This window comes from Lynx rufus, unplaced genomic scaffold (genome assembly GCF_022079265.1).
Source record: "Lynx rufus isolate CCGP_SWC_20201006 ecotype Redwood Valley unplaced genomic scaffold, mLynRuf1.p SCAF_6, whole genome shotgun sequence".
NCBI lineage: Eukaryota > Metazoa > Chordata > Mammalia > Carnivora > Felidae > Lynx > Lynx rufus.
In genome coordinates, this window is record NW_025814878.1 from 26,043,975 (window position 1) to 26,188,153 (window position 144,179).

Here is a 144,179-nt window from a genome sequence, read left to right on the forward strand (position 1 = left end):
CGGTAAGAACACCCTTTGGGGCACCTGGGTGGCTCAGTCGGTGAAGCACCCGACTCTTGATTCGGTTCTGGTCATGATCTCACGCTTGGTGAGCTTTAGCCCCACGTAAGGCTCCGCGCTGCCAATTCAAACAAAGCCTCTATGGGATTCTCTCTCCCTCTCTCTCTCTGCTCCTCCCCCATTCATGCTCTCTCTCTCTTTCTCCCTCTCTCTCTGCCTCTCCCCCATTCACTCTCTCTCTCTCTCTCTCTCTCTCAAAAAAAATAAATAAACTTAAAATAAAGAACATACTTGGAAAATTACTGTCTTTTTTGGTTATAATATTTAACGTAATCTCAATAAGCACAGCAATCCGTAGCCATCCTCAGTGAATGTTTGTTAAATTTTTAAAAATCACAACAGAACCTGGTTGTTTTTTTTTTTTTTTTTTTTTTTTTTTTTGCATGAGAAAATACATCCTCACTCTTCACCAAAAAGACTCCAAGCGTTCTTGAATGGGTTTTGTGTGATGGATACGTACACCAAAATACTTGGCTCGGGCTGATTATTTGCTACTATAAGTAATACGTAAGGAAAGGCCATCCTAAAAAAAAGGAATTTATACACAAGAATACTGTCAACTTAGTCTTCTCCGACTTAGTTTCCCAACATTTGGAAAATATCACGTTTCAATGCTTCCAAAGAACCAGAAAATACTTTTTTATAAAGGCAGGAGCCAATGTTGTACTCTATAAAATAGCGTGGAAGGTGGGCTGTGAACAGGGCAGCCTCCAGAGACTTGGAATCACCACTCGAAGTTTATAGTCCTTAGTTATCAAACTGCTGGTAAAGCAGAAAATACATCCAGGGGGCCTCGATTGTTCTAAATTACAGCTGGTTTCTCAGCATCACTCCACTGCGTCCTGAGAGAGGCATTTTGCATCTGCAAAGCTACCAGAAAAAGGGGAAGGTGGGGGGGGGTGAGTGGGCAGGAGAAATGTGCATTCTAAACTAAATACAGAAACACGGATGCTGATGCTAACAAAGTTTCCTCAAGGAGAGAACCCTAGGTGAGCACACGTTAACTTTGAAGTGACCCACAAACAGCTCCCTTTAAAGAACATTCTCCATCTCGCCCAGATTGTATTTCCCATAACGGGAAATAAAAGCCCTTCGGGCTCTGCTCAAGTGAATGATTTGCCACAGTCACCAGACCAAGCGGCTAAATATTCCTAGCAAGTTCATGTATTTATTGAATCCTGCTTTTAGAGCTTTTTGAAAACCTTGGCCTTGGAAGGATGAGAGAAATATAACCTGGAAGCAAAAGTCCAGTTTTCTTGGGCTCAGAAGGGGACTTGACAGAAACTGCTCTATTAACAAAATGCCCTTTGTTACAACCCCAAGGAAAAAAGAAGTTGCAAAAAAAAAAAAAAAAAGTGAAGGAAAAAAGAAGTGAGCAAAAGCACTTTCTAAAGACTGCCCCAAGGGCCCTACTGGTTTCTCCCGAAATCTCAGGGACTGCCATTCCATTGTGACCCCTCTCTTACTTTCTTAACCTTCTAGTACGTTATACTCAAATGTTTCTCTGATGCTACTAATAATTGAAGGATATTATCTTAAGTCTCAAACTCAGATTTGGCATTTCTTTATTATCCTTAGATTACATCTTTATTATCTTTATATATTACACACACACGTATATATATATAGTCTTTAATTTTTTTTTTTTTTTAGAGAGAAAGCACGAGCAGGGGAGAGGGGCAGAGGGAGAGAGAGAGGATCTTAATCAGGCTTCACGCTCAGCATGGAGCCCAACACAAGGCTAGATCCCATGACCCTGGGATCATGACCTGAGCCGAAATCAAGAGTCAGATGCAAAACTGACTGAGCCACCCAGGTGCCTATATTATCTTTATATATACATTATCAAACAATGGTGTTTTGAACTAACTTTGGGTTTACAGATATACCTATTCTCAACATAATATTCATAAGACAAAATGCCAAATGATAAAGAAAAAAAGTTCAAAGGAAACCCTATGAAATATGCACTAAGAACATGGCAGATCTGGAAAAGATACTTAACCTCTTGAAACTTCAGTTTTTTTGAGCTGTCAGCTGAAGAATAATAGAACCCACAATATATACAGTATAGAACTTACAATAATAGAACCTACATTTGTAAGGATTAAAGAGGGTGTGTTTAAAATACTTGGCCTCGGGGCACCTGGGTGGCTCAGTTGGTAAAGCGTCGGACTTCAGCTCGGGTCAGGATCTCGCGGTCCGTGAGTTCGAACCCCGCAACGGGCTCTGTGCTGACAGCTCGGAGCCTGGAGCCTGTTTCGGATTCTGTGTCTCCCTCTCTCTCTGCCCCTCCCCCGCTCATGCTCTGTCTCTCTCTGTCTCAAAAATAAAAACACTAAAAAAAATTAAAAAAATAAAATAAAATACTTGGCCTCTTGAACGCTAGCTACTATTTTTGACGTTGCTATTGTTTTTACTATCATCATTATTATTATGGCCTTTAAAATTAAAACGATTCTTAGTGGATCCCTGAAGATCGTTACTCAGTAGAAATGCACCTGTGTTAAATATGGAGAAATAAAGGTATACAGCTAACGTCATAGCCTAAATTAGAATGAAGGACAGATTGGGGCCCCTGGGTGGCTCAGTCGATTAAGCGTCTGACTTTGGCTCAGGTCATGATCTCATGGTTCCTGCCCTGGCAGCACAGAGCCTGCTTCAGACCCTCTGTCCGCCTCTCTCTCTGCCCCTCCCCTGCTCACACTCTCGCTCTCAAAAATAAATAAACATTTCAAAATAAATAAATAAATAAATAAATACTCTATTAAAAAAAAAGAATGAGGGACAAATTTTTCTGGGTTCTGAGACTATTCTCAGTTCCATTCTGATCTTTTTTTTTAGAACTTAACCAACACTGACAAGTCAACACTTCTGAAAGGAAAAGATAAAGGAATCCACCAAGGGTCACCTGGGTGGCTCAGCTGGGTAAATGTCCACCTTGATTTCGACTCAGGTCATGATCTCGCAGTTTGTGGGTTCGAGCCCCACGTTGGGCTCTGCATTGACAGCATGGAGCCTGCTTGAGATTCTCTCTCTCCCTCTCTCTCTCTCTCTCTGCCTCTCCCAGCTTGTGCTCTATCTCTCTCAAAATAAATGAGTAACCGTTATAAAAAAAATATAAAAAATAAATAAAGGAATTCACCAACAAGTAGGTCACACAGGTTTCCTGGTAAGCAAAACTATGTGAGTTGCTGTTCATATAAGAATAGGATTCATCCAAACCATTCAGTTTGAATTTGAGTATTTACATTAAAATTCATGTAAGATACAAAATTATGAAATATATTATAAACTTATATTCAATATATGTTACTATGACTCCAAGCAGGAAAAAGGCAAAAAAAATTTTTTTCAGAGGTAGAAATATATATATATAAATGTAATATATAAAAATGTATATATATAAATATATATATAAATGTATATATATAAATATATATATAAATATATATATATATTTCCCCTATACATGATCTTTGCTTTATTCTGCATTATGTTAGGAAAATTAAATAAAAATAACAATAGTCTTATATTAAAAGTTTCATATTTTGTTTTGTTGTTGTTCAGTATCTAGAGACTCTGGAATATGGGAAACTTTCTCACAATTATTTTGGTAAAATAAACACGAACTTTCTGAGAGGCTCTCGCTTCATATTTTATGTTCAGTGGGATTTTCCCTAGGATTTTAGACCAAATACCAAATCTTCCATATGGTACGAACACCTGGCACATGATAAGTTCTCAGCATATATATTTGTTAAAATAAAGAATAAACAATTTGTTGTGAAGGTGCCCATAGGCCCTTGGGGCCTCATTTGGTTGAGCATCCAACCCTTAAGTTCGGCTCAGGTCATGATCCCAGGGTCATGGGGTTAAGGCCCAAGTCAGGCTCTGCACTGAGTGTGGAGCCTGCTTAAGATTCTCTCTCCCTCTCTCTCTGCCCCTCCCTCCACTTGCTATCTCTCTCTCTCTCTCTCTCAAAAAAAAAAAAAAGAAAAGTAAATTCTAAATGACTGCTGAATCTGAATGTTACCACTTCTTTACCAAATGACAACACAGAATTGTAATTAAAGGATTATAAAGTGGCTGGACATCACTCACTTGGAAACCCTTCCAGACTGCATTTACTTCTGTGCTGTGATAGAAAGGTTCATACACACTCCAGGTGGGCCTTAAAGAGCAGATCAGATGACGTATGCATAACAGTATTTCTCCAGTGCACGATAATGAATACAGACTTTCCTGAAAACCCCACTTTGAAATACACTGCCCCACCACTGTCATAATAACATTGCGTTTATTAGGTTTTGCGGTTGTGGTATAAAGGGTAATGGTTTTTTCTCCCCCTATATTACATGATTTAATTTCTTTGCGTTAGAGATGAAAATGATCTCGGGTACGCTTAAAGCAAATGTATGTAAGGAGAGTGATAGTGTACAATGATTGATAAATATCATGTCCCACACACGTTTTGGATATCCTTCCATATCTTTTGAAAGTATTAAGGTTGGAACGGACAGTAAGTTGACTGAAGGCGGAACACTGGTGTGAAAATTGAACAGTGCTGGACAGAACTGGAGGGCAGGGGTTCTGAAAGACTAGAGAATAAAGACTAGAGGATAAAGACTCACTGTGTGGATGTGAAACACAAAAATGTAACGGAGATTTCTAAACACAAAGTAATTAGAAAAAAATACAATCAAACCCAGAAAAAAGGATGGTAAAGTCAGAAGGATGTCTGACTAATGAGCCAGAATATCAGAAAACTACAGGTATCATCCTAAACTTGAGAATGAAGCTTGCTCCCTACAAACTATGCCTGTCTGAATTTGGTAAAGTCACATAGCTGACACTATCCTAATTAACAGGCAAGTTGGATCTTGATTATAGGAAAAGCTCTTGATAAAGCCTTCCAGGATAAATTTGAAATAAAGATCACAGACCGTGTTTTAATCTATTTCCAAGACCTATCATATTTCCTGACATCTAGTAGGCACTTAATAAATTAGAAGAATTAGGAATGTAACCCAGTGAAGAATACCTTAAATACATTAATAGCTGGATGAAATATATTTATCAATCAATGCATTACTATAGTCTCTATTGAAAGCATCTGAGGGCAGACACCATGTAATATCCTTTATCTTTCCATCCCAAGACTGAGCAAAGGATACATAGTGTTTTCAGATCAACTGAACTTGGAGGAAAATATCCAGTGGCTTACCACAGAACTCAGATGGGAATACTTTTAACTATGATGTGAAGGAATACCGTAGAGGTTTAAGCTGGTCAAATGTGTAGATGATACAAAGCTTGAGGATAGTTATTATTACATGAAATACTGTAACACCCGGTTCATCTATGAGGCACCACCACACATGTTAAATTCAGCACTTCATGGGAACAATAGGAGCAATATTGAGTAAAGTCCGAACCATTAAAAACAACAGATAAAAGGTAATTTGCGGGAAAACTGTATTGACTGCTTTCAGACAAGACTATTTTTCCCCTCTGGATGCTATTTACACAGATACTGAAAATTTGAAATATAGTCTAAGGAAATGTGTAATGTATTTAGTTATGTCTGCTTTAATATTTTAGGCAAATGTGAAAAAATACTGATTAAAAAAAAAGGTTTGAAGCCTCATCTAAAAGCATAGAAAGAAGCAGTTTCCTGACTGTCTCCAAAGAACAACATTGGTTAAGTGGTCACTGAATAAAATGTGCTGAAGGACCATCTAATTAAAAAAAAAATTGATTGGGGCGCCTGGGTGGCGCAGTCGGTTAAGCGTCCGACTTCAGCCAGGTCACGATCTCACGGTCCGTGAGTTCGAGCCCCGCGTCAGGCTCTGGGCGGATGGCTCGGAGCCTGGAGCCTGTTTCCGATTCTGTGTCTCCCTCTCTCTCTGCCCCTCCCCCATTCATGCTCTGTCTCTCTCTGTCCCCAAAATAAATAAAAACGTTGAAAAAAAAAATTGATTGTTTTCCAGAGCTGTTAAAATGATAACATAAATAGGTTCTGAAAAGGCCTTTGGCTGGGAAGGTACTAACTTAAAGGACAGCGGCCATCTGGTACCCTTGGAGCCTGGGGCAGGGACTTGAAAACTTAAGAGACTCCACTTTGCATGTGAAAACCACTGTACTATCGAAGCAAGGGGATCTCAGGAGACCTCTGAGCCTGTCGCGGCGCGGCGAGTTCCCGGACCACGTTCCAGCAAGGGCTTTTCATGTCGCATGAAGATCACAATGATACAGATGCGAGCTTCAGTTTCCACTTGTTTGGGGTTTAAGCGGTTTATTTCGTGCCATTCCCCACACAATATAAAGACCTATTCAGAGGTCAATTTCTATGTTAGAAATAGAAATATCTGACATATGCAAAAATGTGCCAAGAGTTAGATTTCTAACCGTGTAATTTTATCCTCTGTTTTCAGCAAGAAATTTAAAATTTTCCCCAAACTCATAATTTTTCTAGTACATTGTCATCTCAGTGCGACAGCAACATGAAGGAATACAAACTTTGAAGGGAGGAAAATTAAAACATTATTTTAAAAGAATAAGGACGGCCATGGAATCGTTCGGAGGAGTTTAGAAAAATAGTCCAATGACTAGGATTTTGCCAGATCATTTGCCAAAATGTTGACATGACAGTTCCCTCAAAACTTTGTCTTAGGTTTCCAAAAATGTCACCGGGGAAATTGCTGAAAGAATAAACAATTAGCTCTATTGCATACTGTGAAGAATAAGGTCTATATCCACTGTGCATATTCACTGTTGATAGCTGGGAAGAATTTAAATGACTTTCCTAGCATTCCTTCTTTCTTTTTAAGTATAAACTAACTCAAAAAAATTAGGTAAAAATTGATGATCTAGCAATGTTTCTCTGGCTGCCATACAGTATGGGCAATGAGTTCTAGACTCCAATTTATTGGTTTGTCAGAAAGTTTGGTTATTTTCATCAATTTAGCTTTACATTTAACATTCCTCTGCTTAATTGAAACCATGCGGACACATTTGGTTAGCATCCACATTCCTTCAAAAGAAAAAAAGGGTACTTTGTTTAAAATTCTGCACAGTTAACCAGTAGGTTGTATTTTTCTTGCAGTAACAATTAAACACGCAGTTGGCACTTAAGAGCGAACCCTTTCTAATCCCCATTATCAATAAGTACAACCCAGCTTTAACAAACAGCCAGTCAGCTTGTGGAGGAAAGAGCATCGTCCATAACTTTGTTTTAATAATTGAATACATGGTTTTCCGGGGACTAATCCCAGGGTTTTAAAACATGGCCTTTGGAAAATTATGACCATTTTAGAAGCTTATTCAACCCCTTTCTCTACTTCCTGCCCTTCTGGGATCCTGCCCCAAAAAGCTGGCAGAGGGTAAGACCTGAGGGGTAAGCTGGTAAGTGCTACAGTTGATTACTGCCTGTTCTTCTTTCTTTTTCAATCTCAGTGTGGAAAATTACTCTGGATGGGTTTATGAAGTGAGTTTCGAGAGTGTAGCAGGTTTCTAGGATTTGTACTTTCTCTGCTTTGGCAAAGCAATTCCAAATAAGCCAAAGATACAACAGCAGCATAGCCTGTATAGCTAAAATACAATGTTTTGAGGTTAACTAATTTAAAAAACGATGCCCGTCCCACTTTTCCTGTTAGGAAACATGCAAAGAATAAGAAGGGAAAAAAGAAGAGGGAAGGATGACCAACAGGATGAATTAAAATGACTCCTAACTGGCTTGCCTCTGACGGTGTCTTCTTCACGCGACCCTTACAGCCGTTTCTCTCTGGGCACAATGGCAAGTCTTAAGGAAAAACTGATTGCACCAGTGGCAAAAGAAGAGGCAGCCATCCCAAACAATAAGATCACTGTAGTGGGTGTTGGACAAGTTGGTATGGCATGTGCCATCAGCATTCTGGGAAAGTCTCTGGCTGATGAACTTGCCCTTGTGGATGTTTTGGAAGATAAACTCAAAGGAGAAATGATGGATCTGCAACATGGGAGCTTATTTCTTCAGACACCTAAAATTGTGGCAGATAAAGATTACTCTGTGACTGCGAATTCTAAGATTGTGGTGGTAACCGCAGGAGTCCGCCAGCAGGAGGGGGAGAGCCGGCTCAACCTGGTGCAGAGGAATGTTAATGTCTTCAAATTCATTATTCCTCAGATAGTCAAGTACAGTCCTGATTGTATCATAATTGTGGTCTCCAATCCAGTGGATATTCTTACATACGTTACCTGGAAGCTAAGTGGACTGCCCAAACACCGTGTGATTGGAAGCGGGTGTAATCTGGATTCTGCTAGATTTCGTTATCTTATGGCTGAAAAACTTGGCATTCATCCCAGCAGCTGCCATGGATGGATTTTGGGAGAACATGGCGACTCAAGTGTGGCTGTTTGGAGTGGAGTGAATGTGGCAGGCGTTTCTCTGCAGGAACTGAACCCAGAAATGGGAACAGACAATGACAGTGAAAATTGGAAGGAAGTGCATAAGATGGTGGTTGAAAGTGCCTATGAAGTCATCAAGCTAAAAGGATATACCAACTGGGCTATTGGATTAAGTGTGGCTGATCTCATTGAATCCATGTTGAAAAATCTATCCAGGATTCATCCAGTGTCAACAATGGTGAAGGGAATGTATGGGATTGAGAATGAAGTCTTCCTGAGCCTCCCATGCATCCTGAACGCTAGGGGATTAACCAGTGTTATCAACCAGAAGCTGAAGGATGATGAGGTGGCTCAGCTCAAGAAAAGTGCCGATACTTTGTGGGACATCCAGAAAGACCTAAAAGACCTGTGACTTCTGGCTTCTAAGCTATAGAAATTTAAAACTACAATGTGATTGACTGTGAGCCTTTAGTTTTTCATCCGTATACATGGATCACAGTTTGCTTTTATCCTGCTAAATATGTGAATCTGGGCTCACAAAATCAAAGCCCATGCTTGGTTTAGTGCTTGCAATATGAGCCCTTGAACAAATAAAATTATCTTAGTGTGAAAAAAAAAAAAATAAAATAAAATGACTCCTAACTGACAATGACAGGGTGGGTCATTCTAGATCAGTCCATGCTCTCTGTGGAAGTTAGAATTGCCCTCTGCTATTTATGCGTAGGTCCACTGTTGGAGACAGAGCTCTCATCTTTCAGGACATATTTACTGAGCACGTAGTCTGTACTACTCCCCTAGGCACTCTTGCTACCCTTGTTGCCATTTCTGTAGCCATAGAGAGATGGACAAGACAGAGCCATGTCTCCCCATATCTTACATTCCAGGCACCGCACCCCCCCCCCACCCTCTTTCTCCTCTTCCTTAGCTTTGTGGCCAAGCACTGAGGCCAGAGCATGGTTGCTCTTCCTGAATTGTCAGAGCCTAGGGCAGGGAAGCCACACCTGACCGGAAGAAAGATAATAAGGCCTGAGTGGCTAAGTCAAGAGAGGTCCAGACGTCAAAGCAGTGAGGGAGAGAGAGTGCCAAGTGCAAAAGTAAGGATAGATAATAGGCCACCACGGGAACGGCTTCACTAGAACACCCATTGGCCAGCCTCCTGCCTCTGACTTGCTTGCCCTTCCCCCCTTTGCACAAGACCAGAGCTTTTCCAGTGTGTAAATATGATCCTGTCACCCATCCTTAAAATATTTTAAGTGACTTCCCATTCATTGTCCTGGAGATAAAAAAAAACACAGCATAGGGCGCCTGGGTGGCGCAGTCGGTTAAGCGTCCGACTTCAGCCAGGTCACGATCTCGCGGTCCGTGGGTTCGAGCCCCGCGTCAGGCTCTGGGCTGACGGCTCAGAGCCTGGAGCCTGTTTCCGATTCTGTGTCTCCCTCTCTCTCTGCCCCTCCCCCGTTCATGCTCTGTCTCTCTCTGTCCCAAAAATAAATAAAAAACGTTGAAAAAAAATTAAAAAAAAAAAAACACCACAGCATAAAATGTCTATCAGAGACTTTTCCACGGCTCCCTCCTTTCCACCTCTGTAGTCAAAACTCCAGCCATTCTGAACTAACTTCTCCCCTCTAACTCCTGTGCATTTGCCCATGCTATTCCCTATGAGAAGAGCAATCTCCTGCCCCATTCTGCTCTCCCCACCTTCTTGCCTGAAGGTACTAGAATTTCAGGCCTTTGTTTAAACGCTACCTCTTCCAGATAACCTTCCCTGACTCTATATCACAGAGTTCCTCAGAAGGCAGACCAGGAGTGCTTGTTTAAAGTATTTAGAGCTCATGCTCTATTCACTGAATTAATTCTCTGGGCTAAGGTCCAAGAACTACATTTTTAGCAAGCATTCTATACATATCATAAAGTTTCAAAACTAATGACTTTGGAATGATACAAAAAAATAATGACCCATATAGCACAGTCATCAACCAATCAAAATGGACACAGCAGCCAATCAGAAATGTGCCGCAGCCAATCAGAAATGTGCCGCAACCAATCAGAGAGGACTCCGGCTACCAATCTGTCACATTTACTAGAGTGTACTAACAATAATCAGCTGTCCCTATGCTCTGTTTCATCGTGTCTGCCCTTCCCCCGAGCTGGAATATACTGGCTGATGTTTACCGAGCACTTCCTTTGTGTCACGTATTTATTGTTTTACATACTTGTCTTCTATTACCTCAATTAACTTTCAAAATAATCTTCTAGGTTAGGTGCTACTATTATTTTCACTTATGGATGACAGAACTGAGACACGAGAGATGTTGTGACCTGCCCAATGTCACACAGCCAGTGAGTAGCAGAGCTAGATTTCAAACGATCTGGCCCCAGAGCCCTATCCTACACGGCACCTATCATGGTATGTCTGAGAACTTTCTTTAATCGCTAAGTCTAGTTATCTGACTTCTTCATTACACTATGATGCCCACGGGGGTTAATCTGATCTATAACAGGCTGTCTCTAAATGTTGGAGAATAAAATCATGCTAATTTAGTTTAGGATGAAGGGCAGTGGATGGGTGTGAGGTTTTGGGGATTGTAGGGAGACATGGTAGGGAAGGCACTATCCATGCACCACAGTCAGGAGTTTTGATAAAGTTTAAATGTTATTGTATGTTCTTCCAATGACGCAGGGAAACCACATTCTTTCCTGTTCCATCCAAATGCCCCACGGTTCCCACATTGTTATCCAAGTTGTGAATCTTTGAGATTAGGCTCTGTTCTGTTTTTTCCCCTCAGTTTCCAGAAGAAATGCTTCAAGGATCCAGCTCTGCCTCCAATACTCTGACTACATCTCACCTTAATCCTGGACAGCTCCCATCCTAGGCCTCTGAGATTTTCCACGGCTGGACTGGACTGGAGTATATTATCTGGGTCCTATTTGGACTTGGTCTTATAATTGGCACTCTCCCAGGGTGGGGAAACAGGGAGAGAAGAGGTTTGCAGAAGTAAAAGTGAGAGAACTCACTTTCCTAACTTCACTGTGACCTGAGAGCCTATTCACTTCTGATTAACCCCATTTCAGCACCTCCATCACCCACTACCAGCTGCCCATCTCCATCTCTGCCATTTGTTTACATCGAACTTTGGTGTCTGTGCCACCCAGAACTGAGGTCCAAGGCAGTGATGGGAAGGAGCAGAGCCAATCTAGACAGAGATCTAGAGACAAACCAAAACTCAGACCCTAAACTATAGAGAACAAAGTGGTGGTTACCAGAGAGTAGGTGGGTGGGGGGATGGGTGAAATAAGTGAAGGAGATTAAGAGAACATGTACCGTTTTGAGCACGGAGTGCCATGTAGAATTATTGAATCACTGGGTTGTACACCTGAAACTCAGGTGTAATACTGCATGTTAACTATACAGGAATTAAGATAAAATTCGACTTTTTTTTAATTAAAAAAAAGAGTGAATAAATAGAGATTTAGAATATTAGGAATAATTGAAATTAGTGACTTAAACTGGCATAAGCAAATATCAAAATTACAGAATTTTCTTTTGTTTTGTTTTTGTTTTTAAGAATGGGTTGCATTGCTTTTAGAACTAAGAAAGTGTTGGGGCGCCTGGGTGGCGCAGTCGGTTAAGTGTCCGACTTCAGCCAGGTCACGATCTCGCGGTCCGTGAGTTCGAGCCCCGCGTCGGGCTCTGGGCTGATGGCTCAGAGCCTGGAGCCTGTTTCCGATTCTGTGTCTCCCTCTCTCTCTGCCCCTCCCCCGTTCATGCTCTGTCTCTCTCTGTCCCAAAAATAAATAAACGTTGAGAACTAAGAAAGTGTAGAGTTCAATGAATGGAAAAACTAGGGAAGACTTTTAAGTAGCACAGTGACAATCTGGAGAAGTTCCTTAGATAGCTACAAGATTTTTAGTCTGATTCCAAAACACACATTTCCATTATAATCCTGTTCACTGTTTTTAATCAGTTCGTTGTTCATAAAGAGAGCAAAGATTAGCTGAAATGTATTCCATGTTTGAGTTGCCACAGATTTTCTCTCCCTGCTCTAAATCAAAAACATTCAGTGCTATCCAATGAACCAGAGAAACTAAAAACTGGTTGGAAGGACAGTCAATGATAATCCCAAATGTCACTTTGGTTTTCTGGTGATTGGCCTTTCCTGTAATGTCCTCTATCAACTGGAGTCTATGTCTCAAAATTTTCCCTGGCTTACACTTCAGTATTTGGTTATCCCTTTTCAGAAGACAATTCTACATTCAGAAGACATACACATTTAATATGAATACGACTTTTAAAAAGCAAATTATTATAATGAAAAACATATACACTCAAGGATTGCTTATGTGACTCGAGTTTCATCTAGCTAGAGTGTTGTTGACATTGATAAACCATTCAACTTTTGCTTTTCTAGTTTACAAGGTCATTAGGCAAGTTCAATGGAACTTTAGCCTATATGTGTGGGGGGTGGGGGGGGCACATTTGAAGACTTATAATTTGTCAATAATTACACTCCTCCAATGAAATATTTTACATTTCTTAGTGAATTGACTCCCCAAAGACATTCTGATTATATTACCCACTATAAGAATAAAGTCCGGGCAGTTTATCATTGTCAATAGGTTTTTTTCCTCAGAGAATAATCTTTATGGAAAATACTATCACACATTTATGTTAATAACTTGGTTCTGTTAAGATAACAAATGAATCAGAACTTATTTCTAAGTTATCCATGTTAGATAGAGGTGCAATTAAGAAAGTTTTTGTCAATGTGAAAATTCTAGAATGAGGAAAGAAGTTGGAATAAAAGATTAAATGTAAGACCACTTAAAATCCAAAATAAGTGCTTAGCTAACTTATGAAAAAAAAAATGCAATATGCATTATTGCCACATCCAGCGTGGATACTTAAATGGCAGCTTTTCAGAGCTATTATTTTGTATATTTTTCCTTGTGTTATTGGCCACTTTACTCTCTATAATCAGGAAATCGGTTATAATATTTAAAAGGATCATGCATAATACATCTAAAAGTTTACTATCTTGAAAATATAATTCCCTCTGGGAAGTTTAGTATGGCTTTCTTGGATTCTTGCCTTTATTTATATTTTATAAGGGTTACATCCATGAGTGAGGTCTTGGAAATCTGGTAACCAACCAATTTTTCATGACACAGTGTAACTCCCTTAGCAATACGATGCTAAAACCAGGAAAGTGAAATTTCCTCCATTGTCTTTGGCTGTAGCTATGAGTTTCCTTTCAAAGAGACCACAAAGCAGGACTCAACGAGTTTAATAATCCTGATAGAACTAGAGTGAGTGAAAGTAATGAGCACAGACAGGGAAGCTGGGGAAAAGTAAAACAGTAAGAAAGTCGACACATGGAGGCAAAGACAATCAGTCACCAGCATCAATTTTACACTGGTTTATAAACCAGGATATTGGGGAGAGAGGGGGTTGAGAATGAGAGCGGGGAGGAGGGTTGTTTTTAATATAGTGATTTTCCTTTCGGTTTTCCCTTTTAATCCTGTGGTGTTGAAAGCACAGCTTTCTCAAAGACAATCTGACCTATAGTCAACATTATAAATCACTCCCCTAACCTCATAAGCTGAAGGTCTGCAATGAAGATCTGTAATCAACACTGTAACTCATTCTTCTACCCACATAAGTTAAAGAAGAAGAAGAAGAAGAAGAAGAAGAAGAAGAAGAAGAAGAAAGAAAAAAAGAAAGAAAGAAAGAAAGAAAGAAAGAAAGAAAGAAAGAAAGAAAGAAAGAAACTATAACATCCTTATGGTCAATTCTAGAAAACAAATACCAAGATAAGGTGTTTTTGGTTTTTTTTTTACTCCAAAAACTTTACATTCAACAATACTACTTGAAGCTATTACTTGTTACTTCTGGGCTCCATATCTGAACGTGAACCTCACCGACATTTTCTGAAATCAGTAAGTGTAAGGCACAAAATAATAAGAATATTGTTAACAGTAGGATTAACAATTGAGTTATACCTCAAACTTTAAAACAAAATGAAAACTCTGCTTTTAAAACTCTGATTAACGTCATCAGAGTTTTTTCTGGTTATCTTGAACTATTCCCATGTGCAGCCTTCACATCAACCTATCAATTTACTAGTAAATAGTCTGTTTCTGCATAACACAGATACAACCAACCATGAATGTAGGACGATCTGTAAAAATCTAAGATCTAGAGTAGTCCAAGCAAAGTGTCAGAGATACCAGAAAAATACCAAAGACAACAGTTCTGGGTGAAAAAAATAACAAATAAGTAGAAAATATATGATAGGATTGCAAACTACCAGCATGGTTCCAGACTTAGGAAACTTTATTGTCATTATATTCTATATTGGTCAGAACACTGCCAGATAACCTTGACTGTTTCTGGGTGTTACATTTTCAAATGGACAATACAAAATAAGACAGTGTCTACTGAAAACTGCTTGGTTTAGAAAACACGAACTATGAAGACATTTGCCAAAACTAATTGTTGTAAGAACCTGGGAAAGAAAAGATGAGGGTAAACTATGGTAGTATATGTCAAAGATCGGAAGAGGAGTCTAGCCTCTGTAATTTCAGAAAATACAATCAACATTTGCTAATACAGTATTTCACTCCGCACAGAGCAAAATAAAGTGGTAAAAAGAAATAGAGGGGGCTATTACCACAAGCGTGCAAGCAGAGATGGTATGATGGTGTGCCAAGGGGGATGATGAAATTATTCTTAACTTTTCACCCAGCACTGATTTTGTAGATCTCAATGTATGATTCTTTGCCAAACATAACACTTTATTTAAAAATTTTGGAGATCAGAAAGCCAGAAATCACTTAAAAATGTAAATCCTGCATATGTCAAGATGCATATCCAGTCTTTAATATTCATTATGTTTAGCCTGGGTTTATGACACAGTTCAATGCACCCTAAATATTATCACAAATTATACACTTAAGGTAAAATAATAAGGCAATAGAGTCAGACATCGCTTATATTTTTTTGAACATGTTGATAACAGCCTACCAATAATATTTCCTAGCAGGTGAAGAAATATTATATGCAGTATGGCATGAGAAAAAAAATTAAATATAAACAGGGGCACAGAATTTGAAATTGGCAAGGCTGATGCTGTCGCTAATATCGCATAGAAAATTTTAATGTCCTCTTACATCAGGCCATAATTTTAATAAGATTTTCTAATTTATTTAATATTTAAAAATTTAACGTATTTAAAGATTACTTGGTGAGGATTGGTTAGAAGCCTTTAAATGATTAAATTTGGAATGACATATTTGCAGGCATCTGTCTATCTTCTACTGGTTATTATATCTCTCATCCCTACATGTTAGCACCTGCTCGCAGAGTTGGGTGCAGGCTGAGAAGAATCACAGCAGTCATCAGTGTTTAGGACGTATATAGCATTTTCCACTTTCTCTGTCCTCTTACCTTGATCGTCTTTTTCTTATATCACTTAACTCTTATTACATGTCTGCAACCCTTATCCGAAACCCTTAGGACTGCTTGTGTTTGAGAATTCAACTTGAAAAAAAATTTTTTTATAAAGACCTTATGGCATACTTCCATCAGGGTCGGTGACGGCTCCCCATAATCAAACACTAATATTTCTTCCACGCAGCACATGGGGATTCATGCGAAGAGAGAGAAACAAAGACTACGACTAGCTTCACCTTTCTCCAGGTCAGGTTTTGCTGCCAACTGCGTTAGAGAAGACCTTTCAGTCTGAAGAGCTTTTTGAATTTCAGGACCACAGATAAGAGATTGAGGGCCTGTACATGTTGGTTCCTTGTCTGTATTCTTTCCATCCTCCCAGCTCGGCTCTGGGAGCCATGGAGACCTAATTGTTTTGTTTACCTTCTTCACTGTGTCTCTAAAGCCTAGAATAATAAAACACGCGAAGTCCCGGTAAAGAGCTGTCGGGTGAATGAGTGAATGAGACGGTCTGGCATTTGAGTTCTGCCTAACAGGAGAACTCCGTATTTTATACCAGATCTTCTCTCTTGGGGACTTTATATAGTAAGACACAGAGGGGGATACAAGCTGTGGGTTGGTGTAGAAACTGAAAAACAAGACGAAACAAAACTGCTAACGGAGAGAAAAGATACGAAGTGAAAGCAAGGAAGCAATAAAAGCTGTAAGTAAACAGAAGCCATGAGGTAGAAAGAGAGAAGTATCAGAAATAACAGAAACCATGAAAGAGAGACAGACAACTGAGTCCACGTACTAATAGAGTTAAGACCCAGGACTAGTGATACCCTACACATCCTTTTAAAAACTTTCTAGGGGCACCTGGGTGGCTCAGCCAGTTGAGCTTCTGACTTCGGCTCAGGTCATGATCTCACGGTCCGTGGGTTCGAGCCCCGCACTGGGCTCTGTGCCCCCGGCTCAGAGCCTGAAGCCTCTTCAGATTCTGTGTCTCCCTCTCTCTCTGCCCCTCCCCTGCTCATGCTCTGTCTCTCTCCATCTCTGAAAAATGAATAAACGTTAAAAATGTTTTTTAAAACTTTCTATTAAGTAAAGAGTTATTGTTTGATTTTGTTCCTTGCAACCTGGAACAAACTAAGACCTTAGTTGAATCATGTAATTTCTCTGAGCCTCAAATCTTCATGTATTAAGTGATGAGTTTGGAGAGAAGATGCCAAAATTTCCTTCCACTTAAAATAATTGTGTACAGCTGTGTTTTTTTAAAAAATTTTTCTTTAAGTTTATATATTTTGAGAGAGAGACCACGAGTGGGAGAGAGGGAGAGAGAGAATCCCAAGCAGGTTCCATGCTGTCAGTGCAGAGTCCGATGTGGGGCTTGAACTCACGAACCGTGAGATCATGACCTGAGCCAAAATCAAGAATCCGATGCTTAACCAACTGAGACACCCAGGCCCCCCTGTATAGCAGTGGTTCTTAAACATCAGTATACAGGATCACCTGAGGGATTGTTTAAACCCATATTGCTGCACCGTCCCCCCCCATACACACACACACACACACACACACAAAGTTTTTGATTTAAAAGGGTTGAGAATTTGCCTCTTTTAGATGAAGGTGATGCTGCTGCTGTTGCTGAAGGTCTGGGGACCACAGTTTGAGAACCACTGCTCCACTACAGAAACAGTATTTATTTTAAAGGCACATGTGAGCCATTATCCACATTCCAGCGCCCTCTGCAAATTATTTGAGTTTGTCCATCTATCAAAGCATGTCCAAGGTTCCCATCCACTCTTGATATTCAATTTGATTTTCCATCCTAAAATGCAGGCCTTCTAGCAAAAACCAAAGACAGAATCTCTTCTCACCAAGGAGCTGATTTCATCGTAAGGCTCACTTTTTTGAAATCAAGTGAAACTCACATTTGTTTCATAGACACCCAAGACAGGCCTCAAATAAGAGAAATTTCAGGATTCTTGTACTCTCTGGACCTACTCACTCACGGCAGCTGCTTATTTTCTGTCAGCCAGACATCTTTAGTTACAAATGACACAGCACAGCCAATCTATGTCCCATTGAGTTTCAGGTTCTAACAAGGTTGCTTACTTCCCTGGAAGCAAGTTTTTATGAACTGAAAACTTCACAGAATAATTTTAATTGCTCTTCCAAAGGCAAAAGGCATGGCAAAAGGAAGCTTTGCAGCTTAATTTTTTTTTTAACATCCAGATCAAAATAATCATTAGGGGAAAAAAAAAATAGTTCAAATGTGGCAGGTTCAAAAGTAAAGTCTTAGAAAATCTAGAACCACCAAATAAATGGAATGACTTTTTTGGACATAATTACACTTCAAAGCAAGTAAATACCATTATTCACTTGCAAAGACAGGAAAATAGGTGTAAATTGCTTTAAGAGCTTCATAGCTCACTAGAAAACTACTTGGCAAAATATTTTATTACCAAATGACACATGGGCAAAGCTACCCACCCTCTTTCCTGTGGGAGGAAGATTGTGGCGGGGTCAAAGCGAGCCTGGGGCAGTATTTTAAGTGATTGATCCTTGGGTGATTAATTATTGCATACAAATATGGGTGTGACAAAGCATATAAAAGGTACTCAAAGTACGCGTCTGGGTCACCTGATGCTCTTTTAGAAATGAACAATGGATCCCTGAAGACTGAACTATGCATGGTACCATAGTCAGGAAAAAGAAGATGGAAAATGAAGGATTAAAAAGCTTGACAGTGATTTTTTTTTTTTTTTTTCCTGAAGCCAATTTATTTTTCTTTGAGCTAAAAGGTCTCTGCCTCAAGGCTGGCGTAAAGCAACCTTTCCAGGAAGCCACATTCATCACACCAAGGAAAAGCGCCACAGAGGAGACAGCATGATAAATACCCGGTTTCAGAGTCCCATGATAGAGTGTCCAGAAATGAGGGTAAGAATTTATTTATTTCTTTGGAGCCTGGGCTGTAGCTCAAATAATATTCTCAGCAAAGTTTGTTTCAAAACACCCAATCTATTCATTGGTTTAAGACATTAGATCTATTAATTACATTATGCTTTGTCATATTCTAAAAAGGTTTATAGAGTTGTCTTCTAATCTAGGACACACATGCAAGTTATTTGTTATGGTGATTGCTTGCTTTGCAGAGTGTCTGCCCTTGACCCAGTCCCATAGATCAATGTCAGGACGAGTGAGGTCTCCAGCAAGGGACAGCATGAACCCTCTTCGTCAAGGTTAGGCTTTCGAACTTAAAGTTGGTCTGAGATCCTTCCATCAGACTGACTTGGGTTTGAATTTTATCTCCAAACTTAAAGTTGTGTGACCTTAAGTGACTTAACCTCTGGAGGCTTCAATTTCCTCATGCGTAAAATGAAGCTAATTTTAAATCATGCCTCAAAGGATGTTTGTGAGTCAAATGGGACGTATTATACATAAAGTGTTTACGTCTGGCACATAGTAAGTGTTCAATAAATATCAGTTACTATTACTATTATTATATTATTTTTTGAAGAGTTTTTTAATAAATTTTTTAACGTTTCTTTATTATTATTGAGAAACAGAGAGAGACAGAGCATGAGCATGCGAAGGGCAGAGAGAAGGGGAGACACAGAATCCAAAGCAGGCTCCAGGATCTGAGCTGTCAGCACAGAGCCCGACGTGGGGCTCAAACCCACAAACCGTGAGATCATGACCTGAGCCGAAGTCGGATGTTCAACCTACTGAGCCACCCAGGTGCCCCTATATTATTTTTTTATAGTAGAGCATCTCTTAATGACTTTCAATTAACTGATTGGCCAGATTAATTCACCATGCTATCCATTCCTTCTGTTAAGCATATAGACTGACGCCCATGGCATTCTAAATGTTGTCAACAGATTACACCTAAGAAGTCCTGCTCCTGCCAGTTGAGTTTTATGCTTAACATAAGTCAAATTGGTTTATTCCCACATCTGACTGTGACAGTTGGAAATGTTATGGGCTTTTTATATTTAAAAAATAGTATGTAAATGTATGAAACATAGGAGCAAAAATATTGTTCTCTGTGGAACTAAATTAAGCTCCTTGGAAGGATAGATGGAAAAATGATTTCTGCCAAATTAAGTAACAAAATCACAGGTTAAGAAAAAAATCACAATAAGCTAGACAGCACTGCACGTAGATCACTCATAAGTATATTTAAGATCATTCTACATAGCTTGGCTAATGCTGATAAGGCTGCTATAAATATTGGGGTGCATGTACCCCTTCAAATCTGTGTTTTTGTATCCTTTGGGTAAACACCTAATCATGCAATTGCTGGGTCGTAGGCTGGTTCTATTTTTAGTTGTTTGAGGAACCTCCATACTGTTTTCCAGAGTGGCTGCACCAGCTTGCATTCCCACCAACAATGCAAAAGAGATCCTCTTTCTCCGCATCCTCGCCAACATCTGTTGTTGCCTGAGTTGTTCATGTTAGCCATTCCGGCAGGTGTGCGGTGGTATCTCGTTGTGGTTTTACCAACAACAGCCAAACTGTGGAGAGAGCCCAAATGTCCATCAACTGATGAATGGATAAAGAAGATGTGGTGTAGATATACAATGGAATATTTCTGAGCCACCAAAAAGAATGAAATCTTGCCATTTGCAATGACATGGGTGGAGGTAGAATGTACTATGCTAAGCCAAATAAGTCCATCAGGGAAAGACAAATACCATATAATTTCACTTATAAACAAAACAGGGGAGCACATTGGGAAAAGAGAAGAAAGGGAAATAAACCACATGAGACTCTTAATGACAGAGAACAAACTGAGAGCTGATGGAGGGAGGTGAGTGGGGGACAGGCATGATAGGCATTAAGGAGAACACTTGATGGGATGAGCATGGGGTGTTGTATGTAAGTGATGAATCACTGAATTCTACTCCTGAAACTGTATGTTAACTAACATAAAATAAAATAAAATAAAATAAAATAAAAGTAAAATAGACTTCCACCAAAACAAACAAACAAACAAAAAAACCACAACACCAAAGTGAACCCTATCATAAATTGTACACCTGCATTATGATGATGTGTCAAATGTGATACGTACATCAGTTGTAACAAACGTCCTACTCTGATGGAAGGTGCTGGTGGTAAGGGAGGCTAGGCATGTGGGGTGGGAGACCTGTATGGGGAAGTCTTTGTACTTTCCTCTCAATTTTGTTGTGAACCTAAAACTACTTTAAAAAAAAAATGTCTAAGAAGAAAAGTAAATGACCATTGCTGGTCCCATCTGAACCAGATAAAAGAGTTTCAATAGTGTTATGCAAATACGCTTACTCATTAAGCCCCTTCTTAGAGGGGGCTAAATAAATAAGTTAAGGGAAGCAGTTATGGGTTTGTTCTGTGCTTTACCCACAACCATAATCAGTCATACAAAATAGCACGGGACCCACCCAGGACCAAAAAGTGTTGCATGAGGTAGCAAAAGAGACCATATAGAATAGAAGTTCTCCGGTGCTTCTCTACTAACTAGCAGCCTCAAAATTATCAGGAGAGTTTTCTGAGAGTACAGATTCCTAAGACTCATGTCCAGCATTCAGGTCTGGAGTAAGACCCAGAAAACTGTGGGGATTTTAAAAGTTTGCTAGAGGCTTCTGATGGATAACCAGATCTGAAAAAGATTGACATCGAGCAGTACTGTCTAATCTCCATATAATGCATGACACAAATGTGACCCACATTTTCTGGTAGTCCCATTTCAAAGTTTTCTAGTAGCCTCACTCAAAAAAGAAAAAAAAATTCTTACTAACACTTTTAAATTTCTTAACAAAACATTTTATTTAATACAGTGAACCCCAGATATTACCTTTCCAACATGTAATCAATATGAAAATCATTAACAAGATGTCTTACATCCTTTTTATTTCTACTAAGTGAAATCCAGTGCGTGATTTATGTTTATAGCGCATCTCGATTTGGACCAGCCCCAGTGCAAGAGTTCAACAGCCACACACGCCTATAGGCTGCCATATTGGGAAGAGCAGATACAGAGGGTAAAGGGGAAAACCACCTTAGTGATGTGGGTTGTCTTGATGATGGTAATAGATTTGGATGGCTCACAACTACAAAGCCCTTAAGGAGAAGAAGTGATTAGGAGGGTCAAAAAAAAGATAATGAAACAGCATGGAAAATACAAGATGAATACGACAATATGGTTCTTGGAAGCTTCATGTCCTGTACATCAAGGGAGTACACATAAATAGTCAAAGGGAAACAAGTGAAACTGATGTCCATGTACTCACGAAGGCAGAAAGGAGAAAACGCTCAATTAGACAAGAGTGAACGCCATCTACTGTGCAACTCGTTTTTTTTTTTTTAATCCAAAAATAGAATTCCCACAAAGTCCATGTTCACACTTCAGAAACCTGGGGGACAGTAGAGTATGGAATAGAAATGCCTTTATAGAAAAAGTAAACTGCCCAGTATAAAGCAACTTGCAGAAGCATTTCCAAATGTTTTAAGCTGTGCACACACTTTTTGCATTTATCACGCTATTATGTTAGTGAAAACACATTTTGGAGGCTGAAATAATAAGTCCGAACAAAGAGCTTAACGTAGAACTGATGCACATTATCCTTTGGGAATTCAACTAATTTTTTTTTTAAGGATTTCAGCAGTAAAGTATTCTAACCAGGAATATCACAGCCCAAAACGCTGTAAATCAAACAAAACATTTTTGAAGGAAAGCTCCTTAATTCCTCACCAACACTTGTATCAATGAAAAAACAATCAGAATAGAACAAATTCAATGTCAGAGGTTAATGGAGATGTGTGAGGTATCAGATTACAGACTTTTATTATACAGTATGTAAAAAAATTCTATAGTAGCCCAGTGTTTTGTCTCAAGCCTAACACTGCACCAACATTTAAATGTATTTGAATCGCACATATGAAATACGTTTTCTCATTTTCCTCTTACCTGATGAATCAGATGGCACAAAATCAGCTTTTGAAGAAAGTATAGAGTATTTATAAAATTCTAAGAATTCAATTTAAAACCAAACTCTTTCATATGCAGATTCATAAATACGTAAGGATGTAGTGATGCTCCATCGGGGGATACATTTTTTTACTCATTCATCCAGCAGAAGCACTGGGTTTTCACTGCTCTGTCAGGTGATACTTTTGCTCAGGTTAAAAATGGTCAAGGAGGGGCGCCTGGGTGGCACAGTCGGTTAAGCGTCCGACTTCGGCTCAGGTCACGATCTCACGGTTTGTGAGTTCGAGCCCCGCGTCGGACTCTGTGCCGACAGCTCAGAGCCTGGAGCCTGCTTCCGATTCTGTGTCTCCCTCTCTCTCTGCCCCTCCCCTGCTGCTCTCACTCTGTGTCTCTCTCTCAAAAATAAATAAACATTAAAAAAAAGTGGTCAAGGAAACTCAGGATTCAAACTAGAAATAAATAGTAACTTGATGACATGGACATTTAGTTTCCATACTCATACACACAAGTCACAATGGCTGTATATTAATGATTAAAGAATTAATAGATTTTTCGGTAACTCCTTTAGGCAGAGATCTAAAAGATGTTTGAAATCACAGCAATTAAGCTTTTAGCCAAGTAAACAGACACTCACTGTATTTCTTTGATAAGTTTGATAACTGACTATTAATTGGCAATAGTCAGTTAATCCCAAACAAAACAACAATCAGCTAAATGAGCAAACATTACACTAAAAAGAGAAGTGTTGACTTATTAATATGCCAGTGGTTTGTGCCCATTTTTCAGTAGATCAATATTTACTTATTCAGTCAACTAATCCTTGCATTTTCAATATACAAAGCCCTCTGTTAGGTGCTGCACTGAGTTAAGCTAATAATAAAAAAATAATAATTTGTTCTTTATGTTCACTTTACGAGCATTGTGCATACTCACAAATACAACTGAAGATCAATGAACACACATAGGAAACATTATGCCTTTTGATCTCCTGAGCGCCCAGTCACTGTTGTCCCCAAGATAGATGAATGTCAGATTTTCTCCTGAAAGTCTCTCTACCACTGTCACATTGGTATATAAATTGCTTCCCAAACTGCACCATCTCATGTTTATTTTCATCCTTCTCTTTATTTTGGGTTCCTCTGGCCACCTAAGTGCCCTCTCACTTATCCTCCACAGATATCTTTCCCTTTAGAATTTTTTTTTAACGTTTATTTATTTTTGAGATAGGGAGAGACAGAGCATGAACGGGGGAGGGTCAGAGAGAGAGGGAGACACAGAATCTGAAACAGGCTCCAGGCTCTGAGCAGTCAGCACAGAGCCCAACACGGGGCTCGAACTCCCGGACCACAAGATCGTGACCTGAGCCAACTGAGCCACCCAGGCGCCCCGATATCTTTCCCTTTAGAGCTATTTTGACACAGGTAAACTGGTGATGGCCTGTTAATTTTATTTTACAAATCAGTATCACACAAGAATCACAGGACATGTTAGATACATGTAACAACAAAGGGATATCAAGGTTAGAGGGTGTAGATGACAAGGAAACAGAAAAAGTGAGCAAGTATCATCACCTTTCTGTGAACCTCTGCCTGGCTAGAGCGTAATACTGAGGAAAGGGCATCACCGGTCTGTTAGCTTCTTCAGAATGTATCCTAATTCATTTTTCTTTGTGATGATCATCATGGACTTGGCCATTTGACCTCAGGCTGCTTTATCCCCTATTTACAGATGTCTAATTTCAGTGAGTTAAAGTGTTCTCTGTTGGGGGTTTTACACTGAACCTCCATCCCCTCACATGTCTTTGGATCTCTGCACAAATTCCACAGAACGGTCTATAATCCCCCTTGTCTTCTTTATCTCCTTAAAATTACTGTTAGAATATCCTGTGTCCTTGTATCGGTCCAGGTCCCAGTGGGAAATAAATGGCATGCTCAGATAGTCTAAGTGAGAATAGCTTAATAAAGAGATTATTTATAAAAAAAAGAGTAAGCACATTTGGGGAAACAGTAAGGAGTGATATAGGGTCCTAGGACAAGTAAGACCAGAAAGCTGTCACTACCCCTGGAGAGAGTTGGGACAATGCTATTGTCCTATAGGACTGGGGTGAACCAACAAGAAGCCCCAGTCTAAACACCCCAGCCTCATCCCCTTCCCACCCTGTTGGTGCCTCTCCTTAGTGTGGCTAAAGTGAAGTCAATGAGAAAATAGAGAAAGATCATAGAGAAAGCAGAATCAGACAATGTAGGGCCTTGTAGGTATTGTAAGGACTGTCTTTTACTCTGAGTGAGATGAAAATCCACAAGGGAATTCAAGCAGAGAAGGGAAATGATCTAATGTAAGTGTTCAAAGGCTCGCTGCAGCTGCTATTGGGGAGAACAGACTGTTGGGGTCAAGGGTGGAAGCAGGGACCCTGCTTAGAAGACTCCTGCAGCTATCCAGGTGGGACATAATACTGACTTGTACCAGAATGAAAGCAATGAAGATCGTAAGAGATCACTTCATGTTGACTATATCTTGAAGTTAAAAACAACAGGATTTGCTGACAGAATTGAAAGTGGAGTATAAAAGAGAGAAGGCAAGGATGACTCCCACGTTTTTGACTTGAGCCATTAAGAGGATAGAGTTGTGATTAACCACAATGGGGAGGAATCAGGAATGGAGGGAGTTTTTGGAGGAAAGATGAGAAGCTTGGTTGAGAAGCCTTTTAGACATCCAAGTGGAGATGTTAAGTGAGCTGTTGGGTATATGCTATTTGGAGTTCAGAGGAAAGTTCTATTAAAAAGATGTAAATTTAGGGGAGCCTGGGAGGCTCAGTCAGTTGAACATCCAACTCTCGATTTTGGCTCAGGTCATGATCCCAAGGCCATGGCATTGAGCCTGAACTGAGTTGGGCTCAGTGCTGAGCATGGATCCTGCTTGAGATTCTCTCTCTCTCTCTCTCTCTCTCTCTCTCTCTCTCTCTCCCTCTGCCCCTCACCCCCACTCATTCTCTCTCTCTCTCCAAAAAAAAAAAGAGAGATATAAATTTGGAAGCCATCTACAAAACTATGGATGAGACCACCAAGAGAGTGGGTGTGAATAGAGAAGAGATCCAGGAAATGAAACCTGTGTTCTCCAATATTTAGGTCAGAGACAGAACGACGAACTGGTAATGTGGACCAAGAAGGAGGAGTCAAGGAAGCAATCAAAAGCAAAAGACAAGTAAAGGAAGTGTTTCACAGAAGAGACAGTGATCAACTCTCAAGTGCTACCAAGAAGTCAAGAAAGGTAAGGATTGAGAATTGAACATGAAATTTAATAACATAATTCACTCGTGACCCTGGGAAGAGAAGTTTCAGGGGAATTTTGAATGAATACTGATTGGAGTGGTTTCGAGATGACCTGGAAGGAGAACTGAAAACTGGGAGTACAGACAACTCTTTTGGATAGTTTTGCTATAAATGGGAATTGAGAAATGGGGACAGTAGCTAAAAAGGATGTAGGAACATATACTTTGCCCATTCACTCTGTCTCTCTCCCGACGTCTCCTCTCACCTCAAATTTCCATCACCTCCTCCCTCATCTTGATTCTGGCTGGTGACCTTGCTTCCTTGTTTCAATGAGAGAAACAAAAATAATCAGGGAGGAACATCAACTTGCCACCACAATTTCTAACCTCCAGTCTGCAACATGAACCCAGTTGATTTGGTTGCATGCTTTTTCTGCAATGGTGTCCAGCTGTGTGGGCGTAGGAATGGAATAGGTTCACTCGTATAGTATTAACCAGTATTGTATTAACAGTATTGTAATAGCCAAGGTTGTGGTTTTGCTATGTGAGGATGATGAAGGGTGCTGGGAACAAGGACAAAATAATTATAAAATTGTAACGGTGATACCTTCCATTCTTTATGGCCCCTGAGAGCATAAGAACTGCCCTGCTGTCCAAGGCTGGGCTCTGCCTGTTCAATAGAACTGCTCAATCTTGGCAGAAACAAGATGGCGACAGCTCACGTTAATTCTAATGTTTAGGGATTTACTCAAAACTTGTGGCTTCCTTTCACTATTCGTTTTATGTTTTGCCTCTACACTTATTCAAACTTACTCTTTTTGGCTTCTATCACCCTTAGAGTAACATGGTATCTCCTCAATATGCAAAGTAGCTCTCTGAGTAATTCTTTCATAGATTAGCCTAAATTATAATGGTGAAAAGAGTGTGTTTGCTCAGTCTGCACCACACATGACCCCTGTCATAGAATTCAACTGTCATCTTTCCATAATGAAGAACCTCCATTTTATCCTAATCATATTTGGCAGTGCTTGTATCCCCAATACACAAAATATGACCACAGTTCATATTCATGTTCTCATTTCTTAAGTACCTTTTAAATAAAACATCACAGGGGCGCCTGGGTGGCGCAGTCGGTTGGGCGTCCGACTTCAGCCAGGTCACGATCTCGCGGTGCGTGAGTTCGAGCCCCGCGTCGGGCTCTGGGCTGATGGCTCGGAGCCTGGAGCCTGCTTCCGATTCTGTGTCTCCCTCTCTCTCTGCCCCTTCCCCGTTCATGCTCTGTCTCTCTCTGTCCCAAAAATAAATAAACGTTGAAAAAAAAAATTAAAAAAAAAATAAATAAAACATCACATTAGGCATCGGGAAAAGCATAGAAGGATGCCTCCTATCTTCAAGAGAGTCTTAATCAAGGATGCAATCTCTAAGCTAGCGTGGGTGTGCAAATGAGGGTTTAGAGCAGGTAAGAAAGTGCAGGGAGAGAAGCAGGCAGAATCAGGGATAAGATTATCTGACCTCATTGTTCAAAGACCTAAACTGTCATTGAAAGAAAACACAACAACAACAACAACAACAAAGCACAACAGACCCAAAAATCAAGGAGCATTCAAGGCAGAAGGCTTAGATTTTGGAAATATTTAAATTTGTTTTGTTCCCTAGGAAACAACAAAAAAAAATTCTACACAAATAAAAAGTAAGACATCGTGTTAAACATCCAGTATGCAAGTAGCGTGCAAGAATGGATGTCCCGTTTGAGAAATGCTGTTCAGAGTAATGTCTCCACACAGCCACAGCCAATGCTCTTAACACGCATACTATCTACAGAAGCACAAAGCCAGAGTTGAGGGCTGAAGTCAAGAGCAGGAATCTGAACAGACATAAACTCCCACTGGGCAGAACAGTTTTCTATAATCTTTCTAAATAATCTTCAGACCAGCTTCTATGAACCCCTTAGGACCGGGACCCTAATAAAGTTCATGGCCTTCGAAAGCTATTTATAAAACTTTTCTGAGACGGTTACACAAATATATTGTTTCAAGCACTATGTAACTCAAAGGTATAAACCTATTCCTTAAGGGATATCCAAGTTTTTAACAGATTTTAAAACTATCTTTATATAGCCGGGGGCTTTGCAAAGACAAAAGTGATCTAATTGTATTTTATATACACATATATTTATTTAAATCTGCTGTGATAATTCTGTATCATCATAATAATAACCACCACCATTTATGTTCTGAACACTGGGCTAAGCAGTTGACACATATCGTTTTAATTAATCTTCATTAAAAAAAAAGCTATAAGATATTATTAGTATTCCTATTTTAGAGAAAAAGGATTGGGGTTTATAGAACCTAAATGACTTCTGTAAGGTCTTACAATCACTAATTGGCAAAGCCAGGATTCATACCCAAGTCAGTGTGGGCTGAAACAACCAGTACACGTGTGTGCGCATGTGCACACACACTGGAAGCCATTGTGCTTGCTTGACTTATCACTTTGCAAATGACTTGATTATGAACACCACAACTTCTACTAACAAATCTGCTGCCCACTGGTTGGTCCTCCAAACCTACCAAAAACCTCTGTCAAATCTCATTTTAAAGTCCTTAGTATGTCAAAAGGGATGAAAACTAGCAGTCCCTTTCTTCACAATGTGAAAGAAAGCACATTGAAAAAGAAAGGTGGAACAGGTTTTAAGATTAGATATTCCCTTCCTACTGCATATGGAGGCTAGGATAAAGGTCTTACTGAGTTATGATTAAACATCTATGGTTTTCATTTATTCAGACTCACGCTCAAGCCATTATTTCTGATATAGTAACCCTGTCAGTGATATAAGCTGCCAAGTCGTGGACTAAATTTCAAGTTCACCTTTGAATCTCTGGTCAACCCATAAAAGCTATATTTATGTATTTGTTAACCCTGGATTTTAATGGAAAAAGAGTTGGCTTATTAATAAAACGTTCTGTTTAGTACACAGAAGTCAAATTGATGCCATTGTGGGAGGGTTGCTTTCTAAAAATAAAACACACACAAACAACAAAACAAAACAAAACAAAAACCAAAGCAAAACAAAAAACAACAAGCATAACTCTATGAAGCAGACTCTATGAAGACATGAGGAAATTAAAGCTCATAGGTTTATGAAAATGAGAAATAGAAATCCGTATTTAAAGGTAGAGTTTTTTAAAATATGTTTTAAATAAGACATCTAAATATGTAGAATTTTAAAATGAAGGTAAAGGCTGGAATGCAATTCTCCAGTTTAAATTAATCCTTGGAGGGGCTCCTGGGTGGCTCATCAGTTAAGCATCCAACTCTTGATTTCAGCTCAGGTCACGATCTCAAGGTTCAAGCCTGGTGTCTGCTTCTGTGCCACTTGGGATTCTCCCTCTCCCTCTCTCTCTGCACCTTCCCTGGTCACATTGTCTCCCTCTCTCTCTCAAAAGAAACAAACATTAAAATATAATAATAAAATACAATAAAACAATCCTTGGAATCTTTTCTTTCTTAACCAGGGTAAAGACCTACCATAAGTAGCAAGAAAAAACCTTCTCTATTTAGGTTTTTGTTTCCTCCTCTTTTTTTTTTTTTTTTTTTGTTAAAGCCAATAAATTTTGATTCTCCAGGTACTCTTCTAATAGCTGGTTAAAATTCCCAAAGGAAGCTGAGAAAGACTATGCCAAGTTCGTCACACATAGAGTGCATGTAGATTGATTTACGGATATGTATCTTTTTCAGGATTGCAGCAAAATATATCCAGGTTGCATGTTACATGTTTGTATTCCTTGAAATTGCCTCCGCCAAGAAAGGTACCAAACAATACTGAAAAGAAGCAGAGGTCCAGAGACGTGGAGGCCCACGGATTTACTAATCTAATCACTTTCTCCCACATTAACATTTAACAAAGCAGTTAGTAGTACTTCTAGTGCTGGTGCATATATGCATTTTTATTGATCTGAAATCCAGGTTCCTTGTTCTTTATTATTAAAGTCTGTTTAGAAATTTGAGAAGAAAGAAAGCAGATACGTCTTTAGTGTTCTTAGAAAATTACTTCTCCATAAAAAAAAAAAAAGAAAAGAAAAAAAAAAACAGAGATTGAAAATCCCACAGCTGTAGGGCCAAGTTCTTTGTTAGGCATGTACAGCTTCCTAAATCCCATAAAAATCTCAACATCTGACCTATTTCATTTTTACAAAGGAAGGGACTACCACACTGGAAAATATGCGTAAAAATCTGCAGCATTCAGAGGCATTAAACAGTTTTATTTCACATTTGTTTCCTGTGTATCCTGCTTGATAGACACACGGTAGCACCTGCTACTCTAACTCTACTCTCCATCGGCTCCCAACCTTCTCTTTTCAGAAGGGATTAGCAGCCGCCTTTTCCAGAACGTCTGAAGTAATGCTGCCATCTTCTGTTCATGGCACAGAATGTAATGAAATCACCCTCCAAAGGAACACAAAGGAATGGAATGGATAAAAACGACCAACTAGAGAATGCTGGCTCTCTCCTAACTTTGCTCACCCAGTAGATTAAGGCCAATTTTATTCACAATGGCGACGCCACAATAATTTTGTTTTAAATTAGATATGTTTTAGAGAGAAGCTACTGTAGGAGTTTGGGAGTTTTTATCGTGACGTTAAGGTGGTAGTTCTGATTTTTCTAAATACTGCTTCCATTATCAGTTACTTATTTTTTTTTTCAAACGAAACATAAATAAAGCATTTTAAAACTTTAAAAATAACAATTGTATGTGTTGAATTTTAATGGTAGCGAAAGTGTTTTCAAGAAATTGATTTCTCTGCAATGATTCCGAATTTAGAAACACTCACCGGGCAGAGAGCTGGTGGAAGGCAAGTTCAACGGTGACAAAAATTACAGTTTTATTGTGGAATTTTGCCAAGGTACAGAGACAAGTGAGCAAATAAACGTTTCAAAAGTTTCTATTCAACGTTAACTTTTAGGATCTAAAAGCATACTCACCAGAGAGTTCCATATTTTCAAAAGTTATTTATTTATTTATTTATTTTTGCTCACAAACCATGAACACTGATGTTTGAATGCAGTTGTGTCCCCGGATTTGTGTGGATGGGAACTGCATTCTGGCCTAGGGTAAGAATCCACATCTCATGCTTAGAACTCAAAGAGATCATTAAGAGGTAGGCTCTTCTTGACAAACATTAGCAACATTCTGCCAACAGTATATTGAAGACTGGATATCTAATCCAGAACCATTTTTAAAAGGAAAAGTCCAAGTCTCCTACCAATCAGTTATAGATGGTAATGCTCCTTCCTCCTTTAAAGTTATTTATAACCGCTTCTGAAAAGTGAGACGAATTTATTTACTTTATTTAATGGCAAGATAAAGCAGCTAGCTGAAACCGTTTGTAAAATGCATCGTCATTATTCACTTTGAGACAAGTTTTCTTCAAATCACTGTTTTCTGGACAAATATCTCCCCTTATCTTCCCTTTTTTTTTTTTTTTTGTTTTTTGTTTTTTGTTTTTAAAGACACGTCTTTGAATTGGTTAGTTCACCTGTATATCGAGGGCCCAACAAGGGTGTCCACTGTAGATCTCTAGTTTGGGAACCTTCACTACTCTGTATCGTTGTTGGCCTGGATAATATGGAACAAGTGCAGGTCAGAAAATTACCGCACAGCCAAACTCCAAGTGCAGAGCATTGTAAAGGGATGGCCTGTGGAAGATTATGCATGCACATTTTAGTTTTGTATAAACAATCTCCCACATCTGTACGTTCCTCTTGCAGGAGCCAACTAAATTGCCATCATTGACTTATTTTTCAGGCAGTAAAATGTGTTTATGGACTTACAGTATATTTGCGGTTCTCATCATTGATATTTTTCACTTACACATAGCAATTTACAAATATAATCCCTCTACATATTAGGTACAGAATAGTTTCATCTTCAACAAAGTGACAAATCCTGTAATCTCTTAGTTTATTCACATATCCAAAGGCTTCTTGGGGCATGACCTGGGATTTGGGACTGTGTCTTCTCAGCTGGAAAAGGAAGGAAACAAACAAACAAACAAACAAAAACGTTTCTCAGGTCCTTCCATCGTAAAAATTCAGATTCTAACTGCAAAGTGGAGTCTGCCATGGGAAAATGTAGCCACCTCAGGCCTAAACTCCAGACCTAATTCTCTCTGGGCAAGAGAAAGCATCTTCTCCAGAAATATAGGAAGAAAATAGCAAGGTCACATTTTGGTCAGCCCACATAGTTACCTCAATAAAATAACACAACCAGTAATGGTAATAGAGGCAAGGTAACTACCGTGAGAAAACAATTTACCACAATTGCCATTGTGATTACTTTTTTTTTTTTTTCAACGTTTTATTTATTTTTGGGACAGAGAGAGACAGAGCATGAACGGGGGAGGGGCAGAGAGAGAGGGAGACACAGAATCGGAAACAGGCTCCAGGCTCTGAGCCATCAGCCCAGAGCCCGACGCGGGGCTCGAACTCACGGACCACGAGATCGTGACCTGGCTGAAGTCGGACGCTTAACCGACTGCGCCACCCAGGCGCCCCCCATTGTGATTACTTTTGATGACAATATTAAAGAAGGCACTTGTGTCATTATATAAAATACTAAAATTCCCTAAATTCTGTACCATTTAGCAATAAGCTAACTTTGGGAGGTGATCATGATAAGTATAATAGAAATATACTTTTTTTTTTTTTGCACTAAATGATTATTCTTAAATAGAGCCCAGAATTATGTAAGAACCCCTTGCTGGTAGTCTCTCTTCAAAGGACTCAAATCAGACACGCAGCAATTTGCGGATTGCCTAAGATGACAAAATGATAGAATGAAAGAAAGGTCTATTCTTTCTCTGCACAGTTGAACTCTCATCAAGGCATCAAGCCAACAAAGAATCAGAATTAAAGGCTGAAAGGAACAATTGACATGCTCGTCCACTCAACTCTACATATGGGGTTTGTTTTTGTTCTATATTATTTGTGTGTTGGGAAGACTGTGCTTGGTTATTTGTGTTCCTGTTTAAATAAAGTAATATAAATATTATTAAATGTATTTTCTCCTTAAGTAAGAGTTTGTATCACTCATCCAAACTGGCAGTTAATTTCCAAATTTGCCCTACAAGGAAGATGGAGTTAACCATATAGGTAGGCTATAATGTTTTATTTTGCTGAGAAGAATTTTTAGCACACAAGTACAAGGGTGGGGACCGGCAATGATTGCGAGCACTTCCATTTCAATAAAAGACCACTGAAGTTGAGACTGTGATCACCAGGAAAGACAAGTACTGGACCTCTAGCCAATGCAATGAGAGTGGGACTGGTCAGCTGATATTCAGCTCATGTATACGTATTTTCAACTAATGACTTACAACGTTAAGTGATTGCTGACCTCCCAAAATCAAAGGCGAATGTTGACATTTTCTCATTTTTGTCACTGAAGAAAATAACGTGTGGAGTAAACTAATAAATTCTTGCCAGGGGCGCCTGGGTGGCTCAGTCGGTTAAGCGTCCGACTTCCACTCGGGTCATGATCTCACGGTTCGTGAGTTTGAGCCCTGCATCGGGCTCTGGGCTACCAGCTCAGAGCCTGGAGCCTGCTTCAGATTCTGTGTCTCCCTCTCTCTCTGCTCCTCCCCTGCTCACGCTCTCTCTCTCTCTCAGAAGTAAAATTAAAAAAAAAAAAATTTATAAATTCTTCCTACTACGTTATAACAACATGAACATGTATTTCTCTCCCACTCCTCCCTCCCTCTCCTTCTTCCTTTCTCCCCTCCTCCTGCTTCTTGTTCTCCTCCTCCTCTTCTTCCTTCTTCCTTTTCTCCTCCCTCTCTCTACTTTCTTCCTTCCCTCTGTCTGGGAGGAAGAATTTCTTCTGCCCATCAATGTCCTTTTGGCTGGACCAAGAATCAAATTAACCAAAGACAGATTAACAAGAGAAAATCAAATTTAATTTCTTATGTACAGGAAATCCATACAGACATGGAAATTCAAAACACAGGCAAAATGAGGGGTATATGTCATCCTGAACTGAAGAGAAGGGGGTAGGGGCCCGGGACTCCAAAGGGAAGAAATGAAATGCACAGGAAGATGAAAAAGACTAAATGTTTGGTAAACGACTGTTTGTTGGGCCGCTCGGAAACAATGGGACACAAAGGACTTTGATCAAACAGGCCTTGCCAGTTTCCTCCCTGTTTATCATACCTAGTTCTTATTACATAATGTAGTTCTCTGTGGTGACAGCTCTCCTTGTGGACCAAGCAACACCTCCATCCGTTTAGACAGTTGTTGGGGAGGTAAAGAGCTTTTCCCTGAATCTACTAGGTTTTGATGGCCTTGAACTCAAAATAATCTTCATGCCAAAGTGTTCCATCTTGAGGCAGTCTGCCCCTGGCCCCTACACCTCTTTCTCCTCTTTTCTTCTGTCTCTTTTCCCCTGTTCCCCCCCCCCACCTTCCTCTTTCTTCTTCTCTACTCGCACCCCACCCCCACCGAAATACAGCTTGCTTTCACAACGTCACCTTCACTTGCCACAAATAAACCGAACACCTCCTTTCAAGTTGTCCTTATGTGAGAAAGTACTGGGTCTCCTTGTTCGGGCCGGTTTCTGCTTCATGACAGGAACCCCTGCCCGTTGTTCTCAAGCTATGACAGGGGAAACGCAGTGAGCGGTGTTACTAAAACAGAGAAGCCTCTTTGAAGACCAGCTCGTTTCTTACCTGTTTTATTTTTACTGCCATCCAACCCGATAGTTGCAAACCGTAACTGAATGTTAGCCAAACCTACATCTGTCGTGCACTCTATTTCCAACAGCCCTCCAGATGGCCGCCATGCTACCTGGAATGCTTTGAAGGAGGCGCGCTTCACGTGACAACCGTAGGCAACAATGAAGGTCATAACAAGTGTGAGTTTTATGCCTTGATCACAGCTACTTAAAAACCTGCAAGCTTTAATAAACCTCGATCGCTCTCCAGACAAAGTTCTGAATCCTCCGTCTGCCCTTCAGCATGGCCCACATGATGTGTGCTATCATTTTCATGTTTTAGAGTAAAATTCCCAGACTCTTTACAGGACGGAAATTTAGAATATGAGATTTCGGACGGGATGATTCCCGAATTCAGCTCGCGGCGTGGTGTTGGTGGTGCAGTGAGCATTGCTGCCTTCCGAAACGCAGCTTGCGGGTCAGAGTAGGGAAGGTTCTAACTTCTTCTTAAGAATGACATGGGGACTCCCTTCTGAAATACTGGCATAACTGCATCATTTTATAATCCACGTGTGGGGAAGCACCTCCCAGCGACTCACAACCTGCGCCCACTTAGCAAAACATCTGCTGACCCCTGCAACTCACTGAGTATATCCGAGCATCGGATCCGAAAGCGAAGACAGGGCTTTTAATTTGTAGCCTCTTGTATGTTAATATTTTATTTCCCCCTTATGAATCCCATAGCTATTTCTTTCTTTACGTGCGTTTTGCTCCTGTTAATCTGGTGGCAGTGCTATGAAATGTCACAGGCCTTTCACTCAGTGTTTCTCTAACAAGCCAACCAGGTACAAACAGGATTTTTATATCCATTTGTAAATTTTAGTCGGGGGCAGCTGAGTTGAGAGAAGGGAAAATAAAAAGACAAATACTACATTTGTGTAAGGTTTCGTTCACATCGCCTGTACAATACCGTGCTGTTGGCATGTGTCTTAATAAATAGGCTTCAAAAAGAAATCATTGCAATGTAAAAATAGTTTCACCGAACTCACATGCTTTTTTACTGTTCCCAGGTCTCAAAGTGGCTTTTAAAGTGATTTCTCAGACTCTTAGAGCTCTGTACCCCATATTGTGATAGGATACATTTCTCTGCCCTGCTCCCTAGAGTGGAGCTGGAGCGAAGGCAGGCTGAGACAGCTTGGCACCGTTCTAGTCTAAAAGAGGCCCCGCTTGAGAGATTGACTACTGTTGCTAGAAAAAAAGGAACATGAGAAATTCATGTGTCAAAAGAGGCTGGGGAGTGTAAGCCTTGAGAAGAAACCCCACTACCTACCTACCTCCCTCCCTCGCTAAGTAGATTGAAAGGTCAAATCTGTTCATCCAACAAAAAATATTGGAGGGCCTACCAGAGCAAGCAAGGTCCCAGCGATACAGCGCGGAACAAAGTCAATGCTTCCACGGAGTGACTCTGTGTTCGGTAATCTCCAAAATACCTCCGCTGCCCTGATACTCTCCAAACGATGCCCATTTTCCAAAACAGGCCTGAAACAGGCCCGCTCTGGGACAGGCAGCTCTCCACAAAGCTCAGTATAGTGGAAGAGAAAGGAGTCTAACAAAAGCATACAATTATGGACCCAAACCTTTTCCTCTGGGAACGGTGGCAAGAGTTTCCGTTTCTCGGTTGTACATAAAATAACCACGGTCGCCTCTCCTGACAGCCTCCTGGCACATCATGACCTCCCTGCTAGGGACTGTGGATTCTGCAGTAGCAAGGCAAAGAGCAAATGCAGCCAGTAGTAAACTAAAGCTCACTGATCTTCCAAGAGTGGGAGAAGAATCTTTTCCTATGAGGAGCCTGCTGTAGTTCGCGCCGCTTCCCGAACTGATGTGTCATCCCCGTACAGGGGTCAGCGCTCGTCTCTGGGTTGTTCCAACTTCAGTCAGTGTGCTGCCGAAGCGAGCACCCTGGTGCCTATCGGGCTTGTTCCCCCATTCGTCCCTCACCAGGCGCCAGCTTCTTACTGCCCTCTGCTGGTTAAGTCTGAGGTCAGCCTTTTTTGTGCTTTATCCAACTATGTTACTAGACGAGTCAATAAAGGCACTTAATTTTTTAAAAAACTTTTATATTTGTGATACTTAATGTTAACCCTGAGAGAGCCCTATACCATCATTTCCTTTCTTTAAATATGTTTTCTTACTACAAAAGCAACATATGTCGAATGAAAAAACAAATAAGCAAAAAGCCCACATACCCACCTTGTAAGAAACAACCACTAAAACCTCGATGTATATTTATATATTCCTTTTTTTTTTTACAAAATGTGGTCCTATCATACATTTTTAATATTGCTTTAAAATATAGTAACAAATGTCCTTCCGTACTGTCCATTTTTGTGGCATCATCATATCCCGTTATGTAATTGAAACACATTTTAATCATTCCCCTAGTTCAACCCACAGAAGTATTTCCAATAGTCCTGTGGTAAATATACTAATAGCTATAATCACTCGTTCCTTTGTAAGTAGTCAATAAATGTGTGTCCATAACTAAGGGCATTCTGAATTGATGTTTACATTTTTTCTCTCCCTTTATCATCAAAAACCCGATGAGTTGATGGGACCTCTTGGGTTGGCAGGGTCACAGGATGATCACCAGTGCCTGTACCTTTGCACATTTCACAATCTAGTTGAGTTCATAAAGAGATCTGATTGAGTTTCTACCTATATGAGTACTTCTGTCTCCTCTCTGGCACTTTCCCTTTCCAAAGCCAGTTTGCCATAGAAATCAAATTAGAATGTGAGGATGATGGTCAGTGACCACGGAGCCAAAGAAAAGCAGAGGAATACTCTTAACACATGCTTCGTGCAAACCAGGAGGGAATTGAGAAGATTGCCCTTTTTGGGTAGATATAGAATCCTCAAGCACCCCCTGCTCCCTCATTTTTGAAAGTTTCCAAGGAAAAGCCAGGTTGTACTGCAAGTTCAAGCAGCAGACTTCAGTTAGATCGTGCAGGTTTTAGATAAAAGGCTGGCTTCAACACCTTGCTTGGGATAAAGCAGTTTGAATTTAGGTGTGCTTATGCTACTTGAAGAATAAACCATGTTTTTTCAAAAAGGACTCACAATTATTATTTTTGCCTGGGGAGCAAGCACCAGTCTGAATCCCTCTGAACACTCTGATGCATTAATATGTGGCCAAAGTCCCAAATACCACATCACCCTCTGAAAGAAGTGAGACCCCTCTGCCCCCAATAGGGAGTCAGGCTTCACTCAACAGGTTCCATACAGGAAGATGAGTCTGATGGCCTCGGTGTTGGACACGTCCTTAGCCCAGCCATCGTGCCCCCATCGGTCTTGCTGGAACTTACTACTAGGAAGTTCTCTTCTGGCTTGTGGATTGAGCTGAGGACCCTGGCTGGGAAGACAAGGTCTTATCCTTCTCAGCCTGTCCTATACTCAGTCTGGAGCGTTGAAAGCTGTGCTCGTTTCCTCTCCTTGGCTAAATAGCCTCACCTCCTCCTTCCGAGGGTCTCAGGAGTACAGGAAGAGAAACTAAAAGCTTGCTTGTGCTTCACATATCCCTTGAACCTAACTCTGTACACTTACCTAAAAAGGAAAAAAAAAAAATTTACCTCCAACTTAAGGACTACATTAGCCTTAAATGGTATTTCCACTTTTTTAGGACTTGTAACACCTCTGCCCAAATAATGGTTCCATTGCCTCTACGATCCAGCTGAAAATGAACAAATTCCTGTTTTTAACACATCCCAACTTAATTTGGCTTTTACAATTCCTCTGTGATGTCCTGGTTCATTTTTTAAAAGCATTTAGCTTACCAAGAATACATGTAATAGAAATTTTAATAAAATCAGGACCAAGCAAAAATAAAAACTAAGCTAAGGACAAAGAAAATGGAATATTCGGCTTGGAGGTTTCTTATTGCCAAAGTGAACAGGAATGAATGTCACTGACCACCAGAGCAAGAAAACAGTATGAAGTGCTTAGCTCAGGGATCTGTTTGGGTCCATGAGGTTAGTCCTCAAGATTAAGTGCACACAGCAACTGGTTTCACAAAACTACCATTTTCCCCAGTGAGAAATGAAGACGTCTGCTTCTACCCTGGCACCTCACCATGGTTGAGCTCCCTTGCGAATCCCATGGAAGCTACAGACAAATCCCAACTGTTGGATTTAAACTGGGTTTTGAAGGATGAGTAGAAGACTGCCAGGTAGAGAAAACTGCACTTGAGGCAGAATGAGCTCACAGATGAATTACAAAGAGCCGTGTGGACTGACTGAATGGAGCCATGACTCACAGCAGTTAGCCGAGGGGCCACCACAATCCCTTGAAGAGTCTGCCATAGCTATACAAGGTAGAGGCTGCAGCTGAGGACGCCCCAGGCCTCCGCCTTAAGTTGGTACAAAGTAGAGGTCAACGCTTGGTGCAGCGCTTGATACACACTAGATATTCAAGAACGCTACATTCTAACCGGAAACATTTTAAGATGTTCGCTTTGAGGCATACAAAACTTGAGCTACAAATGGGTGTTCACGGGATACCCCCTAGTGCACACCATTTACCTAGAGTGAAACAAACACAAAACAGAGAACTCAAATTGGAAAGGAAAGGAAATCTAGAGTAGAAGCTACAGGAGTAGGATGTCCCAGGCCACGAAGGCTGCACAGAAGTAAACCGGACCACAGCCAAATTCTGTTACAAAGCAGCAAAAGGGGCTGAGGACTGAATCTGGCCAAGGTTAAAGTACAGACAAAATTATTCTAGAAAATGCCACCAAGAGGTAAAGAGGAAGGCTGTGAAACTACTGGATTTGACCAGAAAGAGGTCTTGGTGACTACACTGACATTTTACCTGAGGACAGAAGACAAAAAAAGAGAAGAACAATGAAGTAGAGTAAGAGGATGGAAACCATCTCTAGTAGGATTTTGAAGAAGTGCCATACTAAGGTAGTACTTAGAGGAAGATGTAGGATCAAGGGTAGATTATTCCTTAAGAGATTTGACTATGTTTTGCAGCTGAAGGAACAGTAAATATGGTAATCCAAAAAAAAAAAAAAACGCTAAGTCAGTGGGAGGGAATATTCAGACTAGCATCAGCAAAAAAATCAAACGCAAAGCTCTATACTCACAGCCGTTTTCCTTCACACTAACTACATTTCACATAAACCACCAAACCTAGTATTTGAAAGATAGGGTTTTTCCTACTGCATCAACAGCTCCAACAGTGCCAGATGCAGAATAAGTGTTTCAGATGTTGGCATATACCAGAATTCAAAGTAAATGCAAACCCATCCCCTTAAATACCAGCTGGGTCTGGTTGCTTTAATGTTAGCAGATTGACCCCATGCTACATTATCTAAGCGAACTACCCATGATGCTTTGTGAGTTATAATTAGCTCAAATTTCATTTTGAGGCCATTCACTCCACCACTGTAGTTACCACATGGAGGACAACTAGCCTTCAGCTATACCCGAGATGGCTACAAAACTTAAAGTAGATCTTAGGGGCTTAACCCTGTAAATTCCCAACATGCGGAAGAACACCATACAACTGAGCATTCAACACACCTGGAGCACCTGGATGGCTTAGAGCCCAACAGTGCAGAGCCTGCAAGGGATTTTCTGCCCTCCCCTGCTTGTCTCCTAAACTTACAAACCCATCTGGCTCCAGTTGTTTCACATGTGCTCCCGTAACTGCATGGCAATACTGGGAAACTATAGAAGATAAACTCAAAAGTATACCCAATTTACATGAAATTGTGATGACATTTCCACGAATCCTACCTAGCTCAATAACTCATGCTCAAACCAATATAATCAACTTGTTCCAGGCTTACTGAAATAACATGGATCATCACTAACTCCCCCCCCCCCCGATTGTGACTTGAGTATCCTGCTTCTGAGCTTTAATACTTTATGTGACCTTCAGTCTGTGGTCACAAGTTGTAAAGACACACCCACCCTTGACCAGCCTCAGCCCATTACTCCAGGTCCTAGGCTGTTCTAGCCTCAGTTGTGGTGAATGTGCACCCACCCAAGAAGCCCTGGCTGTCACGAACTGATCACTGCAAAGCCAACTTTACTCAGGTCATTCTGTTTTCAATTGTCAACACTGAAGTTACTTACTGGTTGGAGTAGGCCTTCATTTAGACACCAGGAGACAAATAACCTGCTTCTAGTAATTTGGCTAATTTTACAATGATTATCTTTTGTCTTTTGCTAACAGAGACCTTATTTTACTGCCCCCAATAAAATAAAAATTAAAAAAAAAAACAGGTGAGGAACAAGAGTCAAGTTTATTTGTTCATTTCTTGCATTTGAAGTATTCCTCGATGACATCCTTGGCCTGAGACTCTTTGCCATAGTCCTAAAAAATAAAAAGCAATTTTTTTTTGACTAACATTAATAACTCTACCAAGTTGTTAGCATTAGTTATGGTGAAGCTTTACAAAACTAGTTCGTGTCTTAGGAAAGTGTTTCCCATCACTAAAATTTCTTGTAGCCATTTTCAGGGACCTTAATGACTTCAATGTCTTTAAGGCTCGTAACATGGCGTTCCTATTGCCAGCGTTTTTTAAATTTCTGCAGAAACACATTCAGCTAAGCAGATTCATTGGCCGGCTTCATTACAGCCTATTTTCCTTTTCTGAAAAGCTGAAAACGGACTCCGAATGTTGAAAATCACACATCTTTTTCGTTGAGGTTCTGGACTTTAACAATGAAAACTGAGTACAGAATTATGCAGTTTCCCAGCACAACCTTCAACCCAGAGATAAAAACGGACTTACCTTAACCACCACACAACTGCAACCAACCACTTTACGGGGTTTTCCCTCCCTGTCAATTTTACAGAGGCCGACCCATTCCCCTAGTTTCTTGTTGTCATCAACCTATTGGGACGGAATTAAGAGGGGGTAAAAAAAAAAAAAAAAAGATCACCGTATTAGCAGACATTAATACTAAGGACAGTAAGTCAAACAGAGACGGTAGCTGTAGTCAGATAGGGTGACATGGCAGTTTCCTCATAGCAGTTCAGTAGAGGGAGCCAGTTGTCATCATGTACAGCACCAAAATCACCCAGAAGCACGGCCACTTTTTTCTGTACCAATACCAAAATTAGCAATTCATTCTGCACGAATGAAACATTCCCATAAACTAGCCCAAAATACCAAGTTTAAGCCATGTTTTTCACAGCACCAGAAATGACCCATTTTTATACAGAACTTGCTCTGGTATAATAGCTTTAACCCAAACATGACCCTAACTGGCTCTATTTTCACGAAGCTAAAGCATCTCTCAACTCAAAAAAAATGGACAACTTACCTTAATTAGGTTGATCTGGTGCTCAGCACAAAGGGCCTCCACCAACTTGACATACATAGGCTCATCGCAGTTGGATGCAAGCACACAAAGATGGGCTTGGCGCCTGAAATGCACAATCCAACAGAAACCGCAACTCGAATCTGAGCCTACTACTACCGACCCTTTAAGAGAATTATCTTGGCAATGGCTACACTGGGGGAACACAAGCAGCATCCCCACAACTATGTTGTGTTGAGGGAGAACAACACAACTGCCTCAGTTTGAGAAGCCGGTCAAAAAGCGTATATATTCACACGTCTTTAGAACCACCAGGCCTGCAGTGATTCCCTAAAAATACCAACTTCACATACAACCGGTTTACCCATCTGTGGCCAAAGAAAAATCCTTTCCTGCGAGCCACTTACACGTTTAAAAGGCAGTATGAGAAACGAACTACCGATATCAAAGTCGTTACCGGCTACCGGCCTAAAAACTTAATACTGCCCAGCACTACCATTGTACAAACAGCGCAGGGGCTTCACGCCAGGACCTGAAGGGCTTCCGGCAAAGTGCGACTTCGCTGGGTTCAAGAAGCCAGTCTACACCAAGGCGAACTAAGAGATCTTAAAATTTAACCCAGCTGTAAGAAATTCCTAAAGGGCACGGATGCTCCGCTGCAATAGCGAACACATACAGTTGTCTTGCCCGCTTAAATAACTGAAAACCTAAACGGGTGTTTTTACGAATATTTTGTACTTACGTGGGTTTCTACGGCTACCACTTTCTGAACTCGTTTATAAGTCCAGTTGCTTCTGCAACGTTAGCTTGAAATCCTCTAGTTTCACTCAAGGTTACCTATCTGCCCTCTAATGTGAAATCAGCCCCACAACCTACAGGTTTGTCAGACTGTTAGGTTTCACTCACAGAAAGAGTGAAGGGGTATCCGACAACTTAAGTCATCATTCAAACACTGTAGTCTTGCTTTAAGAATAAAGCGCTCATCCCCACTCCAAACGAACCCACATACTTTAGGTGGGCCACACAGATCTGAGTTCTGATACCTTTTCCTAGGTTTCCTGTAGAACGGATGCCATTCAGAACTTTTGTGCTAACACCATGAACTTCACGCTTTCTCTCCTTGGCTGCAGTTTTGTTCCGGTTCCAACAACCCACAGTATTGAGACTGATACACGTACTTGTCTAAGGCTTTGGCAGCTTCGCGAATTCCACGTGCCAGGCCATCGTGGATGAGGGCGGTCTTCAGCACCTCTTGTAAAGCAGTATTAACGTCCATTACACCTCCAGCAGCAATGCTGAAAACGGAACAAGTCAAAACCATCACTAAACTCCCCACGCACCACCGGACGGCTTGGGACTCAAAAATCACAAACGAGGCACAGCAGGCGCCCTTAGGAGGCCGCGGCTGACCCTGAGACCCGACAGCAGGCTCGCTGCCCATGCCCTTCCCCGCCCCCCACGGCTCCGACCCTGGACTCACCCTTCCTCGGCCATGGCGGTGGGTTACGGATGGAGCCGAATCTTGACCGCACTGTAATGCAAAGAAAGAAAAAAAGGTTAAGAAACTAAGACAGCAGTTGAACAAACAACTCCGCGCAAGCCCAATCCTGGCCAAAAGCACCACAACCACCACCCCAGTACCGTTCAACTCACCCCGAGCCTCCGCCTCCGCGCGACTCGGCGGCGGCAGGGAAAGAGGTCGTGCGCGCCCGCATGACGGTATTTAAGGGCTTCCCAGGACCCCCACCCCTAGGCGCATGTGCACTCCCTTTCACGAAAGAGGTGGCTCTGGTGGTGCCGGGCCTCGAGAATTTCTATTTCCGGATTGAGGCCAATCCGAGGCAAGATCACTCTTAGTCTTCCGACTCTCCGCGGCCACTGTTACGCGCAACAGGCACCAACGCGGGCAGCCCCACATCGTCCTTCCCCGCCAGGGGCGGGGCCTACGGAGGCCCAGAGAGTGGGTTCTACGGAGCGCGAGAAGGGCCAAGCGCGCTTCTGCGTGGTCTTAGCTCCCTGGTTCCTTGTCTTCCTCGTTAAGTCAGTACCTTGTAATTTCCTGTCGAACCCATTAACTGGGCCTTCCTGCACGGCCCGCTTTCGCATCGCTTCTCAGTTACTCTAGACGTCTGCGAGTGTGTCGTTTTGTGCGTGTTTTGTTGTGAAACGAAAGCCAGCACGTCTTCACTGCTAAGTACGCCGCAAATTCTTTACCGGCGTTGTATGACTAAAGTGGAACCTCTGGTTAGGTGGTTGGTTACAGTTTCTAAATGCAGTTGGTTCTAAAATTGTTTTGTTTTGTTTTTAACGCCAGATTGTTCCCGAAATTCGTAAACCCGCGCAGATCGGGATTCAGTAGGTGCATTTCATTAGGTGCATTTAAAACGCCTACGACGCGCCAGACACAGGAACTGGGTTCGGGATACAGTAAAGAGAGAACGTAGTCTTTGAGAAATCCGGCATGAATTTCGCCATACAGACCTAGAAGAGTTAGGAGTGGAATCTGAGATCCCTGAAACTGACTTTTACTGGAAGCAACATTTTGAATTTTGCATTGATTGGTCATTCTCCTGTCCCCATTTCAAAACGCAAACATATGAAATACGGCCGCATATAGTCAGTAGTCCTTTTGCCTTTTATTTTATTTTATTTTATTTTTTGAACTTCCTCTCCTGATAAGCCCCCAAGCCTGTTGTTGCACGATTTTTTTTTACGTCAATACCCGGGGTTCATCATTGTCTTGCGGCTTTGGAGAATGAAGAGGTGGAAACAAAATAAAATGAGCAGCAGGCAAAAGTTTATTAGAATGTAAGAAAGGAAGAAAAGTATGGAAGCCCTCTTTTCAGAGAGGTGGCATTCAAAAGTGAATGCCCAGGATCGTAGGCAAGGGTACTTGCTTTATGAGGTTCTGGTTGCCCTCCCTTCCCCCTGGTTCTTTCTCTGCTCCTACCCGTATTGGCTTGATAACTAGGCGCTGGGTTGTCCATTCTGATTGGCTCTTTTCCAATGTATGAGGGGTGGTCTATGGCCATACCCTTCCTGGTGGGTCACACGGTGTTTTTTTAGTCAGGCCTTTTGTCAGATTTCTGAGGGAAATCTGGGGGGTGGGTAGTGTCTGTTAGATTCTTAAGAGGACCCTTGTGCCTGAGGGGGTTTGCTGTGGGCCTACACTCTGCATTGTTCCAAAACTTGTGTTGTTCCCCACCCAGGGACCTTAGGTCTTAATCTTCCCCTCTCTGCCTCTTGTATCCTATCTTTTGCCTATCACTGTCAGCAATTATTAGGTGTTTGATAAGTGCCAGCACCATGGATACAGTGAGCAGATAATGTGAGACTCCCCAAGTCTGTGAAGAAAACAAAAATGGGTAACATGGGTGCGGGGCAGAGTTAACCAGAACCGAGAGAGACTGGAGAGACTGGAAGTATAAGACATTTACATAGTTCCTTTTTAGCTTTTTGTGTGCTTTCAAATTTCCATTTTAAAAGTGTTGAGCTGCTGCTTTCTACTCATAACTCCTCCTAAAAGGATGCTGCTCACTTAGTTGTCAATTTAGTTACCTAGTTAACTTTGGCTTAAAAAAAAAAAAAAAAAGCTGCAGGATTTTTAAGGATGAGATTTATTCCTGCCACTCTCATATTTGTGGCCAGATTAAGATTTGAACCAAAGATTTAGAATACCTAAAGGCCACAGGGAAGGTACAAAGCGGCATGGGGGTCAGAGAGTGGGGATGATGTGGAAAGACAAAGGATTGAAGGCTGTGGCAACATTTGAAACGGGAAAACACAACAAGAACAATTAAAAGCATCCCAAACAGGGAAGATGAGAGAAATGGAGAGAGTAAGGGCAGAGGCACAGATGGCTCCTTGGCTGTTTTGGAAGTTATCATACCACATTTGTATCTTTGAAAGAGAATGCGGTAGTTTCAGCAAATGTGTAATTAAAGTTAATAAAAGTTAATATGCTAAGCATTAGGTTTCATATTAGATGTCTTCCCCTCCCCCCCCCAAACCCAAATTGGAAAAAAAAAAAAAAGTTTAACTTTTTATTCATTTTTGAGAGACAGGGAGAGTGAGGGAGGAGCAGAGAGAGAGAGAGAGAGAGAGAGAGAGAGAGAGAGGCACAGACACAGAATCCGAAGCAGTCTCCAGGCTCTGAGCTGTCAGCACAGAGCCCGATGAAGGGCTTGAACCCACGAACTGTGAGATTGTGACCTGAGCCAAAATCCCACGCTCAACCAACTAAGCCACCCAGGCGCCCCTAAATCTTTTTTTTAATGTTTATTTTCGAGAGAGAGCACGCAAGTGCACGAGGGCAGAGAGAGGGGGGGACGGAGGATGTGACGCGGGCTCCACACTGACAGCAGAGAGCCGGATGTGGGGTTTGAACTCATGAACTGTGAGATAATGACCTGAGCCTGAGCCGAAGTCAGACGCTTAACCAACTGAGCCACAGAGGCGCCCCCAAAAAGAAATCTTAGAATGTGAGAATTTGGTAAAAACTCAAGATACATAAAAGGGGAAAATAATCATTTCCAAACAATGTATTTACATGGGGGAAAACAAGTACCTTTTAGCTTATGTTGTTGGTTTCTGTCTTCTAGAAGCTGGTAGTCTAAAATATCATGGGTCTATGCCTTAATATTTCACCTTATAAATACCTTTTCTATCAGTTATAAACCCCTCTCCTTAAAACCAGAGCTACAATTTTTTTTTGTTTTTTAAAGTTCTAGTAATATAGCTGTTTCTAATCCCAGGAATGAGCTTAAAGGACACACTGGTGATTCAAGGAAACTTTAATATAAATTCTCCTAGTTCACTTGTTTAAGTTTACCTCCTTTCAACTTTAGATATTGCCAACAGTTGGAAGACAATGGTTACATAGAGACTAAAGGCCAGTTACCGATTATAATACTTCTAGACTGTACCCCAGTGTGCATCTGAAATACACATGAAAGTTAAATTCTGAAGCTTGCTTTAGGAACAATAAACAATAATAAGTAATTTTGTTTAGCACTTTCTATATGCCAAGTAGTGTGCTAAATTATCATGTATTTTCTCCGTTGATCGTCCTCGAGAGCCTATGTGGCAGTGGTCTATTTAGCCCCCATTAACAAAGTAACAAAGCAAGCTCAGAGAGTTGCTGAAGATCACACAGCTAGTAAATATTGAAGCTGGTATTTGAGTCCAGTGGACTTCAAAGCTCATGCTTCCAACCCTACATCCATTCAGATGATTGCCCAGATGCGGATGAGAGGTCACAGAATTCAGCGATGACTCTTCACCTCTCAAGTTGGGAACAATGTGACTGGTTCTACTTCATCATGCTAAAAAGTTGGACAGACGGAGAAAGGGAATATTGCAGTTTTAGGCAGAAAAAGCAGTAGAAATTTAGGTTCTTGATCTAGGTGTAGATGTATTAGTTTGCTACAGCTGCCATAACAAAATATCGAAAGCTGGGTGACTTAACAGAAAGCTATCATCTCACAGTTCTGAAGGCAAGCAGTCTGAAATCGGGTGTCTCCAGGGTTGCCTCCTTCTAAAGCTGTGAGGGGGAATCTGTTCATGCCTTTCTCCTGGGTTCTGGAGGCTTGCCAGAAATCTTGGTGTTCTGCTGTGGCAGTATGAAACACCAGTATTCACGTGATGGTCTCCTTATCTATGTCTGTGTCCAAATTTTTCTTTTGTTTTTCAAAGTAGGCTTCATACCTAGTGTGGAGCCCAATGCGCGGCTTGAACTCACGACCCTGGGATCAAGACCTGGACTGAGATTAAGAGTCAGATGCTTAACCACTGAGCCACCTGGGTGCCCCCCCAATTTTTCATTTTTTAGGGCTACTAGTTATCTTGAATTAAGGGCCCACCCTATTGTAGTGTGACCTCATCTTAACAAATTACATCTAGAACAGCCCTATTTCCAAATAGGGTCTTGATGTGATTAGGACTTGAACATGTGCATTCTGAGGGAACACAATTCAGCCTGTAACAGATGTCAAAGAAGGAAGAGATGTAGGACAGATTAAATGCTAGAAAAGATCTTGGAGTTGAACTTCAACAAGCTTACTTGGAAAACCAGAGCTGGGAAGAGAAGCTGGGCCAAGGCACATTAAAGATTATACATCTTGGAGAGGTGGGGACCAGCTAGCTGAGCGGAGTCCAAATCAGCTCACTTTGTAGCCTTGGGCAAATTACTTCCTTTTCTGAGCCAGCCAAATTGTGATAATACTGTGATATTGTTACGAGGATTACATGGAATGGTTGCTTAAAGTGTTTACGCCTATAGTTATTATCTTATAGAGAACTTCATATGAAAATAACTATATATGGAAAGGTTCTTAATTATTACTTTCTCCTGTCCTAAACCACACAGCGCTTAGTAGAATGATTTGTGTGTTGGAATCACTAATGTGTCCTGAAATGAACACATCGAATGAAATAAGTTTCAAGAAGCAACTGTGTAGATGACATACCTAAAAGAAAGCCATGTGGAGAACTGCAGGCGTAAATTAACATCTCTTAGGACTTAGCTGGAGGCTTAGGGCATCCCAGGAAACCACTATTAATTTGAACACTTTAAAAATGTCCCCACCTTTGGGGCTAGAAAAAAAGCCCAAAGGATGGAAATGGGAGCTAAGAAATAGGAGAAAACTCAGGAACCTTCATCCCGCTGCAGCTCGGGAACATATAGGTCTAGTCTTGGCTTACATAGCATATGGTTTTAAACATACTGCAGAAAATTAGTTGTAGCTGAAGAGAGGTTTGGGCCAAAGAAGATAGAATCCCAGCATATCAAGGGTAAAATCAAAGGAGAAAGAAAGGTTGGAAAGAGGGAAGAGAATAAAAAAGAAAATAAGGAACTAGACGAGTAAGAATGGAATGAATTCATAAAGACTGTAGGTAGTAGCTTCTAAAGTTAATCTGTGAGGCCTTTAATTGGAAAACCTAGTTTATTAAGGGGGAAAATGGTGATAGGGGAGAAGGGGGCGAGGTGATTGAAACGCTAACTAGGAAGCCTATGTCACTAGGTTGTGTATTTGGAAGGTTTTGTGTGATTCTCATCGAACTTTTCATAAGTCTTACTGAGAATGTTTTCTCAGTCCTTATTTTGATTGTTCCCCAGAGTTGTTTGGGTGCTACAGCTGCTTGCTACAAGGCTGATGCAGGATTGTGGAAACTAAACATACTGAGGAAGATAAATAGAGATAATACTTAAAGTTTATGAATAATCTAATTATGTACCCAGCGACACCGGTAATTTATAAATGAAAAAGAGTAGTGGCCAAGAGAGCAGACCCTGATTCTCCTCTCTATCATTTTCTGAGTCTGTAGCTTTGATCAAAATACTTTTAGCCTCTGATCCTCAAGTACCTCAGCTGCAAAATGTAATAGAATGAGATGTTCTTAAGACTTTTGGTTTGGACATTCTATGTCATCATCTTGAAACAATAATTTAACTTCGAACAAATGTCGAACGTTTATGTGGTCTGTTGTATTCATTTTCTGAAATCATGACTTCCTGACATGACACTGAGCTATAGCTGATGCCAGCTTCCCTCCTCTGTATCCAAGTTATAGATGATGTCTTTATTTGTAAATGATGGTTATTGGTGGTGGTTGTTGTTGTTGTTTTTTCTGTTAGGACAAGAAAGCATGTTCATTGTAGAAAATTTGGATAATATTGTACCAATTATGGTAATTTGGGTACAACCGAATGACCTATGGCCAACATTTAAAAAAAAAAAATGAATTTACTGGTAAGCTTTTGGATGGCTCAGAGAATTAAAGGGTTTGCTGAGCAATCAGATTTGAGGAATGCCAGACACAGGGTGGTTCTAGGGATCTTGGTTCTAGGAACTCATGAAAAGTCTCAAAGGCAGTGCTTTTCAAACGAACTGACTGTATGGGAGATTTTTCACCCAATACATCACAGGTTATTAGCTTAATAAAATACAGCATAACTACTAGGAGGTTCTGCAAGACTAACCATCTTGCAGATAACAAACGTAAGCCTAAAATTTTTTTAAACAGCTACCTAAAGACACTGAACAGTAACCAAAGGTAGACAGAACTGGGGTGGGCGGGTGGGGGGTGGTGAGGATCGTGGTGATCAACACTTGAAAAAAAGAATAGCAGTGGCTAAATTCCCTTTTTTTTATGGCTTCTAGTATAAGGGCAGACCCAGTCAGTGCCCTATGGGGCAACTAATAGCCCAGATTTGTCAGTTTTACTTCCTGAAAACCCAGAAGGCAGAGTTTAGAACAACCACAGCTACTGGAAATGGAGAGGAGGGGAAAATCCCAGAGAGACTCAGAAAGGTGGAGGCCAATATTCTGCCTAAATCTCTGGCTGGCTTTTGAACTACACATGCATGGGGCAGACTCCTAGAATCGCAGCCAGGGACAAACAAAATGCATGGCAATTTCAGCTGCTTCCCACTAGGGAAACAGATACAAGGTTTGAGTCAAGGCAGGTGAACTCTTAGTGAAATTTTTTAAAAAATCAATATTATTGGAAAGAATACAACAGAATCCAGAGTCCCTGTGACATATTACTCATGATGTCCTTGCTATGATAAAAAGTTATTACATATACTAAGAAACAGGAAAATATGACTCATACATAAGAAAAAATGCAATATGGAGACTGAATCCAAAATAATCAAAATGCCAGGGCACCTGGGTGGCTCGGTCGGTTATGTGTCTGACTCTTGATATCAGCTCAGGTCTTGATCTCAGGGTTGTGAGTTCACATCCCACGTTGGGCTCTGTGCTGGCACGGAGCAAAAACAACCAACCAAACAGAATAACCAAAATGTTAAAATATCAGACAAGCATTTTAAAGCATCTATTAAAAAGGTGCTCCAGAATGTAAAAAAAATAGTAATTTTCACAGTGAATGAGCAAATAGGAAAAGTATAAACTACAAAAGAGGATCAAATAGAAATTTGAGAATTGAAAAATAACATGTGAGACATTTACTGGAAGGGCTAGCAGTCGACTGAAGATGACAAAAGCAGGACTCAATGAATTTTCAGCCAGATCAGTCTGAAATCATCCAACTTGAAGAACAGAGAGAAAAACTAAATACAGCTGTAATGATTTGTGGGACAAAATCTGAAAGGCTAACATATATATAACTAAATGCATATTTCTAACACATATGCAATTGGAGTTCCAGGAGGCAAAAGAATGAGACAAAAACATTTGAAAGAATAATGACCCAAACCTTCCCAAATGTTATGAAACACACACACAGATTCAAGAGGCTCAGTGAACCCCAAGAAGTATAAATACAAATAGACACATATCTGGACACATAGAGGGGAACTACCGAAACTCAAAGAGAAAATTCCAAAAAGCAGCCAGGAAAAGAAAAAGGTACGTGACATGCAAAATTATACCGATTTCTCTTGAGAGATTATGGGGACCGAAAGCAGTAGAAACATGTCCTGAAGAGGCTAAAAGATAACAACTTTCTCCTCATACTTCTATATCCAATAAAAAGATCCTCCAAGAATGAATTTATCTGGGGGAATAGCATTCCAATGGAATAAAATACTCCATTTTAGTTTGTAAAAAAAAAAAAAAAAAAAAAGGTTCCATATGTGTCCATATGTTTATGACGAGTATAAAAAAATGTGAGTGGATACTTGTGGTAGACTAATAAATGGCTCCCAAAGATGTGTCCACATCTTAATCTCTGGAACTTGTAAATGTTACCGCATTTGTAAAAAAAAAAAAAAAAAAAAAAAAAAAAGTCCATGCAGATGTGATTCAGTTAAAGGTATTGAGATGAGAGCATTTTGGACTTTGGCTCAGCGAAATTAGTGTTGAACTTCTGGCCTACAGGGCTGTGTTGTTGTTTTAAGCCACCAAGTTTGTAGTAATTTGTGACCGCAACCACGGAACACTAATATGATAATATGTTAACCTGTAATACTGACCGTGTGGAGGGAAGGTAGGAAGTAGAGATTAGAAGTGGAGAGAAAGTTAGGAATATGAATATATGCGACAATACACTTTATATAAATGAAAGGTAGATGGATGCAAAATAAGAATACACATTTTATGGGGGGGTGCCTGGATGGCTCAGTCGGTTGGGTGTCTGACTTTGGTTCAGATCATGATCTCACGGTTTATGGGTTCGAGCCCCGCATCGGGCTCGGTGCTGACAGCTCAGAGCCTGGAGCCTGCTTCAAATTCTGTGTCTCCCTCGCTCTCTGCCCCTCCCCCATTCCCACTCTGTCTCTCTCAAAAATAAATAAACATTTTTAAAAATTTAAAAAAAAGAATACACATTTTGTGAAAATACATACCAACAAAAAAAGAGCTGTATTAAACATACAAGAACGGGATACCTGGCTGGCTCAGTCGGTAGAGCATGGGACTCTCAATCTCAGGTTGTAAATTCAATCTCCATGTAGGGTGTAGAAATTACTTAAAAATAAAATCTTAAAGGATGCAAAAATGATTGCTGATGGAGGGGAGAGGAAAAGGAATGGAGATAGAAATAAATGGCAACAGAAATGAAAAATCCAGCTGAAAGACTGGAAGATAAAGTAGGGGGAAACTCCTATCAGATGGACCAAGAACAGTAAGAGATCAAAAGTAGAAGAGAAAAATAAATAAATAAATAAGAGGGCCAGTCTGGAAAAAGAACAAAAAAGGAAATGTAATCATCAAAAAAATAATGCAAAAAAAAAAATCTCCTTTACAGTTTGGTGTTAGATTGGAGACGGAACATAGATTGGAGAAGCCAGCAGGGGTTAGATCATAAAGATTCTAGAAAGCCACTGGAAGGAACCTTGCTAATGCTAATCCTTCTGTTTAGTATGGCTCTGAGGCTCTCCTTACCTACCCAGGAATTTTTGCATAAACTTCAAGACCCAAGGTAACCTCTCTTCCTCAGGAAGCCACCCTGGACTGGTTGAGCCAAAGTAAATAGTTCTGCCAATATGCTTCTATTACAGAGTTCATTGTATCATAAGAAATTATCAATAGATGTCTGTTTTACCTGCTAGATGGAAGTATGCTACTTGAGGCTGGTTGGGGCTTACTCATCTTTAAATTCACCATGTCTGGAACAAGGTGGTCATTGGATAGTCTTTTAAATTTTATCTTGGCCCCAAATCAAGAATTTCCCAGATAGTTAGCTCTTCCCAAGTAGTAAATAAGGTGAAGATAAGTGAAGCCTCAGTGTGTGTGTAGGTGGGGTGTGGTGCGAGCAGGGAGTGTTGTGATGGTGACAGTAGTAAGGTGGCGGCTTTTGTGGTCCAGCTCCAAGCACTTTACAGACCTTATCACCAGTGCTCACAGCCACCCACAAGCCAGGCATCAGTGCCCCAATTGTGCACGTGGAGAAATTGACCTTGTCCTCCAAAGTCACCAACAGAAAGTAAGTGCCTTGTATTCGAACTCAGGCCATCTGCCTCGACAGGTGTACTCCCAGCTATGCTTCCTCGACATTCACCATAATTCTTGCAAATATTTTTCTACTCTGGGTGCTTCACATCAGTTAATCCAGTCAATTCATTTCAAGTTTACTCGCGTATGATTTAAGGGATTACAACCACTACGTCGTTTACTCACCCGGAAGTGACCAAGAGCAGTGCGGACGGACACCTCTCGGTGGCGTGCGTCCTGTCCCCTTTACCCACGATTGAATTGGCTTTAGCTTGGTTTGTTTCAGAGAGATTCAAAACGGCTGGGGCCTGAGGGTGGGGTTCAGGTTAGAGCTTCTTCTTCCTCTGCAAGGGGTTCAAGTTCAGGGCCTGGGAGAGTTCTCTCAAGACTTTTCTCCTCTGTAGCACTGCTTTTATAAATACCGTGTGTTTGGGGGTTGATGAGGACTAATTTTATTTTTTTCTCTCTCTCTTTTTTTTTTTTTTTTTAACATTTATTTATTTTTGAGACAGAGAGAGACAGAGAATGAACAGGGGAGGGGCAGAGAGAGAGGGAGACACAGAATCCGAAACAGGCTCCAGGCTCTGAGCTGTCAGCACAGAGCCCGACGCGGGGCTGGAACTCACGGACCGTGAGATCGTGACCTGAGCCGAAGTCGGACGCTTAACCAGCCGAGACACCCAGGCGCCCCTCTTTTTTTCTCTTAATGGTTATCTATTTCTGAGAGAAAGAGAGAGAGAGAGAGAGAGACAGAACGCAAGCAGGGGGAGGGGCAGAGAGAGAAGGAGACAGAATCTGAAGCAGGATCCAAGCTCTTGAGCTGTCAGCACAGAGCCCCACGCGGGGCTCGAGCTCACAAACTTGTGAGATCATGGCCTGAGCCCACGTCGGACTGACCTGAGCCCATGTCGGAAGCTTAACCCACTGAGCCACTCAGGCGCCCCATCAGGACTAATTTTCTTAGTTCACATTAGCACCTTTCAGTTCAGGCACTGTAGCTCTTCTGTGCCTATATAAGCTTCCTTTCTTACTGCTAGTAGAAATACATTTTACTCATTTTAAACTTGGCGGTTCAGCTACCTGGAATGTAGATTAGCCCTTACCCACCCCACCCCAAACATATCCAAGGTCGTGAATTACTATGGTAGCCTGTGTTTTTAGGGGGGAAAAAAAAAAAAAAAAAAGGCGGTGCTCCGCCCCGCCCCGCCCCCGCCCCCAGCCCCGCCCCGCCCCGCCCCGCCCCCGCCCCCGCCCCGCCTCCCGGAGCCCCTAGGTGTCCGCCCCGGCTGCCTGCAGCTCCCGGCCCAGTGCTGCCGGTTGGGAAGCGACGATGCCTGGGTCGGGCTGAACAGGCGCCGCCGGCTCGTCTGCCCGTGCGAGGTCGAGTCCGAGGAGCGGGCTTGGACCCAGGAGCCCCGGCGCCGGAGTCCGCGCACCGTGCACCGCGCATCGCGCACCGCGCATGGACGCGCCGGGGGACTGCGAGGGCCCACGCCTCCCCGGAGGTGACCGATAGCGGCACGGACGGACACCTCTCGGTGGCGTGGGTCCTGTCCCCTTTACCCACGATTGAATTAGCTTTAGCTTGGTTTGTTTCGGAGAGATTCGAAAAGCCTGGGGCCTGAGGGTGGGGTTCGGGTTAGAGCTTCTCTCTCTGCAAGGGGTTAAAGTTCAGGGCCCAGGAGAGAGAGTTCTCTCAAGACTTTTCTCCTCTGTAGCGCTGCTTTTATAAATTACCATGTGATTGGAAATGCATTCAAATTAGTATGCCATTAGACAAAGGTAAAACATTCCATTGTTGTTCCTCCCCTTTTAACTTTCACTTCCCTTCCTCATCTACTCCAGAAGTTTTACAAAGATTCTTGAGACTTCCTCATCTTGCACAGATTTCCTTTCTTTCCTTCTTTCTTTTTTTTTTCCTGGACCGCAATGACAACCTCTGAAAAGTAGAGCAAAGCAAGTACAGTCTTCTTCCTTAAATTTTTTTTTTTCCAAACCATTGAACTTAAAAATGACTGATAGATTCGCTGAATATTTGAAACTGAGTAATTGACCTGTTGTCTTTAAGTTAGATGAAGATTTAGCCTTGGGAATCAGTATGAAAATGATCGGTGCAAAAGGCCAGTTATTAGTGTAAAATGTGTATTGATTTACCGATTTATGGGACTTGTCTCTCCAGGAGCATTACCATTGTAAGATGTCATTTGCCAATTGAATATTTTAGCTTGTTTTCTCCCACTTAAACTTCACTTGACTTCTACACTACTCCAGAATGCTTAACCAACAGCTAAGGTGACATGTTTAGAACACTGTTAAGTCCATGGAACGTATGAGGCTGGTAACTTCATTATAGTTACCTTATACTTTAGAGAGTAGCACCCTTTGGAGATCACCTTGTTGCCTCATCCTTCTTGAAGGAATTTACCAAAGGTGGAAGAAATAGTGAAGGCAAAACAGGTTTCAGATGGTTTGATAAATTCTGCCCTGAAAATGAGGTGTTTTCAAAATGACAGTGTTGTACCAGATTTTGTGTGACATTTTATCAAATGTGGTATATTCAAAATAGCCCTTAGCTCAGCATATGTTATCTTCACATTGCACAGAAGTGACATGTGTCAACTTCAATCAGCAGTCCCAATTACATGCCTGTGACTGTAGCATGTTTGCATTTAAGGTGATGGCCCTCCAGGAGGTACAAGAGAGACATCCAGACAGCTTTCAAGAGAACAGCTTTTTGTGCTGATATCGGCAGCTTCCATTAACTTGGGTTCTATGATGTGCTATTCTATCCTTGGACCCTTTTTCCCCAAGGAGGTGAGACATTTTAATATTGTTATGAACTCTAATTTTTTTAAAAAAAAAGCCCTTTGCATTATTTCATTTTACAGTATGTGAAATGTGAAACTCTGCATTTAGTAAAGATGATGCATAGAACTTCAGTAAACAGAAAGACTTCTGACAGAATATTTGACGCCAGATATAAACACAATCCAGTCAGAAAGAATATCCTCTCGGGAAATAACTCACCTAAATATAACTGACCTTCTGAGGATTGCTTTGCTTACCATGTAGTTTTATAAATCTTTGTTTGGTTTCTGCAACTGAAACAAAGGGGGTGCTTTGAGTAACTGAGATTTGAGTGTTACTGCAAAAGGTCTGTGCTGAGACAGGAAGTCTGTCTCCTGGAGTGTTTCGCTTATTGATATTTTTGGAATTAGGAAGACATGATCCACTAAATTCCCTTTTTCTGACTTGAATTTCTGATGGTATCTAATGGCAATGGTTTGTCCCAAGGAAGAATTCTGGTTAATACTGATTAGCTCTTTGTAATCATTGCCTTTTATGTGGTATTAGGGTTTACAGTTCATGGCACAGACTCACAGGGAGTTAACCCCTAGAGAATCCACCTGGAATCTGGAGGTGAGTGGGACATAGCATGAAACTATGGCTTGCAACTGGCTTGTTTTCATGGAGATGATATACCCATGTGTTTATTTTTTATTGTTTAGAAAGTTTGTTTGTTTATTTATTTAGAGAGAGCGAGCAGGGGAGAGGCAGAGAGAAAGGGAGAGAGAATCCCGAGCAGGCTCCATGCTCAGCACAGAGCTCAACAAGTGGCTTGATCCCCCAATTGTGAGATCATGACCTGAGCCGAAATCAAGAGTCAGACACTTAACCGACTGAACCACCCAGGTGCCCCATCCGCCATTCTGCGTGTTACCAAGGAGAATGGATATGGTTTCTCTGCCAAAGGAACAATGTGACTCTGTACCCATACGGTGCTTTTTAGTTTTCAGTGTGATTTCCCACGCATTTATCCCATTTGGTCTTTGCAGCTACTCCCTAAGGCAGCGTAGTGAGAACGCCATCCGTCATGTTGTCAATGAAGACAAGACTCAGAAGTTCAGCGACTGGCTCAGTTCGGTTCTATTTACTGAGTGGGAGCGGGAGGGGTAACCGTCTCCCACTCTAGAGTGTGCAGGCACTGGATGCATTAGGACAGAAAAAAGATCGGGAAAATGTCCCTCTCTTGTCTACCAGTTGGGAGTGAGACAATATGAAAAAACATTGGTCTTCAGAAAGGTAGCTCTCAAGGTGAACCACAGAGGCAAGGGTGTTCTAGGAAAGAAATCACTTGAGATAGTCATGGGAGTAGCACAGGAAATAGCACGTTCTCCGGGAAAGCAGACAACTTGATGTGGCTTGAGCCTGAGGTGGAGTGAGGTCCAAGAGGCAGCAGGTCTGGGGAGGAGACAGAGCTAGAATGCAGGGGTCCTTACGCGTATGCCGGAGACATTAGTCGGTGAGAAGTTATCAGAACAAGACAGGCTAGACTGATCAGTTTTGGGATTTGGAAAATATAATGATGGGTGGAGCCTGCAGAGTTAGGGCAGAGAGGAACTGGAGGAAGTAGAACGATGCCCAGTTAGCAGGGCATTTCCTGGCTGAAAACTGGGCAGCTGGCTCAACCTTCAGGGCACTAGAGCAACTAATGTTAGCTTCTGCTTAGTGGAATGCACACAAAGGAACACCAGACTACAGATGTGTGTCTTTTGATTTTGTTAATAATTTTTCCAATCCCTTTAAAAAAAAATTGACAGGGGCGCCTGGGTGGCGCAGTCGGTTAAGCGTCCGACTTCAGCCAGGTCACGATCTCGTGTTCCGTGAGTTCGAGCCCCGCGTCGGGCTCTGGGCTGACGGCTCAGAGCCTGGAGCCTATTTCCGATTCTGCGTCTCCCTCTCTCTCTGCCCCTCCCCCGTTCATGCTCTGTCTCTCTCTGTCTCAAAAATAAATAAACGTTAAAAAAAAAAATTTAAAAAAAAAATAAAAAAAATAAAAAAAAATTAAAAAAAATTGACAAAATGTTGACGTACCATGTTAATTTCACGTCTACAACATAGCAAATACACAATTCTGTGTATTATGCTGTGCTCACCACGGTAAGTGTCGTCACCATCTGTCAACATACAAAGTTATTACAGTATCTTTTAAGTTTAGTTATGTATTTTGAGAGAGAGAGAGAGAGAGAATGAGCGAGCGGGGGGGGGGGTGCAGAGAGAGAGAGAATGACAGGCATGCTCCACACTTTCAGTGGGGTACCCGATGCAGGGCTGGAACTCCGGAACAGCGAGATCACGACCTGAGCCAAAGTCGGATGCTTAACTAAGCCACTCAGGTATCCCCAAAGTTATTATAGTATTATTGACTATATTCCCCATGCTATACTTTTAAGTTTTTGATTTAGTTTTTTTTGCTTACAAGAGGGAAGGCTGAAGGAAAGAAAACACAGGCAGGGAGAGAGCGCTCTAATTTTAAAAGGTCTAGATACAAAGAGTGGGCTCTTCCTTTTTGTTTCTTATTAGAACCCTGTGGTTGACAAATGCACTGGAAAAACTTACCCTTCCTCCTGCATGCTCTGTTTTCCTTCCTTCTAGCCAGAGCTAATTAGGCAAAGGAAAAACAGGGCCCTTCTTAAATTCTAGAGTAAGATTCCTATTTCTAGTCCTCCTTTTTCTGGCATCCTCTTTTGTTGTCACAGGATAACATGTGAACCAGAAATTGCTTTTAATAGCTCTTCTTGCTTACTGATGTGAAGCAGGATCCACATTCCAAAAGTCATATTTAGCTGCTGCCGTGGAATGTGATTCTAGGATATCTGAAGTCACCATCCCGTCTCTACGGTGAACGTGGGAACCTGCTCAAGATGGAAACTGTCATGGCTTCTGTGACCCTATAAACTTTGCAAGTCTGTACCCTCATCTATAAAATGGGGCCCACTAAAAATACATGCTTTATTTCATTGTTGCTAGAAACCATGTAAAACAGTGCTTAATAATAGAGATCCTGGCTCATAGTGGGGGGCCAGTAAGTGTTAGTTGTGAGGCCATTATATAAGTAAGGCCAAACTCTAGAATACTTCTCAGATCTATTAAGCAAAGAACGTGGATAATGTGGCTTGACCCATGAGTGTTCTTTCTACATCTTTATTGACTCCTTCGATGATACCTTCCCTCTGAGGTACCTGTTTTAGTTTGCTGGTGCTGCCATAACAAAGTACCACAAACTGGGTGGCTTCTGGAGCCACCAGTCTGAGATGAAGGTGTTCACGGGGTTAGTTCCTCCTGAGGACTGTGAGGGAAGAGTCTGTTCCCGCTTCCCTCCTTGGCTTATGGATAGCTGACTTCTCATCCCATCTGTCTACTTTTGGTTTTATTGCCCGAGCTCTTGGTGTCCAATCCAAGAAATCATCGCCAAGACCAATGTCAAGAAGCACCTCCTCCCCCATATTTTCTCTGAGGAGTTTGACAGTTTCAGGTCTAACGTTTAAGTCTTTTTGAGTTGATTTTGTGAGTGGTGTAAGATGGGGGTCTGATTTCATTCTTTTGTTGGTGCATGTCTCGTTTCCCCAACGCCATTTGTCAAAGAGACTATCCTTTCTTCGTTGTGTGTCCTTGACACCCTTGTGGAAGACCAATGATCATATATGTGTGGGTTTATTTCTAAGGTCTCTAATCTGTTTCATATGTTTGTATTTATGCTGTTTTAATTACTTCAGCTTTGCAATTTATTTTTGAAATCACAAAGTACGTTGCTGCCAGCTTTGTTTTCCTTTCTCAAGATTGTAAAGCTGACAGTTCTTTAGGGGTGTGTTGAGTGAATAGTTTCCATGTCAGAGACTAGGTTTTACCATAGTTTCCCTTCCTTCCCCATCCAGCTTATTTTAAAATAATAATCTTTGAAAATTGCTACACAGATAAAGGTTATAAGAAAACAATGCTCTGATCTGATAGCTCCATTTTTCCTCACTGATGCTAATTTGTCTGTCAAACTTTGTTTCCTTTTTCATTTCTTTAAAGGCTGAAAAGAAAGGAGCCAGCAATACAGTTACCGGTATGATCTTTGGATGTTATGCTTTATTTGACTTGCTGGCATCTTTGGTATTTGGAAAATACGTGAGTATTAAAGTTCATGGGAACATTTTAAGTTTTGAAAGTTGTGTAATGACCTATTCTAATCTATAAGCCTCGAATTTCCATTGATTCAGAAATAACCACCATTATATTTTATGAAATATGCTTCTGTTGATAACTCCGTTCATAGGGTTGATTGATTTTTTTTGTTTTTATTTTAATTTCAGTTGACATCAGTGTAATATTAGTTTCAGGTGTGCAGTGTGGTGATTCAACACTTCTATATAACCCCTTGGGCTCATCACAACAAGTGCCCTCCTTAGTCCCCTTCACCTATTTCACCCATTCCCCCCCCACTGCCCCCACCTTATTCTGGTAACCATCAATTTGTTCTCTATAGTAAGAGTCTGTTGTGTGGTTTGCTTCTTTCTTTTCTTTTTTTTCTCTTTGCTCATTTGTTTTGTTTCTTAAATTCCACAGATGGGTGAAATCATATGGTATTTATCTTTCTCTGACTGACTTATTTTGTTTATCGTAATGGGTTGATTGATTTTTTTGCTTCTTCCATGTTTTTAAGCAATGTGTGTTGCCATTCCACTAAAGAATTATTATAATATTACATTAACTATATTTCCCAAACATATGTTTCCCAAATCTTGTATATTTCCTGATACAGTGGGTTTGTGTTTATCTGGATGTAGACTTGTAACAGTCGTCGATTTACCGACTCTTCTCTGACATTTATTATAGCTTGTACATATTGGAGCAAAATTTATGTTTGTGGCAGGAATGTTTGTCTCAGGAGGAGTTACAGTTCTCTTTGGGTAAGTCATGCTCTGATCTGTTTGGGAGCTTGAACAGATTTCATAATTTATCTTCAGTTTAAAATGTTAATGAATTCTTTAAATCAGTCCGTCCCATTGATTGTCTGTTGAGGGCTCAGCGTGTAGCTATTGGGTGATTTAGAGGATGGGACTAATGAAGGACAGAGTCTTCTAAGGGCTGAGCATTAAGTGGCTTCTGAATCTGTTCATTAGGACTGCTATGAGTGGGAGTGACAGAAACTTAACTCACTTTTCGGAGTCACAGATACATATTGCCTCGAGCAGAGAAAGTGCAATAAAGAATGAGCTGGAGAACATCAGGGCACACATATTAAAATACTGCCATCGGAAATCTATCTCAAGCTCCCAGTTTTGCTTTCCTCTTCTTGTGCTTTGTTCATGGACAAGCTGTCTGCTTGTGGTGGCAAGAATTCTCCAGCAGCTCCCAGAGGAAGAGAATGCCACTTTTCCTGGAATTCTAGGAGATTCACAGGATGGAGCCCCTGGCTTGATCTTTGTTGGTGACCTATCCCTGCATCAAGGTTAATGTAGGGGAGGGGGTACTCTGATTGGCCAGGCTTGAGTCATATGCTCACTTCAGAATGGTTCCCTCCATTGCTATTTCCAGGAAAAGGGAAAATAGAGGCAAAATAGCTGTGGAAGTTCTTAAGCTTAAGAGTCCTTAAATCAGCAGCCTGGTGGCAAATAATATGGATGAGCCTACACAGCTTCTTGGGGAACATAGGAGAAGGAAGAGTGCTGTAAGATTATGGTGAAGTAAGCTAGGAAGCCTTCGTGTCAAACTAAGTGGTTTTTTTTTTGTTTTGTTTTGTTTTTCCTTTTCCTTTTTCTATTTTTTGGCAGGGAAGGGGCATGGTCTTCTATTTTCTGCCCCACCCCCATTTTCCCCCCCAAGGTTTGAGTCCTACCACTGAGGGATACCTGAAACTAAGAAGTCTTTCTTTTGTATATGTTCTGGTCAGAGTGATTCTACGTATCTCAGAGAAACTAATTTAGTGTTATCATTTAAACGGCCAATTGCATCATCAGAAAAGGGCGACTAAACCGTCATTATGAATCGAATGGTTACCCATCTCCCCCCCAAAAAGAGACTTCCCTTTGTATAATAAAGCAATTGAAAACATTCATATTCTGAAGAGATTTATTATAATAGCTGTGTGAGTTGCTACTCTTTTCAGTGAGTAGCGGTAAAAAGGAATAAACAGCAACAACAACGACAAACCAACTTGGCATTTGAGAATTGTCTTGTTCTTTTTTAGTGTGTTGGACCAAGTTCCAGAAGGACCAGTATTTACCGCTATGTGTTTTCTAGTGAGAATAGCAGACGCAGTCAGCTTTGCGGCAGCAATAACTGCGTCTTTTTCTATTCTTGCAAAGGCTTTTCCAAACAGTGTGGCCACGGTGTTGGTATGTATTTTACGCGTTTTTCCTGTTTTCCTTTTAGCGTAGGCTCAAGTATTTGTTTGCCCTTCCAAGTTAAAGCTGAAATCCATTCTTCTAGACCTGCCCTTTCTTTTTCTTTTCTTTTCTATTTTCTGTGTTTTGGTTACCTTTTACCCCAATTACTGCTTCTAGCAGCGCGCTGTCACTGAACATACCATTAGTCTTATTTAGGTCTCTTCCTGGGTTTAGAGTCTACCACTTAAAAGAACAACACCTGCCCAGTAGTATTTTGTTGTCTCTCTGTAGCCCAGATTGTGGCTGAGCTGCCGGAGGCATTCCTTTGCTTTAGAAAAGTCATCCCTAGTGGCCACTTGAGTATATACTAATGTCCTTCCTCTACTCTTCCCAGGCTCGTGGAAGGAATCTTAGAGACCTTAAAGCCTTTCCCTGCCTCTGTGCCGTTTGCCGAGTGCTTTCTTATTTTCCCCCAAACCCAGAACTTGGTAGCATTGTATTAACATAATATATTGGCTAGGTGCCTGGACGCCTGGCATTGGTGACGTACCAGATTTCTGTCCCAGCTCTTGGCTACTGCCTCCTTCACCCCAAGCAGGCTCTCTCCTGCCTGTCTCCTCCAGACCCATGCATTTCTGAAGGACGTGTGGTTTGCATAGTAGACCAAATGCAGCCCTCCCAACAAATAATTGTCCTTGAGACTTCAGGGCCTCATCGGCTTAGTACCAAGAATTTCCTCCTTTGCCCATATTAATACTATAGCTTTGGCCATTAAGTACACTATTTGCTGTGGAGATCGTTATTTACTCCCATTTTAATTAAATATCTATATCTACAGCCGGCTAGCTAGCTGCTTAGGTTTATTTTGGGTTGTACAGCCATGTGGCACGCAGTGGTGGCCACTGTGATAGGCGTACTGCTTACATTTCCCAGAAACAACATTTCTCAGAAAGGGTTCTGGAGAACATGAGCCCATTGACGTGCTCTGTAAAATAAGGTTTTGTGGGTAAAATGTTTGGAGCACATGTCCCTTCCAACTTAGAGACATCCAGTTCACGGGAGTGTATTAAGACTCCGAGAAATCCTGTAGTAAAGATATTTTCCCCAACTCTATTTGACTATGGCCACACTTTTTAACTCTTAAAGAGCTGCCGTTCTGTGGAACACTCTGGAAGGTGCTTTCCAAGAAACTCCTGTGACGGCGACAGGAGTCCATTTGATTTTCTGATCGACAGGGGAAATTAATGTTGCCGTACTGAGTTTCTGTATAAAAACTGTGGCCAAAAACTGACACCCTAACACGGTGGTTGTTCTGGATGGCTTCATGGTGCTTAAATGGAGAATTCCTGTATTCTTTAGGAAATTGAAAGTTACCAATGGAGTACTTTCGTGTCCTCTCTGAGGTCTGAGGGAGGATGTGAGGTTGCAAACCACAGTCTCTGTTTAACACCCCTAAAGACTACATTGATTTAAAATGGCGCAATTTCTGTGAGGGTTTTTTAATGGTAAAATATTTCCCATAACACCGTTTTGTTTATTTTAATTTTAATAAACGCCTTCTACATGGTACAAAATTCAAAAGTTATAAAAGGAAATAGAGGATAGAGTGAATGTATTCTATATGTTACTTTTCCTCAAGCTTCATAGACCCACCTGTTGTCCAGGCATCCAGTCCAACATCGTTCTCCCAGAAGGCAACAGGGATTATCGGTTCCTTCTAGAGTGATTCCATGTGTGTATGAACATGTATGTACACGCTCACACAAGTGCACACACACGCGCAGGGCATGATTCCTTCCCCCTTTGTTTTCTTTACACTCGTGGTCGCATACTCTCTACGCTGTTCAGAACCTGGCTGATATGCTAACAATGAAACCATCTTGGAGATCTTTCTATGCCTATGGGTGAAGAGTTTCTTACTCTTTACCTCCCTTTAGTAGCAGTATACGGTACTTCACTAGATGGAGGTACCATACATCCATAGTTTCTTCAAATTGTCAATGAATATTTAGATTGTCTACGTATTTTCCTGGTGCAAACAGTGCTATAACACACAAGCTTGTGCATACACCATGTCACATCTTTACAGTTCCCCATATAAATTCAATTCCCAGTATGGCATTCTGGGCCAGAGAGTATGTGCGTTTGTAATATTGATAGATTTGCCAAATTACCCTCCTGTGTTCACTCACCAGCCGTGTCCAAACGTGCCTCTTTCCTCACTTTGCTGCCCCTGCTGAGCGTTTGATGGGTGATGGGTAAAAATTGTTATCTTGTGGTTTAACCGTTTACTTTTTTTTTTAAAGTGAGGGTGAGCTTTCTTTTACATGCCTGAGATGTATTGCATTTTCTTTCACGTGTCAATAGTCTGTTTGTAGCATTTGCTCATTTTCCTATTGGGTTGTTCATTTTTCCCCCATTGATTAGTATTAGCTCTTTTGATATATTTGGGGAAATTAGTCCTTTGTCAGTATTTTTTTTTTTTTTTACTATTCTTCATTTGTCTTTTTTATGTGCTTAACATCCATAGTTTTTTCACATTTTCATGTAATCAGATTAATGATTCTTCTGTGTCTTCTGAGTTTTATGTCATAATTAGAAAAACTTCCCCACCATAGGAAAAAAAAAACCTCCTCCCATATTTTATTTTTCTAGTACTTCTGTGGTTTCAATATGCATGTGTAAAGTTTTGGTTCATCTTGGGTTTGGGTGGGTTTGGGTGTGTAAATTGTGAAGTGGATAGCCTTTTTCTCAATTAGCGTCCATTAAATCTTTATTTGTGAATTCTTCAAACCAACTGTATTGACTCAATTCTCTTTTTTTCCCCCATTTTTAGGGAAGTCTTGAGATTTTTTCTGGCCTGGGACTAGTGTTAGGGCCCCCTTTAGGTGGCTTCTTGTATCAATCCTTTGGCTATGAGGTGCCTTTTATCTTTCTGGGATGCATAGTTCTGCTGATGGTACCACTCAACATGTACATTTTACCTAATTATGGTAAGACTGCATTTATTACTCACTTTAAGAATCTTAAATTGAAGTATTTTTATACATGTATAGGGGACCAAGTTAACAGTACTCACTTTCATCTTGTATGCTCCATGGTAGATTTCTAGAGTACCCTGAAAGAGCTGATTCTCTTTTGAGAAATGTTGCTGTAGGCAGTTTATGTGAATTTCTATATATTACAATTTTTTTCTGACCTTTAGAACTAACGAATATTTAATTCCTTGTCATAAAACATCACCATATAAAGTGTCCACCAGAGGTGTTCTTGGACTTAATTAAATATTTCAGAATGACGAGTTACCAAGGGCCACACATGGCACTGTCTTCCTGGAAGGCCACCAGACGGGAGGGCAAGGCCTGACCTTCTCCCCAGTGGTCCTCCCAGCTGCCTGTGAAGCACAGCCCAAGTACAAGGACACAGGGCCACATCAGGCAGTAATGGGGGTCACTCTGGCTTCAAACCTTCACACCCCATAAGAGTCAACCTATCCTGTAGCAACTCCCTGGACATAGCTCTCAGGATCACCACGAGGGATGCACCGGGTACAAGAGTCAGAACACTCAGGGCACAAATCATGGTGTGCAGGTTCATGTACAGTTTCTTCTGTACCAGGTAAGGGTTATTCGCACTGTAAGCAAGATTGCCTAGTGACATAGCTGGCATTTTACACTTATCCGACGACGAAGGGAACAGAGCTAGAGAGCTAACTTGAAGGCTAGAGAGGAGAGAGCCAGAGAATGTTTCTAGAGAGGCACCACCATGCTGAAACATGTAAGACGGTGGTTTCTACTTGTGAGAAGTACAACTACTTCTTCTACTGTGGTTTCTGTGGTTGAGCATCCTGGTTGCTTGGTTCACAGATGAACAATGGACCAGTAATCAAGACACTGACACCAGGTCACATTGTCAGGGAAATTAAACTCATTATTGTCAGGGAAAAGAGTCACGTTCGCCCTTTACCACACTGTATGGGGGAAAGACTGTGTTTATTAATTAATGGTAGGGCAGGGTATTTAGAACTTGTGTGATTAGGCACTGGACCGGCCCCAATATCTGTTTCTCCTGGAGTCCTGGCCTGCTCCCCTCGCCTCCTCCCTCCCCCGACAATCTTTTGCGGCCCCCTCTGGTTGCCACCAGCCTAGTTACATCAAGTAACAGGATTCATTTCTGTTAATCCTCAACTAAAATCTCCCGGCATTTTCATTGAACTCAACAAAATCCCAGTTAGCTATATCTCTATGAACAAACTTTTTGGCAAGCACTGGTTATCTATGGAAGGACCTTCTATTTAGATTGAATGGAAAAAACTGGTATTAATAAAAAGATCTCTGAGATTGATAATGTAAAGCCTGTAAGTATAGGTTTAGGTGTTCTCATTAAGGAGTACTTTTTAAAATTAGTGTTTTGGGAGGCACCTGGGTGGCTCAGTTAGTTGAGAGCCCAACTCTTGATGTCGGCTCGGGTCATGATCCCAGGGTGTGGGATCGAGCCCTACATCGGGCTCCACTCTGAGCGCAGAGCCTGCTTCGGATTCTGTCTCCCTTTCTTTCTCTGCCCCTCCCCGATTCACACATGCACTCTCTTTCTCTCTCTCAAAAATGAATACATAAATATTTTAAAAAATGGTTCATTAAAAAAATAAAAAAGTTAAATAAAATTAGGGGTTTGGGAGAGCTTATGGAGAGAAGCCTGACAATTAAATCGTCTTTTATTTTGATGATATTGGCAGAATTTTGTGTCCTACAAGTTCCACCCCACTCCTTTACCCCATTCTAGACTCATAGCCAACATCGTTCTAGAGTCAACTTTGGTCCCTCCCTCTCTCTCATCCTTTGAATCTGTGCATCAAGTCCCCTCTCCTGTACTGCTCTAAAGAAATATTTCTAAAGCACAGTCATGGACGTGCCGATCCTCTTATTAAAAATCTGTAAATCTGTGAAATGTGAGCCCTATCCTGAAAGCTGTGAGGAAGCCGTTGTGAGATCCCAGTAGAGGAGTCACATGATCTGAAACGTGTCCCTTTCGCATCCACTCTAATCCCTCCTCATCCTTCAAAACTTAACTTCCTCTTCTGGGAAATCCTTCTGAAGCTTCTCGGTCATTGGAATAAATGCTCAGTAAGTAGTGCTGAAGTGATCAGCATGCTTCCTGCCCCTTCACACCTGAGGGGTTCCCTGTTTCCCTCCCCTGCTTCCTCGCCTCTACCAGTAGCTTCCTGTGGCAGGCCAGGTCAACCAGGGGGTCATGTCTCTCTCAAAGAATATGTCAGAATTGTGGGGAGCAGAGAGAGTAACTGAGTAGCTTGGAAAAGCTCCTCATCTGTCTCTTAAAGCATTACTTGGGCTTCTGCAACAGTTTAATTAAACTCATTATGTGTTTGTTGCTACGGACGTTCTTACGTACTCTCATTATGATTTCTCATCTTTCCCGCTTTGGATTTAGAGAAGGGGGCCATTTCTGCCATAATAATTTGTCTTCTAGCATAAATCCATGATACCTTTTATATGCAAGTAAATATAACCAATTCAAGTTGATCTTTTATAATTTATATCTTAAAGGCGACTAATGAACATCTTTAATAAACAATTCAAAATACTCGCCAAATGGAGTCTCCTTGCTGGCCCTACTGCACCGAGCCATATGCTAGTGCTTGTCCCCTTTCTAAGTCTGTGCACTTTCTGTGGTTGAGCATCGTGGACTGTTTAGCATTGAATATTTGGCTAATAATTAAGAAACTGACATCATGGTTTAACCGTTATCCCTTGTATCCTGACAAAGTCTAAATGTAGCACTTAAAATACTTGAACCGATCTTTGTGTTTCTTTGAATTTGTTCCATGCTAGATCATTATTCACCAAGAATTAAGTAATGAAGCATGGTGGGTGTTTTTGGAGAAATGGGAGCATAACAGGGGCTAATCCTCATCCTCAAAGATCTTCCTTACCCAGACCTGGCCAGTATCATCTCTGGCCTGGCACTCCCAACAGCCTCCTAACTGGTCCTCTTGTCTCCATTCTCCACAAGGCCACAGAGAGGTCTCTTTAAACCACAGATCTCATTCCTACCCCTCGGTTAGAATCCATAGTGATTTCTCAGGCCTGTTAGCATGTTTTACAAAGTCTTGCATAACATGCTTCTGCAGTATGATCTCTCTCTCCACCGTGCTGGTGTCCCCTACTCTAATCTCCATCCTCTAGCTTTGCTTCTCTTCTTTCATTTCCTTCAAACTCAGAATAGTTTTCCTCACTGCTGAGTCTTGGAATGTACCATTCCTGGAATAATATGCCTGGATTATTCTTTCCTCCTTCTTTGCTTGCTCATCTTAAGCTCATGCTTTGGGCAACAACTTAGATATTATTACTTGAGGAAAGCCTTCTTTATATGGCTTTCTCTGTTTTTGTTGTTGTTGTTTGTTTTTGTTTTTGTTTTGTTTTAGCCAACTATCTGCTGTGCTTTGAAAGATTCCCTCCTTGTTCCATCCTTTTTCTCTCCACTCTTTACTGTAACTTCTCTGTGAGAACAGGGTCTGAGCTTATCTTCTTTGTCTTTGTCTGCCCAGCATTTTGCATGGTACCTGACTCAGCAAAGACATGGCTCAGTAAATTAACGGGAAGACAGGAAAATCACCAAACAATAGTAAACAATGTAAAATGAAATGTGGTTTAGTTGCTGAAAGGTATGGTACAGAGCAGAAGTGCAGTAGGAAACAGAGGAAGGTAAGATTTGTGGAATAATTAGGGCCAGAGCCAGACCTCACAGAGTGAATAGAATTTGAAAAATTAGCAGGAGAAAAAGAAAGGAATCATAGCATGTGACTGGAGGCTTGGATACAACAGTTCCTGTTGCTGGGAACAGTAAAGAATCTGGGTTACTGCAAGGGGGATGCTAGAAGTGAGGTCCGTGCTCAGTTGACCTTGAATGCTCATGTGATTTATGCATGATTCAGTAACACCCTTCTCAATCTGGTGTTTTCTTTGCCATCAGGAAAAAAAAAAAATTTTGTCTGTGCCCTTTGATGAACTCAGATTTCTCCCTTCCTTGATAAAGCTTCTGGCTCTTCCCATGCACCAAATCTAACTTCATATAGTCTCTATCTCATTGGGGGGAAGGCCTCAACTTGCTTCAAAGTTATAACCTATAACCTAAGGCCCCCTCTTCTCCTCACACTCTGATTCCAGTGGATTCTTTATCAATTTGAGAAATTGTCTTTAAGAAGACTGAATGTGGCTTCTAGGTGTGAATAATTTATACGCAAATGCAGACAATATGCAATTTTAGGCAAACTCAGAGGTGCAGTTATTCTGATTACCAGATAAAAGATGACCTTACCAATTTCATTTCTCCAAATAGGTTAGAATTTTAATTACTCTTTTTTGGATTTTTTACCCTTAGACTCTGATCCAGGTGAACACTCATTCTGGAAACTCATCACGTTACCCAAGATCGCACTTATAGCCTTCGTCATCAACTCCCTCAGCTCATGTTTTGGCTTCCTTGATCCTACTCTGTCTCTCTTTGTTCTGGAGAAGGTGAGTAGCCTGCTTGTCAGAGAGCTCTGCACTGTGGAAGGTGGGTGCACTTGCTTGCTCTGGGGCCCCACTCTGTAGAAAGACTCCGAGTGGCTGTGAGGAGACAGAATGAGATCTACACCCCAACACAGCCTGTCCCCTCCCTCTGTGACATCCCTTTCACCAGGGGTCTGATTCAGGGCAAGTGAAAGAACCTTTTCGCCAAGTGGCCCAAACATTGGTCTCCTTTTCAAGGTCTTGCTTGAGTCATCACATGTCTGGCTTGGGAACTATCCTGAGTGCTTGACAAGGACACTTTTCCTCTACTTGTTTGAATTCCAGTGAAGCATCTGGGGTACTCCGTAGCTCATTTGATGTTCTTCACTAACAGGTCCCCTGTGGGTCCACTTACTTTTTAGGCTGTTACATATAATTGAATGACTATGGAATATATTAATCTGGGATGGTAGAAAGGAACCAAGACTCTTCTTCTTCTTCTTTTTTTTTTTTTTTTAGTGCTGGAAAATAAATTCTGAATGTAAAGGGTTGTTGTAGAGATTTGCTCTTAGATATTTCTTTTCCTTTTCTTCTTTTTTTAATTTAGAGAGAGAGGTTAGAGCACGAGTGAGGGAGAAGGGCTGAGGGAGGGAGAGAATCTTTAGCAGTTCTGTCCTCAGTGCATAGCCTGAAGTGGGGCCCAGTGTGGGGTTCGATCCCATGACCCTGGGATAATGATCTGAGCTAAAGAGTCAGAGGCTTAACCGGCTGAGCCATCCAGGCACCCCACTCTTAGATATTTCTGAAAAAAGGATTATCAATGATGTGATAAAGTACATGACCAACTCTGGTAGTTAATTATACTGGAGGATTAACATGTGTTTATCGAGGTAGAAATCTAATTGCGGCCCATGCTGACTTTATGTGAGGTACTGGAATTAAAAAAAGCAGTTACCAGAAACACAATTCCTCAAAGGCACTAGGGATGGTTTTGTGTTTGTGAAATATCCAAAAAGATAAACGTGGACACTGTCATTTTGATGCCTTGCCCAAGACTTAGAAAATAATACAATATCTTGTTTAAGCAGTGAGCATCCATAAGGTAACAAGAAACATTTTGTGTTTATGAGGACACATTCCAGTCACATCAACAGTGTATCTCTCCAGGAGTCATTTTTGTATCTTCTTAAGAATTTCTGCCCACATGAGGAAAAAATATCTTAGCCAATGTCTGGTAAATCCCAGTTGCGCATGTCTATTTCATAAGAAATCTTTACAAGTGTCATTTTCTAAATACACTTAGAAATACATCTTTGAGGGGCACCTGGGTGGCTCAGTCGATTGAGCGTCCGATTTCGGCTCAGGTCATGATCTCACGGTTCGTGGGTTCGAGCCCCGCCTCGGGCTCTGTGCTGATGGCTCAGAGCCTGGAGCCTGCTTCAGATTCTGTGTCTCCCTCTCTCTCTGCCCCTCTGCTGCTCGTGCTCTGTCTCTCTCTGTCTCAAAAATAAATAAAACATTAAAAAAAATAAAAAAAAATACATCTTTGAGTTTTCCTGTTTTTTTATAGAAAGTTTTTTTATCCTATTGCCATTCTTCTGACTTTACATCATTGTTTGAATTGACAGTTCACTGTCCAGTCACTGGTGACCCAGCCTTTTAGGCTGCGAGGGCTCCATGCTGTCTTGACCAGTTATAAAACCGGAAGAAGACATCTCTGACTTTTTTCTTCCTCCTCGTATCTTTAAGGGACTAATTTGTCATAAAGTTGTTGAAATGTACATGGACTCCTATATAAATCTCACGTGCTTACTTAAGAAAATCAGTTAAGGAAATTAAGGAAACGAAAACAACTCAGTTAACCAAAGAAAGGTGTTTGTATCATGCTGGTAATAGTAACAATATCACAGAGTGATGTGGTTAACTTACTGTTTTAAAAGCCTTTTGTAAAGTGTCATACCATGTAATTCTTTAAATTAGATATTAACATCCCTTTGAAATGGATAAAATAGATATTATCCTCCGGGTTTTTCACATCAGTATACTGCAGTCCATGGACAGTAAGCATCGCCTAGTTGCTTATTAGAAGTCAGATTCTCTGGCCCCATCTCATACCTTTTGAATCAGAAATTCTAGGTCTGAAGCCTAAGAACCTTTTTGTTTTTTTCCATCCCTTGAACCAAGGCATGTTAGTACTTGGATCCAACTAAGAAACCCTTTTAACAAGTTCTCTGGGAGGTGCCTCGGTGGCTCAGTCAGTTAAGGGACCGACTGTTGATTTCTGTTCAGGTCATGATCTCAAGGTTCAAGCCCTGTGTCTGGCTCTGTGCTGCTTGGGATTCTCTCTCTCTCTCTCTCTCTCTCCCTCTCTCTCTGTCCCTCCCCTGCTCTCATGCTTGCTCTCTCAAAATAAGTAAACAAACATTTAAAAAAAAGTTCTCTGGGTAATTATCACGCACATAAAGTTTATGCAGCACTGGTTTAAACGTAAAAATATATGTAAAAATACCATGGTTCATAGAAACAAATTTATACGTACAATATCAAATGCTGCAAAACAAGATATCTAGGACTTTTGACCTCTGATTAGATTTTTTTCCCCCTCATAAAGAAAAAGTAATCCATTTAAAAAAGTAAGACCAAAATTAGGAGGATGCTAAGTGTTAATAGTGGGCTCATGGTAGATAACAAGAGCTGAAGAAGTGTGTAGAAAAGATTTATGTGTGGGGCACTTGGGTGGCTCAGTCAGTTAAATGTCCAGCTCTTGATTTTGGCTCAGGTCATGATCTCACGGTTCATGAGTTTGAGCTCTGCATCGGGCTCTGCACTGATAGCACGGAGCCTCCTTGAGATTCTCTCTCTCCCTCTCTCTCTGCCCTTCCCTGCCCATTCATTCTCTCTCTCTGTCTCAAAATAAATAAACCAACTTTTTTTTTTAAAAAAAGAAAAGATTTTTGTTTATGTAAAAAATGACTTAATGGTGTAACTCTAATAAAAAATTTCTTTTACAGTTTAATTTACCAGCTGGCTATGTGGGACTGGTATTCCTGGGTTTGGCACTATCCTACGCCATTTCTTCACCGCTGTTTGGTTTACTGAGTGATAAAATACCAGTACGTACACTTAACCTACGTTTGAGAAACACCTTTGTGTATTTAGATTGGTGAGCTTTCCAGCTGTACTTCTGGAACTCTAGAGGGCCATTGATTAGAATTGACATTCAAATTTTTTTAAAAAAATTAGCTTATTACTGTTTAATTGAGAAATAAAATTGTAAGATATTTAAAGTGTGCATCATGGTGATTCGGGATTCGAATACATTGTGAAAGGATGTCCTCTGTCAGGTTAATTAACACAGCCATCACCTCTGTATTATCTCTCTGTTTTGTTTTGTTTTTTTTTACTTGAGGGAGCGAGAACACTTAAATTTTACTATATTCAATTTTCGGAGTTGATGGAGAGGTTCCCATGTCTTCCAACCTGCCATCACTCAGAGAACATTCACTTTTAATTGCTTCTTCTGGGGAAAAGGGGTCTGTGCTAACAAGGCTGTTGAAAACTATTGGATTAGACTCTCTAGAGGATGAAACTCATTTGATGCAAAATACACGGATTGGCCTTAATAATTAGGGCAGGGGGCGCCTGGGTGGCTCAGTCAGTGGAACGTTCGATTCTTGATTTCAGCTCAGGTCATGATCTCACGGATGGTGAGTTCAAGCCCCACATCGGGCTCTGCACTGACAGTGCGGAGCCTGCTTGGGATTCTCTCTCTGCCCTTGCCCCACTCACGCTGTCTCTCAAAAATAAATAAGCATTTAAAAAAATAAAATAATTAGGGCAGAGTCCCTAATTAGGACTCGGTCAGACTGAGAGGAGATAATTTAGTTTTTTTTTCTTTGGGAATGAAAGGGGTGGCTACATAAATGTACATTGCTTATCCTATAGCTATCCTGATAGAAATTCCCTTCTGTTCTCCTTTGCTTAGGTCTAAACCATTCACTCCAGATGCTGGTAAACAGTACTAGTAAGTACTGTTAACCAAATACCAAGCTTCTGTGGCTTTAGTGCTTTTTACTTGTTTGCATTTCCTCTCTTTGTTAAACTTGCATAAATATTTATCACAACCTAAATTACATAGAGTTTACTTAGTAACCCAGGTGACAAAAAGCAAGTGTCTTAAACAGTGATTGGAGCTTGTTTTAAGACAGTCTTATATAACTGAGCAGGTATTTTACCCCTAGAATTTTCAGCCTGCATTCAAGTAGTTTAAAAGGAGTAATTTTATTGGGTGCTTTTTAAATAGTGTGAATTTTTCAGGTACTGTATCTACCAGGTGGTTCCTTGTGCTGACTGTTTTTTTATTTTTATTTATTCTATTTATTTAAAAAAATGTTTTTAAATGTTTATATTTATTTTTGAGACAGGGACAGAGCATGAGCAGGGGAGGGGCAGAGAGAGAGAGGGAGACACAGAATCCAAAGCAGGCTCCATCCAGGCTCTGAGCTGTCAGCACAGAGCCCAGTGCGGGGCTCAAGCTCGTCAACTGTGAGATCATGACCTGAACCGAATTTGGATGCTCAACCGGCTGAGCCACCCAGGCACCCCAATTTTATTTATTTTTTTAAATGTTTATTCATTTTTTGAGAGAGAGAGAGACAGAGAGAGAGAGAGCGAGTAAGAGAGGGGCAGAGGGAGAGAGGGAGACAAAGAATCCAAAACAGGTACCAGACTGAGCTGTCAGCACAGAGCCCGACATGGAGCTTGAACTCATGAACCCGAGCCTAAGTCAGACGCCTAACCGACTGAGCCATCTAGGCGCCCCAGGATGGCTGCTTTTTAAATTGTTACTTTGGGGATAGTTCATCATGTGTAAAATCTACAATACACTCCCTTCCCAAGGAATCCTTGTCCTTAGAAACTCCCTATCTTGGGGTATATTGTCTCGCTTTTCTGTTTACCATCTACCTATTTTCTCTTAAATGTAAAGTTTCATTTTCTTCAATGTATTTGGATTTTTAAATGTCAGGGCTTGTGTTCTTCAGTGATTTTTGTGTATATGCTTTGATTGTGGAGGGGCTTTACCTCTCAGGGGTTTTTCGGACTCTCCTTCTCTTTACCAGCATCTCAGGAAATGGTTTCTGGTTTTGGGAAACATAATCACAGCCGGATGCTACATGCTCTTGGGACCTATCCCGGTCTTGCACATTCAAAGGTAATGTTTTTTCCTTCTTCTGTATTTTTGGCTGAATAACATTAAGAATTACTACAGAAATTTTTTGTGTGCTGCTGGTATGGTTTCGTATTTTGAACCTTATTATTTAAATAGCTGCCTTGATTTAGGACGCTATTGAATTGTTGGGTTGGACTGGCAGTACTCTACCTTACCAGAAGGTGGCACTGCTATAAGCAGATAGAAAATGCATCATCACATCTGCATCAAATGCGAAAACCGCTTCTCCCTTTGTGTTTCAATTGCACACTTATTTGTACTTTATTTTGAAAATAGCATTTGTTGCCGCCTCCCTTTGGTTGATAGCTGTTAAAACGTGTTTTTTTTTTTCCTACTCTTTCTCAATCCTTGAGTCTGGGATCAAGTCTTTTTTTTGTTTGTTTGTTTCTGTATCATTCTTAGCATGTGGTACCGGCTCATTGGAGCTTGTTAAGGGTAATGTATTTGCTAAAATAAAGGGAGCTTAGAGCTTTTCAGCTGGTTCTGGGATCAAGTGTGACATGGAAAGGGCAAGGATTTCAGAGTCCTTCACATTTGGGTTTGCATTTTGCTTTGCCACTTACTAGGTATGTGAACTCCGGCAAATCATTTAGCTTCCGAGAGCCTTAGTGTTCTTATCTCCAAAAAGGAGCTGATGATGGTGCTTACTTGGCAGAATATTGCTGCAAGGATTCAATGGGGGTAATGGATGTTAAGCCATTGGCACAGTGCAGGAAGCCGAGCAAATTAGTTTCCTGCCCCTTCTTTACCAGTTCCCTTCTATGCCATTTTTTTTCTGTCCATTGAATTTCAAAGCCAAGTGATTGAAGGAGCAGCGTTAACATTTAACCAATTTTGAAAAGATTCCGTATGGTGACAAGAGGCCATGTGATATATGTGACCAAAGAAATTGAGGTATCGTGGTGAATTGATTCGCCACCCCCCTCAAAGTGGGAGGAGCCAGAGGGTGCTGTCTCTGAATGAGGTGGGATCAGATGGGAATGAGGCCGGCTAGTGATGCCGTCTCGGAAGCACGCTTCTCTGGGATTCAGCCTGCCCTCCTTAACTTGAGCCCTGTGTCTATCAACATGCTCATGTCGTTTTGTTTTGTTTCTTTTTCCAAAACTCTTTTGCAGTCAGCTCTGGCTGCTGGTGCTGATATTAGTCTTGAATGGCGTCTCTGCTGGAATGAGTATCATTCCAACCTTCCCGGAGATTCTCAGTTGTGCATAGTAAGTTACCTCTGTGCTTGCGGAGCTGTGTTGCAAATAGCAGTGAGCATCACAGGCTTTCTTGAATTTCTCAATTTTGTAGGATGTTGGATTTTTTTTTTCCGCAAGGCCAAATCTTCATGATTTTATGTCACCCAATATTCTGATATAAATACTGCATGCAATAATACTGTAATTGAAATGAAAATACAGTAAAACCTTGGTTTGTGACCAGAAACATGCTTATTTATAATCCAAAGCACTTGTATATCAAATCGAATTTCCCCTTAAGAAATGATGGAAACTCAGATGATTCGCTCCACAACCCAAAAATATTCATATAAAAACGATTATAATACTATAATATAATACAAAATAGTAAAGCATAAAATATAAAGAAAGATAAACAAATTAACCTGCGCGTACCTTTGAAAACCTTCGTGGCTGGTGTGAGGGAGACGAGAGAGGAAGGTTATTGTGTAGAATGACTTTCACTATCACTAATGGAATCACTGCTATCTACTGGCTCAATGGAATCTTGTTTTTTGTTTTTTTTTTTTGCAACTTTAACAAGGAACCTATCCAATGACACTCGCCTTTGCCTCTTTTTGAGGAAATGTGACATTGCATTGATGATCGCCCACAGTCTTGCAGTGAGAGAGAAGAATCATTGCCTCAGTTGTGATCCTGTCCCATTCATGGTCACATGCTACTCTTGTTGCAAGACAGTCGCTCATTTATCAAGTTAAAATTTGTGAGAAATGTTTGCCCGTCTTACAGAACACTCGTAGAACAAGTTACTCGCAATGCAAGGCTTTACCGTGTATGGTGATATTATACAATGATAGGTAAAATGAGTTGTGGATGGAGGCTTGGCTTGGTTGATGCCTAGGAACAGAAACACTTTTGAAAAGCTAAAGCACAACGGAAAGGCCTCAGCATTGTTTCCTTCTCACGGAGAAGGTCCATACATGGGCACACAATGACCAGGTAAAATGATTCTAGTCCCATTTCCAGTGCGGGGTCGGGAGAGGGGGCAGCTCCCACACCACCAAGCAATTCTCCCAAACCAGCTAGGTGTCCTACAATGCAACTCCGTTCTGAGACTATCCATCTGGTGATATGATCAGATCCCACAGGTGAGGGACTCCATCCCACAGATTGCCCTCTGCTTCAGGTGCTAGTTACAAGTTCACATGTGCTTCCGACTGACTGGCCCGTGCATCAGAGGTTCCCTTGATGACCTCCTTAGATTCAATTAATCTGCTAGAGTGACTCACAGAACTCAGGAATCCAGCGTACTCGTTAGATTCAGTGATTTGTTACAAAAGAGATTAAAGGATACGAATCAACAACCAGACGAAAAGACACAAAGAGTAACCTGAACAAAGGAACTTCTGTCCTTGTGGGTTTTGGAGCCCTGGCACACTGGCATGTGGAAAGGGTCTGGTTTACCAACTCAGCAGCTCTCTCGCCCTGTCCTTTTGGGATTTTTGTGGACGCTTACATACTGCTGATTGGTTAAATCACTCACCATTGGCCATTGATTCCATCTCCAGCCTGGCCCCTCCTCAGAGGTGGGGGGTTCTGGTCTTGGGATTGGAAGTTCTAACCCCTCTAATCACATGGTTGACTCTCTGGGCAACCAGCCCCTAAAAGCCACCACATGAACATAACAAAAAAAGGTACTTGAAATTGTTTTAATCACTTAGGAAATTCCAAGGGTGTTATGGGTTCTATGCTGCAAACAGGAGGGAGACCAGATATGTATTTCTTACTATGAATCACAGTATCGCACCGGGTATTTGTCACTTGGCCATCGGTGTTGTTTACTAGGCATGATGGTAAAGAACACCACGTGAACTAGAGCAGGGAGGAGATCCACTGGGTTGACTCAGTATTCTCTGAGGAATAATGAGTTGCCTCCGTGTTTTCTAAAAGTTGCCCATTATTCTCTTTGCATGTTCATCTCATTTTAAGAATTTCTTAGGGGCGCCTGGGTGGCTCAGTCGGTTGAGTGTCCGACTTTTGCTCCGGTCATGCTCTCACGGGTTCGCGGGTTCGAGCCGCACATGGGCTTGCTGCTGTCAGCAGGGGCCCACCTCTGAGCCTCTGTCCCCCTCTCTCTGGCCCTCCCCTGCTCACCCTCTCTCTCTCAAAAATAAATAGAACATAAAAAAAAAAAGAATTTCTTAATTATGTATTTTTATGAGACTTCATGCAAATGGGTCATGATTCTTAATATCATGTTTTAGATACGCAGTAAAATTATTTTTAGAAAACCATGGAGTAGAGGTAACTATGAAAATTCCTTCAGATTAGATTCGCTTTTATCTTAGAGACGGAGTGTTCTGTCTGTTGGTTTTGTTCAGATTATTCCCAGTCTCTTTAAAAAAAAAATGTTTTTTTAACGTTTATTCATTTTTGAGAGATAGAGTGTGAACAGGGGAGGGGCAGAGAGAGGGAGACACAGAATCCGAAGCAGGCTCCAGGCTCCGAGCTGTGCGCACAGAGCCCAGCACAGGGGTTTAACCCACTATCCAGGAGATCGTGACCTGAGCCAAAGTCGAACGCTTACCCCAGTGAGTCACCCAGGTGCCCCCAGATTATTCCCAGTCTCTTAATTTATTTGTCACACACTGTTCTTTGCTTTCACGCAGGTTTCCCTGTCCATAACAGATCTACTCTTGTCTCTTTGCAGCGAAAATGGATTTGAAGAAGGGTTAAGTACCTTGGGACTTGTGTCGGGGCTCTTCAGTGCCATGTGGTCAGTTGGGTGAGTAGCCATTTCGTTCACACCTGCAAGATGGAAAATACTATCTGCATTTGCCTGAAGAAACTGACACCGAGAGGTCTGATGAGGTGCCCAAAGGCGCTTAATTCATTTAGGGCAGAGTTGGAGTCCTAACCCCACACCCTCTGACTCCAAGATCACTGGTTTATACCAGCAGTTTAATACCTAATCAAAATGGTCCCCATATACTTTGTCTTAAGTGACCTTTCTAAGTTCCTTTAACAGGTCATGTCTCCGTATTCTTCATTCATTTGTTTCGTTTTTATTCTTTGCTATTCCTGAGGAATAAATGTATGCTGGAACTATAGAATATCTCAATAAATATGTGCAGACTTGAGTTATTTTAAATACAATTATTGAGGACAATAAGAATAATATAAGGGTTCTTTTGCGTGCATGTCACGTTTTTAAAATTTTTATGTAAGGCACCAACTTTTTAGAAGCAGTTATGATTTTAGAATTGTTTAAAAAGCGTTAAACATCATCATTATCGGGTAGAATCGGTTTTGTCGCACCCAGTGCTCCGTCCAGGAATTGGCTTCTGTCTTCAGTACTTACAGTTCCAATTTAATGAAGATCTATGATTGAGGGATCATGCGGCCTTTAGGAAATAATTCCTTTTTTTTTTTTACACTATTTAATACGCTTTCTTCTTTTCTTAGTGCTTTTATAGGACCCACACTGGGTGGATTTCTTTATGAGAAAATTGGTTTTGAATGGGCAGCTGCTGTGCAAGGTCTTTGGGCTCTGACAAGTGTGAGTAGCCTTTTGTTTTCATCTTCCTGGCATTTGCAGAGAAGTGTGATTTGGAGCATTGGCATTAACTGCCCCTTTCATTGTGTTAAAGGGATTGGCGATGGGCTTGTTTTACCTGTGGGAGCACGCACAGAGAAGAAGGTATGGTCGGTTCTTGGGCTTATTTTTTTCCCTTTAAAAATCAGCCCTCGAAGCACCTGGGTGGCTCAGCTGGGTACCCATCAGATCTTGATCTCGGCTCAGGTCATGACCTCACAGTTGGGTTCGTGAGTTGCAGCCCCTCGTGTGCTCTGCACTGACTCGTGGAGCCTATTTGGGATCCCCCCCCCCCCCCGCCGACCCTCCCCTGATCATGTGCTCTCTCTCTCTCTCAAAATAAGTAAACATTAGGGGCTCCTGGGTGGCTCAGTTGGTTAGGCGTCCAACTTCAGCTCTGGTCATGATCTCACAGCCCATGGGTTTGAGCCCCTCGTCGGGCTCTGTGCTGGCAGCTCAGAGCCTGGAGCCTGCTTCGGATTCTGTGACTCCTTCTTACTCTGCCCTTCCACCTCGCACGCTCTGTCTCTCTCTGACTCTCTCTCAAACATAAACATTACAAAAACATTAAAAAAAAAAAGTAAACATTAAAAAAAGAAAAGTCAGCCCAGGGCAGTGGAAAAGAAATCGCCATTTTACACCCTTCCTTCAGGCAGAAGATTTCTGGGCACTGTAAGCCTCATCACTTGGTAGATGGCATTTAAGGGGAAAGGCAGAGGTGTAGGTACTGGTTCTTTTTAAGGTGAGAAATAGTAAGGTACTCCTCTTTTTCCGTTCAATGCAGATCTAAACTCCAAAATATCCTCGGCACAGAGGAAGAGCAAACTGCTCTCTTACCTGATGAAATCTAGCCTTAAGAATCCTGGATGGATACCCCTGGGGAGACTGATGGCTCCTGGCCTTGAACATCAAAGTTGAAAGGGGTTTTCTTACTATTACACGTAAAACTCCACAGACCCTACCTACACCACCATCCTGAAAGTCTCAACATATTTTTGGAGAATCCTGTGTTGGGCTTTCCTGAAAAGCTGGCCTGTTGAACCAGCCATGTGTGAGACATTAAGTGTGAGAAGAGCGGTTGAGAATCAGCAAAAGTTTGTGTTTTTAGGTGATCGAATTTGTCCGTCAAGAGGTTATTGACTCCAGGTCTCCTGATTCCTCTGTTTACTTTTTATTCTAAATGCACTAATTCTGTGAATGTACCTTTCTTTATTAACAGGGAAATAAATGAATTAATTTGATATGCCTCAAAGTAGTACCAAGATTTCTCAAAATGTATAGAATAGTTACTGTGAAATCAGTTTTTAAAAGGCATGCTTTATCTGTGTCCTAAGAGTTTTGTTCTATTCAAAAGGCAAAATTCCTTCCTCCCATGCAAAAGTTGCATAGTATTCCCAGGCCCTCAGCTCTTCTAGAAGTTTCGTTTGTGTGAGAGTTACAAGAATAACCTTACTTCAGATTTTCCCTTTTGTAACGTACTTTATGAATTATGATCTGGATTTATAAACAATACTTAGTATAACATTACTCATTTCCCTTAATGTCTGTATTTCAGTCCTGTCATCTTTTTTTTTTTGTTTTTTGTTTTTTTTTTAAACCTACTTCTGGTAGATGTATCCCATTCCCAAGCAAGTAAGCCCACAGGATTGCTTATTATATTTCAGGGAAGGGGTTTGTCTGACTTCACGTAAAATCCGTGCTGTTGCTTGAAGTGGGTGAATCCCTACTGTGTAGTTCTCATACCTTCTGCTGTGTTTCCATGATGTAGTAGCCACGTTTATCCCCCCACCCCCCATTTTTTAAATAGAAGAAGTGTGTTAATTCAAAAATATTTATTGAATGACTTCTCTAAACTGACAGTCTGTGATGTGCTAGCAATTGAACTGTGATCAAAATAAACACAATCTCTGCTTTTTGGAACTTGGTGGATGGACAACATATAAATAAATACCAGACTCTCCTGTTATCTTTCAGAGTTGCTATTAAGGGGAAAACATGGTGATAGGAAAGAGAAAGTGGCTGGAGTCATTAGGTGTGGGGTTCTAATTTAGATAAGGCCTCTCCATGGAGGTGAGACGTTTGAACTGAGACCCGAAGGGTGAGAATAAGGCAGTCATCCCAAGGGAGAGCCTTCCCTAGCCCGTGCCAAAGGGTTTGTCATGGTCAAAGATGACCCTGTGGCCCATGTGGCTGAAATCTAGTAAACAGAGGATGTTGGGGAGGTAGGAAGGAACCAGCTTCTCAACAGGGGATGCCAGAATTTGATTCATGTTTCAGGAGGGCCATTGTCTAGCAACGATGGAGGGAGATCTATGGGAGCTTGGAGACAGAGAGAGAGAGAGGGAGACATGAGTAGTTTGGACCATGGAGGTGGTGGCGGAGATGGAGCATAAAAGATGTGTTTGGAAGGAGAGCCAACAGGACCTGCTCATGTAGAAGGAGGGGAGAGAGGAATTTAGGGGTGACTCAAGGTTTTGGCTTGAGGATGCATGTGGGTGGATGAGAGTGCCTCTTAGTGAGATGGGGAAGAATAGGAGCAAATCAAATCCTGAAGGGGAAAAATAACCCAGGGTGGGATGCCCTGTAACAACACCACCAGAGCGAAAAAAAAAAGAAAAAAAAAAGAAAAAATTAAAAGGATGATGGAGATGGGGATGATGGAGAGCAACCACGTGTTGGAAAATTGGCTTTAAGTGCGGAAATCTTCATTGCCCTTCTCCCCCGAAGTCCCTCCGTTGTGGGAACTCCAAAGGGTGGTCCAGTGCATGTGAGAAGGAATGGCCGGTCACCCAGCCCCCTGTGCCCCACTTCCCGGAGTGGAACCGGGATGGAGTGTGCCCCTGACCCGCTGCACCCCAGCGTGGGCCCAGGGGCCCAGTTTGCCGCTGAACACCTGCAGTTCCCGCCGCTGCCGCACGGGGCCGCTATTAAATCACTGTGGCGATGGATCCTGCAGCTCCCAGCTGGGGCGCTGCGACCGGGCTCGCGTGCCACATGGCTCCGGGCCACCAGCGCTGTCGACCGTCACCGCAAAGATTCCAGGCTTTCTGGCGAGAGGTTTCTGCCCCCCTTCCCAAACACGATGCTTCCAATACCTGCCGCCGTCTACCTGTGTATTTACAGACACTTTGTGCAAAACCACCTTTGCTATTTCCTCATTTTATGATTTTGCAGATGCTAAAATAGATGACAAAAATTTAAAACTATGAGAAGAGAGAGGAACTTTGATGAAAAGGTGGGTCAAAACTCTCAGGGAAATCACTGTATGTGTGTTTATATTTTTATAGATCTGTATGCCTCTAAATGTAACAAAGGTACCCAGCTTAAAAGAAACCCTTTTTTTTTTAAATGAGACCGAATGTAGAATAATAAATAAAAGGTATCATATATACATATAGACATGCAAATTAATCCAAATGGAAAATAAAATAAGAAGGGCAAATAAAAATTCACAAATCGTTTTTCTGAAACTTTTTTTTTTTTCGCCTTGATAATTGCTGGTTCACATGCGGTTGAAATAATACACAGAAATAATACGGAGACCATGTTTACTCCATACCCAGGCTCCCCCAGTGGTGACATCTTGCAACAGGACGGTACAATATTAAAACCAAGATGCAGTCAAGATACACAACAGTCCCATCCTTCATGTTGTCCTTTTATAGGCATATCCGATCCGCTTCCTTCTCACCCTCACCCCCTCCTTAATCCTAGGCAAGCACTGCTCTGTTCCCCAGTTCTATAATTTCATCATTTCAAGAACGTGTTCAAATGGAATCCTATAGTATGTTACCTTTTGGGATTGTTTTTTCTCATTCAGCCAAATGCTCTTTAGATCGTGTACATATTGGTAGTTAATTTCTGTATATTGATGAGTAGCATTCCATGCTATGGATATGCAGTATGTTTACTCATCCACTTAAGAACATCTGGATTGTTTCCATTTTATGATTATAAACACAAATAAACTATGCTATGAACATTCACTTGCAGGGTTCTTTTTTGTGAACACAAATCTTTACTTCTCTGGGATAAATGCCCAGGAATACAACTGCTAGGTTGTATGATGCTTCATGTTTGCCCCAAATAACCCACTTATTTACATAGGAAATTTGATTTAGACAATACATATTAAATATCATACCTTAACGTAATATTCTATTTACTTGTTTATTAATTTATCGAGATCCAATGTGTTAAGTATACCCTCTTAAATCTAGGTGGCAAAAGAAGTGAGTAATAATACTACACAGCCAACTAATTTTCATTAAATACAGTTAATAAATGAGAAATAAAGAAGCAGATATCTCTATTTACATACAATCATATCAAAAGGGAATGATCCAAAAATGACTACTAGGACAGTTACCTTTCCTTTGGTATCACTGTCATATGTCCTCAGTTTATGAGATACATGCACAGAAGAGTACGTCTCAGAAACAACATAGACTGAAAAAATACCTTTCTAAGGTATGAAAAGAAACTAAAGTCTGCTTATTTGGTCTTCATTAGGAAAACTTGCAACTTTGAAATATTTGCCCTAGTTTCCTTCAGAAAATTCACAGCTTTACTTCTAATCCCAGCCTATTTATAGTTTGAGTTATAGGGAATGATCTAGGAAAGCATGATAATAACTTTTGATTAATGGTTCAGTGTGATTTTGTCATCAGTAGTAACACAAAGTGTATTTCTTGTTGACAATGGTTCAACAATAGTGTGACAAATACAAATACAAAAAACAATCGGTTTTAAGTTTTTGTCATTCAAGAAAAATTTGAATACCAAATTAGCTGTCACATTATTATATATTTTAAAAGTGATGGATACAAGATCAGTTGTTGGATGAATTCAGATAGAGTTTTCTTTTTGCTTTTAAGAGAAAACCAGTGTAGATAAAGACTTCATTTAAACATAATACTAATACCTTTTCTTTTCTTTTTTTTAATATGAAATTTATTATCAAATTGATTTCCATACAACACCCAGGGCTCATCCCAAAAGGTGCCCTCCTCAATACCCATCACCCACCCCCCATCAACCCTCAGTTTGTTCTCAGTTTTTAAGAGTCTCTTATGGTTTGCCTCCCTCCCTCTCTAACTTTTCTTTCCCTTCCCCTCCCCCATGAAACATGGCCTTTTGTAGCAACGTGGATGGAACTGGAAAGAGTGTTATGCTAAGTGAAATAAGTCATACGGAGAAAGACAGATACCATATGTTTTCACTCTTATGTGGATCCTGAGAAACGTAATACCTTTTCTTTGTACACTTGGAGAACTTTGGGCTATACTCATTTCCTCTATTGTTTTCTGTTCTATCACTGTTACTGGTTGCCTTTTGCCTCTTCTATTTGTGTGATAAAAATCAGAGTCACTTGGTTGTCGATGAGTCCATTCCTAAGAGATCCGTTCCCCGGATCCGGAACATGGTGGGGAGGGAACAAGGATGTCTGTGAGGAAGCAACCCGGTCATCTCATGGTAAGGTGGCTGCCACATTGGATTACATGCATGCCGCTGCACATTTTTTTTTGAAGAAAACATATTCTTGAGGTAAAGCAGCATTATTAATTGGAAAAAAAAAAAAAACCTGCCTAGAACAGTAAGATCTGCTGACAACGTCTTCATTCCTGTAGCTAGTGAATTTATCTTCACACGGCTTTCAAGACCACGTTTAGTGGGTTGAGAAGAGCAAGAGCTCCCCAGCAGATATTACACATTAATTGATCACCCATGTAAATGAATTCCGTGTAGCAGGGCTATGACATAAGATTGGGATTCTGGGTGTTCAAAGCAGACAAACACAAACCTGCAGCTTTTTTTTCTCTGTCTTGGCACATGGTCACTTTAGTTACTGGTGTGGCCCATAAGGAACTGAAGAAACATCTCCTAAAGCATTTCTAAATGGGGGTCTCTAAATTCTCCACGCTGTCCTGTCTCGTTTTCCAGAGCAGGGAACACGAGGATAGAGGAGGCACAGTGACCCTGCCCCGCCTCCCTGATTTGCCTGTCATCCCAGAGGGGGCCAGGCAGTGGATAGTTTTTTTTTAAGAAACTGCCAACCTGTTTTCTAGAGTGGCGGGGCCATTTTCCATTCCCCAGAGCGACGCCTGAGTAATCCAGTTTGTTGGTAAGCTGTTTTTCTCTCTGTGTGGGAGGTTTAAACAAAAGAATGAGGCAAGAAATAAGGATAGAGGGCTATTGATCAGAGGGAGAGTCTCTGGTCATGTTAGAAGGAAAGCCATCCAGATTATCTAGTAGGAATAGACTTGAATAAGTTCAGGAGAAACCATTCTGGTCAGGCTGACGCAGAAGAGACGGAACAAAGAAGGACTTTGTGGAAAGAGACGGAACAATGAGAAAATAGAGAATGTGGATTAGCTCATGTTCTTTTAACCAGTTATTAGTCAGGGATGGGTGGCCCACTGATCAGCAAGAGTTAAAGATGTGGGTCAAAGATGCGCTGGGCCTTGCCCTCAGAATGAAGCCTCTGTCTTGTAGACCTGAGGCAGTAATAATAACAGCAAAAATCACGTCGTCCATCACTATTTTGCAGATGAAGAAAACTGGGGCACATAACTTGCTCACGGTTGCACAGCTAGAAAGTGACTCAAGCCTCTGGCCTCCTTAACCGTTACTCAATACCATCACGACTCATAACTGTAGTGAGGAAAATTCACGTCACCTAAGTTAGCAGTAATTAGATGCAGGACCATACGGAATGTAGTTATCTCCACCCCGAGGAAAGTTCTAGAGTAGATCTGTGTTATAATAGAAGAATAATGTGCTAAAAAAAAAAAAAAAAGAATATGACATGAACTTTAAGAGTCAGCTTAGGCCCAGAGGTAGAAATTCCCAGCTTCTGTTGCCCTGTTACTTCTCCTGGCCATTTGGCCTTCGTTCAGTAGAAATCATGCAGTCCCATCGTGCCAGTGTAAACCTGGCCTCCGATGGCTTGAAAGAAAACCCCAGAATCAGAGTTGTCAGGCTAGATAAAACAAATACTCCCTTTCCTGGTCCCTGAGTAGGAGGGCAGAATCCTCTGGAAAGTAAAACAAAACTGAAAGGGGTGATTGGAGGAACCACCGGCTTTGGAAAAAAAAGAAGCAGATGGGATCCAGGGGAACAGCGGGCTTCACTTCGACAGAACCTGTAACTAGTTATCTTGGGCCTCAGACATGCTTTTCTATGTCTTTGCTCACTGAAAAAGAACAAGGCGAATTATGATAGATTAGTGTGGTGCTTTCATATGACTCAACAAAACGAAAAATGTACCGCAGCTTGATGGACACTTTTCTCTTTTCATCTATCTTTTTCCTCTGTAAGTTCCTGAGATTTCACTTTTGTTTTTTGTATCATATCCTTTCTTTCTTTAAGAAAAATTTTTTTAACATTTTATTTTATTTTTTGAGAGACAGAGAGAGAGAGAGAGAGCTTGAGCAGGGGAGGGGCAGAAAGAGGTGGGGGACGCAGAATCCAAAGCAGGCCCCAGGCTCTGAGCTGTCAGCACAGAGCCCGATGCAGGGGCTCAAGCCCATGAACACGAGATCGAGATCGCGACCAGAGCCAAAGTTGGGCGCTCAACCAACTGAGCTACCCAGGCGCCCCAAATATCATATCCTTTTAAATGCATGTTTCTTCACCTGCCTCATCAATTAAACAAATGACTTCGATCCATTTCCTTTGGATTTGTTTTAGTTGCAGCGGTCACCCTGACCTTGAATCCAGCTGTGCTGGTCAGTTCAGGCTGCTGTAACAGAATACGGTAGACTGGATGGCTTATAAGCAACAGAAATTTATTTCTCACAGTTCCGGAGGCCGGGAAGTCCAAGAACAAGGCCCCCGCAGATTTCAGGTCTGGTGAGAACCTGCTTCCTGGCTGCAAACTGCCAACTTCTCACCGTGTCCTCACAGGGCAGAAGGGGCAAGGGAGCTCTCTGGGGTCTCTTTTATAACCGCAGACCTCCCATGGGTGAGGACTTCACCCTCATGATGCGATCACCTCCCAAAGGTTCCACCCCCTACCACCATCGTACGGGGGATCAAGATTCCACATATGAATGTGGGAGGCAGGGGGGAGTGGGGGGGGGCACACAGACATTCAGTCTATAGCACCAACCGAAAGAGTTTTTACAGGTCTCTGCTGGTGAATGCGATGAACTTTTGGCAGGGTTGGATCAGAGCAAAAGTTAGCAATCTGCAAGTGACATCAATAAGAGAGCTCGGTACTGTTTTTCTTCTGAGGAAGTCGCGGCCCTCCGAATGGGAGCATGCTACCTGTTCTCTGCGGCTCAGCACACCTCCATCCTAAACTTCCGAGAACAGAAAGGAGCCGGGCAGGGTGCTGTTGTAGGCCAAAACCAGTTGACTAGTGGCACCTTCCTGTGGTTTAGCTCTGTCCAACCAGTAGGGCCTGCGGGGAGCACGAGGCTATCGTGCGTCATTATGATCTCAGATCCTGTCTTGGCTTCAGTTGCATTGCGGGTCTCAAGAGAACGCCCACGCCAGGCCAGGCCAGGCCAGAGGAGCACCGGTTGAAGTTCAGACCGGCTCTGGTCAAGTTCAGGCTGGTTCTGCTCAAAAAAAGACCTTCCCTTCCACGGAGGCTGATTCAAACTGTCTTGCAGAGGACGCGGGCCAAGAATCCAGGGGGTGGGGTGGGGGTGGGGGGCAGGACAGAAACGTTCTTTAACTCCATGTTCCTTTTTTGGGGTACGGGATCTCTGTTGTCTTCTGTTTTTGGCATGTGCTATCCAGAGAAAATCGTTTTACAAGAAGGGCCCGAGTTTTCTGTTTTTCTTGCTTCCTATTTTGATGTGTCATCCTGGCTGCCTAGGAGGAAATGCTGTCAAAAATTGTACATGCTGTTTCCAACCCTGTATTTCTTAACTCGCTTATTATCATCTCATAACTGGGAGAGAGGCCAGACCAGTCCTGTAGCCCATGTCAGAGCCCGGAGCTGCTCCCTCCTTCCTGTCTTGGTGCCTTTGCTGTGCCTCTGACGACCCCCCCCCCGCCCCCCCCGCCCCCTCCCCCATCCCCCCACCCCGTTGTGCATCTGCTGTTCCTGCCTTGGCTTGATATCCTGTCCACAACCTGTTCCCAGCTGTTTCCCAGCACAGCACCCTGAAAGGCATAGATGCGTTTAACTGAACAGCAGTAGCTCTCGGAACTTAACAAAGAACATCGAGCAGTCAGGATCGTTGCATTGCTACATTGGCGCTCCTTTTTGTTAATGCTTGTGATCCCATCGTAATCTTACAGAGGACTTTCCTGTGTCTTTGGCTCTCCGAATAACCTTGTGAAGGCGATAGAGCAGGTATGATGACCTGAACTCTTAGGTGAGAGACAGAGGTTCAAAGAAGGGGAGTGCAAAGCAGAAACTACGCTTCTGTTCTTTTCCCTTATTACAGATGCGAAACCTAGCCCCAACTGAGCACCGTTCTTAGAGACAACCAGATTCACAATTATTTTTTGTATGTTTTTTCAGAGTGACTCCTTGACCAAATAACTTTGAATCGATTGTAACTTTTCACCCTTGCAACTAAGTCCGTTAATCACAAAATGGTAAATCAGAAGGTAGGCACTCTTAGCAGTAAATTATGATTCATCCGTGCTCCTGTGACGGGTAACGCTATTTTATAACTGAGCTAAACTAAAGAAGTTAAGCTTTATGTAGTCAATCACTTTAATGAACATGAAAATGGGAACTCTGGAAGTTCTATGTCTTGAATTGAATCTTTTACTTCTGAAGATTTCAGGCAATAGCAACTGTCTCGATAGCAAATGTTTGTAAAGATGATTCACTTTTCCTTTCTATCTCAAGGATCTTTCTGTGTTTTAATTGCTGTTTTCCATCCCTTTACTTTTGTTACACCTCAATTGTAATGAGACAATTTTGAAAGGCTGCAGAGAAAAGAGGCAACTCGGTCATCCTCTCGACTTCACATCAGAAGCCATTGCCCCTTTCCCCCTGCAGCCGAAAACCCTATTTAACACCCTTTCTCTCTTGCATAGCCACAAAGAAGAACATCGTCCAGGAAACTGGGGGATGCTAAGACGTGAAAGACAGACATGGCTGTTTCTGCTCCTAGCCTCAAAAAGAAAAGGTTGTAGCTCATCTTTGCCAGCTTACCTGACTACTTCTAAGCAAAGGAGATAATGAAATATTATTAGTGAGTTCAGTCACATGAAGGTAGGTCATGATCCCAATAGTTCTTGGAGAGATGGAAAAGCTTAAGGGTCTTCACTAGGCATTGACCACATCAAGTGCCCATCTAGCACTTAGCAGATTCATGTGAGATTTCCTTAAGGCGATCACTTTGAATTGAGTTCTTTAAAAGGCTCCGGGGCTCAGACCCTGGGATGCAGACATTAAATCAGAGCACAGTCCCACGCGTGATCTCTTGGATATAAGGAGAAGATTCTGGAATCAGGAATGAGAAGTTGCACACCGTCTCTAAGTTACTCTGCTTCTCTGTGCCTCAGATTCCTGTCCTAAAAAGTGTGGGCATTTGGTTTATATGCTCTCCAAACTTTAAAGGCACTCAAAATCTACTGTATAGAGATGAGTATATACCAATTACCTATATTAATATAATAACTATGGACAAACTATATATACAGTACAATCACATACTAGTAATCTATTGTACAATCTGCTAAAAATTCCCAAACATATCTCTCCCCTCACATTGTCCACTAAAGGGCTTGACCATTTTTCTCAAAATTATTTGTATTGTTCTATTTAAGAAGTTATTTCTTAAATAGAAAATTCTATTCAAAGCAGAAAATATGAGTAGACTTGTTTATAGCCCTTAGGCCTTTCCTTTACCAAGAATTTTATCTCCGTATGAGGGAGAGCACAGAATAATTTATTTGTTGCTAATCTACAAAAATATTTGAATGGCTTTTACTAAGAGGGCCAGATTTTTTAAAACAACAACAACAACAACAATAACAAAAAACCCTAAAACAACTGGAAAAACCTCTTGCATGGTGGAATTGGGAGTAGGGGAGTGAGAATATGGATGTCCTAGGAAAAGCATATTCTTAAAACTCTATTATGTGATTAATTTGTCTTTGAGAAAATGAAAGTTATGTCTTCTCTGAGTTATAACAGTTTATGATGACTGGCCTGAGATACTTCTTCCCTTGTATGTACTTTGGAAGGAGGGAAGGAAGGAGGGAGGGAGGGAGGGAAAGAGGAAAGGAGAGAGGAAGGAGGTGAAGGAAGGAAGGTGGGGGGGAGGAGGAAGGGAGGGAGGAAGGGAAGGAGAGAGGGAGGAAGGAAGGAAATAGGAAGGGGGGACAGAAGGGAGGGAGGGCAGAATGGAAAGAGAGAGGGAGGGAAGGAAGAAGTAAGTTTAGTTCTCCTAGGGCTGGGTCCAGCTAAGCAGTGACCTTGATTTCTCCTCTGGCCTAACACCAGAGAACCTCACCTGCACAATTCATGCTTTGGGCACTGAGGGTTTGGCAGTGAATAAAATAGACACAAAATCATGCTTTTATGGAGCACACATTCTTAGTCTTTAATAAGTAAGCCAGAGTGTCAATTTGGGTGAATTTTCTTCCTGATGTTGTACCATAGTGCATTTTCCTAGTAGCAAATATTTTAAAATTGTTCTCCTCTTCTAAAAATATACATGATGTAAATCATTTAATAGAGCAGAAAAAAATAGGTTTTGTAATTTAATAAATGAAATGTTTATTGTATTATGATTTTTCACGAGAGTTAATTTATTTTCTTTCTATCAATAAAAGGGTACAGTGGGCTTACATTTGAATTTTGTGTTTTTTAAATTCGATATCAAATCTTATCAATAGTACATATTGTATAATCCTTGTAATAGTTTCTGATTGTATTCATTGAACTGAAATGTTTTTTTTTTTTTTTCCCACAAAAGTAGTTAGGTATAATATTCCTAAGATTATAAAAGAAAAGTCTGTTAGCTGGAAGTTAGTTTTATGTGATATAAATGCTTCCCTCTCTAGAAGTACTGAATGAATGTTGCTTTCACTTTCAGAGCTCACTAGATGTTGGCTATGATCACTTCTTCTCTTCAAATCTCCGTGGCAATTTTTGCCCTAATCATCCTGCACATTAGTGCCTTGGATGCTTTTACAGTCGCGGTATATGAACATGCTGTTATATTGCCAAATAAGACAGAAACGCTTGTTTCCCAGGACAATGCCCTGTTCCTTATGAACGAGAATATAGGTTTCTAGACAGAGCAATTAAGCGCTCAGCTAAGCAGGTAGGGAGAGCGAGTAGGAGAATGGAGTGTTGAACTATGTGACGTATGAAGAAATAATTTTGATTTCGCTTATTTTAAGCAGAATGCTCAAATGACTGTGACTCCAGAAGATGCGCTTTATGGATGGAAATTTTCCAGGGAAACCATTTCTCTTTATCTGAAGGATATCCCGGCCCCTCAGGTGAATTGCATTACATGTCAAAACACCCAGAGGTATATATTTCTTAAACTTAAAAAAAAAAGTTTATTTATTTTGAGAGAGAGAGAGAGCATGAGCACGTGTGCATGGGAACAGCGGAGGGCCAGAGAGAGAGGGAGAGGGAATCCCAAGCAGGCTCCGTGCGGTCAGCACAAAGCCTACCGCAGCACTTAATCCCACCCACTGTGAGATCATGACCTGAGCCAAGATCGAGAGTTGGACGCTTAAGCAACTGAGCCATCGAGGTGCCCAGGAAGATATTTTAAATATCCTCATTGTTTGTGCAAAAAATGCTGCAATTCTCTAAAATGCGCATGTTCACCACAGCGACATGATAAATTGTGAATTATCACAGATGTGGCATACAATATTGTCATTTTTATCTTGGCATTTGCTTAAAAAATTTGTGCTTAGATACCATTTAATAATCATTTATAAATGAATAGCTTTATTAAATTTGGAGAAAATATGTAAACAAGATATTTATTGCTAGGATTAGAAGCTAAGGGGAAGAGAATCTCATGGAGTCAAGTAATAAATTAATTTCTGAAGTAGACAGTGGGTTGTATTTGGGAAGTAGCCCAAGGTCTCCATTGAAAGTACCATACTTCGGGGGCATCTGGGTGGCTCAGTTGGTTAAGCGTCCCACTTCGGCTCAGGTCATGATCTCATGGTTTGAGTTCGGGCCCCGCATTGAGCTGGTGCTGAGAGTTCAGGTCCTGGAGGCTGCTTCAGTTTCTGTGTCTCCCTCTCTCTGCCTCTCTCTCTCTCTCTCTCAAAAAATGAATAAACATTAAAAAAGAAATTACGAAACTTCAATCTTATGGAGTCTTTCTGTTCCAGAATCTACTTCTCAGGCAGAAAGAGCTTACTATGTACATTTTCGTGAATCATAAGACCTTATGCTTTGAAACTTAGTGTTTTCTTAGGCTCATAAAGCTAATTATCTTGAGGAAAAATAATCTAGAGACTTTCTAATATAAAATATTTAATATACATAAGTGCATATTTAATGTATAAATCTTACTGTCTAATAAGGCTTGAAAATTAAATTACTGAGGTACAGATCACACATTTCTATTTTGGCACTCTCTCTCTCCTGTCAAATCCTCTCTCTTACTCTCTCATACTTTCTCTCCCTCTTTTACCTCAGATTAAGTTTATTAAACATTTATCCGCCATTTTTTTTGGTTTTACTAGAGGATTATGAATACCATACTTTTTTTTTAGGATGCCTGGCTCTTCTGACATTTATATAAGGGTTACCAGAAAACAGCTTTTCTTAGCTCTGAAGAGACACAAAGAAGAAAATATTGGGTGACATGATAAAAGACAGTTAATCTTTCCACTCTTCTTGTCCTGAGTTGATGCTGTCTATGGTGTTTGTAAATTTTCTTTTGTTCCCAGAAAAGAGGTCAATAGCTAGACAGTCTTTCTGCATAGAAGTTTTGAAAATTGGGACAACTCATTTGTTTTTCAACTCACGGTAGGGTTAAGTTCTGGGTTTCCTGTTAATAACAACATACGCTGGGGGTGCCTGGGTGGCTCAGTTGGTTAAAGCATCCCACTTCGACTCAAGTCCTGATTTCATGGTTCCTGGGTTCAAGCCCCATATGGGGCTCTGTGCTTGTGGTAGCGTCCCCTCCCTAAGGAAAGAAAAAAAAAAAAAAACCTCAAGGCAACCTGGCTATCCTCACATATAACATTCCTCACAACCTTGTAACAAGACCTGATCAAACTGCACGTTTGTGTGTTACCATATATGGGAGACAGAGTAGCAAAAAATATATAGAAAACTATGCCATGTGTCATTCAGGGCTCAGTTCCTCCGTGGGAACCCCACTGAGTCATGCGGGGGGGGGGGGGGGGGGGGGGCCGGGGAATAAAGTTGCTTCCTGGAAAGAAAAGCCTCCGTGTTGCGACTCCCTGGGAGTATCCTGCTACATGCTGACAGCTCAGAGCTTTGATCCTGCTTCAGATTCTTTGTCTCCCTCTCTCTCTGCCCCTCCCCCACTCGTGCTTTGTCTCTCTCTGTCTCTCAAGAATAAATAAATGTTTAAAAAAAGTTGAAAACAACAACAACAACCACTACATGTATTGGGGGCATCTGGATGGCTCAGTCGGTTAAGCGTCTGACTTCAGCTCTGGTCACGAACTCGTGGTGCGTGAGTTTGAGCCCCGCATAGGGCTCTGCGCTGACCGCCCAGAGCCTGGAGCCTGCTTCAGATTCTCTCTGCCCCTCCCCTGCTTGTGCTCTGTCTCTCTCCCTCTCAAAAATAAATAAACATAAAAAAAATTAAAAACAACAACACATGTTGTAAAGTTATGGACTAGTCAAAGATCACAATAGCTATGGAAACTAGTGAAGATTGGGGGAAAGGATGTTACGTATGGTTAGTAAAGAGCTCTGTCACAGCCCTACAGTAGAAGGAATGAATTTTGACAGAAAATGGGTTTGCATCGTCATCCAGGATAGTCACATTGAATTCACTTAATTTTCACTCATTCAGCCATTATTTATCGAGCATCTATGATGTGCCAGATATTATTCTAGAAATAGGAGATACAGCGCTTAGTAAATGAAGGTTATGCGCCCCCCCCCCATGACTTATGAATATTTAGTGAGAGAAGGTAGAGGTAAACAGACTCATTATTATTTAGAATGTTACGTGGTGATCAGAATAGATATATTTTAGATGTCAAGGGGACAGGATTTGTTGCCGGATTTGTTGTGGGGGTATGAGAGAAAGACAAGCGTCAGGAGTGACTCCCATTTTCGGCCTGAGCAAATAAAGACACGGAATTGCCATTTACAGATATACAGAGCACTGAAGGAACAGCAAGTCTGGGATGCCAATTAGGAAGCCAATTTTGTGCACCTTACGTGTAAGCTGCCCTTTCAATATCCAGGCGGAGATGTAAGCCTGCCAGTTGCATATACAAGTCTGGCATGGAAGGACAAAGTCAGGACTGAGATAGAAAACCCAGGGTCAGCACACAGATGATTTTTAGCACCATGATGGTTCACCTATGGAGTGAGTTACAGAAGAGAAGAGACCTAAGGCTTGAGATCTAGGAAACTCCGATGTTTAGACTCAGAAGGGGTGAGGAGGAACCAGCAAAGGAGTATGAGAAGAGCAACCATTGAGCAGGAGAAGGAGAGAGCGGGGTCCAAGCAGCAGGGTGAAGTGTTTCTGGGAAGAGGGTGTCGTTAACTGTGTCAAGTGTTGCAGACAAGTAGGATGACATCAAGATGTGGAGGTCATCGTTGGCATCGGTAAGAGTTGTCAGGTGGGATGATAGAAACGGAAGCTCATTTGAACGCCTCAAGAAAGCATGAGAGAGAACAAGCTGGAAACAGCCAGATGGACAACTCTTTCTATGAGCTTTGCTGGAAGAGGGAGCTGAGCAACGGAGCAGTATTTAGAGGGACATATGGATTCAGGAGAGGTTTTTAATTATTTTTTTTTTTTTAAGTACTAGAGCACATTTGCATGCCGGTGGAATGATCCAGTAGAGAGGACACAGCCAATGACCCAGGAGAGTGAATAAGGAATTGCCAGAGCAGTAGCTCCGATGTGAAAAAAAAAATCATGAAGTTTAACTTATGGCTTTTAATGATGATCTTTTTCATGAATAGTTTTTACATTGGCTTGTAAATCGACTCACACTTAGATTCTCACTACTGTTTGTTTCTGGATGAACTGAATAAAATACTCTTTTAGGTTATGTTGTTAAATGTAATCACTATACAGTGCGTTGAATCTCCAGGACATATTTATCTGCTAGCTGCAACTCTGCACCCTTAAGTGATATCCCCAATTCCTCCTTCCCCCAAGCCCCCGGTAATCACCATTCTTATTCTTCTTTTATGAGTTCAGCTTTTCTAGATTCCACACATAAGTGCTATCACACAGTATTTATCTGTCTCTGTCTAACTTATTGAAATGTTTCAATTAAAATTTCATTTAGATTTGGTCACACACCAGTACAAGCAAGACTCATCGACCTGGCCAAGAACAATTCTATGTCTTGGCAAATATTGGGAACAAAAAGTCATGTAGTTCCCATGACTCCACATGTCCTCCTGAGGGGGGACCTGGTGGCACATTACCATAAGTAATAGGGAGGGGATATGTAAAATGGAGCCCTGCTGTGAGAGTGGTCAATGCTGTGTTTGAGTTGGATCTTGGGGCACCTGGGTGGCTCAGTCGGTTAAGCATCTGACTTTGACTGAGGTCATGATCTCGCGGTTCTTGAGTTCGAACCCTGCATCGGGCGTTGTGCTGACAGCTCAGAGCCTGGAGCCTGCTTTGGATTCTATGTCTCCCTCTCTCTCTGCCCCTCCCCTGCTCATTCTCAATCTCCCTCTCAAAAATAAATAAACATTAAAAAAAGTTTGATCTTCATTACCTCTATGATACGACAATACTAGAGATTTTTTTTTTTAAGTGAGCAATTAAAGAAAATAGCATTTCAGAAAAAAAGTACTCTGGGACAAAATGTAGGCAAAGATCTATTAGAAAGGTGTAATATTCCAGGATTGAGATTTTTTGGCATATAAGAAAACAAATCATTTTAATATTGATACAAAAGACAGTAAGTTGACTATAATCTGGATACAACTTAATATCAAAAGGATACAAAGATGTTTCCAAACTGTATGAATCAGTTTCATAGAAGTTAAATTCCTTATTATCTTTCAAATCACAAAAATCATCTTTCTCTTTATTTTCTATACCAGTTCATTTAATTACCCTTTTACAGGTTTAAGGTCAAATCCTAAAATTTCTACGTTAAAGTCTGAGTTTCAAGACTAAAATAACCCTATGCCATAATTTTATACTAAATGGGGGTAGGGAAGTATACTAAATTTTATACTTCAGTGGCGATGTGATGTACATATCAGTGTGAACGGCCTTCTTCCTCCCTATATTTTTTCTAAGCATCTTAAATTGTAGCCTCAGAATCTTTTGAGTAGAGAAATTGTCTCCTGGAAGTTCCAGTTAAAATGTAGATATCAGCCAAAAGGAATGATATTGAGCCAATGATTTTCAAATGTTTTGATCATATATCCCTACTGGAAAAAAAATTTTAATGAGTCCTCGGTATGTATATATTTATTTATTTTTGCATTTATACGTAAAACACAAAACTTCCAAAACCTTTCCTCATAGCTTTGTGGGTTTTGACAATTTCTTTTCATATGCAAGTAAACTTTCATATTCTCCTCAAAAATGTGTCTCATACCAGGAATAGAAATGTCAGCTGTTCTTCTTTTTTTTTTTTTTTTTTTTTGAGACCGTTCGCATTATTAGTATCACTTTTTAACGCACTTTTTTTGCAAGAATCATTTTAAGCTATTCTTCTATTCTGTAAATGTTGATTTAGTTAAAATGGTAGCCTAGTTGGTTAAGCCATTTAACCAGGCCCATGTAAACTGCAGGATGGCACAGTGCAGTGAACGTGGACAAGCTAGTGAGGAATCTGCAGTCATCCTGTGTGAATTAAGGATCGTTCTCCCCTCAGGGTACCTTGGAGACCATTTGTGACCCATGACCTCTGACACATGGACCTATTAAGAGTACCTTTGTCCATCAATTCTTAAAATGCTAGTAAATTTCACTTTCTTTTTATATTTTTTTATATAGAAAATAAATGTAGGGAGACATTTTAATAGTTTCATTCCTAACCTTTGGCATTCCCTATGTTGCAGACCATGTTATTAAACTGTTGACCCTGACTACTGTGTTAAACTAGGTTAGTTTTTAAAGGTTACCTGGAAGGAATCAAAGAGAGTTGAATAAAATGTTTAGTTTCAACAGCAATTTTGAAAGCTGGATAAGAGTCTCTAAAATTACTTTGGATGGAACATATGGTAAAGAGGGAGGTGTTATCCCTCATCTGATTAGCAGATACTTACTGTTCAGGACAATAACATGCACTATTCTTCTTTGAATCCCTGATACCTGGAAACATAAAAGAGGTTCTTCAGGTTTCAAGAAACTCATAATCTTCAGGATTCATAGGAAGGTATTTGGCTCCTAACTGGGAGGAAGGAGTAAGGATAAGGTGGGGGGCATGGAACAGAAACAGAGACAGAAAGAGAGAAACTGCATTTTCCCCTGTTTCCCTTGGAAATTTACTTCCAATCACCAGATTCATACACTTCCTATAGGGTACCTACCATTGACGATAGCCAAACTTATTACTAACTTTGGAGGGTTCTGTGAATTATGCCTTCAAAAAACAAGGTTTTTCTGACTTTGTCCTTTACTTTTGTAACAGTACCACCTCTATTCTGAGCCTGTTTGGTGCCCCTAAAATGTCAGAGATAGTGACTTTCAACACCATCTTTGAAGAGTGGTATTTTCATATGCTTTAATATAGTTTTCTGTGATTCTGCTGTGACCCTGGTGGAAGATTTGCATGCGGATACCATACTGTTTCCCATAGTTTGGATGAATGTCTTGTCCCATTGGACAGCTATTGAATTCCATGTGGCTTAGGCTGTGGGGATGGGGATTCATTTTCTTGTGACCAACACAAGTCATGTCAGCCTACCTTCCAGAAACTACCAAATACAAAGATTTTTATATTTGGTTTAATTATTCATAATGGTAACAAATAATGCCCATTATATTCAAAGTTCACTTGAAATGAGACCTTTGTAATTTTCTCCAATAGAGCATAGGGAAAGTGCTTGAGTATTCAGCGTAACTAGAAGCCTGTGTGCTATCTCAATGTGACTAATATGGTGACATGATCACATGCTCAGTTCTGATGGGGAATCTGGCAACGTTGGTTTCATTTTTGTTTTTAGAAGATTTCTATTCACAGTCGGTGGTATCTATGCATCATCCTCTCCCAAAGTTTACCATTATGATATGGAAGCAGAGTCGGGAAAGATCTTCCTTTTGGAAGCCATAGATTTTTTTTTTTTAATTTTTTAATGTTTCTTCTTGGGAGAGAGAGAGAGCATGCGCGCCAGCAGGGGAGGGGCAGAGAGAGAGGGAGACACAGAATCTGAGCAGGCTCCAGGCTCTGAGCTGTCAGCACAGAACCCGACGTGGGGCTCAAACTCACAAACCGTGAGACCATGACCTGAGCTGAAGTCGGAAGCTTAACTGACTGAGCCACCCAGGCGCCCCTGGACACATTCACTTATTAAAAAAAAAAAAAAAACAAACGCATATTGCAAGTTATTTAAGAACGTATTACGACAATGTGACACACAGAGGTATATAAAGGATTGCATAGCAATCACCTGTGGATCTGCTGTTCAGTTTGTGTCATGAAGAAGGCACCCCTTGTATTCCCTTCCAATCACATTCTGGTCCTTTCTTGGGAAATAACTACCTTAAGATTTTTCTAGATCATTCCCAGGACATCCTGGTTGTTTATTACACACGTACTTATTCCTACTTGGTACTTTTTGTATCTTTTTGAGCTTTGTACATATGCAGATTTATTGCATGCAAATATATTGTGTATTTCTGATTTCTATATAAGAAATTGTGAGCTTAATCCATGTAAATAAGCATCAGTCTAATTTCACCCATTTTCACTGCTGTATGGTGTACAGTTATATGAATGTGTTCGTTATTAAGCTGTTGTCTTTCAGCTCCAAACCTACCCTTCAGTATTCTTCTTTGTGATGCTGGGCTAGGACTAGGCAAGTATGTTTCTCCTTGGCCGCCTGGCTCTCTATTAGATTCTGCCCAGAGGGGGCGCTAAAGGAATACGGAAGGTTGGAGGAAGGGCAATGGGACCTCCTTCTGTTTGCTCACCAATCAGTGTTGTCCCATCCGCCCGGCAGCAGACCAGTAGTTTGTTCCGATAGCAGGTGCTTCCAGTTTTCAATTCGTCCCCATTCTTTCAGAACCAGTGTCATTGCCTTTCTTCCAAACTACCAGCACCAGCCATTGTCCCCTCAAGAGAGGTGAGTTCTAGCTCCCTGGGGACAGTCCTCTCAGGATCTGTTCCTCTGCTCCAGCTGGAGAGCACACCCTTCTCAGGGGTTGGAGCCTCGGCAACACAGGCTCCTCTGGAAAGCTTCTCGCCCCTAGCACCTTCTCTTCCCTCTGTCTCCCCAACACCAGGAGTGGTAGCTGCTTTTTGCAGTTGCTTTGTTACCTAGGTGTTCCTTTCATGTGCTTCAATCATCAAATACCTCTTTAACCGAATCCTTATGTTCTCTGAAAATAACTGGTGTGGATTCTGTTTCCCTAGCTGCACTTTGTCCGGTGCCTGGATGAAAACAATCTTCATGTGTCCTTTCTCTTATTGATAAATAGGGCAAGCACGGCCCGGCTGACTGCACTAACATCTTGGGTAAACTCCATGATGTAGCAACAAACAAAATGTGCAGAAGTGGGGCAGTGGTGGTTCCACGCATGCTGTCAGGACCGCTCCCCCAGCCACCAGTAAAAAAGCAATAGGCCCATTGTCTGGCTTCCTCTGATCTGCTGTGTTCTTCACTTCACAAGGTCTGTGGAAGCCATGAACTTCGGGTGCACGTCTGTGAGAACACAGGCTTTGCGGCCACATGCAAGCAAGTGATTATGTGATTTCTTAGTAACAAGCTGAACCAAGAAGCAACCTTAGCTCACTCTGAGTCATCATTTTTCAATAGTCTTTGTCCCTGAACTTGTTTCTGTGGTTTAGCTTGTTCAACAGATGCTTCGGTTTTCGAATTTTTTTTTATTTATTTATTACAGTTATTACCACTATTAATTCCTATTTTAAGTAGTTTCTCTGAATGTCCTTGTATGTGTCTCTTTGATCTTAAGTCCAAGAGCTTTTTGGATGCTTACTATCTGTCAGGGAGGCCTTGTGCTGGATGGTGATAATGAATAGAACAAAAGTTCTTTTCTTAAGGATCACAGTCGGGAAGAGGAAACAGAACATCCCTATCATCACTGTCTTTCTTTAGCAGAGTAATAATCAAATTTGAACACTTAGAAAATGCTTCACACTGGGCTAAAGCGTTTTCAAGCATCTCGTTTCATGCTATAATAAAAGCCATAGAATATGATAATGCTGTGACCAATATCAGGGCCAGGAAGGAGTCCATTTTACCTTGGAAGACAAGAAAGGTGACTGAGACCAGCTGGGCAAGTCAGTAAGGGCATTCAGGTAGACTTAGTCATGCATACAAAGACATGGGAGAATAGCATGTTGCAAAAAGAGTCCAATAGATTTGGAGGGGTGGGGTGGGCAGGTAAAGGAGGAAGAGGAAGGGGAAACAATAAGAACATGAGCCAAGGACCAGATCACTGAAGCACAAATAAAATGTAGACTGTATCCTGAGCCTAAGAGGAAACCCATTGAAAGATTCTAGAGTCTAATATTATGGTGAGCTAAAGAGTCTTTAAATCATTGATAGTGGTTTGCAGGATGGAGTAGAAAGGAGTAGAGAGAAATTCTAAATGCAGCGTGGCCGTGTAGGAGACAATTCTCAGGGTAGTGGCGGCAGAATAGCCCATCGCGACATGCTTGAGGAGCGGCAAGGGGACCAATACAATTGGAGCTACAGGAACCTGGGGGAAGTTAGTAGGAGTTGATGTTAGGAGCAACAGGAGCCCGGATCATAGTGGGGCTTGTAAGCATGGCAAGAACTTGGCTTTTTGCTCTGAGCGAAGTGAGATGCCATTGAAGGATTTTGAGCAGAGGACCGACACAGTTGTTTCTGCATTTTAATAGGATTGCTATCGAGCAGAAGTAGAAGCAGAGGCACCAAAACCAGGTAGGAAGTTATTGGGGTAATCCAGGCCAGAGATGATGGCGGCTCGGACCGGGGTTGCAATAGCAAAAGGTCTCCTGATGCAACATGTGTAGAGCGAGAGACCAAGAGAGAAGTAAGGAGAACCCCAAAGGCTTTGGCCTGAAAAACTAGAGGATGAAAAGCCATTAACTGAGATCCGAAAGACTGTAGGAGCGGCAGGAGGGGAAGGCTAAAAGCTCAGTTTTGTTTGTGTTGATTTGATGTGTCTATGCAGCCAAATGCAGGTTTTGAGCAGACATTGTGGGCCATGGGCATCTGGAGTCCAGGGGAGAAGTCTGAGCGAAAAGTTATAAATCCGTTTATCACTGAAATATATTTATGGTGTTGAAAGCCATGAAATAAAGGTAATCACCCAGGCAGCGAGTGCAGATAGGAACAGAAGATTTCCAAAAATTGGGTTCAGGACGCACTAATGTTAAGAGGTCTGAGGCGGTAAGAAGCAACTAGAAAAAGACAAATAGATCCACAAAAACATCCAAAGTAAACAAGCGCAGAAACTGAGAAGGAGGAAGGAAAAGGAAACCCAGAAGAGCGTGGGGAGAGAAAGCAGATTGAGAATGAGGTAATGGCAAGTGTGCTAATAAGTCAAGTCAAATGGGACCGAAAACTGACTGATGAATTTAGTCACGTGATGATCAACGATGAGCTTGATAAGATGGCGGAATCATGGGGGCAAAATCTCTGTGGGAGGAAAGGAATTAAAACAGAATGGGCACAAGCCCGTAAAGGAGTTTCGTTGTAAAATGGAGCGGGGAAATGGGGCAGGAACCGTAAGGGAATGTCAGATCAGGAGAGTTCCTTTTTAAGATAGGTGATATAATGGGGTATTTGTATGCTGATTATAATCACCCAATAAGCAGAAATTGATGCTGAGTAAGCGAGAAGGATTCCTAAAGATATATCTTTGGGATCTGCTGCACAAGGACGGAAAGGGGCATGGGCAGTCATTTACAGTGACAGGAGGGGAGGCAGAGTTGATAGGCTAAGATGCTGGCAAGTGGGCTGATGCTTGCTGGGAACTTAGGGAAGTCTCTGTCTAGTTGGACAAACAGGCCTGGAGTTCAGGAGAAAAGTTTGAGCTAAAGGTAGAGACAGCATAACAGGTAGTCGAAGGTATGCAATAGAAAGGATCTGCTATGGGGAAGAGACAGTCGAATATGGCATGAAAACACCAATTAGCAAAATGTGGCTTCTGACCATAAGCACATTAAAAGTTCAGAGAAGAAATGAGCAACAAAGAATGACAAGACTTGAGTCAAAGGGGCAGGATTTAGCGAGACATCATTCCAGGATCAGAGCAGTAGCGAGTGTATTAAAAAGCATAATAAGAAGAGTGGTCTGAGCTAAGAACAGGAGAGAGAAAATGGCACCAAGTGGGAGAAAGTTCTGGTTGTCTGCCTTGATTTGCTATACATATAGGAAGAATTTTAGTTAGTGGGAGCAATGGTTAAGGGAACTTAAATGGTTTGCAATACTGATTGAAGATTAACATGTCAGGGGTGGGATCAACCCTGTAAGTGAGAGGAATGCTTGGCCACAGAGTTAGGACTCTGATAATGGGAATGGGGAGGAAGATTAACCATGGATATTAGAAATAAAGACTTGGGGAGGGCAAACAAATTCTTAGAGATTTTATTCTAGGGTGCTTTTCCCCTTTAAAATTTGTGCTTTACATATTTTAAAGCAGAATTATATTTATTTTAATACAAAACTCTCCCTAATCCTGCAAGAATTTCAAACTGTCATTCAGGTTACATAGAAACACCTTGTTTAAATAACTTACACCCACAATCCCTATTCTTTATACACATATGAGGCAAAGCCATTGCTAACCACATTTGATAACACTTAATCCGGGTTTCTGTTGATTTCGATATAATAAAAGTTGGTACATTTCCTGGAATTGGGTACTGGAGAGTAAAGGGAAATTCTCATATGTTTTCTTTTGGTTCTAGTCGCACAGTCAGGTGAACCAAGACAATAGAATTTCAATTTGAAATATGAAAATAGTTTCCTTTTTCTCATTACAAAGCAATCCATTAGTTTTACAGAATTTCTATGTCACTTTCAATTTTTTTTTTTTTTGCCAAAATGAAAATTTGCATCTAATGAACATCATTTCAGTGTATAAGGACACATGGAAACTCACTGGGGAAACTGGGAGAAGAAAGGAGTATTCAGATAATGGAAAAACGGTTACTGGAATGGAAAGATTTTGAACTCTAGAACCAACCAACCAAACAAATGAGAGACATTAATCTCCAAAACCTATTGGTTTCTCTATGTCAGATGATTAGAAAGAATCCCGGAGAGAGAGAGAGCAAGTACCGGTATTAATGATTCTAGAATCAGAGATGTAAATCTTAAAAAAAAATTCCTTCACATGAACTCACTTTCGAAAAAGGGGATTCATTCCAAAACTAGGACAGGAAATTGAGTTTAACAAATCAGAAAACATTTACAGAGCTTAGCACAGTACAAACCTCCACAGAAGCAGCAGAGAGAATCAAAATGCGGCCCCATTCTTAAGGAATTTATAAGGATAATGCATCAGACAAATAAAAGAATTAAGAGACAATTTAGAACTCTCTTTGAATTATCTAATAGTCTGGAAGTAGGAAGCAAGAAGCAGGATTGGATTTATTGTTCTAAATCGTAGAAGATACATGATGTAAATTGCATCTCAGTGCAAGAAAGGGTGTTCTAAAAATTCGCAGGGTTCAAACATGAAACAGACTGAAGTTTCAGGTAGCGGATTTCATTCAACAATCATTCATGTATCGGGCTTCCTCACCTATTACACATGTGGGCTGGAGTGATGAGGTTCATCAGTCAGCAAGACGCTTTCTTATCCTCCAGGAGTCACAACCTTGGGACGCATCATCTATAGATAATTATTTGACATGGATGTTCTGGAAAGATACAACAAGATTCTTTTTTGAATATCTTTTAAGAAGACAAGACATACATATACAGAACAAAATATCGGAATCGGATTTATTTTTTTTAATTTTTTTTCAACGTTTATTTATTTTTGGGACAGAGAGAGACAGAACATGAACGGTGGAGGGGCAGAGAGAGAGGGAGACACAGAATCGGAAATAGGCTCCAGGCTCTGAGCCATCAGCCCAGAGCCTGACGCGGGGCTCAAACTCACGGACCGTGAGATCGTGACCTAGCTGAAGTCGGACGCTTAACCGACTGCGCCACCCAGGCGCCCCCGGAATCGGATTTAAATTGAAGGTCAAGACAACAGCAAGCGGTGAGTGGCATTCACCAGGACAAGAAAAATGTGCTCTGATGGCTCAGAAATATTGCTTAGGACTAGGGGTAGGTTTGGGAGAACTGTACACGGAGTTAGAGCTTAGACAGCGAGCCAGGACATTTCAGGGAGAATTAGGCAGAGAATCATCTAGATGGAGTAGTGCATGGCGTGTTCAGAGATCAGGGAATGATTCAACTTCACTGAATAAAGTGTTCATAAAGGCAGCCGTAGAGATAAATCCAGGTTGTAGGAGAACTTGAACAACATCAGCTTTTCCCAAATTTCAGGAAATCATGTCATTATGCCATTATCTTTATGATTTTTGTATTAACCATATACCATTTTACTTACTTGGTAATCTTTTAAGACGGATGGACATCTTTTGTGTTGCCTCATCCTAAACTCTACTATCCATGGGTTTAAGAGTCTTAAATTATCTAATAAACATGATAGTTAATCTGTAACTATTAAAAGTATTTATCTGTATATCTGGCAAAATCAACCTGCTTTCCCCTCACGGAGCATGGACCACGTTTGGAGAATTAACATTTTAAATAACGGAAAATCACGCTTTAAATAATGGAATTTAAGTGACATAACAGGAGCTGGATTTCGGAGACAATTCATCTGGTGGCTATGTGTCGAATGAACAACTTTGGCCATTGTGGGAGGTAGGAAGATCAATTAAAAAGCAGAACCTGCTTTAGCATAAACAATCAGGACAGGAAGAGATATTTTATTTATTTATTTATTTATTTATTTATTTATTTAATGTTTATATTTGAGAGAGAGAGAGAGCATGAGTGTGGGAGGGGCGGGCAGAGAGAGAGGGAGACACAGAATCTGAAGCAGGCTCCAGGCTCTAAGCTGTCAGCACAGGGCCCAACGCAGGGCTCCAATCCACAAACCACAGGATTATGACCTGAGCCGAAGTTGGATTCTCAATTGACTGGGCCACTCAGGTGCCCCAGGACAGGAAGAGATGTTTATAAGAAACTTTACAATGAATTAGATGTGGGAGCAAAGGGAGAGGAAAATGTCTGAGAGTCCAGTTAAATGGATGACACCTATATCTAATATTTTAAAGATGTTCAGCTCTTTAGAGGCACAAGGAAATCATTTCCTGAAAATGAGATTTTGGATGATGTAATAGTACAAGTATTTAGGGAAGAGGACTTCACTTAAAAAAAATGGGCAGATTTGGGGCGCCTGGGTGCCTCGGTCAGTCGGGCGTCTGACTTCGGCTCAGGTCATGATCTCGCGGTTCATGAGTTCAAGCCCCGTGTCGGGCTCTGTGCTGACAGCTCAGAGCCGGGAGCCTGCTTCGAATATGTGTCTTCCTCTCTCTCTGACCCTCCCCCACTCACACTCTGTCTCTCTCAAAAATAAATAAACATTAAAAAATTGTGTTTTAAATGGGCCAATTCTATAAAGATGAAGAAATTGTATGATCTGAAGCCTAACTTCTTGGTTTTCAGCACATGAGCTCTACAGCAGTAGCCAGATTCTGGAGACGCCCAGAGACTCAACTCAGTGGGCACTCATTAACTTATTGACCAGGTTATAATCTGTGTTTTCCAAAGCGGTCAGAGAAACTTCCTACATTTCAGACTATTTTACAGTCTTTCGGAGGGAAGCCAGCAACTGTGGTTCCTGCTGAAATCCTTTTATAATGCAAAAATTGAGGGCCACTGGTTGTGAACCCAATCATAAGCAGGTATATCTATTCTCCTTTGGCATTTTATGAGCTCTGTTGAAACTGGAGCTTGTCTTACGCTCTGTTCTGTTTCTGCTACAGCCACATGTATAAGTTCTTAGCACATTGTTGTTATGCTGGGTGCCTTCTAGAAGACTTGAGTATTGGCCTTATTAATGGAACCATTGAGCTACCAGGAAAATATATTTTATTTAAAAAAAGAGTTCAACAGGGGTGCCTGGGCGGCTCAGTTGGCCAAGCATCAGACTTCTACTCAGGTCATGATCTCACGGCTCATGAGCTCGAGCCCTGCATTGGGCTCTGTGCTGACTGTCTCTCTCTCTCTCTCTCTCTCTCTCCCTTCCCCCACTCATGCATGTGCTCTCTGTATCCCAGAATTAATAAATAAACTTTAAAAAAGGAGTTCAACAGCCAGTGGTTTTGGGATTGGCTTGAACTCATCTGATTCACTCACTAATTTCACTTCTAGAGTTGAATAAACCTCTGAACCACTGTCAACAAAAACATTGCACACTTGAGTCAACGTGATTTTGTACTTCTGGCTGTCAGTTTTCTTGCGCAACATTCTTTCTTAATGTGTTGTGTAACGTTATTTCTGTGAAAATATAAATACCCGGAAGCGAGCCGGGTTTTACCCTAAAACTTTCTCCAGTGATACCAAATATGCGAGTCTGAGTTTGTCGAAGATCACCAACTTCTCGCTATGATTACATCATATTTTCCAAAATATGTGGCGCTATTTGCCATCTGTGTCCTATGTGTGGGTGCATTGGACACTTTCGTTGCTGCAGTGTATGAGCACGCTGTCATATTGCCAAACAGAACAGAGACACCAGTTTCCAAAGAAGAAGCTTTGCTCCTGATGAACAAGAACATAGATGTTTTGGAGAACGCAGTTAAACTGGCAGCCAGGCAGGTACTGTCCTTTCTTACGCTGGCTGGGATATTGCAGAGGAAATTTGAAACTTGGAAAGAGCCGTGGGTATTTGGAATTTGTGAAACATTGTTTTGCTCATACTTGTTTTGAGCAGGGTGCACATATCATTGTTACCCCAGAAGATGGAATTTATGGCTGGGTTTTCACAAGAGAGACCATTTACCCCTATCTGGAAGATATCCCAGACCCAGAGGTGAACTGGATTCCATGTACAGATCCCCAGAGGTAATGTCATTACCCTTTGATTTTTGAACAAAAAAAAATTGTGATATTGCAAAAATACAAATAACAAATCCATTAAACTTGACTCGTTCTCTTTTCTGGCAATCAATTTATGGCTCTGGACCCACAAGCCTCTTCATACTGTGTGCCGTCTGGCATGGCTTGAGATGATGATTCTTGGTTGGTTATTTATTGTGGCTTTCTTTAATGAATGGCCTGTGTGTACATAGTTTTTATAATAAATACACTCCATGGGGTTTCAACAAAGTGAAAAAGTTGTACTAGCTAGGACTTCTGTCCCCAAATAAGGTAAGCTCACCCATGAATACCTGCCCCCTTTGCAGGAATGGTAAAAAGGTAAATGAACTTATGTTTCCAAAGAGCTCTGATATCACTCGCATTTGCCGTGTGATGAGTATGGCAGGTGGAAACTGCACAGGACTTGAAAAAGGAAACATCGTTTCCAAGACAATACCACCTCCTAGCTGTGTGATGGGCGGCAGATCACCTAAATACTTCACATCTCAGTTTCTTTATCCATGAAACAGCGATAATAAAATTTCCTGTCCTACTTCCTACACTAGACAAGAGTGTCAACTGAAGTGATACACGTAGAATCTAAACACAGTTGTGCCGCCTCCAACGTTAGCTGTCACGATTCCTTTTTTTTTTTTTTTTTTTTCACAAAAATAATTGGATCTGGGGGCGCCTGAGTAGCTCAGTCGGTTAAGCGTCTTGCTTCAGCTCAGGTCATGATCTCACGGTTTGTGAGTTCGAGCTCCACATCAGGCTCTGTGCTGACAGCTCAGAGCCTGGAACCTGCTTCGGATTCTGTCTCCCTCTCTCTGTTCCTCCCCCACTCGCACTCTTTCTCTCTCTCTCTCTCAAAAATAAATAACGATTAAAAAAAATAAAAATAAAGGATGATTGGATCTGAACTTCTTTGTTTTCTTGTCTTTGAGAAATGTAAGCAATTATTAATAGCTATAGTTTAAGCATAACTTTTCAATGTTTATTTTATTTTTGAGAGACAGAGAGATAGAGCATGAGGGGGGTGGGGCAGAGAGAGAGGGAGACACAGAATCCAAAGCAGGCTCCAGGCTCCGAGCTGTCAGCACAGAGCCTGATGTGGGGCTTGACCTCACAAACTGCAAGATCGTGACCTGAGCTAAAGTCAGACACCCAACCATCTGAGCCACCCAGGCACTTCGTTTAAGCATAACTTTCTTAGGGAACATCTGTATAAAACATAAGACAGATTTATGAAATTATTTTAGATGTATTTACTTTTTAAAATAGTTTATATGTAATTCCTTTAAAAGGCAAAATCTATGCATTAAAAAAAATTTAATTTGCTAATTTTAAACTTGCAGGCATCTGTTCCGAACTATATCTATTGTACAAGAAAAAGAATGTCTATAATTTTAACATTTGAAATTGACTGGGGGGGGGGTCAAGTCCAACGTTGCAACAAAGGAGTTCTACTGTGTGGGTCAGTTTCGCCCAGGAGTTTCACCTTTGAAAAAATAATCTAAGTGTTGCATCGTCTATGTTTACAGTAACCGCATTAACTATAACTCAATGTTTACTTGATCATGAGGTTTGTTTTTTTTTCCCCCAGAGCAGGAAGGACTCATTATCTGCAGTAATCCAAGAGGCTGATTCTAAAATTCACTTTATTTGCCTGGGCTGATAATACTGACTTTCCTAGGGGAAAGAGGTCCTGAATCCTGATAATTAATCTCAGATGAATTATTTTAAGTTGGGAAGGTAGATGACTGATGAAACTTCAACATTATTGAGGGTTGCAGACATTTACTCAAATGGTAAGCTTTCAGCCTGACTTACAAAAACAGAAATCCGATATTTAATAAGATGGTAATATTGGTTTTAAAAAAAGCCACCATTTCTTCCCTAGTAATATTTATACTTAAAGGGGATAATAGAGGGCCACCTAGTTATCCTTTGTATTTAAATACCATCATTTACAATACTGACCTGTCCCATGCTTCCTTGAGCATTACCCATGAGGAGTAATAGAAGATATTAAAATGCCCTAATTATTTAGCAGGAAGAAAGAAAGAAAGAAAGAAAGAAAGAAAGAAAGAAAGAAAGAAAAAGAGAGAGAGAAAGAAACAGAAAGAAAGAAAAAAAAGAAAGAGAGAAAGAAAGAAAGAAAAAAGAAAATAGGTGATAGTTTCATTGAAAGTTTTAAAGAATATCAATGTTAACAATGTTGCCCTGTTTTTCCTGAGGGCAAAAAAAAGAAAAAAGAAAAGAAATGATCTGAAACAGTAGTCATAAATCATAAATCATAAATCAATCGCTGTCATAAATTTGCCCTTTCTCTTCAAAGATTAGGTCCACATCAACTGTAGAGAGGCTGAGAGATGATGGAGAGAACCCAAATGGCTTCTAGAAGCAGTAAATCCATCAGTTTCCTGGGTTGTCCCCCTGTAGTTACAAAGTGCATAATGGCCATTATTTCTTTATGGAGCATCTACGTGGTTCCAGGAATTGTACCTGGTACACTAGACATATTGTCTCGTTCACTTTATGTGACAGGTATAACTATTTCCATTTTTCATATCAGGGAAAAAAGGAGGCTTACAGTCTCATGTTGGTAATTAACATGGCAGGAAATCAAAGCCAGCCATTTCCATCTGAGCCCTGATAACTGGTAGACTTGGAGCACCTGGATGCACCATATTGTATTTGAAATCACCAGTGACCATTGAATCCACTCCTTTGACAGAATGTTCTGGTTGCAAACATTTTTTTTCTTTTCTGCATATCTGTCTCTCTGTAACTTTAGTCTTTGTACTGCCTTTATTACTTTATATATTATCATTGTATATATATGACTCACCTCCTTCAGATTAGAGCCTTTCAAATATTTGAAGCCACCTATCATTCCACCTATTTTGTCACCTCAATCTCTTCTTATTTCTTGGTTAATGTCCCCAGTGTAGATGGATTTGGCAATACTTTGAGAAGCAATTTCGTAGTCTGTATTTATCTCAGGGTTTCTCATGAACACCCTCGCAGGCAGGCAGGAAGTAATTATGTTGTACTGACAGATAAGGAAACTGAGGCAACACAGTGAAGTCCCTTCCTTCCTTCCTCCCTCCTTTCTTTCTTTCTTTCTTTCTTTCTCTCTCTTTCTTTTTCTTTCTCTCCTTTTTCCTTTTCTTTCTTTCTTCCTTTCTTTTCTTTCTCCTTCCTCCCTCCCTTCCTTCCTCCCTCCCTTCCTTCCTCCCTCCCTTCCTTCCTCCCTCCCTTCCTCCCACCTTTCTTTCTTTCTTTCTTTCTTTCTTTCTTTCTTTCTTTTTCTCTCTCCTTTTTCCTTTTCTTTCTTCCTTTCTTTTCTTTCTCCTTCCTCCCTCCCTTCCTTCCTTCCTCCCTCCCTTCCTCCCTCCTTCCCTCCCTTCCTTCCTGAAATATTTCAAGTACATAATGATGCATTTGTTCTCTATAGAAGACGATTGACATAGGAACAACTATTTACGACTTCCTAGTAAGAGTATGGCTAGAATTATAGAAAAGCTCCTCCCCACTAAAAGAGTGTGTTAAATTTCAAGCCCTTCATTTGCCTGCCTAGAAGCACTTTATAAGAGAAAGCTTTCCTTCTCTTCTTTCTCCTCTTCCTCCACCATCTTTCCAGTGTTTCAGTCTCACACTGCAACTGAGAGTCTGGCACATTAAAATAGGTTAGCCTTCAGGGGAGGCGGGGGGATGGGCAAGAAGGGCAAAGGGGAGTGGGAGATACGGGATTCCCGTTATGGAATGAATTAGTCATGGACTAAAAGGCACAGTATAGCAAATGTAGTCCATGGTATTGTCATAGTGTTGTATGGTGACAGATGATCGCTGCACTGGTAGTGAGCACAGCACGACATCGAGGACTGTCGAATCATTAGACTGTACATCTAGAACTAATGTAACAATGTGTCAACTATACTTCAATAAAAAATAAACAAGGTAAACTAGGTTAGCTTTCATAAATATGAAGATTATATTGCATGTGGAATTTTAGATCTTTTCTGCTTTGATTCTTAATCTAGAGCTTGTGTTCTAAGTAACAGGCAAATAAAGTATGTTCTGGAAGATTAGAAATCACTCAAGTACAGTAAGTTTAAGGCCATATCTATTAAATCAGGTTTGGCTACACCCCAGTGCAACAAAGGCTCAGCTGCCTGGCCAAGGACAACTCCATCTACGTTGTGGCAAATATTGGGGACAAGAAGCCATGCAATGCCAGTGACCCTCAGTGTCCCCCCGATGGCCGTTACCAGTACAACACTGATGTGGTGTTTGATTCTGAGGGTAGGCTGGTGGCACGCTACCATAAGGTAAGAATATCTTCTTGTGTTTGTTTGTGGTATATATGTACATTCATTTGTTGAACATGGCCGAAAGAGCTGTTATGAACACGTCTCTTGATTATTACGCTTTAGTTGAAAAGGGGGTTTCATTTACTCTGGTCTCATATAAGGGTTCTGAGTTTGAATTAAGCATGAAGTAGAATTTGGCAGAATATTGAATGTGATCATAGTCTCACAAAGATGTTAATAGTCTCTGAGAAAGAAGGAGAAATGCTGTTATACCCTGGTTAGTGTTTTGGCTCAATTCATTGACACTCATAGCATGACTAAGCTTTATCAGATGTAGTCTGTCCCTCAGAGGCTCAAAAGACGTCAGCCGTTCCTCTAGCTCTCCTAACCTGTGTTACAGCTTTTACTCGAGCTGTGCTTTTAGAGACCCCATGGTGCTCAACATAAAGCTCACATTCTGTAGGAGCAAAATCCAGAGGAAGAGTGTATTTTTGCCCTGCCTTGTAGACCTCGTCATCACACCTTGACTCCAGTTAGGCTATGTGCCTTCCTTGAGCCGATCCCTGCGGGATGAAGGACAAGCTTCCACCTGCGTGTAGGGTAGAGGAGCAAGTGACCCTCACTGAAGGGGAGGGGGTATTGCCAGAGCACAAATATGTACACATCAAGCCTCATGGTACGTAGTATCTGAGCAAGTACTCTTGACCCGGGGCAAAGTGGAGTTGGGGAGCAATAATCAAGCTGGAAAAAAATTACCAATGGCTCACTGATTAACAAGTGTGAGCTATGACCTTGCCTAACTTTACTTTATTTTTTTTTTAATTTTTTTCAACGTTTATTTATTTTTGAGACAGAGAGAGACAGAGCATGAACAGGGGAGGAGCAGAGAGAGAGGGAGACAGAATCTGAAACAGGCTCCAGGCTCTGAGCTGTCAGCACAGAGCCCGACGCGGGGCTTGAACTCACGGACTGTGAGATCACGACTTGAGCCGAAGTCGGACGCTTAACTGACCAAGCCACCCAGGCGCCCCAGCCTAACTTTACTTTAAATGTATTTCACTTCTGTAAACCCAGCAGTATCAAAGGGAGATATGACAAAGTTAATTTTATTACTACGTGCTAGGTTTCACACTGGCAGTGTTGTTGGTATTTAAAGAATACAGTAACAAAAAATCTGAAGTTTATAAGATTCAGATTTTCAACCTGTGATGTTAAGAGAAATAGTCACCTTTCAAATATCATTTTTAGATATGATTTCGTTCGTTAGTTGTGGAAAGGTGGAGTTTTCTGACCAGCACCGTTGTAATAAAACTCCTAGACAGTGGTATACTGGGTGTGATTTCTGCAAATTTATGTGCAATAGTTTTAAATATGCATGTTCAACATGGCTGGGAAAAAATTTTGATGGGTATGAAACACCTCTCCTTGGTAGTTTTCTCATGAATTTCCCCCTTCTTTGCTTTTTGTTAACAGTACAATCTTTTTGCGCCTGAAATTCAATTTGATTTCCCCAAGGATTCAGAATCTGTGACTTTTGAGACTCCTTTTGGGAAGTTTGGCATTTTCACTTGCTTTGACATTTTTTCTCACACCCCAGCTGTGGTGGTGGTGGATGAGTTTCAAGTGGACAGCGTCCTCTACCCGGTGGCGTGGTACAACACGCTGCCCCTTCTGTCGGCTGTTCCCTTCCACTCTGCGTGGGCCAGAGCCATGAGAGTCAACTTGCTTGCTGCGAATACCCACAACACCAGCATGCACATGACAGGTAACTCACACGTGTCCTGCACCGACTGGCCATGATAGTCTTAGACAGTCTTCATTGATTTCCAAGCCACACTTGTCTTTAATAATTCCTTTATTAATTCTAATGTCACAAAATTAATAATAACATGGCTTTCAGTGGCAATATGTTTTAAGGACCATTATCCCTGTGAGTACGGAAGGAGGTAAACGCTATTATCTCGATTACACATGAGAGAACATTGGAGTTAAAGAGAAGTCAAGTCACATGAACAAACAAACAAAAACAAGCAAAAAAAGAAAAACAAAGCCAGATCTAAAGAACTTTGCTGCCAGCATCCATCAGTAATAGTGAAATAAATCTTTGTGGTTAAGGTGATAAAATCATTTTAGACTTAACCAGAGTTTATCCTTCATTGCATCCATGTTCGAGGTAATACAAGCTCCCCTCTTGACTGCTTGGGTTATTCATTGATCCAGATGAAGAAACTTAAACACAAATAAATTAGACAGGTCAGCAGAGAGCTAAAATTATTCTTCGTGTTGGGGAATTTTCTAGTTGTTTGTTAAGTTGGTTAAAGAAGAGGTAGTTTAAGTAAAAAAGTCAATTGACCCAAGTCAATTGATAATTTCAGTGCAAGCAGCACCTAATGGAGGACACAGAGGCAAATGAGAACTATGCCAGGCTAACAAGCTATCTCCTTAACTGTCCCGAAAGTGCTTATGCTTTCATAAAGCCATATCGAATTTCTCTGGGGGATGATTTTATGAGTTTGTAACCATGCAAAATTTGGAACCAATATTTGCGTTGCCTTGTGTCGCCATAGGGAGTGGAATCTACGCACCGGAAGCGGTCAAAGTGTATCACTATGACATGGAAACAGAGAGTGGCCAGCTGATGCTGTCCGAACTGAAGTCCCGGCCGCGAAGTGAACCCACCTATCCTGTAGCTGTTGACTGGAGTGCTTATGCCAGAAGTGTCAAGCCATTCTTGTCTGAACAGTCAAATTTTCCGGGGATAATTTATTTTGATGAGCTCACCTTCATTGAGCTTAAGAGAAACACAGGAAATTACACAGTTTGCCAGAAAGACCTGTGCTGTCACTTAACTTACAAGATGTCGGAGAAACGAACAGATGAGGTTTACGCACTAGGTGCTTTTGATGGACTGCACACAGTAGAAGGTCAATATTACCTACAGGTAAACAATAGTGACGTAAGTTAGAATGGATTGTTTATTAGTTTTTCTTCTGGATCATCACTGCATTTCTTTAAAAATCGTGCTGGATTCAGTTACTTGGTAGCCCGTTACAGTCATCACTGAAATTTTCCCCCAGAGCACTTTGTTTAGCCTTAGCAAGAACAGAATGTCTTCTCTTGGCTGCAAGGTAAAACATAAAGCGAGTTGATGAGCTCTCAGCCAGCTGGATTCAAGTTGAAAGGCTGCAACCTCCATGCCTTCTCGTTTTGTGTCAGGTTACTTTAGAACAGTGCTTTTCGAACTGTCTTCAACAGGAGTCCAGAATCACAAGTCCGTTTCATGTTACGATGCTGTGCGGTCAAGATGGGTGATGGTAATTGAAACAAATATTTTTTTTATGACTTCAATTAGAATTAGAAGTAGCCATAATTATGAGCAATAGCAGTCTGACTTTTAAAATCCAATTTATTGCATTTCACTTTATTTAAAAGAGAGAGAGAGAGAGAGAGAGAGTTAGTCCTGACCTATTGAACTGATTTTCAGATTCACTAATAGCCTCTGACCTCCAGTTTGAAAAGACTGCTTAAGAGGTGTAGGGGATAAAGGCAGGCCATCCCAAGAGGAGCCATTTGGGCATGAAGATTGTTGTGAATTTAAAAAGCAATTAAAAGCCAGAAGATTCAGAAAAAGCTCTTTACCTCCCCCACAACTGCCTACAAGAATTTAGAGGATCTGCTTCAGAAAGGGAGCTATTAGGGTAAGGATGTGAGGACAGGAACCAGGTGTGGCGAACAGGGAGGAGCCTCACAAGGCCTGTTGGATCAAAGGCCTCCACATTCCAGCGTTTCTAAGAGGCCCGGCAAATATTTGTGTACGCAATGTTTATTCTTTCTCATCTTACTGTAAATTGCATTCCTTCCCTTTGAAGTCCCAGACCCCTACGCCCTCCTCCTTATTCCAGAACGATATGCGCACCTCATTTTGCCTGTCTTGGGAATTGCCATGTCTGTGTGGATTCCCAAATGTACAAAATTCAATTTGACGTTCTCCTGTTAATCTGTCTCGTGTCCATTCAATTCTTAGTCTGGCCAGAAGGACCTTGACGGGGACAGGAAATTCTTCCTCCCTGACAGATGCGACTTAACAAATCTTCCTCTATTCCTTGAGATTGTGTCTTTCATGGAGAAACTATTTCCAAGATCTCTGACTAATTCTCTCTCCTTTGCCTACACAGATATGCACATTACTGAAGTGTCAAATCAGTGACCTGAGAACTTGTGGGGAGCCCGTGGGGTCAGCTTTCACCAAGTTGGAAGAATTCTCCCTCAGCGGCACATTTGCAACACGTTACGTTTTCCCACAGATCATTCTCAGTGGAAGTCAGCTTGCTCCTGAAAGGCATTATGAGGTAGGAGGAATTCAGGATGATCAATTTCTTTGAACAGATGGGGTAGACTAGCACCATGGAAATCTTTGAGATTGTGACACAGTGTTGCAGTGCTGTGGTTCACACTATACAGGCAGAGCTTTAAAGACACGGGAAGCTTTAATATGGAAGAGAAATTGTGGTTCTAGATGTCTTTAGGCTGTGACAGAGAATTTGGGGTTCACTTTTTCTACATAAATGCGATGCTGAGATCCAAGGCAACAGTAGGGTTATGGACGACGGCAGCTAATGTTCTCTTTATTTGCATAAATAAATAAATTTTTTTTTAATGGTGTGGAAGGCCCAAGTTAAACACATTAAACAATGCACCTACAGCTTATTTCATGGGCATGTTATTTTGAGAAGTTGTTCTAATGATAGCAATTATGAGAGTAATAATGGCGGTGCTTCATGAGTTAAAAGAATTTTTTTTTATACGTCATCTTTTTTAACCACCTGTGCGGTAGTTTATTTGCTGCACTTTCACCCAAATCTCTCTACCCTTCGACCTTTAGATCTGACACACGGGTCTTCTGACACCAAATCCCGTGTGCCTGTCTGTTACTATTTTAGAATGATGCTGTCAGAGAAGGCCTCTGGGCTGGAAACCAAAGCTCTGCACTGGAGTTAAATCCTTTGCTCTCTTTGATCAGGTCTTGAGAGACGGACGTCTGAGGAGCCGAAGCAGAACCCCTCTGCCTGTCTTAGTTTTGGCCCTGTACGGAAGAGTGTTTGACAAAGACCCTCCGCGCTTGGGGCAAGGACCCCGGAGATTAGAATGATCCCTTTCCACTGGCACACTTTCAGGATTACCCTGGCAAAGAAAGGAAGAGGGGGAAAAAAAAAAAGCTTCATGTCTGTTTAGAAGAGATGTCACAAATTGGCCGGAACAACAAACTTAAAACGTGAAAAGCAGTGGATGGGTTTTATATATTTTATGTTTTCCGTATTTGATATATAGCACCAACTCATTTATGGGAGCTGCATGGGGGATCCGTGTAGGTGCAATGTAAGTATATGTGAGTATATGTGTGTGTAGCAGAACATGCAGTTAAATGGAGGGGGACTTAGAAAACTCCTTTTGTGTTAACTACTCTGATATATGTGAATGTTTGTCTATCATTTGTAAATACACAGGGGGCACCTTAAGTATGCAGAGGGCTTTTGATCCTCGTTGATTACGATATAGGAAGTAAAAAAACAAGGGCATCTCCTAAAGTAATTATGAGTAACTTTTCAAAAAATTTTGAGCAACTTGTTAACTGATTAAAATTCTTCTATTATCTGTTTATTATACTCAAGTTCTAATTGTACGGAAATCAGATCCTTAGGATGGAAACAAAAAAGAAAAAATGATCTCCCTCAGACCACACCCTGTCTCCTTCTGGAAGTATTCTATCCTAAAATTTATCCAATCCTGATTAAGCCCCCTGGATCCTCAGATTTGTTGCAGTCTGTGTTACACTGGGAGCTTCCTTAGAAAGGGCCACCCTGTCACCTTTCCCCCAGTTACCATTGGTCTCTCAGCCCTGTTACCGCTGAGCTCTTTTTTTTCCAGGTGGTCACTGATTAACACTGGGAAGAGACACACAGGAGAGCAGGGAGCTTTCTGGTTCATGCGGGAGTGGTTGGGGATCACTCTGGGCTGGGGACATCTTTTTCACACAGAAGATGACAGTTGCTCTCCTAGGCTTCTCCCAGATGCTTATTTCCATTCCATTTAGTTCAACCCAGTTCCAGGAGGCTGGAGATGTTCTGAGCAGCAGACGATCCCCTTGATCTCTGCTCCTGTCATGTCCGGATTTCCTCTCCAGGGGCTATGACATTCAGATCCCAAGATGGTACCGGTGCCCCGGACTCTTCCATGCGGGACACGGGCATCTTCTGTCATGATGGTCTTGTGCGGGCTTTTTCTAGAATTCTTCCCTCTCTTTCCTAGACATTTGTCTGGTGACAGCATTAGTACCTGGTGGCCCCAGTCTCTTCACCACCCTTCACCCCATGCATGTTACGTAAGCGACCTCTGCCCCCTTTCTCTAGCATGAGGAGACCACAGAATCACCAGATCCTGTGAGTTTCTCCACTCCTACTCACGATGACTCAACAAACAAGCTGTCTCTCTGGAAGTTGTTTTGATCCTTATCTTTTAATACCACATGTTTTTTATTTCTTTGACCTCTTTAGTCTCTCTCCTATCTCCCCCCCCCCACACTTTATTTACCATGACTTATAAATGAGGAGGTCTGATAGACTCACTCCTCAGAGCAGCGACTTCCTCGTCTAAATTCTTTCTTTGGAGAGTGAAATCCTTCTTTTGGCTTCAGCTAGTATTCCTGAGTCAGCAGAGTATAATCTACAGGTGAGCAAAAATATTTTTTTCTTTTTATGGGAGACAGTTTAGCCACAGAACAATGGTTACGACTGATAGTTAAAAATAAATGTTTTATTAAGTTCTGTGGCAAAAATATATACATTCTTACAATGTAAATAACTGTACCAATCAGATTCACGTCCGTCCATAGAAAGTTGAAAGTGTTCTAGTCAGTAAGTATTAAATAACAGGAATTCAACTGAGTAAATTTAAAGACCAAATTGGCTTCATTCAGTGATTTATGAGTCCAGCAGCATTTCATCTAGGGGGGGAAAAAAACAAAAACAAAACTCCATTGAGGTTTAGAAAAAGGAAGGTTTTTAAAGGCAGAGAGGGAGTGGAAAAAGAAAAATTATTATCAAACAATGCATTATTTTATTCAAGGTGGCTCTCCTACGGGGAGCTTAAGGATTAAGTTCTAGTACAGCCCAGGAAATTTCAGGTTGTCTGGTTAAAGTTCACATTTCTGGGAGAAGCTGAAGCTGCCAGTTAGGTTACGTATTAAGTCTTGGTGGGGTTTAGAATAAGTGACTCCATTTTGGAACTGCTGTCTTCTTTTTAACAATATTAATATCTAGGCATATATATTTAGTAGCAACACAGAGGCAGATTTCTTATCTTTTATCATACATAACATACTATAACTCTGACTCCGATCCCACTTCTGATCACCACCTACAGTTCTGACACCCAATTCTGAGGTGGGGGAGGAGGGTCCCCCACCATCAAGCAATTGTCTGACACCAGCTGGAGGTCCTACAATTCAACTCAATTCTTATACTATATACCTAGAGACAGTGTTGGGTCCCACAGTTGAGGGGCTTAGCCCCACAAAACTGCCCTCTCCCCACTTTAGACGTCAAGCCCAGATTGTCACCTGTGCTTCTGACTGACTGGTTATACAAAGGAGGGTCCAAGGACACCCTCCTTCGGTTTGGTTAATTTGCCCTAGTGGCTCACTGGAACTCAGAAACATTTTACTCACTGGATTACTCGTGTAAAAAAACAAAATTCAACTGAGTAAATTTGAAGATCTAATTGTCTTTGGAAATGATTCATGAGTCAGGCAGGCAACATCCCATTGCAAGTGGAGGGGAGCTCCCCGGAGCTAAACAAGAAAAAGGTATTTATTTTTTTCAACGTTTATTTATTTATTTTTTGGGACAGAGAGAGACAGAGCATGAACGGGGGAGGGTCAGAGAGAGAGGGAGACACAGAATCGGAAACAGGCTCCAGGCTCTGAGCCGTCAGCACAGAGCCCGACGCGGGGCTCGAACTCACATACCGCGAGATCGTGACCTGAGCCGAAGTCGGACGCTTAACCGACTGAGCCACCCAGGCGCCCCAAGAAAAAGGTATTTAAAGGCAGAGAAAGGGCATAAAAATAAATAAGTAGAAAAATAAAGTAAAATAAAATAAAATAAAATAAATAAAAAAGAAGAAGAAGAAGAAGGAGAAGAAAGGAATTTATTAGCAAGGAATGCATTGTTTAGGCCAAGTTGCCCTTCTAAGTGAAGTAGTAAGTACTACTTACTACTCCAATCCTGGTCTAGAATTGACCAGGAAATTTGATGTTGACTGGTTACAGGTTACATGGGGTAACATTTGGGGTGTTGCAATTGGAGTAGGTTAGGTAGTAAGTCTTGGTTTACTGGATGGGGTTTTGGGGTGATGATGGGTTGGTCCAGAGCCAATGGCCAAGGAAGAATTCTTGAAGACATCTTTGGTGCAAAAAGGTGATTTTATGAAAGCACGGGGACAGGGCCCGTGGGCAGAAAGAGCTGCACTGGGGTTGTGACGGGTAACTGATTATATACCATCAGGTTGGGAGGGGGTAAGGGGTAGAGTAAGTCTCTAAGGTATTTTGGAAGCAAGGTTTTCAGGACCTTGAGGCAGCTGAGCTCCTGGAGGGAGGTCACTCTGCCTGTTTCAAGGACTTGTCGATGGGCTGTAGGCAGTAAGGGGATTTACTTTTTCATTTGCCTTTGTTTCCCACATCATCATGGCAAGTACTTAAACCCCCTTCCATCTTGATGAGGGTGATAGTAGGGCTCCAGGAAACAGAATCTATAGGTTTCTGGAGATTAAGCTATGGATAAGATTGCCTTTTTCTTGTAGTTTACTAAGTTATCTGTAAACCGAAGGAGACTCCTGTCGTGCATGACTGTGATCTCTATCAGTCAACCATTTGCTCTCTTTCCTTTCCCCTATTCTTGGGCAGCCAGGGGTGTCTGAGAAATATCACTCATATCCCACCTAGTGATGGCAGGGGGTTCTGTTAGCCTGTACTTTGCCCTCAGCTTGCCCCAGGCTCCCTCATCCTACTTGACTTGGGGCCTTAACCTAAGTGATGCCATTTTGGGTCTGTGATTTTCTTTTTAACAATCCCCTCCTTTTGACCAGACTTTCAGTTTACCTGAGAGATGTGATCAAAATTTAAGGCAGTAATGCCACTGCTCTGAAGTTTTTGAAGCTTTTGTTGATTCTTTGTGTGGCATTCACAGGTCATGACTTTTTTCTTTACCTCTGTGATATCTGCGGATTATGAGTTTAGGTTTGCACCCTGTAAGTCAGTCATCCTTGGTTCCTTTGCTGATGCATTTAAAAATTTTGAAAGAATATCAGGTACCAGGAAGGCTGTTACGATTACTATAAGTGGGATAATTCCCAATGTTTGGAGTGTACGTTTGGAGCCATGGTCCCTGCTGTCGGGTCGTTGAGCGCAACAGTCAAGAAAAGAAACCTTGAAACATTTTTGGTGCAAAAAAGTGCTTTTATTAAAGCCAGGGACAGGATTCAGGGGCAGAAAGAGCTGCACTTGTGATGGTGAGGTGTGACTGATTACATATTTTGGAGTTTAACACGCAGGGATTTCTGTATGTTAAAGAAAACTTCTAGGATCCTGGAGTTCTGGCTATTGTCAAGCTAAGGTTGCTTTTCATCTCTAGCAAAGCATTAACATTAAGGCAGTTTGTGAGTTCCTTAAGGAATGTCACACTCTGCAGGTCTCAAGTATTTATCAATGGGCTGCAGGTTGTAAGGAAATTTTATTTGCATTTCTTTTGCCTTTGGTCTCTTCATTATTCTCTTCCCACCCCCACTCTCCACACCCCCCCCCCCCCCCAACAATTTTGACCCTTAAATCTTTGAGATTGCTGAGGTGGAAGGTCTTGTCTTCTGTAACCTTTTCCTACGTAGAGATGTCCCTACCTATGGGTCAACATTGGTCAGTTGGGGAATTTATATAAAGGAGTTACGAAAGGCAGAGGCAGTCAAATCCAAGACAGACAACATACATGAATCTCTTTCATCTGTCAGCTTGAAGTCATGGAAGTGAAGGAGCTTAGGCACCAGGCAGGGAGACACTGGAAGAGACCACAAATTAAGATCAATATTATTATGAGAAAAAGAAGCCTAATAAAGAGACCTGTGGTAGTTGGACTGAAATTTTCCTTCCGTCCAGGAGCTTAACCAATCATTAAGGGAGAGAGAAGGATGATGTAAAGTGCCAATTTGGGGATTCATATCTTTTAGCAATCTTGTTACGTTTTTGTGATAATCTGGAGTATATCTTTTAAAAATTCTGGAATATATACACTACATTCTGTTTTGATAATGGCACATGTAACTACTTGTGCAGCTGTTAAAGCAGGTAAGGTCATTTAATTTTGTAGAACTGCTTTACATATCTGCTTAATGGCAGCATTGAGTAAGGAAATACTGCTTTGTGAGTCATTTAGTGCTTTTACAGTTTATTGATTAAGGGCTTCCACATGACAAATGACATTCTCTAGTCCCATTGATGGAACAAAGATGGACATTAAGTGATCATATCGGTGAAGTATTGATCGTGTCCATTGTTGTTTTAAATTTGGAAGATTAGCCAGGGTTGTCATGGTTTTGATAATACACCCATAAATCCAAGCAAGACTCAAGGGGCAATGACCTATTATCCATCCTGGAGGAAGTCAGGGCCATAGGTTAGATCCACATAACCATTGGATCCCGTTTGGAGCTACCCATCCAATTCTGGGCTACCTTGTCCAATCGGTAGTAGCAAACCAATCAGAAGCAAACCAATCAGTAGCCTGGAATACAATGGTTTGAGAACAGATTTCTAGAGATAGCCAGCCCAAACGTCGTGTGCTGTTTGTCCAGGTATCATAAATATGGTTTCTTTGTTCCCAGTGTAAAATTGCCTTTTGACTGAGTTGTCCAATGAAGGGGTGTGAACCATAAATATTAATCCCAGATTTGGTATATATATTGTCCTGGGTAAATTGATAAGTAGAGTTTTATAGTCTAGGCACTCCTTGATGGGCATTAACTAGTGGGCTTGTGAATTCAATTAAAACCTTAGTAGTTGGAGGGTATGAAAAAGTCTGGTTATGACCTGGAAAGTTCCAAGTCATACTGATCATGGGCCAAGAAGAAACATTATGTCTAATGATAGAATTATCACGATACATGCTAGTGTTAGGATTATGTATTATATTTAAACCATAAGTGCATAAGCAGTACTAAGCAGTGCCTTGTAAAGGAGAAACACATCAGGGTAACCCAGACATACGTGACATGGGCAAAACTCCACATATCCAACAATCTATTTGATTCTGAAGTCCAGTATAATGTTGTGCCCATTGTAGAAAGGAATTGTCTATTAAAATGGGTGCATAGAGAATGAAAAGAAATTATACAACCTTCATCGTCATTTGACATCTTCTACAGGTCCACAAGAGTAAGAAGTCACTTTAGTTTGTTCATTGTTTCCTATGAAGGAGTTACCGGTTTTATTCTAGATATATGAGTCCAGGAAGAGTGTCCCTTTAATTGTATTGCAGTGGGAGTACATAATATGGCCCGATATGGACTTGGGGTGTAAGCCCTCTACTATATTTGACTTCCAATATTTTAAATAAACCATGCCTCCAGGGCTTGCATGGGGTAAGCTTTCAGTTATAGTTAAATTAGATTTGGGGAGCATACGTTCGGTATATGAAGTAATTTATGAATTAACCTGGCTTCAAGTGAGTAATTTAATAAAGTATTATAATCTTTATCTAATAACAGGTCCACTGTAAAATGGTTTTCCATATAATAACCCAAAATAGCTTAGTCCTATAAGTTGTTTTGGAGCAGTCCTCATTCTGAGATGTCCTATTGGTAAGACAGTAACCCAATTTTCTTGGATCTCCAGACTAAGTTTAGTAAGGTGTTGTTTTCAAGTATGATTAGCTTGGGGCACCTGAGGGGCTTTGTTGGTTGAGCATCTGACTCTTGATTTCGGCTCCGGTCATGTCTCAAGGTTTGCAAGATCGAGTTCCCTATCAGCTCTGCACTGACAGCATGAAGCCTGCTTGGGATTCTCTCTCTCAACCTCTTTCACTCTGCACCACCTCTGCTCATGCTCTCTCTTTCTCTCTCAAAAAATAAAAATATAAATATAAATAAATAAATAAATATTTTTAAAAACTGAAGTATGATTAGCTTTCTCTACCTTTCCAGAGAATTGTGATGCCAGGCTGAGTGTAAAAAAAATATATAATTTTTAAGCTCATGCTATTTGTTGAGTTATTCGTGCAGTAAAACAAGGGCCATTGTCACTTTGAAGGGCTCATGGAAGGCCAAGTCTAGGAGTAATTTCTCACAATAGGACTTTGGTCACTTCTGTGGTTCTTTCAGTTTTACATGGAAAGGCCTTGACTCATCCAGCGAAGGTATCAACAAACACTAGTAGGAATTTACAGCCTTTGCAAGGAGGCATCTGTGTGACATCAAGCTGCCAGTCCTCTTCTGGATATGTTCAAGTCTTCAGACTGGTTTGAAAGACTGCACCTTCCAAATTTACTCTTGCACAAACAATATAGGATAGACAGAGCTATTTCATAGTAGTTGTTAAATTTATTCCATCATATAGATATATATATATATATTTTTTAATGGTTATTTATTTTTGAGAGAGAGAGAGAGAGAGAGAGAGAGAACGTGAGTGGGGGAGGGGCAGAGAGAGAGCGAGCGAGGCACAGAATCTGAAGTAGGCTCAAGGCTCTGAGCTGTCAGCACAGAGCCTGATGTAGGGCTTGAACTCGTGAACAACGAGATCATGACCTGAGCTGAAGATCAGATACTTTACCGACTGAGCCACCCAGGAGCCCCAATCATCAAATATATTTTTAATTAAATGTTCTAAAGCATATTTGCCCAAATGAGTAGCCTGCTGTAAACCCTGTACTACTTTTCACTGGTTATTTTTGGATATGAAGATTTTTTTTCCCTTGTTATTAGTAAGCCAGTCCCATGTATTTTTTTTTTTTTTTAAATATCCTCATTCCTGGACTATGTGAATTTCTTGGTCTGAATAGACTGGAGTTATGGATTGTATTAGAATGAAGACTGGTATATGTTCATTTTGTGCTGCCTGCTTCACTTGCATGGTTTGCCAAATTGTTTCTTTTAGACTCTAAATTCATACCCTTTTGATGTCCTCTAGGTGAATTACAGCTCCCTCCTCAGGCAGGTGTACAGCCTCAAGAAGGATGATTATTTCAGGCCCATATTTGGGGAATTATGATTTAATAAAAATCCCCTTTCCTTCTAACCTGCCCCATGGTCAGGTAGCACCAAGAAAGTGTATTTAGAGTTAGTATAAATATTAATTTTTAGGGCTTTGGCCGATTGAAGAGCATGGGTACGTGCTCTTCATTCAGCCTTTTGGGAAGTTATTCACTGGAAGGGCTTTTGCCCCAGTGGTCTTAGTTAAGATCACTACAGCATATCCAGCATTTCTTTCTCCCTTATCCAGGAAGCTACTGCCATCAGTAAACCAACCATCGTCTGCATTTTCAATAGGGGAGTCTTTTCAATCTAGTCTGCTAGAATAAACAAGTTTGATAATTTCTGAGCAGTCATGTTCTAGCATAGAGGCATGATGGTCACATCCAAGAATCAGGGTAGCTGGGTTTAAAGTTTGACAGGTTTTAAGTATTATTTTGAGAATATCTAAAAGCATAGCCTGTATGTTTAGTATGTTGGTCTCCTGTTATTTTCACTGTTTCTTTGGTGGTCTTTGGTCTCTAGGACTCTCTGGGCCTGATGTGATGTCATTACTGTCAAGGATTGTCCCACAGTAAGTTTCAAAGCTTCTTCCTCTTGGTGAGCTGTTGTAGCCACTGCTTGAAGACAAGATGGCCGCCCTTGCACTACATTCTCAAATATCTCTGAAAAATAGTCCACTGTTCTTATTTTATTTCCTAATTTCTTGATAAGAACTCCCAAGGCTTGTCCCTGTTTTTCTTCTACAGACAAAGGAAAAGGTTTTTTTAAATTTGGTAAAGCCAAGGCTGGGGTGGACTGCTGTCAAGTTTTTAGTGCTTGAAAGGCTGTCTGTTGGGCTTTAGTCATTAAATCATACAGTGGTGTGGTTAAGAGCCCAAATCCAGGAATCGATAGGTGGCAAAAACTTCCCATGTCTAGGGAAGTGTGGAGTTGCTTCTTTGTAGTTGGGGGCTCAAGATCTAATATAGCTTGTTTCTTGTCAGTAAACGGTGTCCAGTGATCTGGTGTTAATTCATATCCCAGATATTGTACCTTCTGTTTAGATATTTGTGCCTTCTTAGGGATGATGCAATACCCCCATCTGCCAATACATTAAGCAAAGTTATAGAATTACTATCAGACATTTCTCCGGTGGGACTGCAGTTTACAATATCATCCACATATCAAATTATTGTTCTTTGAGGCAAGGATATATCACAGAGGTCTTTGCTAAGTGCAGCCCCTGAAAAGGTGGAGACTGTCTCTAAATTCCTGTGTCAAAACTGTCCATGTTAATCGAGCAGCCTGTGGGCTGAAAGGTGAGGTCCATTCAAAAGCAAATAGTGGCTGTGTTTTTGCACTGAGAGGGATGTAAAGAAGGAAGCTTTTATTATTTATTATTTTTTTTAATGTTAATTTATTTTTAAGAGAGAGAGAGAGAGAACATATGCAGGGGAGGGGCAGAGAGACAGAAGGACATGCCTTCTGAGACAGAAGGACATGGCCCTACTGGAGAGCATTTGTTTGGACATTCCTTGCTCCAGTATCTGATGGCCACACCTCTAGCATGGGATCTTACCTTGTCCTTTGTCTGATACCTGCTTTTTCTTTGGCTCCTGGTTAGTCTGGCATTGTGGAGAATCTGTGATAGTGGCAGCCAATATTTGAGCCTGTATTTGTCCCTGCAATTTAGGTCTTCAGTCCTTTTCTTGTCTTAAAACCATACTGCTATTATTAAAAATTCCAGTATTCCTACCTCAAGAAGCAAGAAAATTCTCATATACACAGCTTAACCTTACACCTAAAGGAGCTAGAAAAGGAACAGCAAAAAGGAATGCTGAGGAAACTCAGCAGAAAGGAACTAATAATGATTAGAGTGGAAATAAATGATATAGAAACAAAAACAACAACAAAAAGCCCAGTAGAACAAATCAGCAAAACTAGGAATTGGTTCTTTGAAAGAGTTAACAAAATTGATAACCCCCTAGCCAGACTATCAAAAAGAAAAGAGGAAGGACCCAAATAAATAAAATCATGAATGAAAGAGGAGAGATCACAACCAACACCACAGAAATACACACAATTATAAGAAAATATTATGAAAAGTTATATGCCAACAAATTGAGCAATCTGGAAGAAATGGATAAATTCCAAGAAACATACAAATTTCCCAAACAGGAAGAACTAGGAAGTTTGAACAGATCCATTACCAGAAATGAAAGTGAATGAGTAATCAAAAATCTCCCAAGAAACAAAAGTTCAAGGCCAGATGGTTTCCTAGGAGAATTCTACCAGACATTTTAAGAAGAGTTAATTTTTCTTAAACTGTTCCAAAAAAATAGAAATGGAAGGAAAACCTTTGTTCCAACCTCATTATAAGAGGCCAACTTTATTTTATTCCAAAACCAAAGCAAAGTTGGAGGCATCATGATTCTGGACTTCAAGCTATATAACAAAGCTGTAATCACCAAGACAGTATGGTACTGGCACAAAAACAGACACATAGATCAATGGAACAGAATACAAAACCCAGAAATGGACCCACAGCTATATGGTCAACTAACCTTTGACAAAACAGGAATATCCAATGGAAGAATGACAGTCTCTTCAACAAGTGATGTTGGGAAAACCAGATAGCAACATGCAGAAGAATGAAACTGGGCCATTTTCTTACACTATACACAAAAATAAGTTTAAAATGGATGAAAGACCTAAATGTGAGACAGGAAACCATCAAAATCCTAGAGGAGAACATAGGCAGCAACCTCTTTGACCTTGGCCATAGCAACTTCTTACTAGACATGTCTCCAGAGACAAAGGGAAATAAAAGCAGACATGAACTACTGGGACTTCATCAAGATAAAAAGCCTCTGCAGAGTGAAGGAGACAATCAACAAAACTGAAAGGCAGCCTATGGAATGGGAGATGATATTTGCAAATGACATATCCGATAAAGGGTTTGTATCCAAAATTTATAAAGGACTTATCAAACTCAATAGCCAAAAACCAAATAATCCAATTAAGAAATGGGCAGAAGACATGAATAGACACTTTTCCAAAGAAGACATCCAGATGGCTAACAGGCACATAAAAAGATGCTCAACGCCACTTATCATCAGGGAAATGCAAATCAAAACCACCCTGATGAGATACCACCTCACACCTGTCAGAATGGCTAAACTTAACAACCCAAGAAACAACAGGTGTTGGCGAGGATGCAGAGAAAGGGGAACTCTCTTGCACTGTTGGTGGGAGTGCAAACTGGGGCAGCCACTCTGGAAAACAGTAGGACGTCCCTCAAGAAAGTAAAAATAGAACTACTTTACCATCCAGCAATTGCACTACTGTTTATCCAAAGGGTACAAAAATACAGATTTGAAGGGGTACATGCACCCTGATTTTTATAGCAGCATTATCAAGAATAACCAAGCTATGGAAAGAACCCAAATGTCCACTGAGTGATGAATGAATAAAGAAGATGTGGTACATACATATATAATGCAATATTACTCAGCTATCAAAAAGAAGGAAATCTTGCCATTTGCTGTAATGTGGATGCAGCTAGAGTGTATTATGCTAAGGGAAATAAGTCCATCAGGGAAACAAACCAAAAGAGACTCTTAGAATAGAGAACAAACTGAGGGTGGTTGGAGGGATGTGGGTGGGGGATGGGCTAAAGGGGGGATGGGCATTAAGGAAGGCGCTTGTCTTGTTGAGCACTGGGTGTTATATGTAAGTGATGAATCACTAAATTCTACTCCTGAAACCAATATCACACTACATGTTAACTAAGTAGATTTTTTTAAAAAATTGGAGAAAAAAATAAAAAAATAAAATTTACCCTTTCCCCTCGGAAAACTAAAACAAACAAAAAAACTAAAACAAAACAAACACACAAACAAAATTAAAACAAAAAACTCCAGGAGGTACCTCTAGTAGACACTGGGTGGAGGTTTGAGGCCCTAAAGCCACGTTAGTCAATTTTTGACAGATATCAGGTGCCAACTGATTTTTTATAAAATGTACGTTTAATGTAGTTGTTCACTCAGGTGAGGTTGGGTCCAGATTTATATATTTAAGGATGGCTTCTCCAAATGACCCTGAAATAGAGCTAGATTTTCATCAGCTCCTGGAGTAATTTTCTGAATTTTAGCAAAGTTTACAGGTTTAGAGAATCCTTTTTTTCATTCCTACTATTAAACAAGTGATCATATGGTCTCATGTTTTCCTTCTCATCCTACCCTCCTAGTAATTCCAATGTGATTTGGTATTTGGGCCAGCATTACCCTACTGCATAATGATCTTTATCTCTGGGTGCTAGCTCATCAGCAAATTCTTGAGCCCTTGCCCAGAAGGTTCTTTTCCTGAGGGGTGCAGCCATGAGTTAATGTGATATATATATATATATCTTGCCAGGTCAAGTGAAACATAATAGAAACTTGTTGAAAACCCTCAATAAATTGAGAAGAGTTTTCAGAATATCATCCTAATTGTTTTGTATGAGTCAAGTCTTCCATGAAGAATGGGACGTAGGTTCTAATAGTGCCCATTTCTCCATTAACAACGTCCCTAAGGGGATATAGTCCAGATGTAGGAGAAGCTCCTGGAAGATGGGGGATTCTGCTCCTGTTATGTCCAGCCAGGCTGGGAGCAGGAGAGTCCTTAGGGTTTGTAAGGAGGAGGGATAATGACAGAGCCAATGTTCTCCTTGTTTGAACTGGCCGGTGATTCCTCCAGTAGCCCAGGTTTGTTAGGAGGAGGGGGCCTATTTACACAATCATTATCCAATATGTCAAGAGTAAACCTTAAAAGAAAAAAAAAAAGAGGGAAATCTTATGTTCCTATAAAAGTGGATAAGTTCATTACCATAATTGCCTCCCCTCCCCTGGCTCCTGGGTTGCATCCCATTCAGAATAATGTCGAGGGTTCCTGGTGTTCAAAGCAACCAGAGGCATCCCTCAAAAAGCTGTTTTGAACACCAGTTTGTTTACTGAAGTGATGTTGACGTCTCTTTGCTTCCCTATTTTTTTTTTTTCCGGGACACAATGGGTGCCAGTAGATGGACCGAAGACAGATTGCCATTTTAACCCATGGAGATGCTAAGAATTTGCAAGAGCAGAAGTACCTAATATTACAACTTAAGTACTCAGTAGGGGGCACTGATGAGGAATAATAAAGTGGAAATCCATCACGGTCTAAGCGACATTCCAACACATGTAGTCTTTAAAACTGACTTCCCCACGTAACACTCCCTGGTTGCAACGGTTTTAAATTCAGTTGCATACTGGTTTCAGCTGGCTCTAAGCAGAGGTCTTTTGGCCAGAAATGACTAGACTAGAGATGTGGAGGGGATTGCAGTGACCAATGAGGAGGAAAACTGATATTGGAGTCTTAAGATTGGCAACCATCTTAGCGACTTAGGTGACTGTCCTGTGCCCAAGAAAGACAGCTCTGTATAAGAATAGGAATGAAGAGAGGGCATCAAGTATCTGGATAAATATCTGGTGTAAAAAGACGCTTTCGTTAAAGCACAGGACGGGACCTGAGGGTATTGAAAGAGCTGCACTGGGGTTGTGAGGCATGACTGATTATATATTTTGGAGTTTGGGTGGTAGAGATAATGGAAGTCTCTAAAAGTTTTTCTGGATGTTAAAGAAACCTTCTAGGATCCTGGAGTTCTGGCTATTGTCAAGCTAAGGTTGCTTTTCGTCTCTAGCAAAGCATTAACATTAAGGCAGTTTGTGAGCTCCTTAAGGAATGTCACACTCTGCAGGTCTCAAGCATTTATCAGTGGGCTGCAGGTTGTAAGGAAATTTAACTTTATCTACATTTCTCTTGCCTTTGTGTTCCTCATCAGTCCCCTAGGCCCAATCTAATCAAAACCAAATAAAAAGACCTCACGGAAGGAGTCACCTTTTTAATCCAAATGGATCGCTTTGTGACCTTATGTAAGGGAGGTTTAACTTCCGCAGAAGTGTTAATCCAGGTATAGCGGGAGAAATTGGTTACAGCAGACACCTCCTTGCTCAGCCAACAGATGATCAAGGGCTATCCTGTTATCAAGAACAACTTAAGCCAGACAGTCTAAGGATCTTTGTTGGGCAGTTATTGCTTTCGCAGTGGATTCTGCAACAATTTCAAGAATTAAAGAGGAGCTCCTGATCACAGCCTCATTTATGTTTATCCCTTGCCAGAGAAGTCGGAACCCGCCAAAGGAGTGAGTCCCGAATCACGAGAGCCTCCTGGTAGGCCTTTTCTAACTTGCTGATATAAATTCAGGGGAGTCAACCAACGAGATGTAGGGGGTCATTTAGATTTCAGCTTCCTAGCCTGAAATAAAAGGTTGTTGTTCTCAATTCCAGAGGTTACCCATCTCAGAAATGGCCTGGGAGATAAAGATGAGGGGGTTATTTTTCCCAGCCAATTCCAGAGTGAAGGAAGGGGAAGAAGTGAAGAGGAGTGAAGAAGGACAAGGGGTTTCGTGTTCAATTAAAGGAGGAAGTCGATCTGGCATCTTGGGTGGAAACAGTCTACCTCAGCTACTTCTCTTCCCTGTCACTTTGATTCAGACCTCTCCAGTGTCTCCAGGACCAGGGGTCAGATTGAGTCTTCTTCACCTGTGCAATATGTACCCAAGGCTCTACACCTTCTAGTTTTGTAGTCGTGTCAGTGGTCAGGAACACCTGGTAAGCTTCTTTCTAATGGGGCCGGAGGTCTTGCTCTGATGACATATTCAGAATACCCAATCACGGGGCTCTAAACTGGGACCAACGGGATCCTTTGAATTGGGACCCAGGAAGGCTTCTTTACCCTGTTGATGACAGGCTTGAGCATAAGGCATTAGAGACTTACAGTAGTAGTGGCCATAATAGCATGAGACAGCAAGGAATCAGCAAAAGGTTATATATTGATAGAATTCAAGAAGTTTGCGAGGTTTTCATTAAGGTTCAGATGCTTCACCCAGTGAAGCGGGTGCCTTGATCACTGGAGATTAAAGAAGGTATACTCAAAGTGGGAAACACAGTTTTTAGCAGCATCCCACCCCCATCCCATGAGAGCTTCGACTCATCTGGGAAACATGCATACAATAATAACAAGGACATATTGGTAACCCCTACTAAGTGGCCATTGAATGAAGTCTAGCTGTAGGTAGGGGTTCAAAGAGTCTACAAGGAGATGGTCTGAGGACACTGTAGACAAAAATCAGTTTTTTTCAGGATTATGGGTCTGACACGTTAGACATGTTGATAGACTGTTTTTGCAATTTTAGAGAGGCTTTAATGTCTATGTGTAATTTGAGTCATCTTAAATGCACTACAGTGGTTGAAGGAACACAAAAATCAAAAAACGGGGTTTGTCAAGGACCTGGCAAAAATGAAGCAACCATCTTGGGTTTCTGATGGCCCCAACTATTCGTTTAATTTACAGCCATTGTCTACCTACCTCAATTTCTCTGATTCAGGGGCAGACTGTTGCCATGTTATACGGATATCAGGATGACAACAGCCTGGCAATGAGAAACCATTTTTGCAGAAGCAGAATGGACCTCATCCAGATGTGCTATAATCATTATAGATTCTGTTGCTGCAGCCTTGTCACGGAAGCCAACTTGATCACATATTGAAAGTTCTTTCCAAATTCCTTTTTTTTTCTATAAACCTTCTACAATTTTCTTTCTTTAACTCAGATTTGTCCTAGGTTTTCCCTCTTTAAATAACCAGCCTCACTTTAGGACAAAATTACTTTATTTCCCTCAACAAGAATGCATCTCTGTATCTCATAATTTTTTTTCACTGAAAACATCCATCTTATTTTCTTTGCATACAAAGCTTTTTCCCTTATTATTTCCGGTGGCCTAATACATTACATTCATTAGAATTTTTAAGTCTTAGAAACCTTCATTTCTAGTGAACATTAAGTAGTGATTGCGAACTGTCTTAGCACAATTCTTCAGATTTGCACATTTATGAATACGTTTCATAATTTTTAGAAGCATATGCCTTTTTAAATTTTCCAGTGGAGCATGAACAGATCAGGACATCTTTTAGTTTCTCTGTAACTAGAAGTCAAAAATACATAAACCTATGTTTAGTAATTAATGTTTTAGTATCTTGTTTTATTTGGAAGTGATGTAGATATTTAATGAATTTATGTATGTATGTATGTATGTGTGTATTCTCCATCCAGTAAGATTTAGGAAAATTACTTAAAAGTTTAGCTTATTTTTTTTATTTTAGTTACGCTTATTCAATTTACTTGTTCTCAACAATTTATGCTTAGGTTACTCATAAAAACTTTGTGATACATCAAAGTCCGTCTTCCAAGTTTTTTTTTTTTTTGTTAATTATTTTATTTTATTTTTTATTGTTTTAGAGACAGAGAGAGAGCACAATCGGGGAGAAGGGCAGAGGGAGAGTGAGAGAGATAATCTTAAGCAGGCTGCATCCTCAACATGGAACCTGACACGGGGCTTGATTCCATGACCCTGGGATCATGACCTAAGCTGAAACCAAGAGTCTGATGCCCACCCAACTGAGCCACCCAGGCGCTCCTCCAAGCTATTCTTTTTTTAATATTCTGTAACAGAGATAATATTGATTTATAGGACTTTAAGTAAACCCAGGCAGAATAAAAGTTTTAATTTTATTGCTGATAGCTCTGAAGACATGTTTATTTCAATCAAACCAACAACCTTAAACCAGCTTTCATATAGAATATTTTCCTGGATCACATGAACTTGAAAAAAACACTTGGGTTAGTTTGTATCTTTTTCGGAGGTTTAGAATGGTCAGTCCTTATTAGCACTGGTCTTCAACTAAATAGAGCTCTTTTGAAAATTAATTTTGCTACAAATATTTGTGGAGATTTTTAACATTTGTATTTGTTCCTAAATTAATCTTAAGAAAGCTGTGCTGGAGTCTGGGCACAAGAGCCCTTTTAGCAGTTACTTTTATTTATTTATTTATTTTTTGAGAGGGAGAGAGAGAGAATCCCAAGCAGGCCACACATTCCCACATTCTGTGAGACATACACATGTCATATTCTGACATGGGGCTCCAATTTACAAACCGTAAGGTCATGACCTGAGTCGAAATCAAGAGTTGGACGCTTAACCAACTGAGCCACCCAGGGACCCTGGCAGTTTATTTTAAAAAAGACTCTTTTTCTTGCCTTTTTTTCCCCCTTCAGTCTCAGGTAGTTTGGGGCTATATTTACATTGCAAAGACATGATAAGATGTATAACTTTAAGGGGAAGAGAAAAAAAGGGAGTTCTCCCAAGAAGGACTTTGATTTTCTAAGGCTGATGATTTACAGGGTTTTTCAGATAAAGAAGAGAAGTTTTGGGATTGGTAAAAGAATAGGCGAATTTGAATAGCCTGTAGACTAACTTTTGTTTTGTAAAAGATTTATAAGAATGTTGTTTTTAATTCCTCAAAGAACTGGGTTATAAATTAAATGACTTTATAGATTAATCCATCTATCCTACTACATTATCCTCTTTTTTTTTTCTTTCCCTCTGGATACATAGCTTTGTTGTTTTTTTAATCCCAGTATAATTAGCATACAGTGTTATATTTGTTCCATGTGTACAATATAGTGATTCAACAATTGTATACATTACTCAGTGCTCGTCGTGATAAGTGTACTCTCAATCCCCTTTATCTATTTCGCCCATCTCCCCACAGATCTCCCCTCTGGTAACCATAAATTTGTTCTCCATATTTATGAGTCTTTTTTTTTTTTATCTCTCTTTTTTTCTTTGTTGGTTTGTTTTGTTTCTTAAATTCCACATGATGAAATGACATACTATTTGTCTTCCTCTGACTGACTTATATCAGTTAGCATTATACCCTGTAGATTCATCCATTTTGCTGCAGATGTCATTCTTTTCTTACGGCTGAGTTACATTTATTGTGTGTGTGTGTGTGTGTGTGTGTGTGTGTGTATCTCACTTCCTTATCGATTCATCAATCGATGGACACTTGGATCGCTTCCATAATTTGGCTATTGTAAGTAATGCTGCATAGGTACATAGTTTTAATTTTAAATATTTCTGGCAGTATTGCATAACATCTCATGGGTGTCCAGCAGGCCCCCAAAGAGGGTGCAAAAGATCCTATCTTTCTCAAATCCAGAGTCACTCCCACAGACAGCCAAAAGAAAGAAACAACTTGCATGTACCAGGCAGGCAGAAAGCCTAGCCTATTCACGCAAAAGGAGACAAGTAAGAAGGTGATTCCTATCCCTTGGAGAGAAAAGAACAATACACAATGGGTTTGCATTTGGAAATGAAGGGACAACAGTGAGATTTCATTTTCCTCTCTGGACTGGGCATCACAGACAGAGATTCAGAAGAACTGATTCTGGTAAGAATTTTCATCTTTCACTGGCCTCTGACAGTTTTTCCAGAATCCTGTCTGCAGGCTCTGATATCCACCAGTTCCCTCTTAGCTGTTTAAGGGAAGAATGTAGCAGTTTACCAGAAAATTCCTCGGTTTCTTCAACTCTGGGAGGGGGCCCCATGGAGGCCCTTCTCTGAAGGTAGTTACAGGAGTGTCTGTAAAAGCATTAAATTGGCAGACTTTTGCTTTTAATTATGTAGTCTTTCCAGAGCGGGAGAACAATTTAGACAGAGGATTAGTAGAATGGAGTACTCAGAAGAGGATAGAGATGAGCCATGAGAGTTACATCAGTCTAATTGTCTTTTGCTGTAGGTATATCAGGGAGCACGAATTTCCTTTTCCTCTCAAGGCCCATCTAGCCAGATTAGGAATCAAACTGACATGAGACAAATTAACAGGAGAAAACTGAATTTGATTTCATATGTACTGGGAATCCACATGCACATGGAAATTCCAAAGATATCAGGCAAAATGAAGTATATCTGTCACTGTGAAGTAAGGAGAAGAGGGTGGGGCCTGGGACTTCAGAGGGAAGGAATGAAATTCACAGGGAGATGAGAAAGAGTAAATGGTTGGTAAACAAATGTTTGCTAGGCCTCTCAGGAAATGTGAGACAAACAGGACTTTGATGAAACAAGTCTTGCTAGGTTTCTTCCTGTCTGCCACACCTAGTTCATGTCAAAACATAGTTATCTAAGGTGATAGCTCACGTCCTGGAGCTGATCCTCTATCTAAATTCTTTTCAGGCAGTTGTGGAGGAGGTAAAGAGCTTTTCCTGAATTTGCTGGATTTTGATTACTTTCTTTTCATCAAATTTTTATTAAATTCTAGTTAGCTAACATATAGCGTAATGTTGGATTCAGGAGTAGAATTGAGTGATTTATCGCTTGCATACATCCAGTGCTCATCCCAACAAGTGTCCTCCTTAATACCCATCCCCCATCTAGCCCATCCCATGGAACACCTCCCTTCCAGCAACCCTTAGTTTCTTCTCTATAGTTAAGAGTCTCTATGGTTTGCCTCCCCCTTTCTCTTTTTTTCCTCTTTTCCCTGTGTTTATCTGTCTTGTTTCTTAAATTCTACATATGAGTGAAATCCTATGGTATTTGTCTTTCTCTGGCTGACTTATTCCACTTAGCATAATACACTCTAGCTCCATCTATGTCATTGCAAATGGCAAGATGTCATTCTTTTTGATGGCTGAGTAATATTCCATTGTACCTATATACCACATCTTCTTTATCCATTCATCAGTCAATGGACAATTGGGATCTTTCCATAGTTTGGTTATTCTTGATAATGCTGTTATAAATATCAGGGTCATGTACCCCTTTGAATCTGTGTTTTTGTATCCTTTGGATAAATATCTAATAGTGCAATTGCTGGATTGTAGGGTAGATCTATTTTTAGTTTCTTGAGGAACCTCCATACTGTTCTCCATACTGCACCGGTTTGCATTCCCACCAACAGTGTAAGAGGGTTCCCTTTATCCACATCCACACCAACACCTGTTGTTTCTTGTGGTGTTAATTTTAGCCATTTTGTGGCTAAAGATTTATCCACATCTTTCCTTGTGTCTGTTAGCCATCTGGATGTCTTCTTTGGAAAAGTGTCTATTCATGTCTTCTGCCCATTTCTTAATTGGATTATTTGGTTTTTGGCTGTTGAGTTTGATAAGTCTTTTATAGATTTTAGATATTAACCCTTTATAAGATATGTCATTTGCAAATATCTTCTCCCATTCCATAGGCTGCCTTTCAGTTTTGTTGATTGTCTCCTTCACTCTGCAGAGGCTTTTTATCTTGATGAAGTCCCAGTAGTTCATGTCTGCTTTTGTTTCCCTTTGCCTCTGGAGACGTGTCTAGTAAGAAGTTGCTGTGGCCAAGGTCAAAGAAGTTGCTGCCTATGTTCTCCTCTAGGATTTTGATGGTTTCCTGTCTCACATTTAGGTCTTTCAACCATTTTGAATTTATTTTTTGTGTATGGTGTAAGAAAGTGGTCCAGGTTCATTCTTCTGCATATTGCTGTCTAGTTTTAATACCCCTTGTTGAAGAGACTGCCTTTCTTCCATTGGATATTCTTCCTGCTTTGTCAAGGATTAATTGACCATACAATTGTGGGTCAACAATATTTCTGGGCTTTGTATTCTGTTCCATTGATCTATGTGTCTGTTTTCGTGCCAGTACCATACTGTCTTGATGATTACAGCTTTGTCATACAGCTTGAAGTCCGGAATTGTGATGCTTCTGCTTTGCTTTGCTTTTTCAAACTTGCTTTTGCTCTTTGGGGTCTTTTGTGGTTCCATACAAATCTTAGGGCTTATTTTCCAGCCCGTAAAAAATTCTGGTGGTATTTTCATAGGCATTACATTAAATATGTAGATTGCTTTGGCTAGTATAAACATTTTAACAATGTTTGTTCTTCTAATCCATAAGCATGGAAAGTTTTTCCATTTCTTTGTGACCTCTTCAATTTCTTTCGTAAGTGTTCTATAGTTTTCAGAGTACAGATCTTTCACCACATTGGTTAAGTTTTTCATAGGTATCTTATGGTTTTTGGTATAATTGTAAATGGGATTGATTCCTTGATTTCTTTTTCTGCTCGTTCATTATTGGTGTGTAGCAATGCAACAGACTTTTTTCTTTCTTTTTTTGTTTTATTGTCAAGTTAGCTAACATACAGTGTGGCGTTGGCTTCAGGAGTAGATTCCCATGATTCATCACTTACATGCAACACTCAGTGCTCATCCCAACAAGTCCCCTCCTCAATGCCCATCACCCATTTTCCCTACTCCCAACTCCCAACCCCATCAACCCTCAGTTTGTTTTCTGTATTTATTTTAAAAAAATTTTTTTTTCAACGTTTATTTATTTTTGGGACAGAGAGAGACAGAGCATGAACGGGGGAGGGGCAGAGAGAGAGGGAGACACAGAATCGGAAACAGGCTCCAGGCTCTGAGCCATCAGCCAAGAGCCCGATGCGGGGCTCGAACTCACGGACCGCGAGATCGTGACCTGGTTGAAGTCGGACGCTTAACCGACTGCGCCACCCAGGCGCCCCTGTTCTCTGTATTTAAGAGTCTTTTATGGTTTGCCTCGCTCTGTTTGTATCTTATTTTTCTTTCCCTTCCCCTATGGTCTTCTAATAAGTTTTTCAAATTTGATATATGAGTGAAATCATATGATATCTGTCTTTCTCTGCCTGATTTATTTCACTTAGCATAATACCCTCCAGTTCCATCCACGTTGAATGCAACAGATTTCTGTGCATTGATTGTATGTTCTGAGACTTTGCTGAATTAATGTGTTAGTTCTAACAATTTTTTGGTGGAGTCTTTGATTTTTCTACATAGAATACCATGTCATTTGCAAATAGTGAAAGTTCAATTTCTTCCTTGCTGATTCGAATGCCTTTTATTTATTTTTGTTGTCTGATTGCTGAGGCTAAGACTTGCAATACTTTGTTAAATATGGTAAGAGTGGGCATCCCTGTCTTGTTCCTGACTATAAAGGAAAACCTCTCAGTTTTTCCTCATTGAGAATGGTATTAGCTGTGGGTCTTTCATATATGGCCTTTATGATGTTGAAGTGTGTTCTATCTATCCCTATGTTGTTGAGGGTTTGTATCAAGAATGGATGCTGTATTTTGCCAAACACTCTTTCTGCATCTATTGAGGGGATCCTATGGTACTCATCCTTTCTTTTATTAATGTGGTGTATCACGTTAATCAATTTGTGAATATTGAACCACCTCTGCTGCCCAGAAACCAATCCTACTTGATCGTGGTGAATAATAATTCTTTTAGTGTACTGCTGGATTTGATTTGCTAGTATCTTGTTGAGAATTTTTGCTGCCCATAATTCTCCTTTTTAGTGGGGTTTTTGGTTTTGGAATAAAGGTAATTTTGGCCTTGTAGATTGAGTTTGGAAGTTTTCCTTCCATTTCTATTCTTTTGAAACAGTTTGAAAAGAGTAGATATGAACTGTTCTTAAATATCTGGTAGAATTCTCCTGGTAAGCCATCTGGCCCTGGACTTTTGTTTATTGTGAGATTTGTGATTACTGATTCACTTTCTTTGCTGGTAATGGATCTGTTGAAATTTTATATTTCTTCCTGTTTCAGCTTTGGTAGTTTGTATGTTTCCTGGAATTTATCCATTTCTTCCAGATTGCCCAATTTGCTGGCATGTAACTGTTCATAATATTTTTTTGTACTGGTTTGTATTTCTGTGGTGTTGGTTGTGATCTCTCCTCTTTAGTTTGTGATTTTGTTTTCTTGGTTTTTCCTCTTTTCTTTTTGATTAAGTCTGGCCAGGGGTTCATCAATTTTATTAATTCTTTCAAAGAACCAGCTCTTTGTTCCATTGATCTTTTCTACTGATTTTTTTGTTTGTTTCTATATAATTTATTTCTGCTCTATGTTTTATTATTTCCCTTCTTTTGCTGGCTTTAGGCTTTATGAGGTAAGCCTGGATTGCTATATACTTCTCTTTTATGACCTCCTTTGCTGCATCTGAAAGGTTCTGAACTGTCATATTTTCATTTTCATTTGCTTCTATGTATTTTTTTTTATTTTTTCTTTAATTTTCTGGTTAACCCATTCATTATTTAGTAAGATGTTCTTTAACCTCCATGTATTTGTGGTCTTTCCAAATTTTTTCTTGTGTTTGATTTCATGTTTCATAGCATTGTGGTCTGAAAATATGCATGGTATGATTTCAGTCTTTTTGTACTTGCTGAGGCCTGATTTGTGAATCTGTATGTGATCTATTCTGGAGAATGCTCCATGTTCACTCAAAAAGGATGTGTATTCTGCTGCTTTAGGGTGAAATGTTTTGAATATAATTATAAGTCCATCTGATTCAATGTGGTATTCAAAGCCATCGTTCCCTTGTTGATTTTCTTTTAAGATGATCTGTCCCTTGTTGTAAGTGGGGTGTTAAAGTCTCTTACTATTATTGTATCATTATCAATGAATTTCTTTATGTTTGTGATTAGGTGATTTATATATCTGGGTGTCACCACATTGGGGGCACATATATTTACAATTGTTAGATCTTGTTGGATAGACCCGTTTATTATGATATAGTGACTTTCTTTATCTCTTGCTACAGTTCTGGTTAAAATATAGTTTGTCTGATATAAATATGGCATGGCTACTCCAGCTTTCTGTTGATGTCCATTAGCACGATAGGTGGTGCTGTATCATCTCACTTTCAATTTGGATGTGTCTTTAGCTCAAAGTAATCTTCATGCCAAAATGGCCCTTCTTGGGACAGCCTCCCTTTTGCCCTACAGTCCCTTTGTCTGAAACTTCCCTGACGTTTCACACATTAATAAATTGAGTTGGTAGATGATTTCATATTTTCAAACCAGTCTCTTAGTCCTGACAATAGGTCAATTTAGTTAAACTCATTTCAGGAGGTCATGATAAAGGTATATTCTCAAAGTCTGGCCTTTGGTATAAACAACCAGATATTAAATAAGAGACATTTTTATGGAAACAAAAGAAAACAATGGTTAAGGTTTGTATCAAATTATAAACCAACTGCCGAGTTTTGAGGGTAGCCAATCAAGAAGATTTTTATATGTCAGGCTATCTTTTTTTTTTTTTAATTTTTTTTAATGTTTACTTATTTTTGAGAGAGGCAGAGACAGCGTGTGAGCGTGATCGTGACCTGAGTTGAAGTCAGATGCTTAACCAACTGAGCCACCCAGGCGCCCGTCAGGCTATCTTTTTGAGCGGTCCACAGAGCAAGAGGCCTGAAGATTGTTTATACATGAGCTATTGTGGTGATTTCTCTAAAATTTATACCAAGTTGTTTATATTGTTTGTAGAGCTTCAGAAATAAAGGCAGTTTTAGTTTTTAAACGATTTCAAGTCAGAAAGGTGAGAGAAAAAAAATGTTAGTTTGGAGAGTCATAACCAGGCATTGGGGAACACTAGAAGAAATCAGAATCTGGTCCAGTTTATAAGAAGCAGTATTAAAATCCAATACAGTAAAACCTTGTGTTGCGAGTAACTTGCTCGTGAGTGTTCCGCAAGATAAGCAAATATTTCTAATACATTTTAACTTGATAAAAGAGCAATGTCTTACAATATGAGTAGCACATGATGCTGAATGCCACATGATCATAAGTGAGCCAATGGTTCTTCTCTCTCTCTCTCTCACTGTGCGATTGTGGGTGATGGTCTCCCACGCTTGGATGCTCAGTCTCAGGCCACGGTGTTTGGCAGAAAACAGTGTTTTTTCAGAACATTAGAAAGTGCCCATAACTGGCACTAGTGTGTTTTTTATCACTTCATAGCAACTATGGACAGTCCTCTACTTTTCCATACAAGAGTAAGCTTAGGAACGCTTTGCTCCATTCTAGGTCAGGCTGCTTGCAGATATAGACCCTTTCCTCTGCTGCCTTATTGCCAGTTACATTAAATACAGTATACGACACTATACTGTAGTCAACATCCAGTGAAAGTGAAAGTCATCCTATACAATAACCCTCCTCTCTCTTGTCTCCCTCACACCAGTCACTAGGGTTTTCAAAGGTAAGTGCAGGTTAATTTGTTTATTTTTCTTTATATTTTCTTTATTATTTTGTATTATATCACAGAATTGTAATCATTTTTATATGAATATTTTTGGGTTGTGGAACAAATCATCTGAGTTTCCATTGCTTCTTATGGGGAAATTCGCTTTGATATACTCACGCTTTGGATTACAAGCGTATTTCCTGAATGAATTATGCTCAGAAACCAAGATTTTACTGTACTTACAAAGATGTGTCGAGGAGGAAGGATTTCCTCTGCTATTCAAGGTCCTTCTAGCTGGACTAAGCATCAAATGGATATGAGATGAATGACAGGAGAAAAGCAAATTTAATTTCATACATACAGGGAATCCACACAGGCATGAAATTCCTAAAGATACAAAGGGAAGAAAGATCATCAGCAAGAAGCTGAGGACATGTTTGGAAAACAATGCTTGCCTATTGTGCTGATAGATTTATTAGGTAGAGAGAAATCTCCGTTAATACCTGTTTTCCTGATGCAGGCAGTGGAGGAGGAGGTAAAGAGTTTTCCTGAATCTGTTGGGTTCTTTTGCTTTTAACTCAAAATAATGTTCATGCCAAAGTGGCCCATCTTGGGGCAGCCTGCCCTTGGCCCTGGCAGGTAGCTCATCTAAATTTAATTTTTCATTGTCCTTTTGCAGTGGATCTTCCAATGAAACTATTTTGAAATTTTGAAACTTTTTGCAGGCATCTGCTTGCCAGTTAAAACAGGTATCCCATTCTGTTTACTTTGGGAACCCTTACTTTCAAGTGTACTGCTTAGATGGCCTTACCTAATTAAAACGTTCTGCATCATGGCCATCATAATTCTATGTTGTTTTTATTAAAGTTTTACCATTTCTGTAGATAATCACAGCCCCCAGCACCATAGTTTTTAGACATAAAATAAGCGGGTGTTCCAGAAGGTGACATGCTTGACTCTTCTGATTTTAAGAATCCCATTAGCTAAGTGTTTGTTCACAGGACACAAGACAAACAAACATGGGC

The 144,179-nt window shown here is 40.9% G+C and overlaps 4 protein-coding genes, 3 non-coding genes and 2 pseudogenes across 8 annotated transcripts; 4 read left to right on the forward strand and 5 right to left on the reverse strand.

The window, feature by feature from the left end:
• Positions 1 to 7,793: 7,793 nt before the first annotated feature.
• On the forward strand, positions 7,794 to 9,057 carry LOC124528295 (L-lactate dehydrogenase B chain). Its single transcript, XM_047101808.1, has one exon. The coding sequence runs from the start codon at positions 7,856 to 7,858 to the stop codon at positions 8,858 to 8,860; it is 1,005 nt and encodes a 334-aa protein (XP_046957764.1). The 5' UTR covers positions 7,794 to 7,855; the 3' UTR covers positions 8,861 to 9,057.
• Positions 9,058 to 41,122: 32,065 nt separating this feature from the next.
• Positions 41,123 to 43,876, reverse strand: RPS12 (ribosomal protein S12). Its single transcript, XM_047102638.1, has 6 exons — positions 43,819 to 43,876; positions 43,646 to 43,696; positions 43,344 to 43,460; positions 42,169 to 42,271; positions 41,634 to 41,735; positions 41,123 to 41,212 (listed from the first exon to the last, which is right to left on the reverse strand). The coding sequence occupies exons 2-6, from the start codon at positions 43,657 to 43,659 to the stop codon at positions 41,150 to 41,152; spliced, it is 399 nt and encodes a 132-aa protein (XP_046958594.1). The 5' UTR covers positions 43,660 to 43,696; positions 43,819 to 43,876; the 3' UTR covers positions 41,123 to 41,149.
• LOC124529526 (small nucleolar RNA SNORA33) lies at positions 41,340 to 41,469 on the reverse strand. The gene has a single exon (XR_006966412.1). It is a non-coding gene; the product is annotated as a small nucleolar RNA SNORA33 (small nucleolar RNA).
• LOC124529531 (small nucleolar RNA SNORD100) lies at positions 41,835 to 41,911 on the reverse strand. The gene has a single exon (XR_006966417.1). It is a non-coding gene; the product is annotated as a small nucleolar RNA SNORD100 (small nucleolar RNA).
• LOC124529512 (small nucleolar RNA SNORD101) lies at positions 43,044 to 43,116 on the reverse strand. Its single transcript, XR_006966399.1, has one exon. It is a non-coding gene; the product is annotated as a small nucleolar RNA SNORD101 (small nucleolar RNA).
• Positions 43,877 to 54,879: 11,003 nt separating the features above from the next.
• On the forward strand, positions 54,880 to 83,590 carry SLC18B1 (solute carrier family 18 member B1). 2 transcript variants are annotated; one of them, XM_047102837.1, is made up of 14 exons: positions 54,880 to 55,069; positions 56,239 to 56,378; positions 60,423 to 60,518; positions 61,227 to 61,300; positions 62,581 to 62,728; positions 65,556 to 65,712; positions 70,118 to 70,254; positions 73,242 to 73,343; positions 75,351 to 75,442; positions 76,576 to 76,671; positions 79,352 to 79,426; positions 80,107 to 80,200; positions 80,292 to 80,341; positions 81,021 to 83,590. In XM_047102837.1, the coding sequence occupies exons 1-14, from the start codon at positions 55,027 to 55,029 to the stop codon at positions 81,085 to 81,087; spliced, it is 1,371 nt and encodes a 456-aa protein (XP_046958793.1). In that variant the 5' UTR covers positions 54,880 to 55,026; the 3' UTR covers positions 81,088 to 83,590. The 2 variants fall into 2 exon arrangements, with proteins under 2 accessions (XP_046958793.1, XP_046958795.1); XM_047102839.1 differs by lacking the exon at positions 76,576 to 76,671.
• On the reverse strand, positions 83,440 to 91,684 carry LOC124529076 (splicing regulator RBM11-like; annotated as a pseudogene).
• A 591-nt stretch (positions 91,685 to 92,275) lies between these two features.
• On the forward strand, positions 92,276 to 96,805 carry LOC124529077 (pantetheine hydrolase VNN2-like; annotated as a pseudogene).
• Positions 96,806 to 108,103: 11,298 nt separating this feature from the next.
• LOC124528590 (vascular non-inflammatory molecule 3-like) lies at positions 108,104 to 118,604 on the forward strand. The gene is made up of 7 exons (XM_047102265.1): positions 108,104 to 108,371; positions 108,487 to 108,617; positions 112,774 to 112,966; positions 114,422 to 114,713; positions 115,516 to 115,889; positions 117,124 to 117,297; positions 117,969 to 118,604. Exons 1-7 carry the CDS (start codon positions 108,159 to 108,161, stop codon positions 118,095 to 118,097), a joined length of 1,506 nt encoding a protein of 501 aa, XP_046958221.1. The 5' UTR covers positions 108,104 to 108,158; the 3' UTR covers positions 118,098 to 118,604.
• The last annotated feature ends 25,575 nt before the right edge of the window (positions 118,605 to 144,179 follow it).

Excerpts from the sequence above, each read along its gene's own strand:
- RPS12 (XM_047102638.1), bottom strand. Across the intron at positions 42,272-43,343 it reads GCTGCCAAAGCCTTAGACAA|GCGCCAAGCCCATCTTTGTG; the intron begins GTACGTGTATCA and ends TGTGCATTTCAG. Across the intron at positions 41,213-41,633 it reads GCAGTTGTGTGGTGGTTAAG|GACTATGGCAAAGAGTCTCA; the intron begins GTAAGTCCGTTT and ends TTTATTTTTTAG.
- LOC124528590 (XM_047102265.1), top strand. The coding sequence starts at position 108,159 with ATGATTACATCATATTTTCCAAAATATGTGGCGCTATTTGCCATCTGT. Across the intron at positions 112,967-114,421 it reads TGGTGGCACGCTACCATAAG|TACAATCTTTTTGCGCCTGA; the intron begins GTAAGAATATCT and ends TTTTGTTAACAG. Across the intron at positions 114,714-115,515 it reads CACCAGCATGCACATGACAG|GGAGTGGAATCTACGCACCG; the intron begins GTAACTCACACG and ends GTGTCGCCATAG.
- LOC124528295 (XM_047101808.1), top strand. The coding sequence starts at position 7,856 with ATGGCAAGTCTTAAGGAAAAACTGATTGCACCAGTGGCAAAAGAAGAG.
- SLC18B1 (XM_047102837.1), top strand. The coding sequence starts at position 55,027 with ATGGACGCGCCGGGGGACTGCGAGGGCCCACGCCTCCCCGGAG. Across the intron at positions 75,443-76,575 it reads CCGGTCTTGCACATTCAAAG|TCAGCTCTGGCTGCTGGTGC; the intron begins GTAATGTTTTTT and ends ACTCTTTTGCAG. Across the intron at positions 76,672-79,351 it reads GAGATTCTCAGTTGTGCATA|CGAAAATGGATTTGAAGAAG; the intron begins GTAAGTTACCTC and ends GTCTCTTTGCAG.